At 44.7% G+C, this 144,179-nt stretch overlaps 4 protein-coding genes across 4 annotated transcripts; 1 reads left to right on the top strand and 3 right to left on the bottom strand.

Annotated features, from left to right (window-relative positions):
- Positions 1–11,284: 11,284 nt before the first annotated feature.
- On the top strand, positions 11,285–114,281 carry MFAP5 (microfibril associated protein 5). Its single transcript, XM_073595978.1, has 8 exons — positions 11,285–11,449; positions 89,948–90,007; positions 92,549–92,590; positions 97,670–97,705; positions 104,302–104,337; positions 108,985–109,072; positions 110,455–110,528; positions 113,478–114,281. Exons 2-8 carry the CDS (start codon positions 89,959–89,961, stop codon positions 113,555–113,557), a joined length of 405 nt encoding a protein of 134 aa, XP_073452079.1. The 5' UTR covers positions 11,285–11,449; positions 89,948–89,958; the 3' UTR covers positions 113,558–114,281.
- Positions 27,367–28,374, bottom strand: LOC141106681 (olfactory receptor 6B9-like). Its single transcript, XM_073597619.1, has one exon. It carries the CDS (start codon positions 28,372–28,374, stop codon positions 27,367–27,369), a length of 1,008 nt encoding a protein of 335 aa, XP_073453720.1.
- Positions 44,927–45,892, bottom strand: LOC141106682 (olfactory receptor 6B1-like). The gene has a single exon (XM_073597621.1). It carries the CDS (start codon positions 45,890–45,892, stop codon positions 44,927–44,929), a length of 966 nt encoding a protein of 321 aa, XP_073453722.1.
- LOC141106683 (olfactory receptor 6B9-like) lies at positions 65,963–66,895 on the bottom strand. Its single transcript, XM_073597622.1, has one exon. The coding sequence runs from the start codon at positions 66,893–66,895 to the stop codon at positions 65,963–65,965; it is 933 nt and encodes a 310-aa protein (XP_073453723.1).
- Positions 114,282–144,179: the final 29,898 nt, after the last annotated feature.

Consider the following 144,179-nt stretch of genomic DNA (forward strand, 5'->3'; position numbering starts at 1 on the left):
TAGCAGAGAAACAGCCCCAAAGCATCATGTTTCCACCTCTGTGCTTGACTGTAGGGATAGTGTTTTTAGGGTCATAGTCAGCATTTTTTCTTCCTCCAAACACGGCGAGTCCAGTTAATGCCAAATGCCGCGTACACACGATCAGTTTTCCCGTCGGAATAAACTCTGAAGGTTTTTCTGACGGAGTTCTGACGGAATTCCGCTGAAACTGTCTTGCGTACACACGATCACACCAAAGTCCGATCATCAAGAACGCGGTGACGACGGAACTAGAAGAAGGAGGTTCAAAAGCCAGTAGCCAATAGCTTCAGTCTCGTACTTGCTTCAGAGCATGCGTCGTTTTTGGCCGTCGGAACAGCATACAGACGAGCGGTTTTCCCGATAGGAATTGGCTGCGTCGGAAATATTTAGAACATGTTCTATGTCTAGGTCCATCAGAATTTAAAAAAAAAAAAAGGCAGATGAGGCATACACACGATCGGAATATACGATGAAAAGCTTTCGTCTGACTTTTTCTGTCGGACATTCCGCTCGTGTGTACGCGGCAAAAGAACTCAATTTTGGTCTCATCTGACCACAACACTCCACAGTCCTTCTCTGATTCATTTAGATGTTCATTGGCAAATTTCAGATGGGCCTCTACATGTGCCTTCTTGAGGAGGGGGACCTTGCGGGCGCTGGAGGATTTCAATCCACGGTGGCGTATTGTGTTGCCAATGCTTTGTTTGGTGACTGTGGTCCAACTGCCTTGAGATCATTCACAAGCTCCTCCCGTGTAATTCTGGGCTGATCCCTCACTTTTCTCATGATCATCCTTACCCCATGAGGTAAAATCTTGCACGGAGCTCCAGACTGAGGGCGATTGACGGTTATTTTGTAGTTCTTCCATTTGCGAATAATCGCTCCAACAGTTGTCTCCTTCTCACGAAGCTTCTTGCTGATGGACTTGTAGCCCATTCCAGCCTTGTGCAGGTCTACAATCTTCTCCCTGACGTCCTTTGACACCTCTTTGGTCTTGCCCATAATGGTGGGTTTGAATGGAAGAAAGAGATTCTGTGAACAGATGTCTTTTATACACATAACAAGTTGTCGTTAGGAGAACCTTCCTAAATTGACAGGAAATTCTGTCTCTATCATTTTAAAATACACCTATGATGAAAATTATAGACCCTTCATTTCTTTGTAAGTGGGCAAACTTACAAAATCTGCAGGGAAACAAATAATAATTTTTACCACTGTAGATCAGAGCAAAATGAGGGACAAATGAGGAGGACAGAGGGACTTTGTTTTGAATGAGGGACAGTCCCTTAAAATCAGGGACAGCTGGTAGCTATGCATTCTACCTATAAGCTCCTACTCCTCAAGACTGTTAACCACCCATCAAGGCATTTTGAAACGTGCATTTCCCACTGCTGGCATCAGGGCTGAGGAATATATGTAGAGCACCCTGCTGGCCACTCCCATCAGCCATGAACTGCTTGCCTTGCATAGAGAAGCACAGAGATCCAGTGATGACATCACTAGTTAAAAAAAAAAAAAAGGCATGTATTGAAAACAGAAAGGTTTCCTTTAGTTATTCCATTAGCATGTTGACTGGGGACCAGGGAAGGCAATATATACGCAGATTAAACTTCAGCTTTAAGAATCATTCAGCTTTAAAGGGCCTGTAGCTTCATTCTTACTCCTACATCCCACAACGGAAGATCTCCCTGCACTGTACTGGTGTGAATTTAATTGATCAGGGACAGGCTGTAGCGGAGAAGGAGGGAAGGGCGGCAGCTGACACAATGGAGCTGATCGTTTTCCATGAATTCCAAAGCAGTGAGAAGTGAGTTGGGAAGAAGCCAATCACGGGAGAGGAGACAAGTCATGGAGATGCGGAGAGAGGAAAACTGGCAGCGTGTTCATACACACTGGAGGAATAAAAAGTTTACTAGGGTGAACCTTGCCAATAACGACCTATCGGTTTTCAGGTTTTACTCCCTCAGAAAATAGTCGCTCTTGGTAACCCCTACAGTTATGTCAAGAACAATCTTTCCTCCTGTTTTCATGCTAAACCGAATATGATATTTAAAGCTGATCTTCAGGCACAAATAGGAAAGGATATAAATCCACTTTGTGGCACCAAATGGCTTTGCAAACCCAGATATTACCTTGTAAAAGTAGCAGTGACATCATCGCTGTTCTCTTTCAAGCACTGCTTCATGCATTGGCATACCTCCTTTAGACCTTGGTATATCTGGCAAGTATGGTCATCTGCTGAATAAGCATCCCCCACAGAGAGCTTTAAGGAATTGTAAAGGCAGAAGATTTTTTTTTATCTTAATGCATTCTATGCATTAAGATAAAAAGCCTTCTGTATGCAGCAGCCCCCCTCAGCCCCCCCCAATACTTGCCTGAGCCCCCATCTCTGTCCAGCGATGTCCACGAGTCCCTCAGCCATCCAAGACTCTCCGTCCTGCTTGGCGCCATTGGCTTCCACAGCTGTCAATCAAAGTCAGTTAGCCAATCAGAGAAAGGGGGCAGAGCCGAACAGCAGCTCCACATCTGAATGAACACACAGAGTTGCAGCTTGGCTCAGGTGCCCCCATAGCAAGCTGCTTGCTGTGGGGGCACTCAACAGAAGGGAGGGGCCAGGAGAGCCAAAGAGGGACCCGAGAAGAGGAGGATCTGGGCTGCCCTATGCAAAAACATTACACAGAGAAGCTAAGTACTGTATAACATGTTTGTTATTTAAAAAAACAAAAACTTTACAATCACTTTAAAGTAGAACTATAGGCAAATCTTTTTTTTCATGTTGGATACAATAAGAGGATTATAACCCCTGTCAGATTTTTTTTTGTCACCACCATCTGTGTCCCAATGTGGAGATTTCCCTTCACTTCCTGTCCCATGGCCAAACAAGGAACAGCAAATGAAAGGAATTCCTTGGGGACCCCCAGGTCACCAGAACTAGTGTCCTCATTGTTAAATTTTCTGGGGACAACCCAAAATGTGTGATTTTTCTTTTACTTTCAATGATAATGACAAATAGAGAGGGTGAACAGGGGAGAGGGTGAACAGGAGATCTAACCCCACTCCTCTCTATCTAAAAAAAAAAAAGTTTTGCTTTTAGTTATACTTTAACTCTGCCATAGGACACGGCAGTTTAAACCAATGTAGTTTTGCTTGTTAAAATATTTAGATGGGATGTTCACTGGTCATTTGAAGAGTGAAGGGAGAAGTCTTTTGCCCACTAAGAAGACTGGTAACTTACCGAGGAAACATGAGGAAGAAGGACGGGATCTATTTAAGAACTAAACCAACCAACCTCAACATACAGGTAAACTGGAATATACCATTTACAGACATAAAATTACAAGTTGTATTTACACTGAATTGCCACTAGATGTCACACCAAAACATTGATACATAAATAATGAAATCCAATGTAACAGTGATGGATACATGAGAAGTGTACTGTGCATAGCATAGCCTGTGCAAAGTTGTGGGAGAGACCCAGCAGGCCTAGCTGCAGAGAGCTACTGTACATTAGTGGGCAAAGACAATACCAGTCACCCTGCACAAGGATGGAGATCGGCTGTGACTGTCTCCTGGCACAGAGATCCAGTGATGGTGTCACTGGTTCTTAAAGCGGGGTTCCACCCAAATTTTGAACATTATCTCTATGCATTCTCTTCCTTGCCTAGATGCTGACATGCTGTGTAAAAAAATTGAAATCGCCGTAATTACCTTTTTTTTTTCTAATCTTCTTTGCACTTCCTGGTTCTCCTCCCATGGGAGTAGGCGTGTTTCTAGCCTCTCCCAGACCTCCCACAGTCCCCTGGGAGCTAGTCTCAGGCTTCCCAGCATGCATTGTGCAACAGTGTCATCACAACATCTCGTTGAATGCTGGGAGCACAGCATTCACCGCATCCAGGAAATACATGCTTGTGGGCTTCAAATGCCCACAATGAAGATGGAAACCGCCTGCAGTGAATAATATAAGTTATTCTTTACAACGAAATCAGACACAGGCGGACTTATTACACAGAACATGTGAGTAGATAATCATGAGAAGAAAAGTTTGTGAATGAACTCCAAAAAAAAAAAACAATAGATAGGTGGACCCCCGCTTTAAATAAGATATGTAATGAAAATGGAAAAGTTTTATTCAAACATTACATAAGCATGCCAATGCGTGCTCGGACTGTGGAAAATTTTGCATTTCATTTGGAAATCAAGGCCCCAGAGTCTGGAGGAAGAATGGAGAGGCACAGGATCCACATTGCATTAGGTCCAGTGTGAGGTTTCCACAGTCAGTGATGAACAATGTGCACCAGTCATAGAAACTAAGCCTTATTGTGTGAAATGCGTTAGTGGGGGTAGTCCTAGGGCAGAGGGCTGTCATTGCTATGCCTGTGGATTGTCCATAGTAGGTGAGGTTGAAAAAAGACACAAGTCCATCAAGTCCAACCTATGTGTGTTATTATATGTCAGTATTACATTGAATATCCCTGTATGTTGCGGTCGTTTAGGTGCTTATCTAATAGTTTTTTTAAACTATTGATGCCCCCCGCTGAGACCACCGCTCTAATGCCCTATACACACGGTCGGATTTTCCGACTGAAAATGTGTGATAGGACCTTGTTGTCAGAAATTCCGACCATGTGTGGGCTCCATCACACATTTTCCATCGGATTTTCCGACACACAAAGTTTGAGAGCTTGCTATAAAATTTTCCGACAACAAAATTCGGAATTTCCGATCGTGTGTACACAAATCCGACGCACAAAGTGCCACGCATGCTCAGAATAAATTAAGAGACAAAAGCTATTGGCTACTGCCCCGTTTATAGTCCCGACGTACGTGTTTTACGTCATCGCGTTCAGAACGATCGGATTTTCCGACAACTTTGTGTGACCGTGTGTATGCAAGACAAGTTTGAGCCAACATCCGTCGGAAAAAATCCTAGGATTTTGTTGTCGGAATGTCCGATCAATGTCTGACCGTGTGTACAGGGCATTACAGTAAAGAACCCTCTACGCAGTTTAAGGTTAAACCTCTTTTCTTCTACTTTTAATGAGTGGCAAAATGTCTTATTAAACTCCCTTCCATGAAAAAGTTTTATCCCTATTGTGGGGTCACCAGAACGGTATTTGTAAATTGAAATCATATCCCCTCTCAAGCGTCTCTTCTCCAGAGAGAATACGTTCAGTGTTCGCAACCTTTCCTCATAACTAATATCCTCCAGACCCTTTATTAGCTTTGTTGCCCTTCTCTGTACTCGCTCCATTTCCAGTACATCCTTCCTGAGGACTGGTGCCCAGAACTAGACAGCATACTCCAGGTGCGGCCGGACCAGAGTCTTGTAGAGTGGGAGAATTATCGCTTTATCTATTATTATCTATATATCTATATCTATATATTCTGTTTTCTTTGTTAGCAGCAGCTTGGCATTCCATACCATTGCTGAGCCTATCATCTACTAGGACCCCCAGGTCCTTTTCCATCCTAGATTCCCCCAGAAGTTCTCCCCCCCAGTGAGTAGATTGCATTCCTCTTTTTGCCACCCAAATGCATTATTTTACATTTTTGTACATTGAACCTCATTTGCCATGTAGTTGCCCACCCCATTAATTTGTTCAGATCTTCTTGCAAGGTTTCCACATCCTGCGGGGAAGTTATTGCCCTGCTTAGCTTAGTATCGTCTGCAAGTACAGAGATTGAACTGTTTACCCCATCCTCCAGGTCATTTATGAACAAATTAAATAGGATTGGTCCCAACACAGAACCCTGGGGGACCCCACTACCCACCCTTGACCATTCTGAGTACTCCCCATTCATCACCACCCTCTGAACTTGCCTTTGTAGCCAGTTTTCAATCCATGTACTCACCCTATGGTCCATGCCAACGGACCTTACTTTGTACAGTAAACGTTTATGGGGAACTGTGTCAAATGCTTTTGCAAAATCCAGATACACCACCTCTATGGACCTTCCTTTATCTAGATGGCAGCTCACCTCCTCATAGAAGGTTAATTGGTTTGGCAAGGACGATTCTTCATGAATCCATGCTGATTACTGCTAATGATACCATTTTCATTACTAAAATCCTGTATATAGTCCCTTATCATCCCCTCCAAGAGTTTGCATACTATTGATGTTAAGCTAACTGGTCTGTAATTCCCAAGGATGTATTTTGGCCCTTTTTTAAATATTGGTGCTACATTGGCTGTTCTCCAATCAGCTGGTACCATTCCAGTCAGTAGACTGTCAGTAAAAATTAGGAACAACGGTCTGGCAATTACTTGACTGAGTTCCCTAAGGAACCTCGGGTGCAAGACACCTGGTCCTGGTGATTTATTAATGTTAAGTTTCCCAAGTCTATTTCTAATTCTGTCCTCCGTTAACCATGGAGGTGCTTCCTGTGATGTGTCATGAGTATAAACACTGCAGTTTTGGTTACTGAAGCGCCCCCCCCCCCCCCCCCCCCTGATTCCCTGATGAAGACTGAGGAGAAGAATAAATTCAATACCTTCACCATCTCCCCATCCTTTGTAACCAGATGTCCTTCCTCATTCTTTATGGGGCCAATATTGTTTGTCCTCCCCTTTTTTACTGTTTATATGCTTAAAGAATTTCTTGGGATTTTCTTTGCTCTCTCTCTCTGTCTTTTGTGTTCTATCTTATCTGCCCTAATTGCACCCTTACATTTCTTGTTGCATTCTTGGTAAAGTCTGAATGCTGATCCCCCAGCCTTGTATTTTTTGAAGGCCTTTTTCTTTGCTTTTATATGCATTTTTACATTGGAGTTAAGCCATCCAGAACTTTTGTTCGCTTTTTAAAATGTATTTCTTAAAGCAAACCCATCTATCCTCCATGTTCTTTGTTCTCTCCTGTATTGTACAATAAACATAGATGTTGCTTTTTTTCATGTGAAAAGGTCCTTTTTTTTTCTCTGCACTGGACAACTCAGCTTGCCTGCGGCACTTGGAGTTCAAGTGGCATTAGGGAGCAGCAAGCTACTTGCATACTTACCAACAGTCCCGAATTTCCCGGGACATTCCCCGGATTTAGACTCTTTTCCCGATTTTATTAATTCCCGGGGAATGTCCCGATAAATTCACTTTTTCCCGAATTTTTGTCTCCGCCGGCCACCATTTTTGAGAAGACCAGAAGTGGAGTGGAGCTGGGTGGCTTCAAAAGAAGCCGAGCTGCTGCGGCATTGCCCACCCCCACGCTCCGCCCCGCTCCGCCCACCCTCCGCCCCACTCCGCCCATCTGTGCTCCGCCCCACTCCTCCACGCTGCCAGTCTGTTATAGAAAGGGGCAGGGGTGGGCGGTGCTTCTAGTGTAACCACGCTGCCAGCTCCCTTGGCCTTCTGTAATGGTGGCGGATTCACCGCTGGGGACTCCTGATGTGAGGGGGGCTCCCCTGGGGACACCTGATGTGAGGGGGGCTCCCCTTGGGACTCCTGATGTGAGGGGGGCTCCCCTGGGGACTCCTAAAGTGAGAGGGGGCTCCGCTGAGGGCTCCTGATGTGAGGGGGGCTCCCCTGATGTGAGGGGGGCTCCCCTGGGGACTCCTGATGTGAGGGGGGCTCCGCTGAGGACTCCTGATGTGAGGGGGGCTTCCCTGGGGACTCCTGATGTGAGGGGGGCTCCGCTGAGGACTCCTGATGTGAGGGGGGCTCTCCTGGGGACACCTGATGTGAGGGGGGCTCCCCTGTGGACTCCTGATGTGAGGGGGGCTCCGCTGGGGGCACCTGATGCAAGGACAGGCTCTACTGGGACACCTGATGCAAGGACGGACTCTGCTGGGGGCACCTGATGCAAGGACGGACGGCTGGTGGCAGGCAACGTGGCAGGTGACACGCTCAGGGATCCCACTGATTCAGCATTATGGTGAGTTGAATGATTTCATTTTATATTACAATGTAATAATAGAAATAATGCACTTCAATCATCCTGACACCATAACAACCATGGTGCCGGGATGATTGAAGTGCTAACACCAGGTGTTTGGAGTATCTTTATCTGCTGATTGTTAAACTTTCTAGAATACACATATTTCTATTGTTGTGTAGGATCTGGGGCTGCTGTCCCTCCATCCCTCTCCCCCCCTTTCCCTCTCCATCCCTCATTCATCTCAGACTCTAACCACACCCCCTTTGAGCCACGCCCATTTAAGACATGCCCACTATTTCGCGTAAAGCACGCCCACTTTTTGCCGCGGCGCGCTTTGCGCGCTGCATTTTTCTTTTCCCCTGTGCCACACCCACAAACACATGCCCCACCCCCTAATTTTTACAAGACTCCGCCTACAGCCAAAAAAGTGTCCCTAAAAATTTTTTTACAATGTTGCCAACTATGTACTTGTTAATGTCATCATTAAATTGGTAGTTTTAATAAGTATTCAGAAAAAGTTTAAAAGGAATGACTTCCTGTCCACAGATCCTAGGAGAAGGAAATGATCAGCTCTTGTTTGCTCGTGCCTAACACACACATAGAAATCTATTTAAAAAGATATTTATTTGCACTTTGCCCTATTTCACCGCTAAATTGTTAACTGGTTTTCAAAAGCTGAAGATTTTATTGCCAGATACATAGTGAAAAGCAGAAGACTGGTAAAATAAGCCAAAATCAGTGAAATGCTGCAAAATAAAAAATGCAATACTGGCTTGGGGAAGTTTTCTTTTCACAACTGGCTACTGGAGCACAACTGGGTGTCAAGCATTTGGCTGTTGGCTTTAGGCTTGCAGCCACTTTAAGCCATTTGTCTGAACATTGCACCCCGCCACAGCACATATTTCCCTCCCTACCAGTGACTGACACAGCACAGGGACAGGAGTGGAGAAAGAAGACTTTGATAGGCCCTAACTGTGCCCCAAAACTTAAGCTCACCCCCACCAACTGGATGAAGGAAAAACATGATTGGCCAATGGGTATAACCCTTGTTCTGTCCCTAATATATCTGTTTCATTACTGGTATGTCAGTGATTGTTAGGCCCAGGAACAGGATGGGTCGTCACTGGTAATGGCAGGAGGACTTGAATATTTCAGCAGCTTACTAAGCTGTGAATCAGCCTTATTGTGTTCATGCTCTTCTCTTGACTCCCTTCGCTGAGGTTTTCTTTGGAACAGCTGCAGGGATTTACTGCTCTTCAGCTTCCCATCCTGCAATACAGTTTAATCAACAGACATGGCCTCAGCATTCCTTTTATGCTCTTAGGCCTCTTGTCCACTTGCAGAGCTTGGGTGATCTATCCCACAAGACTCTGGACATCATTTGTGTAGGTTTTTCCACTAGAGAGGCCAGTACTTCCAAATACATTACTTTCGATAGGAGCTTATCTTTGTCCTTCTGGCGGTTCTGCGTAACCCCTACCAGCGTAGCTAGTTTACACTGATCCTTTACCTTAATCAGGGATCAAGGATAACTCTCTTAGAAACCAGTGAATAATATAATTATCCACCTTTTATAAGATAGTCCCTTAGTTAAGGAGAACAATGGACATGACTGATGACTCGATTTGAGTGTATCTATATATTGGTTTCCACTAGAGATGCCATTCCAAAGAGCACTATTTGGCAGTTTCTGCTGTAGGATGCCAACACATCAAGTGGGGCTGTGGTATGGTACTTCCAAACCCTGCACCTTTGGCAATAGTCTATCTTCATCCTTATGTTTTTAAGCAACCTCCACAAGCCTAGCTAGTTAACACCGATCCTAACCATCATCTAGAATCCAGGATTCAAATATGTCTCTTGAAAACCACTAAAGAATAACAATTTCCACTTTATGAGAAAGTCTCTTCATTGAGGCCAACCATGGACATGGCTAATGACTGGTACTCTACTTCAGTGTATCTAGTTACTGTTTTCCACTAGATAGGCCATTCCAAGGAGTACACCTTGGCAGTTTCTACTGTAGGATGCCAACACAGGGGGGCTATGCTCCAGTACTTCCAGATACTGCACCTTTGGCAGGAGCCTATCCTAGTCTTGTGATTTTGAGTAATCTTTACCTGGCTAGTTCACACCGATCCTTACCCTAATCAGGGATCAAGGATATTTCTCTTGGCAATCACTGAAGAATAAAAATGTCCACTTTTATAAGACAATCCCTTATTTAAGGATATTATTAATAGTTTTTCATATTATTAATATTTTATTTAAAATTGTGGGTTTAGTGACTTTAGTTAAGTTGGAAACATATGCAATAGAGTAGAGAAGGATTACCATGTAGACCAGCCTTTCTCAACCTTTTGAAAATGGAGGAATCCTTGAAATAACTTCTTGGCTTTCTGGGAACCCTTGTTAAAAATTATATTTTCAGCTCACAGTATATTAGTGTGATTGTCAGTGTGAAGAATGCACCTTACATTTGTGGTCATTGGGAGGAATCCCCTCTTAAAGATAGCTGAAACAATTATTGGTGTCAGTGGTTACTCAACTGAGAGGCAGAAATCGCTTACTGCTGGAGCAACCCCTAGGAACCACCCTGAGGAACCCTAGTTAAGAAACCCTGCTGAAGACTATGCCTGTGAAGGTTCTCATTTATCCAATTCATGGTAAATATAGTAGTAGTTAGGCACAAATCCATCTGAATCCAGTAGAGTAGTTTAAAAGAATATTACAAGTCAACTAGGAGTGCTGAAACAGTAGGAATGTAAGAGATGGTCGGTATTGCACGTCATAGGGTGCCATGTTGGGGAGGGGTGGCTGGGTGAAACTTCTGAAGTAAAAGCAGAGAACATCTGGCAACCTTGCATGCAAAAATCCTCTCTGTGTATTAGTGGATTTATATAAAACAGGTAGGGCATGAGATGTCAAAAAAGCTCACACTACAGAATTTCCCAGTATTAAGAAAAAAAAGACAAACTACTGGCAATAATTTGATGAAAAGTAATTTTAAGTTTTGTGAAGTTGAAAAACAATTATTTTGCTAACATTTATCAAAAAGATCCTTTAGCATCCATTTAAATTGGGTCAGCTTAGCCCAGATCTCAGAGAGCTGCATGAACTGCCAAATAATTTACTAGTTTGAAAGTATATGAATTCAAGACCATCACTGTGTGTGGGTGAAGCTTACATGCAATACATCTGCGTTAATGACCACATACTATTGCGCAGCCTCCACTGTCCTCATCCTCTGGGTCTATAATGCGCTAGATGACCACTGATATCCTGCAGGTGTCACAGCTCAATGTACACTGAGATATTGTTTCCCTATATGTTGTAACATATCATAGTGAGCATGAGCAGACAGTGTGTGAGGGCCAAACAGCTGCCCAGCTGCTCAAATATTTTACGTCTTTGGGTGCGGCCTTTAATCCAGAAAGACTGGATAAAAGACAAAAATGAGGGGAAGAAAAGGGGAGTAGAGAAGGGGACAGAGGAGAGAACCATACAGAGGGACCAGCAGAGACACAGGACCAGACCCAGAGACTCGGGCAGGAGAGAAGTAAGTGCATTATTACCTGGAAAATACCCCATGAGAAGGGAGCTCGGGGGAGAGGAGGAAGGATGGAGGGAAAGACAGTGACTGGGTAGGGGGGAAGAACGAGAGAGAAAAACAGAGTGACCATATGGGAATGTAGAAGGTGAGAGATAGAGAGAAGGGGGTACAAAACGGAGAGCAAAAGAAAGGGGGAAAGGAAAGAGAGAGAGAGAAATTGGACTATAGAAGGGGAGAGAGAGAGAAAGACTATTTGACTATAGAAGGAGAGAGTGAGGAGATAGGTAAAGGGCACTTAGATTAGGTGGAAAGAAGCAGGAAAGACAGACTGAGAGAGCGAGAAATCCCCTGGACTCACCCCCTCTTATCCCTTACCCCTGATAATGTCCCCAAATGTATTCCCTATACTCTATATTATCCCTTACCCTTCCCTTACTCCTGATAATGTCTCCAAATTTATCTCCATCCTCTTAATATTATCCCTTACCCCTGATAATATCCCTGGGCTCAACCCTATCCTCCTTTATAATATCCCTTACCCCTGATAATGTTCCCAGAATCACCCCCATCCTTTATATTCTACTTTACCTCTGATAATGTTTCCGAACGTATCCCCCATTCCCATTCCCCTTTATATTATCCCGTAATGTCCGTAGACTCACCCCTCATTCTCCTTTATAATATACTTTACCCCTGATAATGTCCCTGGGCTCAACCCCATCCTCTTTTTTTATATTATTCCTTTACACCTGATAATGTTAACATAATCACTCCTCATCCTCCTTTATATTACATTTTACCTTTTCATAATGTCTCTGAACTTATCCCCTATCCATCTTTATATTATCTCTTACCCCTGATAATGTCCCCAGACTCACGCCCATTCTCCTTTAAATTATCCCTTACCCCTGATTAGGGATGAGCTTTATGTTCGGGTCAAACATGAATTTGACTTGAACATTGGCTGTTTGCCCATTCGCCGAATAGCGAACAATTTGGGGTGTTCGTGGCAAATTCGAAAGCCGTAGAACGCCCTTCAAAAGTCTATGGGAGAAATCTAAAGTACTAATTTTAAAGGCTTATATGCAAGTTATTGTCATAAAAAGTGCTTGGGGACCTGGGTCCTGCCCCAGGGGACATGTATCAATGCAAAAAAAAGTTTTAAAAATGGCCGTTTTTTCGGGAGCCGTGATTTTAATAATGTTTAAAGTGGATGTAAACCCAATGTAATCCTTTCTAAACTACTGCCATAGGGGTTATCTATAAGGATATACATGCCTCCTGCATGTATCATTACCTGTCAAATGTTATGAGACCCGGACAACTGCAGATTCTGTGGGTGGGTCTGTTGTCTGGAGCTCGGTGGGTGGAGTCGTGATGTCAGTAGACTCCCCGCCCACCTCTACACTCCCCTTGTCAATATGCATTTTCTCCTGTGTATTTCTAACACTGAACTTCTGCTATGATCTCTAACATCCAGTGAAAAGACAGGAAAGTAACCACATGACTTCAGCATGCCAAATCATGCTGACGTGTGCAACAGCCAATCCATGCAGAGCTGCTGAAGAAAGGAGTGGGAGGGAATTAAAAAATAATGCATGTGTCTTAGGCTGGTGCACGAGATATGTAAATCACCTGTCACTCACAGCAAGGGGGAGTATTTGACAAAGTTTTTCTCAGTTTGTCAAGATTTATCTCACTGAACAATAAAAGAGGATTGCTCAGAGCTGGATTAACTCTGTGTGGCAAGACTGGGCTCAAATGATAGGAAATCTTATACTCTACAGTATGATATTAAAAAAAAATCCGGGTTTACATCCACTTTAAGGTGAAACAATAAAAGTGAAATATTCCTTTACATTTCGTACCTGGGGGGTGTCTATAGTATGCCTGTAAAGTAGCGCATGTTTCCCGTGTTTAGTCCCTGCACAAAATGACATTTCTAAAGGAACCAGACCCTTATCTGAGCACGCAACCTGGCAGGCTGCAGGAAAAGAGGGGGGGACAAGAGAGCGCCCCCCCCTCCTGAACCGTGCCAGGCCACATGCCCTCAACATGGGGAGGGTGCTTTGGGGTAGCGCCCCAAAGCACCTTGTCCCCATGTTGATGGGGACAAGGGCCTCATCCCCACAACCCTTGCCAGGTGGTTGTGGGGGTCTGCGGGTGGGGGGCTTATCGGAATCTGGAAGCCCCCTTTAACAAGGGGACCCCCAGATCCCGGCCTCCCCCCTGTGTGAAATGGTAACGGAGTACAAATGTACCCCTACCATTTCACAAAAAAGTGTGAAAATGGTAAAAATGACATGACACGGCTTGGGGACAAGTCCTTTATTAAAAAATAAAAAAATAAAACTGTCCCACGTAGTCTTCTTCTTCTCTTGCTCTGCCGATGGACCAAAATTTTTTTTAAAAAAAGCCGCACCGACCCGCCCCCATGGGAAGCACCCGCTGTATGACGCATCCTCGCAGGTGACAGTTCCTTTATAACTGAGGGAGGGGCCACACTGTGACATCACCGGGTGACTCTGCCCCCTCTGATGCATGGGGACATCCCTATGGCTTCCCTGTAGCATCAGAGGGGGGTGGGGCCACCCGGTGACATAACCAAGTGACCCCGCCCCCCTCTGACGCTAGGGGGAAGCCATAGGGATGTCCCTGTGCGTCAGAGGGGGGCAGGGTCACCCGGCAACATCACCGTGTGGCACGGTCCTCAGTTATAAAAGAACTGTCACCTGAGAGGATGGTAATTACGGCGGGTGCCTCCCATGGAGGCGGATCACTGGCGGCGTGCAGGTTTTTTTTTTTCCAGTCCTTTGGCGGAGCAAGAGAAGAAGAAGAAGACTTAGTAGGATAGTTTTATTTTTTTATTTTTTGATAAAGGAGTTGTCCCCAAGCTGTGTCATGTCATTTTTACCATTTTCACACTTTTTTTGTGAAATGGTAGGGGCACATTTGTACCCCGTTACCATTTCACACAGGGGGGAGGCTGGGATCTGGGGGTCCCATTGTTAAAGGGGGCTTCCAGATTCCGATAATTCCCCTGCCCGCAGAACCCCACAACCACCGGGCAAGGGTTGCGGGGATGAGGCCCTTGTCCCCATCAACATGGGGACAAGGTGCTTTGGAGGGCTACCCCAAACCACCCTTTCTATGTTGAGGGCATGTGGCCTGGTACGGTTCAGGAGGGGGGGCGCTCTCTCGTCCCCCCCTATTTTCCTGCGGCCTGCCAGGTTGCGTGCTCGGATAAGGGTCTGGTATGGATTTTTGGGGAGAACCCCACGCAAATTTTTTTTTTTTAATTTTGGTTCGGGCTTCCCCTTAATATTCATACCAGACCGAAAGGGCCTGGTAATGGACTGTGGGGGAATCCCATGGCGTTTTTTTAAAATGACTTTTATGTGTATTGCCGAGACCCAACAATTCATTATAGCCGCAAGTACTTTTTAAATTACTTTTTTTCCTTTAGAAATGTAATTTTGTGCAGGGACTGTTGTAAACACAGAGAACATGCGCCACTTTACAGGCATACTATAGACACCCCCCAGGTACGAAATTTAAAGGAATATTTCATTTTTATTGTTTCACTTTAAGCATTATTAAAATCATTGCTCCCGAAAAAACGGCCATTTTTAAAACTTTGTTTTGCATTGATACATGTCCCCTGGGGCAGGACCCAGGTCCCCAAACACTTTTTATGACAATAACGTGCATATAAGCTTTTAAAATTAGCACTTTTGATTATTCATATTAATGTCCCATAGACTTTAACGGTGTTCGCGTGTGCGAACACATTTTTTGCCGGGGGGTGTTCGGCTCATCCCTACTGATAATGTCCCCAGACTCACCCCCCCCCCCCCCACCCATACTCCTTCATATTATCTCTTACCCCAAAAATTCCCCTGGACTTATCACACATCCTTTAAATTATCCCTTATACCTGATAATGTACCCTGTCCTCTTTTATATTATCCATTACCCATAAAAATGTCCCTGGACTCATCTCCTGTCCTCTTTAATATTATCCCTTAGCCCTGATAATGCCCCTGGACTACCCCCCCCCCCCCCAATTTTTTAAATTACCACCCACACAGGGCTTTTTTTTCTCAGAGAATAGTTGCAGGAACTCCCCTCTCCTAAGTCACCCCTTGTCTCCATCCCCCACCCACCTCCAAGCACCGTCTCTTGTTTCCACCCCCTACCCACCACCCAGTACTACTTCTTTTAGAGAAAACAGAACCAAGTATCATTTTGTGATGCTAAGTAATCTGTACATTTATAATAAGAAAGGTAGCAAAATGGATCCCATGCTGGCAGCAACAATAGACCCCCTAAAAGCAAAAATAGACCCCCCGCAATAAAAGACCCCCCCAACAACAAAATACAGCCTCACAAAAACAGATCCACCTCAGGAACAATAGACCTCTCCCTCAACAATAGATCCCCCAGCAGCCAGCATTTATAGACTATCCAGAAGCTAGCAACAATAGACCCCTCCAATAACAGTAGATCACTTCCAGCAACAATTGATTCACTTGCAACATAATACCTCCCCCAGAAACCATAGAGCCCCCTCCCACAGCAACAATAGATCTCCCCGCAGCTGGCATTATTGGACCCTTCAGCACACCTCAGTACCCCTTGCCACGGCATACATTCAGTACTGGAGGTTGCTGGAACTGCGTTCCCCTGTGTTCCTGCTGGAAAAAAAAGCCCTGCGCTTACTTCTAATAATGTCCCTGGACTCGCCCCTCATCCTCCTTCATATTATTCCTGGAAGAGAGATAAAAAAAATTCCTAGAACATTAAAAAAAAAAATGGAATAGCTGTTGCTCCATCCAAAATGCATGCAAGTTCATACTGTGCGAATAGAGTAAAACGGAATGTTCTCATGCATTATACACTTTGATTTTAAAGTGTGAATGTGGAAAATACCACATTATGGCCACTAGATGGCGCAAAAGAGCATACTTATTTCTAATGATAGTTAGTGCCATCTAGTGGTGAGAATATAGCCTGAGAACATCTAATTTTGCTCCATTTGCACAGAACAAATTTGCATGCACTGTTGATGGAGGGACAGCTATGCAAATGTTTTATAAACACCACTTAGGTTAAGTGGGAAGAAGAGGGAAATGGAGAAAGAGAGTGAGAGAGTGACTGGGAGAAAGAGGGTTAAGGAGAGAAAGACAGAGAAAGAAAAGGAAGAATACAGAGAGAACGGAAAAGAAAGAAAGCGAGGGGGGAGAGAGAGGGATAAAATCAAGAGGGAGAGAGAGATAGAGCTGGGGAGAAAGAGAGAAGGAAGAAGAAAGGTAGAGAAATGGGAGGGGGGGGGGGGGGCGCAGAGAAATAGAAAGAGAGGGGGGAGAGACGGAGAAAGAGATGGGGGAGACAGGAAAAACATTTTCCTGGCTGTGATGATGTACATTATGCAGACATGAGGAAATTTACCTAATTGGAAAATGCTGTGATTCTTTCTGTCCATCTGGTATCAATTAATACAAAGAAAACTAAGGAGCAGTCAGGGAAATAAAGAGTGCATTAATGGAAGTGAGCTCTCCGAATGTATTTGTCCTCTTGCTACTTTGAATGAACTCACATCAAAGTCCCAATACCTCTTGGATGCTTTTTTTCTTCATTGAAGGCAAACAGTGTCTAGGCCACCACTGGTTGGGTCTTCAACCTGGTTTATTAAAGCAGAACACCATGCAAAAGATTACAGGATACAAAAGAATAGCCCATAAAAAGATAACACCAGATTTTGCTGCAATATTCAGTTTCTAACAAGAGATGTTCTTCACTGTATTTTTTTTGGCCACTAAATGCCCCCAGTCTGATGGCCAGAATTATTTAACTCACTTCCTCTGAACCCAGGTTGTCCTGGACCTGTCCCGGTGTGAGAGTGGCCAGGATGAGAAAAGAAGAAACAGCACAGCGATGAGCTCATCTCTCTGTCATACTGTTTTCTTCCCCTATCAGCATGCTGCTTGTCAGCACTTGAACTGATTGCCTCCTTGTACTGCTTCTTCATCTTCCAATCTGAGCTCTGCTGCGCAGAGATGGTAGGAAGCTGATGCTGGGTCAAATAAAATTCAAATAGTTACATTGCTTGCATGCAGTTCAGCTTTAAATTTACTGACTGTTCTGCTTTAACAGGTGATTTGCCAAAAACTGTCTCTAATGCCGTGTACACACGAGCGGACTTTCGACGGACTGAACTCCGAAGGACTTTTTGACGGGCTTTCGACGGCGTTCCGACGCAACGGACTTGCCTACATACGATCACACCAAAGTCCGACTGATTCGAACGTGATGATGTACGCCCAGACTAGAATAAGGAAGTTCATAGCCAGTAGCCAATAGCTGCCCTAGCGTCGTTGTTCGTCCGTCGGACTAGCATACAGACGAACGGATTTTTCGACTGGACTCAAGTCCATCGGAAAGATTTGAAACATGTTCTATTTCTAAAATCTGTCTGATTTTTCGACAGCAAAGGTCCGATGAAGCCCACACACGATCGAATTGTCCGGCGGATTCGTTCTATTGGACCTTTGCTGTTGAAAGGTTCGGTCATGTGTACACGGCATAAGTGTTTGTTAAGGCTTTCCACGGTTATGAGACAGCCTTGTCCTCCCTCCTAGACCTAGCAGACTCTTTCCTGATTTATTCACTGATTTTATTTTATTTTTTTCATTTCTTTTGTTTGATAAATATTTTTTCATTTATGTCTGTTGTCCTACACCTACGAAATGATTCAATAGCTGCTGGATACAACTCAGTTCTAGGACTATAGCAAGAAACTTCCTTCCTTCCTTTTTGATCTGCAGAGTCACTGGCCCTCATAGTAAATGACTAAAATGAGAGCTGCAGCTGCCAAATGCAACAACTTTTTGTTGTCCATAAAGAGGGTGTCATAGAATTAACTCAACCCAATCAAAGGGTCTGAGGACTGTGATGTAGGGGTGTTGGACATAGCTCCCAACTGTCCCTGATTTGGAACAATGCCCCTCTGTCCCGCTTTCCTCCTCATTTGTCCCTCATTTTGGTCTGATCTATACACAGTATCTCACAAAAGTGAGTACACCCCTCACATTTTTGTAAATATTTTATTAAACACTGAAGAAATGACACTTTGCTACAATGTAAAGTAGTGAGTGTACCGCTTGTATAACAGTGTAAATGTTCTGTCCCCTGAGTACTGTGGTCTCATGTGAGGTCATGGGGGGGGTTCGGGGAGGGGATTTGTGTTAGGGGGTGTCAATTTGGGGGGAGGGGGGCAGCAGGGGGTAAGAATTGCTAAATTGCTAGGAGTGGTGATTTAGGGGGATTGGTGTTGGGAGGGGGGCTGGGATAAGAGGATTTGTTCTAGGAAAGGGGATATGGCGGGGGGAGGTTGTGCTAAAAGAGGTGATATGGTGAAGGGTGGATGAAAATTGTGCTAGGAGGGGTAATTTTGGGGGTGGATTTATGATATGGGGGATTTGGAGTGGGGAGGAGAGGATTTGTACTTAGGAAATTTGAGAGATAGAGGATTTGTGCTAGGAGGGGGTGACTTTTTTAGGGGAGGGGCATTTGTGTAGGGGGATGGGAGAAAAAGTTTTCTGCTGGAAGGGGGGATTTCAGCAGGGGGGCAGATTTGTTCTGGGGGAATTTATGCTTGGCGGTAAGCATGCAGATTAGTGCTCATTTATTCTTTTGGGGGGGGGGGGATTTTTGCTTCCACATAATGCTCATACACCTTGGGGGGGGGGGGGTGCAGTTTAGCATGTTCGCACTGGACTCTAGATGATCTTGTCCCGGCACTGATGCCAACTAGCCTAATTATTTTCAATAGAGGTTTCACAATCCAACAACTGACATATTATTTAACAGAATGAAATTACAATTCATTAGAGAACAAATATGAAAATGATCTTACGCTTATTTCTTTTAGGAGGTCCAATGTGTCTTAAAGTGGTTGTTAAGCCACTTATTGCTGTTGCTACAATCCCCTCTGTTATAATAAATGCTTTGCCCCACTGTATGTGTTTTGTAAAATGTAAAAAACTGCTGCTAAATACCTTATTTTATTGCGCTGCTCGGCACTCACGTGACCCGGCCGCCTCTCTCCGCTCTCGAACTGACAGTTACAGCAAGGGGGCCAAGAAACCCCCGCTGACATCAGCCAGGAGGAGGAGAGGAGGAGAGAGACAGCCGTCATGTGAGCGCCGAGCAGCGATATAAAATAAAGTATTTAGCGGTAGATTTTTTACAAAACACATACACTGGGGCACAGCATTTATTATAACAGAGGGGATTGTAGCAACAAAACTAAGTTATGATACCAGCTGGAAGGGAGGGGTGAGCACTGGTACAAGCAGACAGGTATGGAGGGGAGGGGGTGGGGGAGAGGACAGAGAAGGACAGAGCAGGGCTGTGGATGACAGAGCCACATAAACTGACCACGGTGTCAGGGCTCAGCAGCCATGATATACCGTGGTCAGTTTACAGATGGGAGGGTATAGCCAGGCAGGATCAGCCAGGTATTTCAGGTGAAACAAGGGGCCAAATTACACAGCACAAGCACTGTGCTATATAACATGCTTTAAGGGAACAGGGCCTTACTGAACCTTATAATATAGACATCTGGTATCTTCTTATACATGTGTTTAACAACTTTTAGTGAAGGTAGTTCCATTCCAGCAGGAGTTCTGGAGTATGTATAAAGTTTAGCTCTGGAAGTTCAGTTTTAGGTCATAAACAGGTCACTACCCCTAGTCTTACAGCGACGTATTGCTCAAACTATTCCTCAGACTGTTTATGGTTGGACCATTTATGACAAGGCCTCATTAGGAGTCTTTTGCTGACCTTGTTAGTGGAGGTTCATTTTCATTCATGCACCTTGTGACAGAGGTGTGTTGCACTGCCGAAGAATGGTGTGTACAATATTTTTTTGGAGCGCAATGTACGTTCGTTGCAATGGAAGATTCATTCAGAATGGCTGCGTTGCTACAACGTCATGCTGCATTGCATGAGTGTATATAACATCTCTCATCCAAGCTATATGGGGCCCCATGATTTCTAATGGTAGCCCTGCTGGTAGCAGAAGCTTCTATCAGTGAATACAAAAGTTATGATCTTCATATTTACTACATGGAGGAAGAATTCTGAATCACATGTCAGTTACACAGGGCTGAGAGTCACAATATGCTGCTTGCACCTGGCCAGGGCTCATTCAGAGCTGGGCTCTGCATGTACTGAGCGCTCACAGCAAATGTGGCAAAACCACCAAGGAAAATTGGAAGTGTCAGCCCCTTTATAATAATATAGAACAAGCGTCCCTAAACAAAGGGCCGGTTTACAATTCTTCACACTTTTTAGGGGGCTGTGGCCAGTGGGAGTAAACAATGCCTCAGGCTTGGTGGTCAGTGGAAGTAGAAAAATTACACAGTACCTATGATCAGTAGGAAGAGGAATAGTGCCCCATCATTGGTGTCAGTGGAAGGAATTGTACACCAACACTGGCATTAGTGGAAAGAATAGTGCCACATCATTGGTGTCAGTGGGAGGAATAGTGCCTCATAATTGGTATCAGTGGGAGGAATAGTGCCCCATCACTGGTATTAATGGGGGGAAAAGTGTCCCATCATTGGTGTCAAAGGAATAGTGGCCCATCATTGGTGTCATTGGGAAAAATAGTGTCCTATCATTGGTTTCAGTGCAAGGAATAGTGTCCCATCATTGGTGTCAGTGGGAAGAATAGTGCCCCATCATTGGTGTCAGTGGGAGGAATAGTGCCCCATCATTGGTATAAGTGGGAGGAATAGTGCACTTTCACTGGTATTAGTGATAAGAATAGTGCCCCATCATTGGTGTCAGTGGGAGGAATAGTGTTCCATTGTTTATATCAGTGGGAGGAATTATGCCCCAATGTTGGTGTCAGTTGAAGGCATGGTGCCTCATTGGTGTTGTCAATGGAAGGAATAGTACCCCATGGGCCGGATAAAGGCAAGCTGCATCAGACCCATGGGCCACAGTTTGGTGACCACTGATTTAGATAGCGGTAGGATACATAACTGAAGCAATTTGTGTTTTCTTTCTCGAACATCACGGGACACAGAGCCACAGTAATTACTGATGGGTTATATAGGTATCACTGGTGATTGGACACTGGCACACTCTATCAGGAAGTTCAACCCCTTATATAATCCCTCCCCCTTGCAGGGATACCTCAGTTTTTACGCCAGTGTCTTAGGTGATGGACGTGTAAAGATGTCCTGTGCTGAGCTCCAAAGGGAATATCCTAAGATCCTATACTGGGGCAAGCCAGGCGAACCGGATCCATTCAAAGTGTCTTTTCATGGCCGAATTGAATGGTACCCGGGCCTCGTGTCCGAAGAAACGAGGTTTTACCCGTAATGCTTCTCTTTTTAGAGAGCTGGACCCCGCAGATCAGAAAATGGCTTTAAACTTCCTAATTTCTGGCGAGGTGCTTTACGGTCCCAGAACTGTTGGATCCCCCTACTGATGGGGGCCCCAGTCTCTGACGGTTTTTTCAAACGGAGCCCACCGTGAGAGGTGAAGATTGGGTCTGTGTAAACAGCACCCTGCGGCTGGATAAGGTAAGAGGAGATTCCACAGAATTTTTGAGTTCTAGTGGCTTTTCTCCTTTAAGGTAAATGCATGCTATGCCTATTGTGACCACCGGGGGCTGCTAAGAGCACAAACCTACACATGCTGAATGTCTGTCTCAGGTGTTGTAATCGCTGTGTATGTCCCAGCGTATCAAGCAGGCTGCAAGCAGGTAAGGTGGATGGGGGGATTTCTCATGTTTGAATGTTCCCCCCCAGGCTAGAGAGGGGCCACAGGGGTCTAGAAAGTGGTTATACCACCCGGGCTCTGTGGCCTAATGGCCACCATCTCTGAAGATAGCCGTTCAGGCAAATCTTGTTACCAGTCTCCCTCCTTCCCCCCCCCCATCCCCAGCCTTTTCTCCAGAGCATGACAGGAGAGTCGGCAGTGTGGGAAGCGCTCGTTTTTTTCAAAACTCGAGGGGGGGGGGGCGGTAGAGGAGGGGGCGGGATGTCAGCACAGAGTGTTTAGACTCCCACTCAGGCCAGCTGCAGGCTATTAAAGGCACTCTGTACAGGTGCACTCAGCCTTCTGAGAGACACAGAGCTGACGGTCGCATGTAAGGTGGGACACAGGCATTCTCCTAGGCAGCATTTACTGAAGTAACACCAGACTGAGCATTGGGTAGCAAGGCTTTTAGCCAGACTACATCGCTCAGCGGACAGTGTTCATTTGTATACCTCACACCTTGTTGCTTTGCACTATGGGTAGAAGAGGTTCAAGCACCCCAGGAACCAGAGACACTAGGGGATCTCGTTCAGGTTCTGAGGGCCCCCTGTCGGCAGCATCCTTCCCCCCTAAAGATGGGCCAGGGACGGCTAGCCAGGGAGAGCCATTGGGGTCAGGGGCTACACCTGCTTCTGGCACTTCAGCCCCTGTATATATTACACAAGAGGTTTTTTCCTCAACCATTAATGGTCTAGAGGAAAGATTAATGGCCGTGATTACGTCTTCACTCAGTGGAAGAAAACGCACTAGGCTTTCCTCTGTTCCCCAAGACCCTCAGACAGAGGAGCTCTGGGATAAAGGAGATGAATCCCTTTCAGAGGATCGGGATGGGATGGATGATTCCTCTTCGGAGGATTCAGGTGGAGAGGGACCCTCTGCGACTTCCCAAGAGGAGAAAGTCTTAGTGCAGATCCTCACTGGATTGGTCCGCTCCACATTTAAGTTGCCCATACCTGAAACTGCTAAAGAATCCTCTTCTGCTTTGGGGTCACTGAAACCTTTCCAAGCAGCACATGCTTTTCCTGTTCATACTTTACTTGAAAAGCTTATTTATTCTGAGTGGGATCACCCAGACAAACGTTTTTTTCCGCCGAGAAAGTTTTCAACACTTTATCCGATGGAAGAAAAGTTTATTAAAATGTGGGGAATTCCGGCTATTGATGCCGCCATTTCCTCAATAAATAATAGCCTGACTTGTCCTGTAGACAATGTTCAGATGCTCAGGGATCCTGTAGATAAAAGGATGGAATCCCTATTGAAGGATGTTTTCTCCTTAGCAGGATCAGTGGCCCAACCTGCAATAGCAGCGATTGGAGTCTGTCAATACTTAAGAGACCATGTTAAGCAGGTCATCAAAGTATTACCTGAACAGCAGGCCCAGGGGTTTGCTAACCTTCCAGCGGCCTTATGCTTTGTGGTTGACGCCATTAGAGATTCTATCGTGCAAACCTCCCATCTTTCACTGGGGTTGGTGCATATACGTAGAATCCTATGGTTGAAAAATTGGTCAGCCGAAGCACCATGTAAGAAACTACTGGCTGGGTTTCCATTTCGTGGTGCAAGGTTGTTTGGAGAGGACTTGGATAACTATATCAAGAGAATCTCTTGTGGGAAAAGCACTCTCTTACCTGTCAAGAAGAAGAGTAAGCGTCCCTCTTTCAAACGGACTCTTTCCCCAGCGCCGGGGGCTTCAGCCTCCAGGCAGTCTCGACGGCCGCCTCCATCGGGGTCCAGAGACAAGAGTCAACCCCAGGGACAAAAGAAGTCCTGGGGAAAGAAGCCTACTAGGCAAAACACTAAGACCTCTGCATGAGGGGGCGCCCCCGCTCACTCGAGTGGGGGGAAGACTGCGACAATTCTCAGAGCTCTGGCAGGAGGACTTCCAGGACAGATGGGTAGTCTCCACGGTAACCTTAGGGTACAAGCTGGAGTTTCAGGAATTCCCTTCTCCTCGGTTCCTCAGATCAAATGTTCCCAGAGACCCAGAGAAGAAGCAGTCGCTCCTTCTAGCGTTAGAGCGACTTTTGTCGCAGGAGGTCATTATGATAGTTCCCGCAAAGGACCAGGGATTGGGCTTCTATTCCAACCTTTTTACGGTCCAAAAGCCAAATGGGGATGTCAGGCCCATTTTGGACTTAAGGGATCTGAACCGATTCCTAAGGATTCAATCCTTCCGCATGGAATCAATTCGAACAGTAGTTCCCACCCTGCAGGGAGGAGAATTTCTGGCATCAATAGACATCAGAGATGCATATCTGCATGTGCCCATTTTTCCTGCTCATCAGAAGTTTCTGCGCTTCGAGGTAGGAGGGCGCCATTTCCAGTTTATGGCTCTGCCCTTTGGGATAGCCACTGCACCTCGAGTGTTCACAAAGATCTTGGCTCCTCCTCTGGCCAGATTAAGGGCTCAAGGTATAGCTGTCATAGCATACCTAGACGACCTGCTCTTGATAGACCGGTCGGTAGCCTCTTTGAATGGAAACTTTAGGACCACGGTCAGGTGTCTAGAACACCTGGGTTGGATCCTCAACTTAGAAAAGTCTTTCCTAAAACCAGTAAGAAGACTGGAATATTTAGGTCTGATTATACATACAAGCCAGGAGAAAATATTTCTACCCCAGGCAAAGATCACTGCTTTGAGAGAGCTGATTCTGACAGTAAGGACCAAGAAGGGTCCCTTAGTCTGCCTTTGTATGAGGCTACTAGGGAAGATGGTGTCTTCATTCGAAGCAGTTCCCTATGCTCAGTTTCACTCAAGAATGCTGCAACACAGTATTCTGTCGACCTGGAACAAGAAGGTTCAGGCATTAGACTTTCCGATGCACCTGTCGCATGCGGTGCGTCAGAGCCTCAATTGGTGGCTCATACCCGAAAACCTGCAGAAGGGGAAATCCTTTCTACCGGTTACCTGGACGGTGGTAACAACAGATGCCAGTCTGTCAGGTTGGGGAGCAGTTCTGGAACAGGCTGCGGTCCAAGGGGTATGGTCCAAGACAGAGAGGACCTTACCCATCAACATTCTGGAGATCCGGGCGATACATCTAGCTCTAAAAGCCTGGACTATCAGGCTACAGGGTTGTCCGGTCAGGATCCAGTCCGACAATGCCACAGCAGTGGCTTATGTCAATCATCAGGGAGGCACCCGGAGCCGAGCTGCTCAAAAAGAGGTGAACCAGATCTTAGTCTGGGCAGAGATGCATGTGCCATGCATATCGGCATTCTTCATCCCGGGAATAGAGAATTGGCAGGCGGACTATCTAAGTCGCCAGCAGTTACTTCCAGGGGAATGGTCTCTGCATCCCGACGTCTTTTGGGCCATATGCCAAAGATGGGGGGTTCCAGATGTAGATCTCTTTGTATCCCGATTCAACAAAAAGATAGACAGATTTGTGGCAAGGACAAAAGATCCTCTTGCATGCGGGACGGATGCGTTGGTGATTCCGTGGCATCGGTTCTCACTGATTTACGCATTCCCGCCTATTCTGCTACTACCACGACTCCTTCGCAGGATCAGGCAGGAAAGGAAGTCGGTACTTCTGGTGGCCCCCGCTTGGCCCAGAAGGACTTGGTATGCAGAAATAGTAAGGATGACGGTGGGTTCCCCGTGGACCCTACCGGTACGCCCAGACCTGTTATCTCAAGGTCCAGTGTTCCATCCTGCCTTACAAACGATAAATTTGACGGTTTGGCTAATGAGACCCACGTTCTGAGGAGTCGTGGGCTCTCAGGTCCTGTCATATCTACCTTGATTAATGCAAGGAAGCCAGCTTCCAGGATGATTTATCATAGAGTCTGGAAAGCTTATATAACCTGGTGTGAATCCAGAGGTTGGCATCCCAGGAAATATGTCATAGGTAGAATCCTTGATTTTCTACAGATGGGATTAGAGATGAAGCTGGCCTTGAGTACCATCAAGGGCCAGGTCTCTGCCTTATCAGTATTATTTCAGCGGCCACTTGCTTCGCATTCTTTGGTCCGAAACTTTATGCAGGGGGTGATGCGTCTTAATCCTCCGGTTAAAGCGCCCCTAAACCCCTGGGACTTGAATTTGGTCCTGGCTGTGTTACAGAAACGGCCTTTTGAACCAATAAGTCAGATTCCTTTGGTCTTGTTGACAAGGAAATTAATTTTTCTGGTGGCCATCTCTTCTGCTAGAAGAGTATCAGAATTAGCAGCCCTTTCCTGTAAGGAGCCTTATTTGATTATACACAAGGATAGAGTGGTACTATGCCCTCATCCTAGTTTTTTACCTTTCATTTAAACCAAGACATTGTTCTACCTTCCTTTTTTCCAGATCCCTGTTCTCCGGAAGAGAGATCTCTACATTCGTTGGATGTAGTAAGAGCAGTTAAGGCCTATCTAGGGGCAACTACTCAGATCCGCAAGACGGATGTTTTGTTTGTGCTGCCAGAGGGTCCCAATAGAGGACAGGCAGCGTCAAAAGCTACCATTTCTAAATGGATTCGACAGTTGATCATTCAAGCTTACGGTTTGAAACAGAAGATTCCTCCGTTTCAGATCAGGGCACATTCCACAAGGGCTATTGGTGCTTCTTGGGCAGTGCATCACCGGGCCTCTATGGCTCAAATCTGCAAGGCCGCAACCTGGTCTTCAGTTCATACATTCACCAGATTCTATCAGGTGGATGTGAGAAGGCATGAGGATATCGCCTTTGGGCGTAGTGTGCTGCAGGCAGCAGTACAGGGTCCTCAGGTCTGATTGCACCCTACTTGGTCGTGGTTCCCCCCCCTCAGGTAGCATTGCTCTGGGACATCCCATCAGTAATTACTGTGGCTCTGTGTCCCGTGATGTTCGAGAAAGAAAATAGGATTTTTTAAAACAGCTTACCTGTAAAATCCTTTTCTTTCGAAGGACATCACGGGACACAGAGGTCCCACCCCTCTTCTAATACACTATATTGCTTGGCTACAAAACTGAGGTATCCCTGCAAGGGGGAGGGATTATATAAGGGGTTGAACTTCCTGATAGGGTGTGCCAGTGTCCAATCACCAGTGATACCTATATAACCCATCAGTAATTACTGTGGCTCTGTGTCCCGTGATGTCCTTCGAAAGAAAAGGATTTTACAGGTAAGCTGTTTTAAAAAATCCTATTTTTTGTAATACTTGTCTGGAGTTCTGCTTTAACAGTTGATTTTTAATGGCGTCTTTCACTTCTTTATTTCTTAAACAATAAATTAAAGGATTGAGAATCGGCGTTATCACGGTGTAAAAAACTCCCACCACTCGATTCAGGCTGAAAGAGCTACTCAGTCTGGGTCTCACGTACATAAATGTAATGGTGCTGTAATAAATGGAGACGACAATTAAATGGGAAAAGCAGGTGGAGAAGGTTCTCCTTTGTCCGGTAGTAGTCGGTATCTTTAGGATGGTGGTAATAATATAGACATACGAAACCAAAGTCATCGTTAATGAAGTCAGAATCACGAAGGAAGCATTAAAAAAGTCCATCAAATTAATAAGAGATGTATCTCCGCAACACAGCTGCAACAGTGGAGGAGCGTCACAGAAGAAATGGTTGATATTACGTCCACAGAACGGAAGTCGGAAGAGTAAGACTATTTGGGGGGAAGTGGTTAGAAAGCCACCAATGAAGGTGCATAGGCTAAGAGAGTGGCACATGGTGGTACTCATCAGTCTTGTGTAATGTAGAGGTTTGCAGATGGCTAGGTAGCGGTCATAGGCCATAATGCCGAACAGGAGGCATTCGGTGGATAACATAGAAAAGAACAAGAGCACCTGAGTCATGCAACCGTAGAAAGAGATGGATCTCCCATGTGGTGTGATGGTGCTCAGAATTTTGGGGACAGTCACAGAGACGTAACAGATTTCTAGAAAAGAGAGAGTGCGGAGATAATAGTACATAGGAATGTGCAGGCGCCTTTCTCTCAGCGTAATAGTGATGATCAGAGAGTTACTCAGGAGAGTTATTAGGTAGGTAGTTAGCAGGAGGAGGAAGAAAATGTACTGCAAACTTGGAGGTCCAAGAAATCCCAAAATTGTGAATTCAGCCAGCTTACTACGATTAACATCTATCTGTATGAAGCAGGAAGATTTAAAAAGTTCTACCATATACAGTTTAAAGTACATTTGCAATTACATCAAAGGAAGCTCCTGGAATACGCAGCTGGAAATGCATATGTGAGAGCTACCAGCTTATTCTGTTCACCCATTTATGATTTGGGCACCCCTGCCAGACAGTCAGGTCTTGGAAAGTCCCTGCAAGCTACACTACTGTTAAATGATAGGGCCTGGTTCAAAGCACACCCTAGCCTGCTGTATGGACAACCAAGGAGCAGAAGATTAATCACAAGGTCATCCCTTTGCTCTCCCCTCCTGTAAGCATGCCCATAGCGTTAGAATTACTGCAGTGGGTAAACCCATTGAATCTTGATTGACTGATTGATATATATATATATATATCAATCAATCAATCGTGTGTGTGTCTTGAAATTTTATACATTTTGTCATAGTTACATATAGTTACATAGTTACATAGTTACATAGTAGGTGAGGTTGAAAAAAGACACACGTCCATCAAGTCCAACCTATGTGTGTGATTATGTGTCAGTATTACATTACATATCCCTGTATATTGCGGTCATTCAGGTGATTATCTAAAAGTTTCTTAAAGCTATCAATGCTCCCCGCTGAGACCACCGCCTGTGGAAGGGAATTCCACATCCTTACCGCTCTTACAGTAAAGAACCCTCTACGTAGTTTAAGGTTAAACCTCTTTTCTTCTAATTGTAATGAGTGGCCCCGAGTCTTATTAAACTCTCTTCTGCGAAAAAGTTTTATCCCTATTGTGGGGTACAGTATTTGTAAATTGAAATCATATCCCCTCTCAAGCGTCTCTTCTCCAGAGAGAATAAGTTCAACGCTCGCAACCTTTCCTCATAACTAAGATCCTCCAGACCCTTTATTAGCTTTGTTGCCCTTCTTTGTACTCGCTCCATTTCCAGTACATCCTTCCTGAGGACTGGTGCCCAGAACTGGACAGCATACTCCAGGTGCGGCCGGACCAGAGTCTTGTAGAGCGGGAGAATTATCGTTTTATCTCTGGAGTTGATCCCCCTTTTAATACATGCCAATATTCTGTTTGCCTTATTAGCAGCAGCTTGGCATTGCATGCCATTGCTGAGCCTATCATCTACTAGGACCCCCAGGTCCTTTTCCATCCTAGATTCCCCCAGAGGTTCTCCCCCCAGTGTATAGATTGCATTCATATTTTTGCCACCCAAATGCATTATTTTACATTTTTCTACATTGAACCTCATTTGCCATGTAGTCGCCCACCCCATTAATTTGTTCAGGTCTTTTTGCAAGGTTTCCACATCCTGCGGAGAAGTTATTGCCCTGCTTAGCTTAGTATCATCTGCAAATACAGAGATTGAACTGTTTATCCCATCCTCCAGATCGTTTATAAACAAATTAAATAGGATTGGTCCCAGCACAGAACCCTGGGGAACCCCACTACCCACCCCTGACCATTCTGAGTACTCCCCATTTATCACCACCCTCTGAACACGCCCTTGTAGCCAGTTTTCAATCCAGGTACTCACCCTATGGTCCATGCCAACGGACCCTATTTTGTACAGTAAATGTTTATGGGGAACTGTGTCAAATGCTTTTGCAAAATCCAGATACACCACATCTACGGGCCTTCCTTTATCTAGATGGCAACTCATCTCCTCATAGAAGGTTAATAGATTGGTTTGGCAAGAACGATTCTTCATGAATCCATGCTGATTACTGCTAATGATATCGTTCTTATTACTAAAATCTTGTATATAGTCCCTAATCATCCCCTCCAAGATTTTACATACTATTGATGTTAGGCTAACTGGTCTGTAATTCCCAGGGATGTTTTTTGGGCCCTTTTTAAATATTGGTGCTACATTGGCTTTTCTCCAATCAGCTGGTACCATTCCAGTCAATAGACTGTCTGTAAAAATTAGGAACAACGGTCTGGCAATCACCTGACTGAGTTCCCTAAATACCCTCGGATGCAAGCCATCTGGTCCCGGTGCTTTATTAATGTTAAGTTTCTCAAGTCTAATTTTAATTCCGTCCTCTGTTAACCATGGAGGTGTAACAAACAAAAACGTAAATGTATTTTTGGGGGATTTTATGTGATAGACCAACACAAAGTGGCACATAATTGTGAAGTGGAAGGAAAATGATAAATGGCTTTCAAAATTTTTTACAAAAAAATATGTGAAAAATGTGGCGTGCATTTGTATTCAGCCTCCTTTACTTTGATACCCCTAACTAAAATCTAGTGGAACCAATTGCCTTCAGACGTCACCTAATTAGTAAATAGAGTCCATCTGTGTGTAATTAAATCTCAGTATAAATACAGCTGTTCTGTGAAGCCCTCATAGGTTTGTTAGAGAACCTTAGTGAGCAAACAGCATCATGTAGGCCAAGGAACACGCCAGACAGATCAGGGATAAAGTTGTGGAGAAGTTTAAAGCAGGGTTAGGTTATAAAAAAATATCCCAAGCTTTGAACATCTCACGGAGCACTGTTCAATCCATCATCTCAAAATGGAAAGAGTATGACACAACTGCAAACCTACCAAGACATGGTAACCCTGGAGGAGCTGCAGAGATCCACATCTCAGATAGGAGAATTTGTCCACAGGACAATTATTAGTTGTGCATGCCACAAATCAGGCCTTTATGGAAGAGTGGCAGGAAGAAAGCCATTGTTGAAAGAAAGCCATAAGAAGTCCCGCAGTTTGCGAGAAGCCATGTGGGGGACACAGCAAACATGTGGAAGAAGGTGCTCTGGTCAAATGAGACTAAAATTGAACTTTTTGGCCTAAAAGAAAAACGCTATGTGTGACGGAAAACTAACACTGCACATCACCCTGAACACACTGTCCCCACCGTGAAACATGGTGGTGGCAGCATCATGTTGTGGGGATGGTGTTCCTCAGCAGTGACAGGGAAGCTGGTCAGAGTTGATGAGAAGATGGATGGAGCTAAATACAGGGCAATCTTAGAAGAAATCTTAGAAGAAAACCTGTTAGAGTCTGCAAAAGACTTGAGACTGGGGTGGAGGTTCACCTTCCAGCAGGACAACGACTCTAAACATACAGCCAGAGCTACAATGGAATGGTTTAGATCAAAGCATATTCATGTGTTAGAATGGCCCGGTCACAGTCCAGACCTAAAACCAAATGAGAATCTGTGGCAAGACTAAAAAATTGCTGTTCTCAGATGCTCTCCATCCAATCTGACAGAGCTTGAGCTATTTTGCAAAGAAGAATGGGCAAAAATGTCACTTTCTAGATGTGCAAAGCAGGTAAAGACATCCCCAAAAAGACTTGCAGCTGTAATTGCAGTGAAAGGTGGTTTTACAAAGTATTGACTCGGGGGGCTGAATACAAATGCATGCCACACTTTTCACATATTTATTTGTAAAAAAATGTGAAAAACATTTATCATTTTCCTTTCACTTCACAATTTATGTGCCACTTTGTGTTGGTCTATCACATAAAATCCCAATAAAATACATTTACGTTTTTGGTTGTAACATGACAAAATGGGGAAAATTTCAAGGGGTATTAATACTTTTTCAAGGTACTGTATATCTATATTCATGTTAGTTGTATGCAGGCTAAGTAATGTGTCAGTGTAAATCTTTCAGGTCTAGATTACCTCACAGAGATCACAGTACCCCCATGGCAATGCCTTCATCTACTTTTCTCTTAAGAAAGACGGTGCCATCTTTCTTCAGGCATAATTCAGAGTCGTCTTGCTCTTGTTAGTATACATCTTTATAAAACAGAATCATTCATATATCATTAAATGCATTCTTAAATACAAGCAGTATAAGTACCAGAATGTGCCTTTTGCAGTCCTTGTACAGCAGGGCTGCAGTGAGAGAGGAAGAAGCAGTATAAAGATCCATTCAGTTCATGTGCTAACAAGAGATGAAAGGTGAGTGACGGAAAGATGTGCTGATTACTGCGCTGCTTCTCCTTTCACTGTCCAGGCTGGTCCAAAATACCTTGAGCTTAGATGAGTTGAATGATGCTGGCCACCAGATTGATGACATCTAGTGGCTTAAAAGAGCACTGCAGGAGAAATCTCTGAACTGAAGCTGGATAGTGCAGAAAAGAGTTGGTTTTGTTATTTCCTCTGTTAATGGGCTGTTTATGTTTATCTTGTTAGCTTTGGCTGGAGTAAAGCTTTAAGGCAACATTCAGAAAGACTTTAAGAGTTTAAGAATCTGTCAAGCTGAGATCACACCGGAACCCTCAGAAAACACACCAAGGCTGATGTATTGCAATGCCTTGTTATAAATCAAATATAAAAAATCTTTCTCATTGTAGTTATTTTTATTTAATGTGGACTGGTGAGAGATCCATTATAAATGATAAAAAAGGAGAAAACAGTCTAAATCACAAACATTGCAGCGTTCAGATTCTATGGTCATACATAATAAGCCCTTATTGGATTTCCACAGGAGATGAGATGATTTATATTCCTGGAGATATTTCTGTCCTCCTTCTGCATCATATAACAATAATGTTGCATTTTTATTTGTCTCTTCTTCTCTTTTATATAATTATATAATATAATAATATAGACAATGTTGCTATCTTCGCAAAACTTTGTTTGAGTTTCTGAAGCTTCGAGAAAAGCATTGCATGGATCCCCGGAGAACAGAAACATTAATTATAGAAACATTCTTACAATTCATTAATCAGTCCTAAAGGAGTTTAACTTTTGGATCTCCTGGGTGTAAGTCATTGACTAGATGTCTGAAAAAAACTTTAGTTTGGATATACAAATTTTATGTATAGTGTAGCAGAGCGTCCCAGAGAGAGCTGGGAAAAGTCCTGTTCAGGGTTTATACTTCTCCCAGGCACCTCTCATACACATTCAGGGATCTCTGATCCATGGTCCAGTTTGGGTCATGGTCCTCTCCCCCAGGCCAATTTAAACTCACCTGAGACAGACAGCCAGTGCTCTTGGCCTGGGAACCTCAGACAACTGCTGTCTAGGAGAGCATAAGGTTGGGAAAAACTATGTATGTGGAAGCTGACAAGCTGTAGGCTTGCTCAGCCTGGTAGTTAGGATCTGTAAATATTGTATAGATAGTTCTGAGACACAGCTAGGTTTTTGTTTGGCTATTTTTGTTCCTATTTGTTTTTGGAACACTGTGCAGCACCTGTTTATAGACTTTTATATATCACAAATGAACACCACACTGTTTGTCACTACTTCACTGAATATGGTATCTGTGCCTGAAAGACTGTTTATCCCAGGGAGCTTTGTACCTGCTACCTGTCCCCCAGGTTATATATGGTGGAGGCTGCCACCAGAAGTAGTAAGTTACTACTTAAAAGGCCAGTACCTAAAGTGACTAAACATGGAGGAAATCCTCAAACAATAGGTGTTATCCAACGTTGCACAACAGCTGATACTATTATACAGGAGCAATCGCAGAGGCTGTTTGAACAGCTAGCCACTGAGGCAAAAGCGGATAGGAAAGCCCTGAATAAGGTTGTGGAGATGCTAGCACAGTGGTCACCTGCTAAAATTAATGATGTTGGAGACAAGCCCTCGGTCATCCATGTGGGTCAATTTCTTTCCAAGATGACTGCAGATGATGATTCAGAGGCCTTTCTGCTAACGTTTGAATGCACCACTGAGAGGGAGAGTTGGCCTAAAACCCAGTGGGCAGGACTGATCACCCCCTTGCTTTCTGGAGAATCGCAGAAGGCCTACTATGATCTGGAGTCGGCAGAAGCAGGAGACTATGAAAAGGTCAAGCAGGAAATCTTGGCGCGACTCGACCTGATGCGGAAATGGCTACAGCTGGAGTCCCTGTCTGGGCTACACATAGTGGAGCGTGCGGTCATGGACCTATTCCTGAGATCACTACCAGTTCCCCTGCAGAAGTGGGTGAGTCAAAGAGACCCCAAGTCGGCAAACAACCTGGTGGAGCTCATGGAGAGATACTTTGCTGCAGAGAACCTGGTCACCACCCCTACAGCCGCACGGACTTTCCAACCAAAGCCATGGTCTCCACAGGCAACCGGTAAGACTGTTCCAGGGGAAGTGGGTGGTAAGCATGGCAAGGAGATAGGGGGGAGGATTTTTGGTGCCAGGATTGAAGTTTGGCGTCCCAAACAAGGGAAGCCACTGCCTGCCAGCAAACCAAACTGGGGCAACATCAGGTGTTTCCGTTGCTGCAAACTGTCCATTGACAGATGAACCCATGCAGTGTGATGTATCTTATAGAAGGCAGTCTGTTTGCTGCTGTTTCATGCGCTGCAGCGCCAAATGTAGGAAAACACGTGTCAAATGACTGTGAATGATAAGCCTATTATGGCATTGCTGGACTCTTTAAGTCTAGTGACTTTAGTTAAAGCTGAGATGGTTAAAACTGTGAATTTTCAGGCTAAAAAAGTTGCTGTGATCTGTGTACATGGGGATACCCGGGAGTATCCTATAGCCACTGTTAACTTTAAAACTGACTTAGGTATGATGACCCATCCGGTCGGACTTGTGCCCCACTTGGTACACAAGGCCATCGGTGGTAGGGACTTCCCTAAGTTTTGGGAACTGTGGGATCGTCCTGACCCGGTCACAGTAACTGCCTCAGTGGAAGAGCCAGAACTCCTGGCCAGCACTGACAATGTGGGTTCAGGGGACTCGTCTCAGGGTTCTCCTGGTTTTTCCTTCTCGGTTATGGTGGGGGAACTGGAGGAGCCTGAGGAGGTCTCCACAATCAGTGAAGGTGGACAGCCGTCTGCTGGCTACGTTAGAGTTTGCTGGCCTTAATGTGCACAAGGAAAACTTTGGTACTGAGCAGAGAAAAGACCCTACCCTTGCCAGGGCCTGGGAAAATGTAGTAGTGATTAATGATGTACCTGTCGAACCAGGGGACAGGCCCTGTTTTCCTTATTTCAGCAGCAATGAGGATTTACTGTATTGTGTATGTAAAAAGAATGATGAAATTGTTGAACAGTTGGTGGTCCCTAAGCTATACAGACGGGTGGTGTTGGAACTTGCCCATGGGCACTTGCTTGAAGGTCATTTAGGGGTTGAGAAAACCACGGAAAGGGTGTTGCGCAGGTTTGACTCCACTATGGCAACCAGGGAACAGTTCTCAGAGATAACATACCAGAGGCAGAAGAACATTGTGGAGAATAAGGAGTTCAGAATACTAGAGACATTGAAACACAGCAGGATGCTGAAGGTTGAGGAACCTAAAATAAATCAATAGAGAGCAGAGAGTGTGCAATACTTAATTCAGCAAATGGCATTGTAGGGAGAGATCAGAATGAACTAGCGCAGGCAAATTCAAGCTCCAGAGTGGACAGTTGGATGAGGCCTGCACAAGAAGATACTCCAGACACTGAGGGGAAACATAGTGTAGACAGTGGGAGAACATCTACTAGAGAATGTAGTGTGGATGGTAGGGGGAGAACATAGTGTGGATGGGAGAAAGGGAGCTGCCAGAGAAGGAGGGGGAAGTGGGCAATTGCAGCTGCCAAAGTGGACAGTGGAGTTAAAGAAGTCAGAGACGATCATGTAGACCAGGGTTCTCCAAACTTTCTAAACAGGACAGAATATTGTGCTTCAGACTTTAGGGGGTAGATTGTGGCCAGTGGGAAGAGAAAATGCCCTAGGGTCAATGGCTGTAAACAATGCCTCAGGTTGAGTAAGAAATGGGAATAAAAAAATTGCATAGCATCTGTGATCAGATGGAGGGGAAATATTGTCCCATTACTGGTGTCAGTGGGAGAAATAGTACCCCATCATCATTGGTGCCAGTGGAAGAAATAGTGCCCCACTGTAACGACACCCCGAGTATGAAAGGGGTTAAAGTCGTTTAGGACATTCCATACCCAAACACAAAGGCAGCTACCGATCACTTCAACAAGGACAAGGAACCCATACAAATAATTCTCCCCCAAATACGAGACGAGGCTCTGTCTTGAGGTTCAAGCAGGAATAAAATCTTTATTCAAACACATATTATACAGATCCCACTTCAAAACACTTCCCCCCACCCTTGGAAAACAGGGCAGGTTAAACTGTCCAATGACAATGGACACACCGGTCAGGTGTGTTTAACTTCTCATCAGTAAACAGTCTTATGCTGGCCATACACTATACAGAAAATCGGCCGAACACATTTTCGAAAAACGAACGTTCGACCGTGACCGCAAACGATCGTGCCATCATATAATGGCCGATAAATTGTTCAGTGGACATGAATAAATAATTTTTTGTTCGTTTTTTTACATATACCTAGTGCAGACAGTTCGGACGGGAAACACATTAACCTTGCAATTAATCGTACGTTCGGCAGAAATTTTCCAAACTTCCCGTTCATTTTTTTCCCACAAAAACGTCACAAACGATTATCGATTTGTGCCCATTAACTTGCCGAAAAACGAACGAAGTGTCTATACGAACGATTTTTCGGCCGATTTTTCGTATAGTGTATGGCCAGCATTAGCAGGGGGGTTGCTGGAGGAATCCCCCCTCCCTCCATAGAGATAAACATCCCATAATCCAAGGCAGACAGACACAATAGAACATTGGAAAACAGCCAGAACCCAAACTAGCACAGCAAATAGTACACAACACAATGAGACAGCTAACATTATATATCACATTATATATACATATATACAGCATTGAGTCTGACTAGCACAGATCATAGTGGGGTTCTCATTCACCTTGTGCCCCTTATGCTGTCACAATGGCATATCCAGAGTCTGTGTGTCTTGGGGACATGGACCTGAATCTAAGTAACGCCACCTCCAGGGTCCCCAGGCATACAGCTCGCAACGAGCACCATCCCCCCAAATGCCAGGGCCCATAATCAGTGGGCAAGAGGCTGGCATTCAGTCCCCTCCAAAAGCCTCTGTCCCGGCTAGGTCTGTTACACCCATCATTGGTGCCAGTGGAAGAACTAGTGCCCCTTCATTGGTGCCAGTGGAAGAACTAGTGCCCCTTCATTGGTGCCAGTGGAAGAACTAGTGCCCCTTCATTGGTGCCAGTGGAAGAACTAGTGCCCCTTCATTGGTGCCAGTGGAAGAAATCGTGCCCCTTCATTGGTGCCAGTGGAAGAAATCTTGCCCCTTCATTGGTGCCAGTGGAAGAAATAGTGCCCCATCATTGGTGCCAGTGAAAGAAATAGGGCCCCATCATTGGTGCCAGTGAAAGAAATAGGGCCCCATCATTGGCGCCAGTGAAAGAAATAGGGCCCCATCATTGGCTTCCAGTGGAAGAAATAGGGCCACATCATTGGTGCCAGTGGAAGAAATGGTGCCCCATTGTTGGTATCAGTGGAAGGAATAGTGCTACATTGTTAGTGTCAGTAGGAGGAATAGTGCCATGTATTAGATATGTGCAGAACTGAAAAATTAGTTTAATTTCGGGTAGATTTGTTATGTTACTGGTTTTGTTTTGTTATGGAATTAATTTAGTATGGTTTCATAATTTGTTTAGTTTCGTATTCGTTAAATTTCATTTTAGTTTTTTGTTAAAATTCCTTTCATTTATTAATTGTCTAATGATTTCCAACTTTTCAGAACAATCCGAATTCTGCGTGAAGAAATAGCTGGTTGTTAAGCAATGGGCCGGGGGGCCGGCCACCCATGTCCTTAACAACCGATGACTCATCTGTCAGCTGGCTTTCCCACTGACAGATAAATGTAAAGAAAAGAATGCCGACATTGCCCAGCAATAGAAAAATGTAGATAAAAAAATGGCGGGGGGGGGGTCCGCCCAAAGTGCATACTAGGCCCTTCAGGTCTGGTATGGATTTTAAGGGGAAACCCATGCCAAAATTAAAATGAAAAAACGGCGTGGGGTCCCCCTAAAATTCATACCAGACCCTTATCCGAGCATGCTGCCCAGCAGGTCAGGAAGGGGGACGAGCAAGCATCCCCCGCTCCCGAACCATATCAGGGCACATGCCCTTAACATGGAGGGGGGTGGGTGCATGGGACAGGGGGGCCCCTATTAACCCCAAAGCACCTTGTCCCCATGTTAATGAGGATAAGGGCCTCATCCCTGCAACCGTGGCCAGTGGTTGGGGGGTCTGCGGGCCGGGGGCTTGCCGGAATTTGAAAGCCCCCTTTAACAAGGGGGCCCTCAGATCCCACCCCCCTCTTTGTGAATAAGTATAGAGTACCCCTACCCATTCACCAAAAGTATCAAAAAGTAATAAAAACACAGACAACTTTTGACAAATCCTATACTCATTCAGATAGGGGGGTGGGATTTGGGGGCCCACTTGTCCAGATTCCGATAAGCCCCCTGCCTGCAAACCTCCACAACCACCAGCCACGGTTGTGGAGATGAGACCCTTGTCCCCATCAACATGGGTCAAGGTGCTTTGGGGCAGGGGGGGCAGAGGGCATGTGGCCTGGTATGGTCCAGGTGCTTACTTGTCCCCCTCCCTTTTCTGACCTGCCAGGCTGCATGCTCGAATAAGGGCCTGATATGGACCGGGGGGACCCCACGCCATCTTTTTCTTTATTTTTTTAAATAGCCGGGGCAGCAATTACAACCACAAGTCAATTTAAATGTGATTTGACTCATTTATTTCTTTAGAAATGTAATTTTGCTGCAGCATGTTCTGTACATGCTACAGATGTGCCACTTTACAGGCAACTAAGGGGACCTCCCAGGCACTATATTTAAAGGAATCTTTAATTTTTATTGTTTCACTGTGGGAACCCCACATTAAGTGAAACAACAATAATGAAAAATTCCTTTAAATATAGTGCCTGGGGGGTCTCCTTAGTCTGCCTGTAAAGTGGTGCATCTGTAGCATGTATAGTACTTGCTGCAGCAAAAAAATGACATTTGCATGAAATGACATTCAAATTGCCGGAAATACAATTCCATTGGCGGCAATAGAAATTTTTTTTTTAAACGGCGTGGAGTCCCCCCAGTGTGGCAGACGCAGCACTATGAAGTGCCTTATGCGCTGTGGCATTAGAAGAATTGTAATCTCTGACCCTTTAGTCCAAACAAGACTATCTTTTACTTTATAATTCTTCTAGCTCTGTTCTATGGAAGCAGTAGGTTTAAAGAGCACACCAAACCTCTATGAAATCTTCTTTATTAACTTCAGCTTTTCTTCATATATAACACTGAAAATTTAGCAGCAGGCAGTGCATGTACAAACGTGTTGAATAAAGTATAACAAAATGGCGATTCAACTGTTCAATCTTGTCATTTTACATAAAATGGTAGATGTATTTCTCTCTTCAGTATCTGTACTTTCACTTTAAAGTTCCTTAGACACTTTATGATCTCTCTGAGAGGTATATCTGAGGCTATAAGAAATAGTTTTACTTGTTTGATATTGCAATGTGCAGTTTACACGCGTATTTGCTTATTTAAACGTTTGTTTGCTTGATTTGATTTGTTTGGTTTGTTCGGTTTGGTTTGGTGGAACTACAAGTGAACACATAACTAGTTCAGTATACAGTTCTAATCACATTATATAACAATAGTAACATATATAACTGTATTAAATACTTATTTTGGCCACTTGCTTCCATAAAACTGAACTCTGGCTGGATCTACAACCTGTTCAGGTCCACTCTCTCTGATATAATGAGATCTAGCAATGTGCTGGGTAATTTCTAGACAAAATAGGTGTAAGGCTGGCTGTGATTGGCCTAAACTCTTGCTCAGTGTGAGATTGGCTGTGACTGGCCAAAAACTCCATGATTAGTCACAAAGACTTAACTCTATGCTTTATGGTTTGCTTCTGTGAACACAATATACAACTGTTATATGACATCCATATATAAAGTCACAGTAAATAACTCTGCTTTTTATCTCTCACATGTGAGCATATAAACTATATTAAGGTTATTAGCAGGTCTAGCTGTATATGCATATAAGTCACATTAGCAACCTAGGACAGGTCTTAGCTGGCCAGCTACACCCAGTCCATACCAGGCCCATCGGCCCCCCTTGCCCCAAAGCACCCACCCCGCCATGTTGAGGGCATGTGACCCGGTATGGTTCAGGAGGGGCGCACTCGCATGCCCCCCCCCCCTTTTCTGACCTGCCGGGGTGCGTGCTCGGATAAGAGTCTGCTATGGATTTTGGGGAGGACCCCACACCAATTTTTTTTTTTATTTTGGCATGGAGCTCCCCTTAAAATCCATACCAGACCCAAAAGGCCTGGTATGGACTGGGGCAGGAGCGCAATGCCGTTTTTGTTAACATTTTTCTATTGCCAGGCAATTCCGGCATTATTTTCTTTACATTCACCTGTCAGTGGGGAAGCCAGCTGACAGATGATGTGTTAAGGATGCGGGCGGCTGGCTTAACAGCCAGCTGTTCTTCACACAGAATTTGAATCGGTCGATTGTTTTTAGACCGATCCGAATTATAATTGTTCTGAAAAGTTGGAATTTGTTAGAAAACGAATAAACAAAACAATTTTTTTTTTTTATAAGAGCAGTAGACACAAAACATACACACAACCCATGTACATAGCGGTCTAATTGTAGTGGGCAATAAGAATGATGCCTACATAAATAATGTAATTTGCCTGTATTTCAACAATGGCGTAAAACATGCTATGACATTTAAAATGTTTTAAGCATACAGGATTAAGACCATCAGTCCATAAATTCAAAAATGAAAAACAAAACGAGTTTTAATGAAATTTGTAACTAATCGATACTTTTTCATTCAGAGCTTCGAATACATCTGAATAACCAAAAATGTGTCTGAATTTGTATTAGAACCAAAACAAATTGCACATGTCTACCACGTATCAGTGGAAGGAAGAGTGCCCCAGGGGCCACATAAAGCAAGGGCAAGCAAAGCGCCGAATTTAGTCCTCAGGCCACAGTTTGGAGAAAACTGGTTTTATAGGGGAGAGCAGTTTGAGAACATAGCGCAGCCTTTCTTGACCAGGTTTCTCCAGAGTTTACTAGGATTTCTTGAGCAGTTAACAATTACTGCCTATCAGATACGCTACCACTAACACCAGTTATGTTTTTCACGATCTGTAAGGAGCATTATTCCCACTAAGCACCAGTGGTTGGGGACAATCCTCCCTCTGATAAGGGGGCCCTTCGCCACTGACCACCAATATAAGGGGGCACTTCACCATTGACCACTAATATAAGGGGGTCTGTTTCCAAAGACTCACAATATAGGGGGGCCTAGCTATCTGTAAGGGGTCATTCTTCCCATTAAGCACCAGTGGTTAGGGATAACCCTCCCTCTGACCACCAGTGTGAAGGGGTTTATTTCCTTATGATCACCAATGTAGGAAGGTCCTTCTCTCACTGACCACAAATATAAGGGGGCCTTTCTCCACTGACCACTAATTTAAGGGGGTCCTTCTCCCCTCACTCCCAATATAGAGGGGCCCTAGCTATCTGTAAGGGAGCATGTTTCCCACTAAGCACCAGTTGTTAGGAACAATCCTCTCTCTGACCACCAGTGTGAAGGGGTCCATCTCCTAATGATCACCAATGTAGGAAGGTCCATTCTCTCCCTGACCACCAACATAAGAGGTCCTTTCACCACTGACCACTAATATAAGGGGGTTCTTCTCCACTGACTTCCAAGTGTTAAGAGGTCCATCTCCTAATAATCACCATTGTAGGAAGGTCCATCTCTCACTGACCATATATATATATAAGGGGGCTCTTCTGACCACCTACATAAGGGGGCCTTTCGCCATTGACCACTAATGTAAGTGACTCCAGTGACTCTCAATATAGGGGGGCCTAGCTATCTGTGAGGGGGCATTCTTCCTACCAAGCACCAATGGTTAGTGATAATCCTCCCTCTGACCTCGAGTGTGAAAGGGAACATCCCCTAATAATCACCAATGTAGGAAAGTCCTTCTCTGACTGACCACCAATATAAGAGGGCCCTTCTGACCACCAATAAAAGGAACCCTTCTCCACTGACCACCAATATAGGGGGAGACCTTCTCCACTGACTACCAATGTGAAGGGGCTTTTCACTGATCAACAATTTAGGTGGCACTTCTCCACTGACCACTAATGTGAGGGTGCACCTCAATTTTCACCATTCATGTTTTGTTTTTTTCTAGCCATTGTTATTATCATTCTTTTTATTTTGTTAATATTGCTGAAAAATGAATCATAAGGAACAGTCTTGGGTTTCAAATACGCTAAGTACACCACAACTTACTCTTCACGCTAATTTACCATGAGTGGTAGATAAAGTCATTTTTGGTAGGGGCTTCCAGAAACTGAACATTATTTCAAATTTTCCTCCATTTTTTTATAAAGTTCAAGAAAGGCTGATATAGTGGATGAGGTGGGGTTGATGGAGAAACTACCACAGACAGTGTAGGAAGGGCAGACACTGGGCTAAGAGGAACAACACAGGGGAGCAGGGAGTGTTTAGGGTTGTGGACAATGCTGGGAGAACAATTTGGGTGGACATATGAACAATGAAGATAAAATAAACTCTCTACCAATGGATGGGCTCTGTTGAGTTAACACTGTGTGTGTGCTGGGGACTTGTCCGCATTGCAATGCAAAACTCTGGAAAGGTTGAATCTGAGAGGTGGCACATGTGCTTTCCTAATGCATTTTTTATGGGTGGCAGTAAAAACAAATGGTATAATCTCCATATGAAAGCAGACAGTGGGGAACCATTTGGACTCATCCTTTAAGCCAGGGGTTTCCAAACTATGGCTTGTGGGCCACATCGGGCCCACTACAAGATTTTATCTGACAGCAACCCTGTCCAGCTGGGACTCTAAGGGACCAGAGGAACTCTGCTGGGCACTCTTGGATGTGGAGAGGGGCTCTTTTGGGTGCTTCTGAATGCATGGGCGGGGACTCTACTGACACTCCAGGATGTAAGAAGGGAACTCTGCTGGGAACTCCTGAATGTAAAGGGGGGACTCTGCTGGAAACTCCTGAATATAAGGGGGAGGGCTCTGCTAGACACTCCAGGATGTAAGGGGGGGCTCTGTCAGGCACTCCTATATGTAAAGGGTGGGGGGGACTCCGCTGTGCACTCTTATGCCTCGTACACACGGTCGGATTTTCCGACGGAAAATGTGTGATAGGACCTTGTTGTCGGAAATTCCGACCGTGTGTATTCTCCATCACACATTTTCCATCGGATTTTCCGACACACAAAGTTTGAGAGCAGGATATAAAATTTTCTGACAACAAAATCCGTTGTCGGAAATTCCGATCGTGTGTACACAAATCCGACGGACAAAGTGCCACGCATGCTCAGAATAAATAAAGAGATGAAAGCTATTGGCCACTGCCCCGTTTATAGTACTGACTTACGTATTTTACATCACCGCGTTTAGAACGACCGGATTTTCCGACAACTTTGTGTGACCGTGTGTATGCAAGACAAGTTTGAGCCAACATCCGTCGGAAAAAATCCTAGGATTTTGTTGTCGGAATGTCCGAACAAAGTCCGACCGTGTGTACGAGGCATTAGATGTAAGAGGGGGGCTCTTTTGGCCACTCCTGGATCTAAAGGGGCGATTTTGCTTGGCTCTCCAGGATGTACGCAGGGGGAAACTCTGCCTGGCAATCCTGGATGATGTGTGTGTGTGTGTGTATGTGTGTGTGTGGGATCATCTGGGTGCTCCTGGATGTAAGGGGGATCTCTGCTGTCACTCCACAATGTAAGTGGGGAAACTGCTGGGAACTCCTGAATGTAACGGGGGACTCTGCAAGGCACTCTTGGATGTAAGGAGGAGGACTCTGCTAGGCACTCCTGGGTGTAGGGGGGGGGGACACCCTGCAGTGCACTCTTGGATGTAAAGGGGGGGCTTTTCTGGGAATTCCAGGATATATAGGGGGGGAGACTCTGCTGAGAATTTCTGGATATAAAGGGGGAACTCTGCCAAGCACTACTGGATGTAAGGGGGGGGGGGGGGCTATGCCAGGCACTCCTGAGTGTGCTCTGTTGTGCACTCTTGGATGTAAGAAAAGGGGGGGGGCTCTTCTGGGCATCCCTGGATATAAAGGGGGATTATGCTGGGCACTCCAGGATGTAAGGGAAGACTCTGCTGAGAATGGATGTAAAGGGGGGACTCTGCCAAGCACTCTTGAATGTAAGGGGGAGGACTCTGTTGGGCATTCCTGATTGAATGGGAGGGACTCTGCAGTGAACTCTTGGATGTAAGGGGGGGGGGGGGCTTTTCTGGGCATTCTTGGATATATAAGGGGGAGACTCTGCTGAAAATTTCTGGATGTAAAGGGCAAAACCAGCCAAGCACTACTGGATGTAAGGGGAAGGACTCTGCTGAGAATGCATGTAAAGGGGGGACTCTGACAAGCACTCCTGGATGTAAGGGTGAGGATCTGTTGGGTACTCCTGATTGAAGGGGAGGGGGACTCTGCTGGGAACTTCTGGTACCAAAAACTTTGGAGCCCCTTGCGCTAAGCAGCTGATCAGGCCTGGAACTCACATATGCTGTGAGTAGGTACACAGGGCTGAGAGTCACATTATGCCGCCAGTACATGGTCCGGGTTGATCACTCATGGTCCGGGTTAATCACTCAGACCTGAGCTCTGAGCTTTGTACTGAGAACTCCTAGGACACGTAGCAGAATCACCAAGGAAAAGTAAGTTTCAGTTCCTTTTAATAATTTGTGTTTTTTGTAACTCTTGTCTGGAGTTCTGCTTTAACAGATGATTTTTAATGGCTCCTATCACTTCTTTATTTCTTAAACAATAAATTAAAGGATTGAAAATCGGCGTTATCATGGTGTAAAAAACTCCCACTACTCGATTCAGGCTGAAAGAGCTACTCAGTCTGGGTCTCACATACATAAATGTAATGGTGCTGTAATAAATGGAGACGACAATTAAATGGGAAAAGCAGGTGGAGAAGGTTCTTCTTCGTCCGGTAGTAGTCGGTATCTTTAGGATGGTGGTAATAATATAGACATATGAAACCAAAGTCACCGTTAATGAAGTCACAATCACGAAGGAAGCATTAAAAAAGTCCATCAAATTGATAAGAGAGGTATCTCCACAACACAGCTGCAACAGCGGAGGAGCGTCACAGAAGAAATGGTTGATATCGCTTCCACAGAACGGAAGTCGGAAGAGTAAGACTATTTGGGGGGAAGTGGTTAGAAAGCCACCAATGAAGGCGCATAGGCTAAGAGAGTGACATATGGTGGTACTCATCAGTCTTGTGTAATGTAGAGGTTTGCAGATGGCTAGGTAGCGGTCATAGGCCATAATGGCAAATAGGAGGCATTCGGTGGATCCCAAAGAGAAGAACGCGAGAAACTGAGTCATGCAAGCGTAGAGAGAGATGGATCTCCCATGTGGTGTGACGGTGCTCAGAATTTTGGGGACAGTAACAGAGACGTAACAGATTTCTAGAAAAGAGAGATTGCGGAGATAATAGTACATAGGCGTGTGCAGGCGCCTTTCTCTCAGCGTAATAGTGATGATCACAGAGTTACTCAGGAGAGTTATTAGGTAAGTAGTCATCAGGAGGAGGAAGAAAATGTACTGCAAACTTGGAGGTCCAGGAAATCCCAGAATTCTGAATTCAACTAGCTTACTACCATTAACATCCATCTGTTTGGAGAAGTAAGATGAGTAGAACAGTTACTAACACTATGATATATAGGAGGGGATTTACTAAAACTGGAAAATCTGGTGCAGCTCTGCATGGAAACCAATCAGCTTCCAGGTTGTATTGTCAAAGCTTAATTGAACAAGCCAAAGCTAGAACCTGATTGGTTACTATGCACAGCTGCACCAGATTCATAGTGCTCCAGTTTTAGTAAACCTCCCGCACAGTTTATTGCATATTTGCAGTCAGTGCCAGGAAAAGGTCATCTAGCCCCCCAGGGTGAAGATGTCACATTGCCCTCCATTCCCCTCCCTTCTCCCCCAAAAACATCCAGCACTAATCTGCATGCTCACCCCCCCTAAACAAGTCAAAATTCTCCCCAAACACAGATGCAGGTACTAATCTACCCCTGCTAATATCCACCTTCCAACACAAATCTTTGCCCCCCACCCATCCTTTCAGCATAAAGCTCCCCAAATAACCCCCCCCCACCCCAGCACATATTGCCTCCATTCCCCTTTCCTAGCACATAGCTTCTCCCCCCAATTTCCTCTCTTAGGACACTGCCCAATCCCTTCAATAGCACAAATCCTCTTCCCACATCCCCCCAGCTAGAACAGATCCTCCCCTCCAATCCCCCCTCCTATAACAGATCCTCCCCTCCAATCCCCCCTCCTATAACAGATCCTCCCCTCCAATTCCCCCTCCTAGTACAAATCCCCACCCCAAATCCCCCCTCCTAGCAAAAAATCCTCTTTCCCTCCCCTCTAAAATCCCTCCTACTAGCACAAATCTCCCTCCTTTCCCCTCCCAAATCCCTCCTACTAGCACAAATCTCCCTCCTTTCCCCTCCCAAATCCCTCCTACTAGCACAAATCTCCCTCCTTTCCCCTCCCAAATCCCTCCTACTAGCACAAATCTCCCTCCTTTCCCCTCCCAAATCCCTCCTACTAGCACAAATCTCCCTCCTTTCCCCTCCCAAATCCCTCCTACTAGCACAAATCTCCCTCCTTTCCCCTCCCAAATCCCTCCTACTAGCACAAATCTCCCTCCTTTCCCCTCCCAAATCCCTCCTACTAGCACAAATCTCCCTCCTTTCCCCTCCCAAATCCCTCCTACTAGCACAAATCTCCTTCCTTTCCCCTCCCAAATCCCTCCTACTAGCACAAATCTCCCTCCTTTCCCCTCCCAACCCCCCTCCTAGCACCAATCATCTTCCCTTCCCCTCCAAAATCCCCCCCCTCCTTCTAGCACCCACCAAGCCTCTTTTCTTTCCCTCCAAAATTCCCCCTCTTACACCATTTGTCTTTTCTTCCCCTACAAAATCCCCCCTCCTAGCACAAATCCTCTCATCCCCAGCACAGATATTTGTTACTTCCCCTTCTCCCATTGTGTCCCCAGGTAACTATTTTTGAAAGGCAGATGGTGGGGGGAGATGCCGGGTTTCTGCAGTGGTGGGGGACCTGGGGCACCCTGCAGGGGATACGGGACACATGCCCTGGGTGACTGCTGCTAGCGACACCAATGGCTGTCAGATTTGGACTTTGTAAGGTTTGATCACACACCCTGCACATTCCTGATCTGGCAGTGCTTCTGTGTTAACTCCTCTAACCAGGAGCCCTGCATCGGAAACGAAGGAGCAGAATGCTTACTCATGAGGTCATCTCTCTGCTCTCCTCACCTGTAAGCATGCCCAAAGTGATAGAATTATTGCAGTGTGTAAAGTCATTGAGGTTTGATCAGCATTCATCTGTATGGAACAGGAAGAGAAACAAAATGGTAAAGTAGGCCTAAAAATGACATTTATCTTTTCATATTAGGTGTATGCATACCGAGTGATATGTCCGTGTAACACCCCCAGCTATTTATTATCTCTCACAGAGATCACAGTACTCCCCTTGACAATGATTTCATCTATTTTTTTCTCTTACTCCTATTAGTATATATCCTAATAAAACAAAAAGTTACATTTTCTACAAAAAAATTATACAGCTATAGTAAGCTATAAAAAGTAGGAGGTGATCTATTAAATTTAATTAATTACTTCTTGACCATGCTATAGACATAAGATGGCTACAACGAGGTCGTCCAGTTCTGGCAGAATGTCTTCCCAGAACCATGCCCCCCTGCGCACCCCCTGGAGCACGTATCTGGCACGCTCTGTGATCTCTGTGTTCTTCAGGCACAGATAATCACAGATTGGGGTACAGGGTCAATCACAGTGGCCCTTTACCATGTGATCAGCTGTGTCCAATCACAGCAAATCACATGTAAACAAACGTGCTGGTTATCAGAAATCCTTTCCTCCCGCGCTGTATTAGTGCCCATCAGTGCTGCCTATGAGTACCTATCAGTGCCCATCAGCACTGCCTATCAGTGCCTATCAGTGCTGCCTATCAGTGTCCAGTACTGCCTATCAGTGCTGCCTATCAGTACTGCCTATCAGTGTCCAGTACTGCCTATCAGTGCCTATCAGTGCTGCCTATCAGTGTCCAGTACTGCCTATCAGTGCTGCCTATCAGTGCCTCCTCAGTGTTTATCAGTATCACCCATCAGTGCCGCCTCATCTGTGTCCATCAGTGCAGCCTATCAGTGCCCATCACTGAAGAAGAAAAATGTACTTATTTGCATTATTTTCAACAGAAACTAAGAAAAGTTTTTTTTTAAAGTCTGTCTTTTATTTGTCTAGCAAAAAATAAACAACCCCAGTGGTGATTCAATACCACTAAAATAAAGTTCTATTGTTACTTTTAAAAAAATAATAAAGTTCTATTAGTCTAAAAAAAAAAAAGCATAAAAATGTCATATGGGTACAGTGTGGCATGACCACACAATTGTCATTCAAAGTGTGACAGCGCTGAAAACTGAAAATTGGCCTGGGCAGGAAGGGGGTGAAAGTTCCCTGTATTGAAGTGGTTAATACATTTTTCAGTAGTCCCCCCAAGCAGGTGATTAAAGCAGTATTAAATCAAGTATAAAAAGCAAACCTGCATTATATTACAACTTACCAAGTCTTAAATGTCACATCTGCATTAGTTTTCTTTTTTTAGGCGTTCCTTCTATTTTCATCTGGTGATCCAGCCAGTAAGTCTGTTGATTTTCAAAAGAACAAGCTCTTTAGCAGAATGTTTTAGTTACAGGGATGTGACAAACCATTTAAAAACGGGCAAGGGTGCTTACAATAATCAACATTTATTTATGTAAAACCTTTATCCCAAATGGAAAAAAAAAACTCTTTGCTGTAAAGTATTAGCTGGAGTTTGACTTCATTATGTTAGTGTCACTAAATCTGCTAGTTCATATACCACTCCCTTCCTCCAGACTGACAATGCTGCTGTGCAAATGTGCCCCCTGTACTTCTTCATCCAACAGATCAGATCAACAGAGGGGGGGAAAAAGCCTAAAAAAGAAGAAAACAAATGCAGCCACCACATCTAATGATTGTTAAGATGCAATATATTACATTTGTGGTTTGGGGTTTAATACCGTTTTAAATTGAAAAGAATTATTTCTGGCAATGCTCACCAACTCTGCGGAGCATTAATTAATTTCCAGTCACAAGATGACCTTAAATGACACCCAAGACAGATACAATGGCAGGATCAACAGGTGAGATACGTTGTTGTGCTGAAGTACTGTGGGGAGGAGGATTTACTAAAAGTGGTGCACTCAGAATCTTATGCAGCTGTGCATGGTAGCCAATCAACTTCTAGGTTTTAGCCCATGTTCACACTGAACACTGCTTTGAAATCGTGCGACTTCATGTGAACATGCATGATTTCAAAGCCGTATTTCAGCCCGACTTTGGGGGCGACTTTAACCACTTCCCTACCCAGCCATAGACATATGACGTCCACAGATGGGATCTCCCATCCTGGGTGGTCGTCATATGACAGCCTGGGATTCCCGGGCGTCTAGGGGGCGCCGCGTTGCTCGGGACCCGGTGCGCGTGCCCGGCGGCCGCGATGTCCGCCGGGCACCCGCGATTGCCCGTTAACCGGGCCGGACCGTGGATCTGTGTGTGTAAACACACAGATCCACGTCCTGTCAGTTGTGAGGAGACCGATCTGTGTTCTCAGTACAGCGGAACACCAATCGGTCTCCTCCCCTTGTACGTCCCCTCCCCCTACAGTTAGAATCACTCCCTTAGGAAACATATTTAACACCTTGTGTCCCCCTAGTGGTTAACCCCTTCACTGCCTGTCACATTTACACAGTAATCAATGCAATTTTATAGCATTGATCGCTGTATAAATGTGAATGGTCCCAAAAATGTGTCAAAAGTGTCCGATGTGTCCGCCATAATGTCGCAGTCACGAAAAAAATCGCGATCGTCGCTAAAAAAATAAATAAATAATTTTTTTTTAAAAATGCCATAAATCTATCCCGTATTTTGTAGACGCTATAACTTTTGCGCAAACCACTCAATATACGCTTATTGCGATTTTTTTTTTTACCAAAAATATGTAGAAGAATACGTATCGGCCGAAACTGAGGAAAAAATTTGTTTTTTTTAAAAAAATTGGGATATTTATTATAGCAAAAAGTAAAAAATATTGTGTTTTTTTCAAAATTGTCGCTCTTCTTTTGTTTATAGCGCAAAAAATAAAAACCGCAGATCAAATAGCACCAAAAGAAAGCTCTATTTGTGGGGGAAAAAGGACGTCAATTTTTTTGGGTACAACGTCGCACGACCGCGCAATTGTCGTTTAAAATGCGACAGCGCTGAAAACTAAAAATTGGCCTGGGAAGGAAGGGGGTGAAAATGCCCTGTATTGAACCGGTTAAAGACATCTGTGCGGGTTCGTACACAGATGTCTATTGAAATTGCCCCCGAAGTCGCCAAAAGTAGCGCAAAGTCGGGACAGTGTTATTGCCAGCAATAGGCTGCGATTTTTCATGTGATTTGACCTGTCAAATCGCATCGATGTGAACGGGGGCTTATTGTCAAAGTTTGATTGCGCAAGCTGAAGTTAGAAGCTGATTGGCTACCATGCACAGCTGCACCAGTTTTAGTAAATCTCCCCCTGTGTGTCACACACAATTGCCATTTTCTCCCAAAAATACTGCTGTGGTGCTACTTTTCCATCTCAATGCTAATTTTTTTTTTTTTTACACAAGCAGTGTAAGTGACCTGGTGTCAGCCTTTTGCAGTCCCTATACAGCAGGGCCAGATTTGAAGAGGAAGAAGCAGTACAAAGATCCACTCAGTTCATGTTCTGACAAGAAGCATGCTGATAGGAAGAAAGAGCAGAGTGATGGAAAGAAAAACTCATAATTGTGCTACTTCTCCTTTCACTGTCCAGTTAGACCTGATTCACATCTATGCATGTTGCTTTTCAGTGTTTCTGCTAGTTGCGGCTGTTTTTAATTTTTTTTTGGGGGGGGGGCGGCAAACAACCACTGCCCCCCAAAGTCAGTCGGTCGGTTCACCCGCACTACCCATCCCCCCCCCCATGGGCGGTGTCGGTTGGTCATCCAGCCTCGCACTTACCCCATCTAGGTTGCAGACGGGCGGCAGCTTATGGCTTCCATCTTTTCTCCTCATCCTCTGCATCACTCAGTGCATCTCCTCCCTCCTCCTCCTAGGCATCCAATCCGATCGCCTGTCCTTTCAGCCAATCGGTGACGGGTCTCAGGACCCGCTTCCTGGTTGGCTGGGAGGAGGATCAGTGTTTCTATAGCGAATATTCATTTGCTATTGTAACACATCTGGGTAGGCTCGGCTCGTAGTCCTCTGCGCCCCGAGCTCACCCTATTGTCAAGCCAATTAGATCCTCTGGCTCTAATCAGGTGCTTCAAACCCCCCCCCCCCCCCATTAGAACCCATGCATCCGGTATCCTGCATTGGGGCTGGATGCATGGATAGGGGGAGTGGAGCCCGTGCGCCCTTAATGGATGGGTTGCCCCTGGTTTCTGTGCTTTCCGCATTTTTTGGATACACATTTTGAATGCGTTTTTAATGCGGGCCCGTTAAAGTCTATCACTTGCAAAACGCTATGGGAAAACAGTCCCTGACCCTTTCCGAAAATGCAGAGGCACAAAAATGCATTGATGTGAACGTGTTCCATAGGAACCTACGTTAAAAATAATGTCCTGCATTGTGTGAACCGAGCCTTACAGGCTGGGGGCAGGTCCACAATCTGGGCTCAGAGGAAGTGGGATGAATGATGCTGGCCATTTGACCGAGGACATCCAGTGGCAGGAAGAAGTACCTCGATTGAAGATGAATATTGCAGCTGGTATTATATCATTTTTATTGGGCCATTAATTTTTTATGGTAAGTTGTGGCTGGAATAATGCTTTATAGCAGCAGTCAGGAAGACTTTATGAATCAATCAAGCTGAGATCTTACAGTAAACCTCAGAAAACACATCATAGCTGCTGTATTGCAGTACCTTGCTGTAGAGCAAATATGAAGAATCGTTCTCATTGCATTTATTTATTTTTTATATTATGTTGGCCGGTGAGAGATCCATAAGTGCTAAACAAAAAAAAAGAAAAAGTCAAAGTAAAGTCTAAATCACAAACATTGCAGCGTTCAGATTCTATGGCCATACATAATAAGCCCTTATTGGATTTCCGCAGGAGATGAGATGATTTATATTCCTGGAGATATTTCTGTCCTTCTTCTCTATCCTATAACAATAATGTTGGATTTTTCTTTGCCTCTTATTCTCTTCTTATATAATATAATAATATAGACAATGTTGCTATCGTCACAAAACCTCGGCTTTCTGAAACTTCGAGAAAAGCATTGCATGGATCCCTGGAGAACAGAAACTTTAATTATAGAAACATTCTTACAACTCATTAATCAGTCCTAAAGGAGTTTAGCTTTTGCATCTCCTGGGTGGAAGTCATTGACTAGATGTTTGAAGAAAACTTCAGATATGCTAATTTTATGAATAGTTTTAATTTATTTACAGTATACAGTACCTCCAGCACTGAATGTATGTAATGCCAAGGGGTGCTGGGAGAAACTAAAACAAATGTGTTCAGAAATGAAATTATGTGTAATAAAATGGAAAAGGGAAAAGGTACTGAACACATGAAGAAAATGAAGTGCAAAAAGACATGGAGAGACAAGACACCATCTGAAATCTATCAGTAATTAGAGAGCAATCTTGCCCCTTGTCAGTGCAAATTAATATCAGCTGGTTCATTCTCAACTGATGGCCTATAAAAAAGTGTCTCATTACCAAGGTGTCACATAAGAAACATCTCATGATGGGTAAAAGCAAAGAGCTCTATCAAGACCTTCACAACCTTATTATTGCAAAACATACTGATGGCATCAGTTACAGAAGGATTTCTAAACGTCTGAATCTTCCAGTGAGCACTGTTGGGGCAATATTCTGGAAGTGGAAAGAACATCATTTGACCATAAACCGGCCACAGCCTGGTGCTCCTCGCAGGATTTCTGAGAGAGTGAAAATAATTATGAGAAGAGATGTCCAAGATCCAAGGACCCCTTGTGGAGAGCTTCATAAAGACCTGGAATTAGCAGGTGCAATTGTTTCAAAGAAAACAATAAGCATTGCACTCAACCTCCACGGCCTGTATGCCTGCTCACCACGCAAGATTCCATTGCTGAAAAAAAAGCATGTTGAAGGTCGCTTAAAGTTGTGCAACATTTAGACAAGCCTGTGAAATACTGGGAGAATATAGTCTGGTCAGATGAGACCAAAATTGAACTCTTTGGATGCCATAATACACACCATGTTTGGAGGTTAAATGGCACGTCACCCCAGAAACACCTCCCATACCAACAGTGAAGTTTGGAGGTAGGAACATCATGGTGTGGGGCTGTTTTTCAGCATATGGTACTTGCAAACTTCAGATCATTGAGCTCATGGAAGGATGAATGGAAAAATGTACCAAGACATTCTTGATGAAAGTTTGCTGCCATCTACCAGGATGATGAAGATGAAAAGAGGGTGGACATTTCCGCAAGACAATGATCCCAAACACAAAGCCAAGGAAACTCTCAACTGGTTTCAAAGAAAGAAAGAAAATAAAGCTGCTAGAATAGTTCAGCCAATCACCTGACTTGAATCCAATAGAAAATCTATGGAAAGAATTAAAGACCAGAGTTCAGAGAAGAGGCCCACGGAACCTTCAAGATTTGTTTGTGTGGAAGAATGGGCCAAAACCACACCTGAGCAATGCAGACGACTAGTTTCTCCATACAAGAGGCGTCTTGAAGATGTCATTACCAACAAAGGAGTTTGTATTAAATACATTTCAGTTAGCATGTTCAATACTTTTCCCCTGTGTCATTCCATTACATACATACATACATATATTTTTTTTGCAAAAGGGTATTCCAGCTTAGTACAGATCTGCGCATGATCAAGGGAGGATTGTGGCAGTATGCTTGTGGTTGGGATGAGGTTTGAGTCTCATCACAACCATTAGCGGTAAACTAATTAGCGATAAACCTACATGTTTCTAAATTTGCAATCCTAGTACATTTCTGTGCAGATTCACACATTTTTAAAAAAATGTGAATGTATTGTGTGGCCTTTGAACTATGGCCAGAAGACTTATGCCGTGTACACAGGAGCGGAATGTCTGACAAAGTCCAACGGGAGCTTTTCATCATATATTCGATCGTGTGTATGCCCCATCCGACTTTTTACGGAGAAAATTCTGACGGACCTAGAAAGAGAACATGTTCTAGGGCAGAAGGAGCAAGAGGAAATCAAGCCACCTCTCCTCTCCTGTCCATATATGGGGGTGGGGCCCATGTGCACACCTATGTACTTGGCGGTTGTGGTACTCAGTTACTTGGGGAACTGCAGTGCATTCTCAATAATGTGTCTGGGTTTCAAGAGGTCTGAAACCCGGACGCACAATTCCAAACCTGGACTGTCCAGGTGAATCCTGGACGGGTGGCAATCCTATACAGGATGCACGGGTGTTCCATGCAGGCAGTTCTATTCATGTCAATAGAGAAGTAGCAGCCGCGCAGACTGCTGATTTCACATACGGTTGCATGCAGGTGCATTGACCTATACTCACCATGCAGGGCTGCCTGCATGGGGATGCACGGAAAACCTGTACATCCCTGTGTGGGTAAATGCAGCCCTTGCATGGGTGTATGCTGTAATAAACCCAGTGTGAATGAGGCCTAAGCCAGCTTCCTTATTATAAGGGGGAGGGCACAGAGAAGCCATAGTGTGAATACATTGGAAGATGCTATTGAGAAATTATAGGAAAAGTTGACAAATTGCACAGGCAGAGATTGGGGTGGTTAGGAAACTGTACTTATAACTAAAGGCAAAACTTTTCTTTTTAGTTTTGGACTAAGTGGAGAGGGATTAGAACCCCTGTCAGTTTTTATTGCTGTCTGTCCCCTCCATTAGGGAGTTTCACCCTCCCTATTTGTCCTGCTTAACAAGTGTTGTGTTTGTGATGCGATTTTTGATATGTTTTGTGGTTTTTATTCTAACGCTGGTTGCTAAGCAGGGGGCCGGGAAGCCAGCCGCCGTGTCCTTAAAAACCGATGAGTCATCAGCTGTCAGGGGGGTTCCCCGCTTACAGCTGAATGTAATAAAAAAATTGCCAGCAAAAAAAAAAAAACTGTGAAAAAAAAAAAAACTGGCATGGCCCCCCCCCCCCCCCAGGTCCATACCAGGCCCTTCGGGTCTATTATGGATTCAGCTCAGATCCATACCAAACCCTTATCCGAGCATGCAGATCAGAAAAGGCAGGGGACAAGCGAGCACCCCCCCTCCTCCTGAACCATACCAGGCCACATGCCCTCAACATGGGGGGATGGGTGCTTTGGGGGGGGGGGGGGGGGGGCTCTGCATGTTGATGGCCTTTTCCTGACAACCCTGGCCGGTGATTGTTGGAGTCTGAGGGCGGTAGACTTATCGGAATCTGGAAGCCCCCCTTTAACAAGGAGGCCCCCAGATTCTGCCCCCCCCCATGTGAATGGGTATCGGTATATCGTACCCCTACCTATTCACGTCAAGAAACAGTGAAATGTAAAAAAAAAAAAACAAGAGCCAGTTTTGTCAAGTTCTTTATTAAAAAAAAGAATAGCTCTAATCTGTCTTCTCCCGCCGCCGTCTTTCCCGGTGCTGCCTTTTCCCTGAGCCGTGTTCTCCCACCATCATCTCTCCTGGTGCTGTCTTCTCCCACCACCGTCTTCTCCCAGATCCGTCTTTTCCCGCTGCTGTCTCTTCCCGGTCCTGTCTTTTTTTTTCTCGCCGCCGGTTACCCGCTATAAAAAAACAAAACAAAAAGCCGCTCTTCTTCTGTGGCTGTCTTCCTCCATTGTGTTGTCGACCGCTGTGTGGCATCTCTTATAACCATGGGGCGTGGCGATCTGATGACATCAACCAGAGAGCCTGCCCCTTGTGATGTCGTCGGGGAGAAGACAGCAGCTGGAGAAGACGGCTCTGGGAGAAGATGGCGGTGGGAGAGACAGCAGCGGGAGAAGACGGCTCAGGGATTAGATAGGAAAATAAAACGTAAAACGCAAAATGCATGAAAACTGCATGCAAAAACGCATAAAAAAACCAAGGGTTTAAAAAAACACAATGCACTACAAAACGTGCCTGAAAAATGCATCAAGCGGAGCCGCATAGATGTGAACCTAAATTAAATGAGTGTTTGATAGGAACTGATCAGAAGCAGGACAGTTTTGCAAACTTGTGGTCTGTCAGTGAACTATTAGACATCCTCTATTTGCTGGTCTATTATTATTTTTGTTTGTTGCATCGCTCTCCCAGTACCTGTACACCCTGCCCTGGTGTTTTTTTACTGTTGGTAATTGTATCTTTTTTTTCTCCTTGCTTGAAATAGGAGCGTGTGTAAAAAAAGAAAAATAGCTCGATCAGGTTTGATCAAAGTCAGTGTAAAGGCCCATACACACGATCGGACTTTTTGACAACAAACATGCAAATTAGCTGTTTTAAGGCAACATCCGACTGTGTGTATGCTCCATCGGACATATTTTTTCGGTTTTCATCGGACTTTTGTTGGCTGTGCGAACGGACAAACTTTGCGACAACAAAAGTCCGATGGAGCAAAGTCTGATCGTGTGTACACAAAACCATCGGACTTTTGTACAAACTACAAACACGTATGCTCAAAACCAATGCAAAAGGTCAGACAACAATACAGAAGTTGACCAAAGGGTGGCGCCGGAGAATTGAACGTCTTCTTTTTGAAGTGTCGTCAGTACATTGAAACATCACTACGTTCGTGTTTGTTGCTGAAAAAGTCCTGCCGTGTGTTTGCTTAATTAGCTTACGGCCACCACCCTTTGTACAAAAATACACGGGAAAGTTTGTACAAAGTTCGATCGTGTGTATGAGGCTTAAGAGTTAAAGTTAGGGTCAATGTCAGGGTCAAAGGTCATGACCAGAGTCCAGGGTTAGGGTTAAAGATCAGGGTCAGTGTATTTTAGGTAGGATTACAAAAAAAATTTTTTTTTTTTCCAATTCATATCTGTGTCAGTTATAGTCAGTGTGCTTTAGGATTAAAGAAGCAGAAAAACACTACTTTTTGTGGGCCCTTCTACGGGTACAAACAATAAGAAATATATACATATGTGGTATCACTGTAATCCAGGGACGTGCGGTGAGGTCAGTGGCTGGTGAGACACTGGCTAGTATCAGAGCCAGATACACACAGGTTACATAGGCCGCAATCGTTAGAGCGAGAGCAATAATTCTAGCACTAGACCTCCTCTGTAATTCTAAACATGTAACCTGTAAAACATTTTAAAGCGTCGCCTATGGAGATTTGTAAGTATTGAAGTTTGGCGCCATTCCACAAATGTGCGCAGTTTTAAAGTGTGATATGGTAGGTATCTATTTACTCGGTGTAACATCATCTTTTACATTATACAAAAAAAATCAGGCTAACGTTAGTGGGTTTTTTTTAATTTTTTAATTTTTAATTTTAATTAAAAAAAAAAAATGCTGTGCAAATACCTATCTATCTATCTATCTATCTATCTATCTATCTATCTATCTATCTATCTATCTATCTATCTATCTATCTATCTATCTATCTATCATAATTTTATAGCAAAGAAAAATTGTGATTATTACATAGAGAAGTGTCAGAATTGGCTTGGGTAGCAAGGGGTTAATTACCATAAGTAAGTAATATACAAATATTATATATTGTTTTTAAGGTAATTTACTATAGTTTCAAAATCTGTACTAAAGCAGGTGGCTTAATGGACAAATTACTGAGGTTTGAAGTTATAACTTCCAACCAGTAATTTCACAGTAAATAGATAAAATAAATTATTATGATATAGCATATAAATATATGATTTAGCTTGAATATAACAGTACCTTTTCAACAGAATCAGTTTCTCCCTCAATTGTGTGAGAAAAACATGGGATTGGGGGTAAATCTTATTCCCATAAATCCATGTTCCTTGTAGTTAAGAGGCCTGGAAGGGAACATTGGTCTTTTAGACACATGCCCCTTCTATGACACTGCAGTGAGAGGACAGCCTCCACTGCAGCATTTTTATTGGACAGCTGGGGCTAATGGCACTTTACCATTGGTCCAAGACTCCAAGCTGTTCATTGAGCTCAGTGCCTCTGACAAGAAGTGAGGAGAGGCACTGTGAGCTCATCCTCTCAGTCTGCTGCAAACAGAGTGTGTCAGCTTGTATTTAAACTGGCCGCTCTGTATGTAGCTTCTGACAGGCTGCACAATTTATTTATTTTTTCTGTTCATGGCTGCATGTCCCTGCTGTAATCATCAGGAGCAGGACATTTTTATTTTGGGTTGTTTTTGGTGGTAGGTTATGGTAATAGCAAGAAAAACACAGTTACGTTTAAATGTATTTATTTATTTATTTATTTTTACAATTCAAACCCAATTCATCCTGAAGAAAACAAGGTGTAATTCCCCTGGATACACTAAGCAATTGCAATGATATGTACAGTTTTAATAACACATATCAATATTGCAATCTTTCTTTCCTTCTTTTCATCTGTATCATTATGCAATTAGGTGTAGCAAAACAAAAAAGTCCCTCATACGTTGTTATGTAGACCAACCAGCCTTTCTCAAATTTCTTTCCCCAGAGAAACCCTTTGAAGTAACTTTCAGATCATGGGAAACTCCAGCTAAAATTAACCACTTCAGCCCCAGATGGATTTGCCCCCTTAATGAACAGGCCATTTTTTGCGATATGGCACTGCGTTGCTTTACTGACAATTGCGCTGTTGTGCGACGCTGTACCCTAACAAAATTGATGTTCCTTTGTTTCTTCTTTTTTTTGGTGGTATTTGATCACCTCTGCAGTTTGTTCTTTGCACTATAAACAAACAAAAGCGACAATTTTGAAAAAAAAAAAAAAAATGTTTTTACTTTCTGCTATAATACATATCCAAAAAATATATATAAAAAAAATAATTTATTCATCAGTTTAGGCCGATATATAGGCATATATTGATTGGTTTGCAGAAAAATTATAGCGTCTACAAAATAGGGGATAGATTTATGGCATCATGGGTTAACACTAGGGGGCGATCAAGGGGTTAAATGTGTTCCCCCTGAGTGTTTCTAACTGTGGGGGGATGTGGCTGACTAGAGGAGGAGACATATCGCTGTTCCTGATTAGTAGGAACAGACGATCTGTCTCTCCTCTCCTGTCAGAACAAGGATATGTGTGTTTACACACACACACATCCCGGTTCTGGCTCTCGTGCCCACGATTGCTCGTGGCTGTCAGTCATCGCGACCGCCAGCCATGCGCATTGAGTCCCCCTGTGCGCGCCTGCTATAGCTGTTTAAAGGGCCGACGTACAGCATTTGCACAGGAGAAATGGAAAAAATACCGTGCTACCAAAACCGTACCAGCAGCAGCTAACTTGTGAGATATACACAAAAAACAACAATAGAAAAGAAAAACTTTGCTAATGAATATAATTGGTGAAAACAATATATAAATAGATTGAAATCAATAAGTGAATAAAAGTGTGTGAATATTTGGCCAAAAAAACATCCGTAGAGACAAAAAAGTCCAGACACAGAAGCACAAATCCCTCAGTTAATCCCAGTGAAGGCTATGTAGGAAACATTGGATGAAAAACCACCACTCATTGTGATCCACCACCACATAGATGTCGCACTTAGCAGAAGGCAAGCTTGATAAGCCTGTATGTAGACTGGACATCCGGACGCCAAACCAGTGGCGCTACTTCTCTGTGTTCAATGTGAAATTGGAAGTACGGCAGGTACCAGACCATACATCAACTCAGGTACAGGATCATGGAGGTAAGAGAAAACCAGCCATAGTGTGAATCCGCATAACAGGTTTATTAGTATAAAAGAAATTGCACTTACAAGAATATGCAGTATAAAACGTCCATAAAAACAGTTCGCCGGCCGGCGTTGCATACACCCGCTCACATCAGGGTCGCGATGACGTCATTGCGACCCTGATGTGAGCGGGTCCGGATGTCAAGTTTACATACAGCCTTATCAAGCTTGCCTTCTGGTAAGCGCGACATCTATGTGGTGGTGGATCACAATGGGTGGTGTTTTTTCATCCAGTGTTTCCTACATAGCCTTCACTGGGATTAACTGAGGGATTTGTGCTTCTGTGTCTGGACTTTTTTGTCTCTATGGATGTTTTTTTGGCCACATATTCACACGCTTTTGTTCACTTATTGATTTCAATCTATTTATATATTGTTGTCACCAATTATATTAATTAGCGCAGTTTTTATTTTCTATTGTTATTTGCACAGGAGAGCCAACCTGCCGCAGTTTAACAACGGCGGCTTGTCCGCTACTGGTTAATACGTTGGGGGTCAGTGGGAAGAATGCCCCTTACATTGGAATTCAGTGGAAAGAATGCTCTTTACATTGGGGGTCAGTAGAAATAATGCCCTTTACATTGGTCGTCAGTAAGAAGAATGTCCCTTACATTGACGATTGGAGGGAAGAATGTCCCTTACATTGGTGATCGGTGGCAATATTGCCCCTTACACTGGGGGTCAGTGGCAATAACGCCCACCTTACATTGGGCTTTTCTCCCAGTCGTTCCTTGATTCTGAGTATGCGTGTTTGTACTTTCGACTTTTGTGTGACGGATTTCTGGACTGATCATCCGAAAATCAAACGTTGAGTTCACATCAGACAAAAATTTTATAGCCTGTCATCCAACATTTGAAAATTGGAAAACAATTGTCTAAAGGAGCGTACTAACAGTAAGAATTTCAAGACGACAGCCTGTCAAACGACAATCCCCTTCTGATTTTCGTACCGTGTGTACGAGGCTTTAGAGTGGGGGTCAGTGGAAAGAATGCTTTCTATATTGTTGGTCAATGGGAGGAATGTCCTTTACACTTGTGGTCAGTGGAAAGGATGCCCCTTACATTGATGTTAAAGAATAGAATAAAGATCATGCGATGGCCTCGAATGTAACTCCTGCCAAAGAACATTTGGTGGTAGATCTTGATAGGTTACCTTCAGCTGCTCAGACACACAATGTGGGAGGTATAACTCATAGTCATCTCAAAAGTTCATAATCCTTTATTGTTGATACCAAAAATGCCAACAGGAAGAATGTTCCTTACATTGATGGCCAGTCAGAAGAATTCCCAACTCACAGTGGTGGTCAGATAGCCACCCTTACAGACATCAAAAAAGATAATTAATGTCAAACTGCTGGCTCTGCCAAATGGCATAGGATACAGTGCTGTTTCTTGGCATAGACCGACAAGGCCCAGGAATAGGGTGGCGGCAAAAAAGCCGCCCACCCGCACGGAAACCCCCCCGTCCCGGCTCCCGCGACCGCCTCCCGTAGCCCCCGGCGGCCGGCCTGCTGTAGTGCAGCACTTGCTATTACTACAGGTAGTCTTTGGGCATACTTGGCTAGGGGAGAGATTGGCTCCCCCATAAGATGGCTGATGACTGGCCAGACCAGGTACACATAAGCTAACTGGCGGAGGTGAAGCCTGATGCTCCGCCTACCCTCCTCTGCATCTACTCTGTATCTGCTCCCCAGCCCGGAGCGTGGTTTGTGACGTCGGGAGGAGGGAAGAGAGAGAGAGAGGACGATGAGGGGATTCCACAGACAGCAGCCAGGATAACAGGTACTATTACTGTCATCGTGTGTGTGTGTGTGTGTGTGTGCCAAGCATCCAAATATAGTAGTGGCAGTGCTCAATAATATGGATTAAAAGAATATACAGCAGATCATATTGTGATTTGTGCAACAAGTTCATTGAACAGTCCACATTCAGTGAAAGTTCATGTACTGCAAACTTTGCAGTACATGAACTTTCACTGAATGTGGACTGCTTAATGAGCAGGGGGACTGACCCATCGGGCACTCGGTCACTGTCTAAGGGCCGGGGGCCATTAGAGGGGCCCAATTAGAGGCTCTGCAAGACTGCAACACATTGTAGCACGGGTAGCGGCTGTAATAGGACATCTCACGGCGTGCTGCTCCCCGCCAACTCCTCCTTCCCTTCCATCCACCCCAGGTGCTTGTACATGACATCACCTGGGATGGACGAGAAGAGAGGAGGGGCTGGCGGGGAGTAGCGTGCCGTGAGAGGTCTTATTACAGGCATCAGGTGAGGCTGTGTACTTTTTTATTTTTTTACAGGAGTCTAGAGACCCCAGGGCAGCCACCATCTGGGGGGAGGGGCAGCCAGTACAGATGTATGGGGCCTGTGCCCTAACAGAAGCGCAGGAGGCCCCATGATACTCTCTGGTTCCCCCCCATGGTGTCCCCCTGTGTCACCACCCCCACACGGTGTCCCCTGTGCGCAATGCATCCCTCTCGGTCCTCATCACACTGCATCCCTCACTGTCCCTACTGCGTCCCTCACTGTCACTACTGCGTCCCTCTCTGTCCCCGGCATCCTTCTCTGTCCCTGGTGTCCCTCTCTGTCCTCATCGCACTGAGTCCCTCTCTGTCCCCGGCATCCAGGGCGGGTCTTAAACAGGAAGGGGTGTGGCCTTGAGCGGAAGGGGTGGATCATATTTAAATTAAGGGGTGCATAAGTTTAGTCAGGCCTAGGGCAGCACATAACCTAAATACACCACTGATTGGATACAGAACTATGCAAACACCATCAGATGGGGGGGTCAATCAGCCACAGCCCAAGGAACCTCTAGCAACCTCTGGAGGAACCTTAGGGTTCCACAGAACCCTAGTTGAGAATGGCTTGTGTAGACCATTGCACAAAGGCCCTCTGTAAAATTTAACATGGCTCCATATATTTAGTTTTCAATCGATGGAAAGTAAATAGGTATTTCTACTTAGCAAGTAGTTGAATGGGAGGAGGGAGCGAAAATGTAGTCTTGTACAAGGGCCTCTGTCCATCATTGCTCATACATGACAGGTTTGCTTTATCTCGGGGGTCGGCAACCCATCGATCGCAGGCTACCTATCGACCGCCAACAGGTGACAGTAGACCGCAAAGACATCCCACAGTTGCGACCCGTTTCTTGCTCTAGAGCAGTGCATGCTTACACAATCCAGGCTGCAGAGGCAATCGTCGTACGCATACATGCAGCTGCGGGGTGGGAATGCCTCCGGAATAGCTTGGGCGGGTTTGGGCTCTTCTCCAAACACGCCCGAGCGCTTCATAATGCTATTGCGCGTCCCTCTCCACTGGCCCTCTACCCCGATGCACGGATACCATGTGAGATGGTGAGAGAGGATTGCCAGGAGGAATCAGCACCGCTGCACCTTCCCTGCGCCACTCTACATTAAGAACTTCTCTGCTCTCCAAGCCCTCCTGACACTCAAAGCCCTCCTGATCCCCCCCCCAATACCATACGCTCCTGACACCCCCAGCCCTCCTGATCCCTCCCGATACTATACCCTCCGGACACCCCCCAATACCATACCCTCCTGACACCCCAGCCCTCCTGACTCCCCCCCAATACCATACCCTTCTGACACCCAGCCCATCTGATTCTCCCCCCAATACCATACCCTCCTGACACCACAGCCCTCATGATCACCCCCCCCAATACCATAGCCTCCTAACACCCCCAGCTCTCCTGACCCCCCCAATACTATACCCTCCTGACACCCCAGTGCCATGTCCCTGACACCCCAGTGCCATGTCCTCTTGAGACCTCAGCCCCCCTGATTTCCCTGTACTGTGCCCTCCATATCTCCCAGCACCATACTCTTCTGACCTTGCCCTCCTGGCCTCCCTGTACCATGCCCTCCTGACCCCTACCATACATACTACCGACCTCTGTATACCACCCTACATACTACTTAACTCTGTACACTGCCCTACATATTACTGACCTCTGTACACTGCCCTACATACTACTGACCTCTGTACACTGCCCTACCTACTACTGACCTCTGTACACTGCCCTACATCCTACTGACCTCTGTACACCGCCCCACATACTACTGACCTCTGTACACTGCCCTACATCCTACTGACCTCTGTACACTGCCCTACATACTACTGACCTCTGTACACTGCCCTACATATTGCTGACCTCTGTACACTGCCCTACATATTGCTGACCTCTGTACACTGCCCTACATATTGTTGACCTCTGTACACTGCCCTACATATTACTGACCTCTTTACTCTGCCCTACATATTACTGACCTCTGTACACTGCCCTACATACTACTGACCTCTGTACACTGCTCTACATACTACTGACCTCTGTACACTGCTCTACATACTACTGACCTCTGTACACTGCTCTACATACTACTGACCTCTGTACACTGCCCAACATACTACTGACCTCTGTACACTGCCCTACATACTACTGACCTCTGTACACTACCCTACCTACTACTGATCTCTGTACACTGCTCTACATACTACTGACCTCTGTACACTGCTCTACATACTACTGACCTCTGTACACTACCCTACCTACTACTGATCTCTGTACACTGCCCTACATACTACTGACCTCTGTACACTGCCCTACATACTACTGACCTCTGTACACTACCCTACCTACTACTGATCTCTGTACACTGCTCTACATACTACTGACCTCTGTACACTGCTCTACATACTACTGACCTCTGTACACTGCTCTACATACTACTGACCTCTGTACACTACCCTACCTACTACTGATCTCTGTACACTGCCCTACATACTACTGACCTCTGTACACTGCCCTACATACTACTGACCCCTGTACACTGCCCCATATACTACTGACCTCTGTACACTGCCCTACATCCTACTGACCTCTGTACACTACCCTACATACTACTGACCTCTGTATACTGCCCTACATACTACTGACCTCTGTACACTACCCTACATACTACTGACCTCTGTACACTACCCTACATACTACTGACCCCTGTACAATGCCCCATATACTACTGACCTCTGTACACTGCCCTACCTACTACTGACCTCTGTACACTGCCCTACATATTGCTGACCTCTGTATACTGCCCTACATAATACTGACCTCTGTACACTACCCTACCTACTACTGACCTCTGTACACTGCCCTACATACTACTGACCTCTGTACACCGCCCTACAAACTACTTGCACTGGCCAGAAATCAGAGCAGATAGCCAGGCCTGAAACTAGCCAAGAAAATCAGCCTGCAACACTATGGGGGTTATTTACGAAAGGCAAATCCACTTTGCACTGAAAGTGCACTTGGAAGTGCAGTCGCTCTAAATCTAAGGGGTAGATCTGAAATGAGTGGAAGCTCTGCTGATTTTATCATCCAATCATGTGCAAGCTAAAATGCTGTTTTTTATTCTCCTTGAATGTCCCCCTCTGAGCTACAGGGACTTTACTTCCAAGTGCACTTTCAAGTGTACTTGCATTGCAAAATGGATTTTCCTTTAGTAAATAACCCCCCTATGTTCTGCTTTCATGATGAACTCAGGCATCAGACTTGTGGGGGTGACCAATTTCTCCCCAGGCATGAAAAAAAATGTGAATGAAAGTGAATGCCGAGTTTTTCACTGAAGCTAACTTATAAGGTAGGCTAAGTTTATATTTTTACAGTGACATTAGTTTTAGTAGATTTTTCTAGGTTTTTATTGCTGTCTTTACTTTTTTGGGGGGGGGGCTTGCTAGTTAATTTCTTTTAAAAAAAGAACCTATGTGCTTTTTGATGGCTTCTTTCACCTCTTTATTTCTCAGGCAGTAAATGATAGGATTAAGAATAGGCGTTATCACTGTATAAAAAACCGCCACAACTCGATTAAGGGAAAAACTAAAACTGAGTTTTGGCCTCACGTACATAAATGTAATAGTACTATAATAAATAAACACAACTATTAGATGGGCAAAACACGTTGAAGTGGCTTTTTTTCGACCGGTAGTTGTAGGTATTTTAATGATGGTGACAATAATATACACATAAGAAATCAAAGTCACCAGCAGAGAAGTCAGAATCGCTAAGGAAGCATTGAAAAACTCCATCATGTCTATGAGATAAGTGTTGGTACAGGACAACTGCAGAAGGGGAGGTGAGTCACAGTAGAAATGGTTAATATCACTTCCACAAAAGGGAAGTCGGGAGATTAAGACGTTTTGGGGGAAGGTGGTGATCAAGCCTCCAATGACGGCACACAGGCTGCCTCCACGGCACATAGTACAATTCATCAGGGCTGTGTATCGCAGCGGCCGACAGATGGCTAGGTATCGGTCGTAGGCCATTAGGCTGAATAGGAAGCATTCGGTGGATCCCAAAGCAAAGAAAAAAAACATCTGCGTCATGCAGCCATACAATGAAATGGATCTCCCATGTGGTGTGATGGTGCTCAGAATTTTGGGGACAGTCACAGAGACATAGCAGATTTCTAGAAAAGAGAGCTTGCGGAGATAATAGTACATAGGAGTGTGCAGGCACCTTTCTATCAGTGTAATAGTGATGATCACAGAGTTACTCAGGAGAGTTATTAGATATGTTATCAGCAGGAGGGAAAAGAAAATGTATTGCAAACTCGGAGATCCAGGAAATCCCAGAATTCTGAATGTAACCAGCTTACTATGATTAACATCCATCTGTATGGAGCAGGAAGATTAAAACACAGTTACTACATCATTACATGCTGCACAAAATATACTACGTACGTATCAAAAAGGCGGTTGGAAGCCTGATCCCCAGTCAGGCGACCAAAAATGGGGCATATTGGACTATTACGGTACAGTAATTAAGGGTAACCATAAGAACAAATAACAGCAGTAATAAAAATTATAGTTCATTTATTGATGCAACGGACAGGACATGGTAATACAAGAACATTTAATAAAAGTACAGGCATATCACCAATGGATTCGATAGTATACAGTACAGCACAAAATCTCAGATATCATATTCCTCGACTAGTTTCGCGGACACAATCCGCTTCATCAGGAGGTTATCTGGAGATAAGTTTTTCTGACTAAACAGTCTGAACCTGACAATTAAAAATATACAAGATTTATAGAGGTACATTATCATACAAATATTATTCCAGCATCAAATTATACAAATAGGTAACGAAAATAAGGGAGGGGGAGGGGGGAGAGAGCGAATCTGCTTACCCAGGTCCCAGCAGGCCCCAGGCGCAAGGCCCCAACACCAACGAATGATCTCCCACGGCAGCCTGGGGGAGCTAACAAGATAACAGGATAGTAAGGGTAAGTGTATATCGGAATTGAGGTAACCCAGGTTGCCATATACAAAAGGAGGTGATATAACAATTGGTGAGTATAGAGAGGGAGTGATGACAAGGGGGGTTGGGTAAAATTGTGGAGGATATCAATAGTTGAAAGCGTGTTATATAAAGCATAAAAGATTACAGGGTGACCAACCAAATAGGGAAGGCAATGGTAAACGAGGCATAAGGTGTTATATAGGTGGAAGGGTAAACAAGGGAGGAAATGGGGCCGTGGAAAGGGAGGGGAGTGCTTTATTAACCCTATATTGTTGTTTTCACAATTTGTTCTACTGAGACCTCTGCTTCCCCAGTCCTGGTCCTGGCTTCTAGCGCCGGCGCGGGCCCCTCCCCCTGTGTTCTCCCGCGGCGGCCTGGTGAGGTTCCTGGTGGAGGGATCGGCCTCCTACACGGGACCGCCCCCTCCTCTTGCACCGGCCTTGGCTGGGACGGTGTCCCCTTGGCCTTGCGGCCGGTGCGCATGCGTGCGCGCGCGATCTCTTCGCGCGCGCGCCGTGTGGAACCTCTGACCCTGTGACGTCATGCGCTGGCGTCCCATTGACGTGCGGCGCAGCGTCGCAGGGTTGGGAGCTATTTATAGCGGGCTATGCCTGCTAGCCGGACGCTTCGGTCTGCTGCCCTTGGGTGCCTTTACCTCAACCAGCCTAGTACAAGTTTATGGTAAGTACCCACCCACCTTTCTACCTAAGTCCCATACCCCTGGGCACCAACATCATGTATCTCTAAACTACTGTATTTTACCTTGCAGCTGGCCTAGGCTTAGGTTTACATGCCTTGGTTTGTGTTTGCCCATCGCTTGCAGTCCTCATTATTACCCTCTTTTTTACCTTATTATGGAACCAGTCCCTGGCAGGGTGTCCCCTTTGGGAACCCTTCCATGCTTTGACTATTATCAGGTACTTTTTGCCCCCTATTCACCCATATGTTCACATTGTTGCATCCCCCCCCCTTCTCACTCTCCCCTCCCCCCCTCTTACCTCCATCCCACCCTCTGCCTTCCCTCCCCCTCTTTCCCCCCCCCCCCCCCCTTCCCCCCCTCCCTTTCCCCTTTTCTTCCCCCCTCCACCCTTTCATCCCTTTTTCCCCCGCCTCCTCTCCTTTCCCCCCTCTTCCTCTTTCCTTCCCTTTCCCCTCCCCCCCCCCCCCCCACTCCCTTCCAATCCCCAACTACCCTTCCTCCCCACTCCCCTATCCCCCTCTCCACCCCCACTCCCCTCCCTTTCCACGGCCCCATTTCCTCCCTTGTTTACCCTTCCACCTATATAACACCTTATGCCTCGTTTACCATTGCCTTCCCTATTTGGTTGGTCACCCTGTAATCTTTTATGCTTTATATAACACGCTTTCAACTATTGATATCCTCCACAATTTTACCCAACCCCCCTTGTCATCACTCCCTCTCTATACTCACCAATTGTTATATCACCTCCTTTTGTATATGGCAACCTGGGTTACCTCAATTCCGATATACACTTACCCTTACTATCCTGTTATCTTGTTAGCTCCCCCAGGCTGCCGTGAGAGATCATTCGTTGGTGTTGGGGCCTTGCGCCTGGGGCCTGCTGGGACCTGGGTAAGCAGATTCGCTCTCTCCCCCCTCCCCCTCCCTTATTTTCGTTACCTATTTGTATAATTTGATGCTGGAATAATATTTGTATGATAATGTACCTCTATAAATCTTGTATATTTTTAATTGTCAGGTTCAGACTGTTTAGTCAGAAAAACTTATCTCCAGATAACCTCCTGATGAAGCGGATTGTGTCCGCGAAACTAGTCGAGGAATATGATATCTGAGATTTTGTGCTGTACTGTATACTATCGAATCCATTGGTGATATGCCTGTACTTTTATTAAATGTTCTTGTATTACCATGTCCTGTCCGTTGCATCAATAAATGAACTATAATTTTTATTACTGCTGTTATTTGTTCTTATGGTTACCCTTAATTACTGTACCGTAATAGTCCAATATGCCCCATTTTTGGTCGCCTGACTGGGGATCAGGCTTCCAACCGCCTTTTTGATATTGATTTCTGGATGATGGTACATATGCACCTTTGCCACCTTTATATTTTACTTTAGAGAGGCCTTTGCCCTAATTGTATACATTGGGTGGATAACACACCCGTCCTTTTGTCGAGTGGGACACCTGGGTAGGCTGTCTTAGTGGAAGGGCCACCAATGCCCCCCACCATGCGGACCCCATCTGTTCCACCCCTCAATTTTAATCAACCCCCACTGACACACAATTTTGTGTGTTGTTGGGGGGGCCTCTAGCATACGCAATTTTACCCCTTGATATTACTTTATGGCTAATTTTTAGCCCCGATGCAACCCTCCGAGACAGATGCCCAATAGGTCGGCCAGACACCCTTACCCTGGCTACCCGCCCTCTATCCACATGTTTTTACCCAATCATGTGGCATTGTCCTTGGCCCTCCTTATCTTATATGCATATCATGCAATTAGGTGTTATGGGTTCATGTCTCTGTGGGATTACTGCACCGGTATCTAGGGTATTACCATCCCTAGTTCACCTGAATAAAGTCTTTCAGTTTTTTCCAATTTTGTTTCTACCTTTTTCATGCTTTATTAACCCTATATTGTTGTTTTCACAATTTGTTCTACTGAGACCTCTGCTTCCCCAGTCCTGGTCCTGGCTTCTAGCGCCGGCGCGGGCCCCTCCCCCTGTGTTCTCCCGCGGCGGCCTGGTGAGGTTCCTGGTGGAGGGATCGGCCTCCTGCACGGGACCGCCCCCTCCTCTTGCACCGGCCTTGGCTGGGACGGTGTCCCCTTGGCCTTGCGGCCGGTGCGCATGCGTGCGCGCGCGATCTCTTCGCGCGCGCGCCGTGTGGAACCTCTGACCCTGTGACGTCATGCGCTGGCGTCCCATTGACGTGCGGCGCAGCGTCGCAGGGTTGGGAGCTATTTATAGCGGGCTATGCCTGCTAGCCGGACGCTTCGGTCTGCTGCCCTTGGGTGCCTTTACCTCAACCAGCCTAGTACAAGTTTATGGTAAGTACCCACCCACCTTTCTACCTAAGTCCCATACCCCTGGGCACCAACATCATGTATCTCTAAACTACTGTATTTTACCTTGCAGCTGGCCTAGGCTTAGGTTTACATGCCTTGGTTTGTGTTTGCCCATCGCTTGCAGTCCTCATTATTACCCTCTTTTTTACCTTATTATGGAACCAGTCCCTGGCAGGGTGTCCCCTTTGGGAACCCTTCCATGCTTTGACTATTATCAGGTACTTTTTGCCCCCTATTCACCCATATGTTCACATTGTTGCATCCCCCCCCCTTCTCACTCTCCCCTCCCCCCCTCTTACCTCCATCCCACCCTCTGCCTTCCCTCCCCCTCTTTTCCCCCCCCCCCCTTCCCCCCCTCCCTTTCCCCTTTTCTTCCCCCCTCCACCCTTTCATCCCTTTTTCCCCCGCCTCCTCTCCTTTCCCCCCTCTTCCTCTTTCCTTCCCTTTCCCCTCCCCCCCCCCCCCACTCCCTTCCAATCCCCAACTACCCTTCCTCCCCACTCCCCTATCCCCCTCTCCACCCCCACTCCCCTCCCTTTCCACGGCCCCATTTCCTCCCTTGTTTACCCTTCCACCTATATAACACCTTATGCCTCGTTTACCATTGCCTTCCCTATTTGGTTGGTCACCCTGTAATCTTTTATGCTTTATATAACACGCTTTCAACTATTGATATCCTCCACAATTTTACCCAACCCCCCTTGTCATCACTCCCTCTCTATACTCACCAATTGTTATATCACCTCCTTTTGTATATGGCAACCTGGGTTACCTCAATTCCGATATACACTTACCCTTACTATCCTGTTATCTTGTTAGCTCCCCCAGGCTGCCGTGGGAGATCATTCGTTGGTGTTGGGGCCTTGCGCCTGGGGCCTGCTGGGACCTGGGTAAGCAGATTCGCTCTCTCCCCCCTCCCCCTCCCTTATTTTCGTTACCTATTTGTATAATTTGATGCTGGAATAATATTTGTATGATAATGTACCTCTATAAATCTTGTATATTTTTAATTGTCAGGTTCAGACTGTTTAGTCAGAAAAACTTATCTCCAGATAACCTCCTGATGAAGCGGATTGTGTCCGCGAAACTAGTCGAGGAATATGATATCTGAGATTTTGTGCTGTACTGTATACTATCGAATCCATTGGTGATATGCCTGTACTTTTATTAAATGTTCTTGTATTACCATGTCCTGTCCGTTGCATCAATAAATGAACTATAATTTTTATTACTGCTGTTATTTGTTCTTATGGTTACCCTTAATTACTGTACCGTAATAGTCCAATATGCCCCATTTTTGGTCGCCTGACTGGGGATCAGGCTTCCAACCGCCTTTTTGATATTGATTTCTGGATGATGGTACATATGCACCTTTGCCACCTTTATATTTTACTTTAGAGAGGCCTTTGCCCTAATTGTATACATTGGGTGGATAACACACCCGTCCTTTTGTCGAGTGGGACACCTGGGTAGGCTGTCTTAGTGGAAGGGCCACCAATGCCCCCCACCATGCGGACCCCATCTGTTCCACCCCTCAATTTTAATCAACCCCCACTGACACACAATTTTGTGTGTTGTTGGGGGGGCCTCTAGCATACGCAATTTTACCCCTTGATATTACTTTATGGCTAATTTTTAGCCCCGATGCAACCCTCCGAGACAGATGCCCAATAGGTCGGCCAGACACCCTTACCCTGGCTACCCGCCCTCTATCCACATGTTTTTACCCAATCATGTGGCATTGTCCTTGGCCCTCCTTATCTTATATGCATATCATGCAATTAGGTGTTATGGGTTCATGTCTCTGTGGGATTACTGCACCGGTATCTAGGGTATTACCATCCCTAGTTCACCTGAATAAAGTCTTTCAGTTTTTTCCAATTTTGTTTCTACCTTTTTCATGCTTTATTAACCCTATATTGTTGTTTTCACAATTTGTTCTACTGAGACCTCTGCTTCCCCAGTCCTGGTCCTGGCTTCTAGCGCCGGCGCGGGCCCCTCCCCCTGTGTTCTCCCGCGGCGGCCTGGTGAGGTTCCTGGTGGAGGGATCGGCCTCCTACACGGGACCGCCCCCTCCTCTTGCACCGGCCTTGGCTGGGACGGTGTCCCCTTGGCCTTGCGGCCGGTGCGCATGCGTGCGCGCGCGATCTCTTCGCGCGCGCGCCGTGTGGAACCTCTGACCCTGTGACGTCATGCGCTGGCGTCCCATTGACGTGCGGCGCAGCGTCGCAGGGTTGGGAGCTATTTATAGCGGGCTATGCCTGCTAGCCGGACGCTTCGGTCTGCTGCCCTTGGGTGCCTTTACCTCAACCAGCCTAGTACAAGTTTATGGTAAGTACCCACCCACCTTTCTACCTAAGTCCCATACCCCTGGGCACCAACATCATGTATCTCTAAACTACTGTATTTTACCTTGCAGCTGGCCTAGGCTTAGGTTTACATGCCTTGGTTTGTGTTTGCCCATCGCTTGCAGTCCTCATTATTACCCTCTTTTTTACCTTATTATGGAACCAGTCCCTGGCAGGGTGTCCCCTTTGGGAACCCTTCCATGCTTTGACTATTATCAGGTACTTTTTGCCCCCTATTCACCCATATGTTCACATTGTTGCATCCCCCCCCCTTCTCACTCTCCCCTCCCCCCCTCTTACCTCCATCCCACCCTCTGCCTTCCCTCCCCCTCTTTTCCCCCCCCCCCCCTTCCCCCCCTCCCTTTCCCCTTTTCTTCCCCCCTCCACCCTTTCATCCCTTTTTCCCCCGCCTCCTCTCCTTTCCCCCCTCTTCCTCTTTCCTTCCCTTTCCCCTCCCCCCCCCCCCCCACTCCCTTCCAATCCCCAACTACCCTTCCTCCCCACTCCCCTATCCCCCTCTCCACCCCCACTCCCCTCCCTTTCCACGGCCCCATTTCCTCCCTTGTTTACCCTTCCACCTATATAACACCTTATGCCTCGTTTACCATTGCCTTCCCTATTTGGTTGGTCACCCTGTAATCTTTTATGCTTTATATAACACGCTTTCAACTATTGATATCCTCCACAATTTTACCCAACCCCCCTTGTCATCACTCCCTCTCTATACTCACCAATTGTTATATCACCTCCTTTTGTATATGGCAACCTGGGTTACCTCAATTCCGATATACACTTACCCTTACTATCCTGTTATCTTGTTAGCTCCCCCAGGCTGCCGTGGGAGATCATTCGTTGGTGTTGGGGCCTTGCGCCTGGGGCCTGCTGGGACCTGGGTAAGCAGATTCGCTCTCTCCCCCCTCCCCCTCCCTTATTTTCGTTACCTATTTGTATAATTTGATGCTGGAATAATATTTGTATGATAATGTACCTCTATAAATCTTGTATATTTTTAATTGTCAGGTTCAGACTGTTTAGTCAGAAAAACTTATCTCCAGATAACCTCCTGATGAAGCGGATTGTGTCCGCGAAACTAGTCGAGGAATATGATATCTGAGATTTTGTGCTGTACTGTATACTATCGAATCCATTGGTGATATGCCTGTACTTTTATTAAATGTTCTTGTATTACCATGTCCTGTCCGTTGCATCAATAAATGAACTATAATTTTTATTACTGCTGTTATTTGTTCTTATGGTTACCCTTAATTACTGTACCGTAATAGTCCAATATGCCCCATTTTTGGTCGCCTGACTGGGGATCAGGCTTCCAACCGCCTTTTTGATATTGATTTCTGGATGATGGTACATATGCACCTTTGCCACCTTTATATTTTACTTTAGAGAGGCCTTTGCCCTAATTGTATACATTGGGTGGATAACACACCCGTCCTTTTGTCGAGTGGGACACCTGGGTAGGCTGTCTTAGTGGAAGGGCCACCAATGCCCCCCACCATGCGGACCCCATCTGTTCCACCCCTCAATTTTAATCAACCCCCACTGACACACAATTTTGTGTGTTGTTGGGGGGGCCTCTAGCATACGCAATTTTACCCCTTGATATTACTTTATGGCTAATTTTTAGCCCCGATGCAACCCTCCGAGACAGATGCCCAATAGGTCGGCCAGACACCCTTACCCTGGCTACCCGCCCTCTATCCACATGTTTTTACCCAATCATGTGGCATTGTCCTTGGCCCTCCTTATCTTATATGCATATCATGCAATTAGGTGTTATGGGTTCATGTCTCTGTGGGATTACTGCACCGGTATCTAGGGTATTACCATCCCTAGTTCACCTGAATAAAGTCTTTCAGTTTTTTCCAATTTTGTTTCTACCTTTTTCATGCTTTATTAACCCTATATTGTTGTTTTCACAATTTGTTCTACTGAGACCTCTGCTTCCCCAGTCCTGGTCCTGGCTTCTAGCGCCGGCGCGGGCCCCTCCCCCTGTGTTCTCCCGCGGCGGCCTGGTGAGGTTCCTGGTGGAGGGATCGGCCTCCTACACGGGACCGCCCCCTCCTCTTGCACCGGCCTTGGCTGGGACGGTGTCCCCTTGGCCTTGCGGCCGGTGCGCATGCGTGCGCGCGCGATCTCTTCGCGCGCGCGCCGTGTGGAACCTCTGACCCTGTGACGTCATGCGCTGGCGTCCCATTGACGTGCGGCGCAGCGTCGCAGGGTTGGGAGCTATTTATAGCGGGCTATGCCTGCTAGCCGGACGCTTCGGTCTGCTGCCCTTGGGTGCCTTTACCTCAACCAGCCTAGTACAAGTTTATGGTAAGTACCCACCCACCTTTCTACCTAAGTCCCATACCCCTGGGCACCAACATCATGTATCTCTAAACTACTGTATTTTACCTTGCAGCTGGCCTAGGCTTAGGTTTACATGCCTTGGTTTGTGTTTGCCCATCGCTTGCAGTCCTCATTATTACCCTCTTTTTTACCTTATTATGGAACCAGTCCCTGGCAGGGTGTCCCCTTTGGGAACCCTTCCATGCTTTGACTATTATCAGGTACTTTTTGCCCCCTATTCACCCATATGTTCACATTGTTGCATCCCCCCCCCTTCTCACTCTCCCCTCCCCCCCTCTTACCTCCATCCCACCCTCTGCCTTCCCTCCCCCTCTTTCCCCCCCCCCCCCCTTCCCCCCCTCCCTTTCCCCTTTTCTTCCCCCCTCCACCCTTTCATCCCTTTTTCCCCCGCCTCCTCTCCTTTCCCCCCTCTTCCTCTTTCCTTCCCTTTCCCCTCCCCCCCCCCCCCACTCCCTTCCAATCCCCAACTACCCTTCCTCCCCACTCCCCTATCCCCCTCTCCACCCCCACTCCCCTCCCTTTCCACGGCCCCATTTCCTCCCTTGTTTACCCTTCCACCTATATAACACCTTATGCCTCGTTTACCATTGCCTTCCCTATTTGGTTGGTCACCCTGTAATCTTTTATGCTTTATATAACACGCTTTCAACTATTGATATCCTCCACAATTTTACCCAACCCCCCTTGTCATCACTCCCTCTCTATACTCACCAATTGTTATATCACCTCCTTTTGTATATGGCAACCTGGGTTACCTCAATTCCGATATACACTTACCCTTACTATCCTGTTATCTTGTTAGCTCCCCCAGGCTGCCGTGGGAGATCATTCGTTGGTGTTGGGGCCTTGCGCCTGGGGCCTGCTGGGACCTGGGTAAGCAGATTCGCTCTCTCCCCCCTCCCCCTCCCTTATTTTCGTTACCTATTTGTATAATTTGATGCTGGAATAATATTTGTATGATAATGTACCTCTATAAATCTTGTATATTTTTAATTGTCAGGTTCAGACTGTTTAGTCAGAAAAACTTATCTCCAGATAACCTCCTGATGAAGCGGATTGTGTCCGCGAAACTAGTCGAGGAATATGATATCTGAGATTTTGTGCTGTACTGTATACTATCGAATCCATTGGTGATATGCCTGTACTTTTATTAAATGTTCTTGTATTACCATGTCCTGTCCGTTGCATCAATAAATGAACTATAATTTTTATTACTGCTGTTATTTGTTCTTATGGTTACCCTTAATTACTGTACCGTAATAGTCCAATATGCCCCATTTTTGGTCGCCTGACTGGGGATCAGGCTTCCAACCGCCTTTTTGATATTGATTTCTGGATGATGGTACATATGCACCTTTGCCACCTTTATATTTTACTTTAGAGAGGCCTTTGCCCTAATACTACGTACGTATGTACTACCAATGAATTTAACTACTGACCAAATCAAGAATATGCGTGAAAAATATAAATTTAACTGGGATGAAACTTCTTTATCATTTTTAGGGATTAAACTCAGCTACCCCCCCCCCTCCAAAATATATGAAAATAACTTACCCGAACTCCTAGAAATAATACAAAAAGATCTCCAAAATATACAGAAAACACAACTCACATGGGTAGGGAAAATAGCAGCCTTTAAAACGCAAACACTACCAAAAATATTATATTATTTCCACTCCCTCCCTATTATTATTCCCAACAAATTTTTCACACAAATGAATAAGAAATTTAAAAACTTCATATGGAATGGGAAAAAAAAACCTAGAGTTGCATTTTCTATTCTGACTTCTAATAAAATAGTAGGAGGAATGGGATTGGCAGAAGTAAAAAACTATTATAATGCATCACTGCTAGACCAAATGAAACACTGGTTTTCCTCTTCGGAAGATAAACTATGGACAAATATTGAAAAAGAAGCAACACTAGGACATGACTTGCATGCACTATCTATGGCTAGCTACCTACTTAAAAAAAAATCAACATACCTAATCTAATCAGTATTAAAGCTACCCTGATAGCATGGAAACACATATTATCCAAAACTAAAACTTGGGTCATTATTGATAAATTACAAATACCAGTAAAATTAATAGACTACTGCAAAATCCACCTTTCATCAAAAGAATGGGTTACACAGGGATACAACTTCTTTAATGAACTGCCTTTGAGATTTAAAAAATTAGTATCAAGTAAAATAGAAAAATGTTCCAGACTAAAGAACTTCAATCCCCATAACAATATAACGATCCCTACCACCATTTGGCAATACCTAACTAACTACAAAGATCAGAAAGTAAGAGGTATCTCATTATTTTACGACCTCCTTACCATATACCCCATAGACTACAAAAACCCTCATATGATTAAGTGGGAAAAAGATTTATCTCAGTCTTTCACAGGAGCCCAATGGAGGAAAGCAATATAAATATTCAGGAAAGCTTCCTCTTGTACTGACCATTGGGATAACTCACAAAAAATTCTAAATAGATGGTATCTGACACCATAAAGGTTATCAAAGATATATCCCTCAGCTTCACCGGTTTGTTGGAGTAGTAATGTCAAATAGGAAATCTTTACCATACCCTATGGAGCTGTAAAAATATACATAGTTTCTGGAATACTGTCTCAGTATTTATAGTGGATTTCACTGGCAATCTGATTGATCTCACTCCTGCCATGGCTCTTCTAGGAATAAACCTTGACATATACCCTATAATATATAGAACAATGGTTGCCCATGCACTTATAGCAGCCAGAATCACAATTTCCAGTCTTTGCAAACCCTCTGAAGTTCCCAACTTATCCCAGGTTATAGCTAGATTGAATATTCAGGCACAATATGAACTAATGCTGGCATATAAAAACTTCTCTACAACTAATTTAAAAAAAAAATGGCAAGCCTGGATTGTCCACCATAGAGCTTCTAATTACCTTAACCACTTCCCGCCCGGCCTATAGCAAAATGATGGCCGGGCGGTGGTTCAGTTATCCTGACGGGGCGTCATATGACGTCCATCAGGATAACAGCCACCACGTGCCCTTGGGGGCACGCATCGTGGCGATTGGTGGTGCGGTGTGCCAGTCTGACACACCGCTACACCGATCTTGGTAAAGAGCCTCCGGCAGAGGCTCTTTACCATGTGAACAGCCGTGTCCAATCACGGCTGATCACAATGTCAACAGGAAAAGCCTTTGATCGGCTTTTCCTTACTCACGTATGACAGACGCGAGTAGAGGAGAGCTGATCAGCGGCTCTCCTGGCAGGGGGGGTCTGCGCTGATTGTTTATCAGTGCAGCCCCCCCTTGGATGCCCACATTAGACCACCAGGGAAGCGGGCAACATGTGGATGGCCAGGTATGTACCCCATGGCCATCCACAAGTGCAAATTATGCCCAATCTGTGCCAATTAGTGCCAACAAATGGGCACTGACTGGCACCATTTTATAAGATGGTGATGCCATCAGTGATGCCCAGCAATGCCACCCATCAGTGTCCATCAGTACCACCTATCAGTGCCCATCCATGCCCATCAGTGCCCACCTGTCAGTGCCCATCTGTGCCACCTATCAGTGCCACCCATAAGTACCCATCAGTGCCACCCATAAGTACCCATCAGTGCCGCCTACGAGTGCCCATCAGTGCCACCTATGAGTGCCCATCAGTGCCGCATACCAGTGCCACCTATCAGTACTCATCATCAGTGCCACCTCATCAGAGCCACCTCATTGGTGCCCATCAGTGCTGCCTTATCAGTGCAGCCATATCAGTGCCCGTCATTGAAGAAGAAAACTTACTTATTTACAAAAAATTTTAACAGAAACACAGAAAAACTTTTTTTTCTTCAAAATTTTCGGTCTTTTTTTATTTGTTATGCAAAAAATAAAAAACGCAGAGGTGATCAAATACCACCAAAAGAAATCTCTATTTGTGGGAACAAAATGCTAAAAAATTTGTTTGGGTACAATGTTGGATGACTGCGCAATTGTCATTCAAATTGCGACAGTACTGAAAGCTGAAAATTGGCTTGGGCAGGAAGATGTCTAAGTGCCTGGTATTGAAGTGGTTAAAAAATGTAACTTATAACTCTATTGTTACCTACCTCAAATTATAGTAGAATTTGCATCTTATATATTGAAAATTACAACAAGTTGATGGGTATACGCCTACAGTTTGATCCCAACCGGGGTAGGTGAGACCTGCTAACTTGAATCTGATATAATTTTGTTAATTGATTACCTTTATACCTTTGTTAACCTCTTCAGATCCGCGCTATTGCCAAATGACGGCAACAGCGCGGACCTACATTGCCGGGACTATTCCTATTGCCGTCGTTCCGTGCACAAGCGGCCTGCGCGTCCCCTGTAGGGCACGCGCGGTGCGCTCGGTGATCAGCGAGTCTGAGACTCGCCTGATCACATATCAGAGTAAGGGGTCGGTCCCGACCCCTTACCACATGATCAGCTGTCAGCCAATGACAGCTGATCATGTGATGTAAACAGAGCCGGTAATCGGCTATTTTTTCTCCTCGCGCTGACAGCGTGAGGAGGAAAAAAAAGCCGTTCACCGGCGGCCGTGGGAGGGACATCAGTCCCGATCCCGGCGATCATCTGTGCCCCCTGCCAGTGACACCTAGCAATAGGCAGCAGTGCCGCCTACCAGTGCCCACCAGCATCACCCATCAGTGCCCACAGTGCCACCCATCAGCGCCCACAGTGCCACCCATCAGCGCCCACATCAGTGCCACAACAACAGTGCTGCACATCAGTGCCACCTATCAGTGCCCCCCATCAGTGCCGCCCATCAGTGGTACCTATCAGTGCCACCTATCCGTGCCACACATCCGTGCCACCCATCAGTGCCACACATCAGCGCCAATCAGTGGCCATCACTGCCGCCTTATCTGTGCCCATCAGTACCGCCTTAACTGTCCCCATCAGTGCTGCCTTAACTGTGCCTATCAGTGCCGCCTTAACTGTGCCTATCAGTGCCGCCTTAACTGTACCTATCAGTGCCGCCTTAACTGTGCCTATCCTTGCCCATCAGTGCAGCCTATCAGTGCCCACCAGTGCCGCCTCATCAGCGCATATCAATGAAGGAGAAAAATTACCTGTTTGCAAAATTTTATAACAAACTATGAAACATGATTTTTTTTTTTCTCAAAATTTTCCATCTTTTTTTGCTTGTTTAGCAAAAAATAAAAATCCCAGCTGTGATTAAATACCACCAAAAGAAAGCTCTATTTGTGTGAAAAAAATGATAAAAATTTCATTTGGGTACAGTGTTGTTCAAAGTGTGACAGCACTGAAAGTTGAAAATTGGTCTGGGCAGGAGGGGGGTTTAAGTGCCCTGTAAGCAAGTTGTTAACTACTGTAAGATATTCATATTCATATAACATATGACAATGAGGAAATATGTTTTATGTAAATGTCTGTTTTGAATAATTGCTCTTTTTGTTAAAAACAATTTATAAATAAAAAGTAAAAAAAAAAAGAAACACAGTTACTACAACACCATTGTGACATGCTCTATGATATACAGTTTGGCTTCAGGCACATGGCCGCTAATGGCTGTAGAGCATAAAATAGGACAGTGTACAGCCGCCACCAGCCAGACTGTACAAATCAGTGGCAGGCGTCGGCAGCTGTATGCATGTATACCGAATGTCCATATGAGTGGATTTATGCGTATAGTCGCCATCTGCCTTTGATTTGGCCAGACACCAAAACCAGGTCTTTCAGCTGTTTCCTCCAGTGCCCCCCTAGTCCCTACAGTGCCCTCCAGTCTTCCACAGTGTCCCTGCAAGTCCCCAGTCATCTGGAGAAACCTCCAGCCCCCTCCAGAGACCATGCCTCACATTTTCCCCCAACAAGCCTCATAACCTATAGGGCCACCAACCCCCCTCTAGAGCCCCCATCCAGAGCCTTCTAGCAGCTCAATGCATATCTGGCATTACCATACTTCTATTGTGTGAGTATAAACATTTTTTGTATTTTACTGTTGGGGCTTTGAAGGTCTTGGATGAATTTAGCAGGCCCTGGTCTCAAGAAAGTTGAAAACCACCGATCTAAGCAACGTGTTTCAAGGTGAGATCCCCTTTGACAAGCATGCAGCTAACGCCATTGCTCCAATCCTGTGTTCGGATCACTTTTCAAAGGCAATTGGCAGGCAGTGGGGAGGCGATGTGACAATTCCTCATCTCCTGTTTTAACCCCATTTTTCCCAAAAAAGGCACTATAATTGCGTGCATTGCAGGCGGTTGTGGGGCATTTGTGGCATTTCAATCTACCGATGGACTTCTGTACAACCAGCTTGTCAGATTTTACCCGTTTGATCAGCACCTCAGGCTATAGCTGCCACTGCTGGTCAAAATATTGTGATTGCGGGGAAACCTCTCCACTGTCAGAATACAATAGTTCAGCGGGAGGATTCCCCTATTCACTTTGAGTGTGTGAGTGGGGGAATCAAGTTAGTTTTTCTCGTTCAACCCACTGGTTGAATAATTAAAAAAAAAAAAAAAAAACTGACCAATATATGGGCCGCCTTACCCTGACCAATATGGAATAAGATAAATCACTAACGCATGCATTCCATTATTACTGAGATCTTTGTGTACGTTTCTTAGTTTCAATTTAAAGTACAAACTGTTTAAAAGAATCTCAAGGTACCCCTGCACCAAATTTATTTAGGCCTTTATTTTTATCATTAAAAAAAAAATCTGTGCAAACAAAATAATTATGTGGCCAAAGAGTTGAAATCACAGAATCCTGTGTATGGCTATACCTTAATAAGCTCTGACATGCTGATAGCCAACAAAATACTGTTCCAGAATACTGTAATACTTTATCTTCCTGGATATAGAAGTCTCTTCCTAGTGCAGGTGATGAACTTTTCAGGGTGTTGTACTGGGCTCTATGTTGCTTTTTGTCATCATTTTATGAAATCCTTTACCCAACATTGTTGTTGTTAGTTATATATGGAAATTGCACGTTCTGTGCCTTTCAGAAAAACATTGCATGGATCCTCTGAGAAAAAAGTAATTGAGGTAAAATTATTCCAAAGCGTGAATTGGTCCACGAGGAAATGTGTTTTTACCATATCTCCTGGGACAAAAGTGTCATGTCACTGTTATTGCCAAAAAAAAAAAAAGTTTTCTAGAACACCTACTGTGAGTAACGAATCATCTTCAATAGAGGAAGATACTTCAAGGTAATTTTATAGCAGATCCATAAGTGAACAGAGATGAACAAACAATAGAAAATGTACTCCTTTTGTGATTCAGTGGAGCAGACCCCATTATTAGTTTCACTTTTCCAAGTACAATAGTTAGTAAAAAGCAGTTGCGTTGATGCTTATTTGTTCACTGAGAAGCTGAGAACGGCAGTTGACCTCAAAATTCCAAGGGACTGGTCACCCAGTAGAACCCAGTAGGGGTCCCACTTTGAGAAGCACTGGGGCTTATGGCCAAAATCACTGCCCTATGTAATGTCAATGACCTAATAAGGAAGTAGTATCTTTTGTCTGACAGCATTGCTCTTATAAAGAGGAACTATGTCAAACTAAATTGTACAACATACCCCAGAGACAACAGGAGCTGCCTTGCTAGGTTTGTTACTAATAGATGTCGAAGGTCTAGAACAGGGTTCCTCAACAAGGGTTGCATAGAACTCTAGGCAGGACTTACCATTGGGCTTGACTGGGCTCAAACCCATGGGCTCCGCCCAATAGGGGGCCCCGCCCATTTACGCTTTAACCACTTCGTGCCCGCTCTATAGCCGAAAGACGGCTACAGCACAGACGCCAATTGCCGGGAGGGCGTCCCTGGACTTCCTCCTGTTTACTTCCCCGATGCGCGCCCGCATCCCTTGGACACAGCCAATCACAGATCGTGCTAAATGGCCAATCACAGCGGCCATTTAGCACTCAGTCGGAGTGTCCAATGAGAGGTGATCTCATATGTAAACATATGAGATCATCTCTCATCGCTGGCTCTCCCTCCTCACACAGAGACAGCGTGTGAGGAGGGAGAGCTTCTGTGCTGCAGCTGTGAGTGAACACTCACTCACACTAGTTACAGTTACACTACACAACATAGTGCCATCTGTCCTCAGTGCCACCTATCAGTGCCAAATGTCCCCATCGCCATCTGTCCCCAGTGCCACCTGCCTCCAGTGCCACCTGTCAGTGTCACGTGTCATCAGTGCCACGTATTAGTGCCATCTGTCATCAGTGCCACGTATTAGTGCCATCTGTCATCAGTGCCACCTGTTAGTGTCACGTGCCATCTGTTATCAGTGTCACGTGTCATCAGTGCTACGTATTAGTGCCATCTGTCATCAGTGCCATGTATTAGTGCCATCTGTCATCAGTGCCACATATTAGTGCCATCTGTCATCAGTGCCACGTGTCATCAGTGCCACATATTCGTGTCATCTGTCATCAGTGTCACATGTCATCAGTGCCACGTATTAGTGTCATCTTTCATCAGTGCCACATATTAGTGCCATCTGTCATCAGTTTCATGTGTCATCAGTGCCATGTATTAGTATTTAAAGTAATGTATAGAAGGTAGGGCCCAAAAGTGACTCAAGCCCCAGGGCCCCCACCACCCTAAGTCCTGCCCTGACTCTAGGGTTCCTCTAGAGGTTGCTACGAGTTCCTTGAGAAATGAGCAATTGCTGCCTCTGAGATCCCACTGACACTACTGATCTTTTTAGCTATCTGTAAGGGGGTAATTCTTCCCACGGACCACAAGTAAAAAAAACATTCTTCCCATTGGCCATCACACTAATGCAGTGGTCTTCAAACTGCAGCCTGAGGGCCAGATACAGCCCCTTGCTTTTTTTTTTTTTTTTTGGGGGGGGGGGGGGGGTCCTAAGGAGATTGACCCCCTTGGAATGTCTGTGAAGGGTCTCATTTTTTTAGGTCATGGTATATCTAGTAGTAGTTAGTCATATTCATCTAGACTTATTTTGTAATGTTGATGATGTTTCTTTAGTTCTAATGAGTGTCAGGAGTATACCCCACCATCTATATCCAAACTAGGAACCTCTGACTGCTTAATCCAATCACCATGGAATGCGTCAGGGCAAATATGTCCAGGAATATCATGGGAGGTGTAAAGGTTGTGAACAGAAGTTTGTACATCCAGAAGACACAACATTCAAACACAAGCAAAGAAACTTGGGGGTTTATTTACAAAAGCTGGAGAGTGCAACATCAGTCTCACTTCTGCATAAAAACTGATCAGCTTCCAGGGTTATATTGCCAAAGCTTAAAGTGGATGTAAACCCTCACATATACCCAGTGAAATGAACAGCCTCAGATGATACACAGAGATGAAACAAATCCCCCTACATAATTTTTACATGTATATCTGCTGTCATCAGCTTTATATACTGTTTGGAAAGTGCACAAGGTGTTAGAATTTTCTCTCCCAGATTCCCCTGTGGGTGTGGATTCTTGCCATACACCGTGAGACAGCTGATTGGAGGAAAGGAGCACACCCCCCCTCCACATAGGCAGAGACTTATAGAGCTGTGCTGTAAATAGACCAGCTCTCTGCTAATCTATTTTTGGCACCCCCCCCCCCACACACACACACACACAACTTTCAGCCTGGTTTTATCACAGTTGACAGAACTCATCAGAAGTTATGCTGATAACAGAAGAACAGAGCAGGAGAAAGCCAGGGGACTTAGTGCTTTGAAGAGAGAGAAGAAAACACTGCAGATGCAGCATCTCACAAAAGTTAGTACACCCCTCACATTTTTGTAAATATATTATTATATCTTTTCTTGTGACAACACTAAAGAAATGACACTTTGCTGCAATGTAAAGTAGTGAGTAGACAGCTTGTATAACAGTGTAAATTTTCTGTCCCCTCAAAATAACTCAACACACAGCCATTATTGTCTAAACTGCTGGCAACAAAAGTGAGTACACCCCTAAGTGTACTAAGCGGCAAATGAAGTTTAATGTTGATAAATGTAAAGTTATGCACTTGGGGGCTAAGAATATGCATGCATCATACATACTAGAGGGAATCAATGGTGGAGAAGGATCTGGGTGTTCTGGTAGATCATAGGCTTAATAATAGCCTGCAATGCCAAGCTGCGGTTTCTAAAGCGAGCAAAGTCCTTTCTTGTATTAAGAGAGGTATGGGCTCCAGAGAGAGAGAGAGAGAGAGAGAGAGAGAGAGAGAATTTTGCCCCTGTACAAATTATTAGTAAGACCTCATCTGGAATATGCAGTTCAGTTTTGGGCACCAGTTCTCAAAAAGGATAGCGGGGAACTGGAGAAAATGCAGAGAAGGGCAACCAAACCGATAAGAGGCAAAAAGGAGCTGAACTATGAGGAAAGATTAGAGGAATGGAATTTATTCTCTCTTGAGAAGAGGAGATTAAAGGGGGATATGATCAACCAGTATAAATATAAAAGGGGTCCATATAGTGAACTTGGTGTTTGAGTTATTCACTTTAAGGTCATCACAGAGGACAAGGAGGCACTCTTTACGTCTAAGGGAAAAAAGATTTAATCTCCTACAGAAAGGTTTCTTCACAGTAAGAGCTGTGAAAATGTGGAATAGACTCCCCTCCAGAGGTGGTTCTGGCAAGCTCAGTAGATTGTCTTAAAAAAGGCCTGGATTCTTTCCTAAATGTACATAATATAACTGGGTATTAATATTTATAGGTAAAGTTGATTCAGGGAAAATCCGATTGCCTCTTGGGCGACCAGGAAATAATTTTTTCCCCTGCTGTTGCAAATTGGAGCATGATTTGCTGGGGTTTTTCGCCTTCCTCTGGATTAACTGTGGGTGAAGGATTGTATGAATTTTTTTTTTTTTAGTTGAAATGGATGGACTTATGTCTTTTTTTTTTTCAACCTGGCTAACTATGTAACTGAGTACACCCCTAGGTGAAAATGTCCAAATTGGGCCCAATTCGCCATTTTCCCTCCCCGATGTCATGTGACTCGTTAAAGTTACAAGGTCTCAGGTGTGAATGGGGAGCAGGTGTGTTAAATTTGGTGTTATCGCTCTCACTCTCTCATACTGGTCACTGGATGTTCAACATGGTAGCTCATGGCAAAGAACTCTCTGAGGATCTGAAAAAAAGAATTGTTGCTCTACATAAAGATGGCCTAGGCTATTGTCAAGACCCTGAAACTAAGCTGTGGCATGGTGGCCAAGACCATACATCAGTTTAACAGGACAGATTCCACTCAGAACAACTCAGAAATGGTCGACAAAAGAAGTTGAGTGTACGTGCTCAGTGTCATATCCAGAGGTTGTCTTTGGGAAATAAATGTATGAATGCTGCCAGAATTGCTGCAGTGGTTGAAAGGGTGGGGGGTCAGCCTGACAGTGCTCAGACCATACGCTGCACACTGCATCATATTGATCTGCATTGCTGTCGTCGCAAAGGGAAGCCTCTTCTAAAGAAGATGCACAAGAAAGCCCGCAAACAGTTTGCTGAAGACAAGCAGACTAAGGACATGGATTGCTGGGACCATGTGCTGTGGTCTGATGAGACCAAGATAAACTTATTTGGTTCAGATGGTGTCAAGGATGTGTGGCAGCAACCAGGTGTGAAGTACAAAGACAAGTGTGTCTTGCCTACAGTCAAGCATGGTGGTGGGAGTGTCATGGTCTGGGGCTGCATGAGTGCTTCTGGCACTGGGGAGCTACAGTTCATTGAGGGAACCATGAATGCCAAAACGTACTGTGACATACTGAAGCACAGCATGATCCCCTCCCTTTGGAGACGGGCCACAGGGCAGTATTCCAACATAACGACCCCAAACACACTTCCAAGATGACCACTGGCTTGCTAAAGAGGCTGAGGGTAAAGATGATAGACTGGCCAGGCATGTCTCCAGACCTAAACACTATTGAGCATCTGTGCGGTATCCTCAAATGGAGAGTGGAGGAGCGCAAGGTCTCTAACATCCACCAGCTTTGTGATTTTGTCATGGAAGAGTGGAAGAGGACTCCAGAGGCAACCTGTGAAGCTCTGGTGAACTCCACGTCCAAGAGGGTTAAGACAGTGCTGGAAAACAATGGTGGCGACACAATATATTGACACTTTGGGCCCAATTTAGATATTTTCACTTGGGGGTGTACTGCCAGAGTTTAGACAATAATGGCTGTGTGTTGAGTTGTTTTGAGGGGACAGCAAATTTACACTGTTATACAAGCTGTACACTCACATGTAAAGATGTTTCACGTCACATGAAAAGATATAATAAAATATTTACAAAAATTTGAGGGGTGTACTAACTTTTGTGAGATACTGTATATGTACCAAATTTCATGAATCAGGTTTACATCCACTTTAATTGAACAAGCTGAGGTTAGAAGTTGAGGTTAGCAGCTGATTGGATTTTCTGTAGAAGTGAGACTGATTTTGCACTCTCCAGCTTTAGTAAATAAACCTTTTAGACCCCATACACACTATTAGATTTTCTGCAGATTTTTGTCTTCAGATTTACCAAAACCATATAATATGAAGGCAAACCTTAAGAGTTTCAATTTGTATGCAATCAGGCAGGCCCTTGCACTACATGGTTTTGGTAAATCTGAAGGTGCCACCATGTTTATGTGTGACATCATTGGAAAAGCCCACTGGCTCTTCTGTATTCACCCGGAAAGCCTCCCGATGACACAGTGCTAGGCCTGCCCTCCTCCTCCTCTGTGAATGAAACACTAAGGTCTCCTGGTGTTTGTGATGTACATATCCCAGGAGGCACAATGGGCATAGTACACGTCATTCAGCTAGGCGCATGACGGATATTGGAGGTGGGACCGAACCCTTTTTCAGAAAAAAAAAGGGTTAAGAAAAAGCCAATATTCGGGAAGAAGAGTGGAGGAGGGGTAGGCAGGAGGGACTTTTAATTTGAAGGTGAATATCCGCTTTAGAGAAAAGGTACATTCTTTTGAGAACAGTGTGGTGCATATTTTGGACAAAGAGGACAACTGGTTCGCAAGAGGCCATCTATATCAAACTAGAGCAAAGATGGGGGCCTTTTGACTCCATCTTCCACTTTTAATGTCATTTTAGCATCTCTACCCTGGAGTTTTAACAACAAATTGTACCTTTTTAGCAATACAAATTGAAGGATTACCACCTATGAAGCCTTCCTGAGACAAAGGATGGGTTTGTTTTTGCTAGAACATGGTGGTTCCATCACTTACACACATCCCATTCTGTTCTTGGATAATCAACATCTGCTTTTCCATGGTGATTGGATTAGGGTGTCAGCACTACCTATGTATGGTAAATATAAATGTTGGGGTATCTTTCTGAAACGTATTGTAACTGAAGAAATGGTTTGTTCAAATTACTAAACATCTTCAGCATTAAAGAACAAGTACAGTTGACTGAGACTAACGACCATTAGTGACACTCCCATCAAGTGTCGGTTTCCGCAGTGAAATTCAGGGAAGGATTTCTCTTGACAGGATTGGCATTGTGGTGGTGCAGGCAATGGGAAAGGTAAGTATTCACTTTCTTCTGTACAGATACAAATTGTTTAGGAAATAGTCAATTGGTGACAGGGTAACTTTAAAGCCAAATTCCAGGAATACAGCCACTTTGAAAAAAAGTGAAGGTACACTATGAGTTAAGTGCAAGGAGGTGCATGACATCTTTTGGACTTATCTCTATTATTTATATCTGACAGGTTTATGGTTCTGCCAGAGCATACACTGACACTGTAATGCCCTGTACACACGGTCGGATTTTCCGACGGAAAATGTGTGATAGGACCTTGTTGTCGGAAATTCCGACCGTGTGTGGGCTCCATCACACATTTTCCATCGGATTTTCCGACACACAAAGTTTGAGAGCAGGATATAAAATTTTCCGACAACAAAATCCGTTGTCGGAAATTCCGATCGTGTGTACACAAATTCGACGGACAAAGTGCCACGCATGCTCAGAATAAATAAAGAGATGAAAGCTATTGGCTACTGCCCCGTTTATAGTCCCGACGTACGTGTTTTACGTCACCGCGTTCAGAATGATCGGATTTTCCGACAACTTTGTGTGACCGTGTGAATGCAAGACAAGTTTGAGCCAACATCCGTCGGAAAAAATCCTAGGATTTTGTTGTCGGAATGTCGGATCAATGTCCGACCGTGTGTACGGGGCATTAAAGAGGAGAGAGAGGCACACAGAGCAGCTATGCCCACTTCTTCCCTCTGCTGCCCATTCAGAGAAGCCTTTGTATTTTGCTAACTCATTTACAAAATACAAAGGCTTCTGTGAATAGGCAGGAGGAGGGGCAGGCATAGCAGTCAGCGCCGGGCTCCAGGAAATACAGTGACAGCTGTCCTCTGGGAGTGCAATAAAACCTTCAAACGTAAATGATGGAGATAAGTTCAGGATATGTCATGCACCTTTCTGGACTTAACTTATAGTTTGTCTTCACTTTTTACAAAGGAGCTGAATTCCTGAAATTCAGTGTTAATATGGGAATGGGCACATATTTTGTTCCTCTGAGAAAGTTGAAGGGTAAGACAGGCTCTGTTTATAGACGTCAATCATGTTCCTGCTTCTAACATCCAAGACTTTCTGTCACAATTGATATATGATGTTGCCCTCCTCTTTGTTCTTATATTCTAACATTTTATTTTTTCACCATAGACATATCAAGAATGAACAGCAATTATCTGTGTTTCCTGCTCCTCGCTGTTTTGGCAATTGGTGAGTGTTTGGAAGTGAACTTTATGTTTTTACCCCCAAGACTATAAATCATAGATTTTTCTATGTTGCTTGGGCATTTAAAGGAAAAGTACAGTGTCTGTTCAGTAAGTGCAAACGGTAAAGCAGAACTAAACTCTTTCCATCAATATGAACTATTTGTAATTCTTATGCTGCTAACCTTGTAAACAGATAGGAAGGTGTATTATATTTACTTGTTTTAAACTTTTACATTTCTTCAGTTGATTCCTGGTTTCTGGCCTAGGCCAAAATGATGTCATTCCTCCCGGGAGTCTTCATGGGAGGAGGGTTTTTTTCACCTAAGCACGCCCTCCTGTCGGCATGCCTGAGCTAAGGGCAGATGGATTCCAGGAAGTAAATGCTACATGAATCATCTGCCCTTACTCAAGATGGTAACAGCTAGAAATGCTAGGGGGAGGGGATTTCAAAGTGATTTCTCAGCAAAATAAAGCATGAAGACATGGATGGATGGATGGATGGATGGATGGGGGAGTTTGCTTTGAATATTAAACATTAATTAAACATCATTTTCGGTTTGTGGTGCTCAGATGCAGTTTAGTTCCACTTTAAGTTATTTATTTTTATTATTTGGAGTTTCTTTACAAATCTCATCCACAGAGGTGATTAAAGCTTAAAGTGTTACTAAACCCACAACAGTAAAATCAGTGTATATATGCAGTAAAGCATGTTTGTTATACTCACTGTGGTACCTAAAGGGGTTGTAAACCTTTGTTTTTAAAAACAAAAAACAAAAAACATGTCATACTTACCTCCACCGTGCAGGTCGTTTTGCACAGAGTGGCCCCGATCCTCCTGTTCTGGGGTCCCTCAGCGGCGCTGGTGGTGCCTCCCCGCATTGAGTGTCCACGTTGGTGAAGCGCTCTACTTGCTGAACCCCCGTGCGGGCGTGCTCCCGAGTCCCGCATCTGTGTCCATTCAGAATGCAGGACTCGGCCCCGCCCCCCGGCGCCGCATCATTGGATTTCATTGACAGCAGCGGGAGCCAATGGCTGCACTGCTATCAATCTATCCAATCAGGACATGAGACACTAGCTAGTGCTGGTGTGCTCGTTCCCGGCAGGAGAAAAATCAGGGTCAGGTAAGTAAAACAGGGGCTCGGGGGGCTGCAGCAACACAGAAGGTTTTTCACCTTAATGCATAGATATAGTGAATGCAGGCTCCTGGGTTTAGTAACACTTTAAGTTCAGGTAAAAATGTAAAAAAAAAAAAATCAGAATAAAGAACGGTACTTATCGTATATACTCGAGTATAAGCCGAGTTTTTCAGCACGTTTTTTAGGCTGAAAAACACCAACTCAGCTTATACTCGAGTGAGGGTGCAGCCTCATTGTGCCCATCTGCAGCCTCACTGTGCCCATCTGCAGCCTCACTGTGCTCATCTGCAGCCTCACTGTGCCCATCTGCAGCCGTACCTTTGATAACTAAAACAGCAGGTGTCTCCCGCTGTGTCATGCAGTCTGTTCAGCGGTCGGCCATTATAACAAAGCCCTGCCTCCTCCTCGTCCGTGATAGACAGAACACTGATACAATGCTGGGAAACTGTATCAGTGCTCCGTCTATCATGGACGAGGAGGAGGCGGGGCTTTGTTACAGTGGACGGCCGCCGAACAGACTGCATGACACAGCGGGAGACACCTGCTGTTTTAGTTATCAAAGGTACGGCTGCAGATGGGCACAGTGAGGCTGCAAATAGGGACACTTGGAAGTACCATCCCTTTTCCTGATTAATTTTTCTTTCATCTTTACCTAAACCTATGCCGCGTACACACGACCGGACTTTCCGGCAGAAAAGGTCCGCCGGAATCATGCCATTGGACATTCCGATCGTGTGTGGACTTCATCGGACTTTATCTTTCGAAAACTCTGACGGACCTAGAAATAGAACACGTTTCAAATCTTTCTGACGGAATCAGTTCCTATCGGGAAAACCGCTCATCTGTATGCTGTTCCGACAGACCAAAAACGGCGCATGCGCTGAAGCAAGTACGAGATGGCAACTATTGGCTACTGGCTATTGAACTTCCTTTTTCTAGTCCCGTCGTACGCGTTGTACGTCACCGCGTTCTAGATGGTCGGACTTTGGTGTGATTGTATGTAGGCAGGACAGTTTCAGTGGAACTCCGTCGGAAAGTCCTTTAGAGTTTATTCTGACAGAAAGACTGGTCGTGTGTACGCAGCATTAGGCTTTAAATCTAACAGGCATATGCCATCTGGGTGGCACTGGCACCATGTTACCACCCTAAATATGGGTGTAAAGTGGTATTAAAGTAGACTTAGCCTTTATATCAAACAGAAGCAATCCAATTTATCACACATCACATCCTGGACATTTGATATCAGGGCAGGGATAGCCTGGAATGTTGGTGGCAGATTATATACAGCCAGTTATTGCACGGAAGGTGTAGAATGACTGTAATCTGCACATTTTTGAGCGCCTCATCGGAAGTAATGTTCGTGATGAACTTTACTCTTGATATATTTATATCTCTTGTATGTTTTGCAGTGCTGCCAGTGCGGGGGACTGTGATTAACCGTAGGGACGTTGGTAAGTCTGAATACCCTGCATGTAGGATAACGCCATGCTGGAGGGTCAAACCAGGAAAAATAATGGTGCCCATGTCTGATGGAATAAGTGAATCCCTGCTCTGCAGGAGCTCTGCTGTCTGTACTATATATTATAGAAGAGTGACGGCAGAAAAAAACACAAGTGATCCATTAAGTCGACCCATTTTATGATGCTTTTCGTTCCTTTTAAAAAAAAAAAACATTTTTGTTTAAGTCGATAGTTTCAGGGAAAGAAGATAATAGTGATATACAGTATGCATACACTCACTGACCACTTTATTAGGTACACCTGTTCATTTGGTGTTTGGTGCATGCTTTTAACTACTACTTTGAATCACCTACTATCTTCAGAAGCTGAATATATTAATGGTCATCACATCGTGTTATATGCTTTGAATAACATGTATGTCAGATGGAATTTGGTGGACTGACATAAGTGCTGTTATAACATGGGACTGATACAGTGGTCAAACCGAATACTCTTATGTTAATATATTGTACACCTGTTCAATTGCTTGGTAACACAAATTGCTAATCAGCCAATCACATTGCAGCAGCTCAATGCATTTAGGCATCTAGACGTGGTGAAGATGACTTGCTGAAGTTTAAACTGAGCATCAGAACAGGGAAGAAAAGGGATTTAAGTGACTTTGAACGTGGCATGGTTGTTGGTGCCAGATGGACTGGTCGGAGTATTTCAAAAACTGCTGACCTACTGGGATTTTCACGCACAACCATCTCTCGGGTTTACAGAGAATGGTCTGAAAAAGAGAAAATATCCAGTGAGCGGCAGTTGTGTGGAGGAAAATGCCTTGTTGAGGTCAGAGGAGAATGGGCAGACTGGTTCCAGATGATAGAAAGGCAACAGAAACACAAATAACCGCTCGTTACAACCAAGGTATGCAGAATACCATCTCTGAACGCACAACACATCGAACCTTGAAGCAGATGGGCTACAGCAGAAGAAGACAACACCGGGTGCCCCTCCTGTCAGCTAAGAACAGGAAACTGAGGCTACAATTTGCACAGATCACCAAAATTGGACAATAGAAGATTGGAAAACCATTGCCTGGTCTGATGAGTCTTGATTTCAACTGCGACATTCAGATGGTAGGGTCAGAATTTGGCATGAACAACATGAAATCATGGATCCATCCTGCCGTGTATCAGCGGTCCAGACTGGTGGTGGTATAATGAATGGTGTGGGGGATATTTTCTTGGCACACTTTGGGCCCCTTAGTACCAATTGAACATCGTTTAAACACCACGACCTACCTGGGTATTGTTGCTGACCATGTCCATCCCTTATGACTACAGTGTACTCATCTTCTGATGGCTCCTTCCAGCAGGATAATGCGCCATGTCACAAAGCTCCAATCATCTCACCACTGGTTTCTTGAACATGACAATGAGGTCACTGTACTCCAATGGCCTCCTGTAGTCGCCAGATTTCAATCCAATAAAACACCTTTGGGATGTGGTGGAATGAGAGATTGGCATCATGGATGTGCAGCCGACAAATCTGCAGCAACTGTGTGATGCGATCATGTCACTATGGAGCAAAATCTCTGAGGAATATTTCCAACACCTTGTTGAATCCATGCCATGAAGAATGAAGGCAGTTCTCAAGGCAAAAGGGGGTCCAACACTGGTACTAGCAAGGCTGTACCTAATAAAGTGACCGGTGAGTGTATATATACTGTATATAATACATAAATGGGTACACTAAGAAAAACATCAAAGGTGTAGTTAATTCAGGTTGCTATTTCAGTCGGGCAGCACTAGCAGCCTCGTAATGCACACACACCAGCTAGACAAAAAAGCCTCCCAAACCTCGCAAGTGCCAGCAGGACAGCGCTAGTGCCCCCCCTACTGTGCATCCAGAAAACATATAAGGCAACAGGAACATGCGCATCCAGGAAGACACCAAGGACAGACTGGAGGCCAAGGTACCCTTCAAGTAGAAACATCACACGTAACTTTCAGAGGCTGGTAAAGTTGGAATGGCTGCACAAAACAAGGGACAGGGGCAACAGGGTACAGAGATATGCAACTATATTTTTTCTTAGTTTTTGGTTTAATATCACTTTAAAATAAATATCACTTATTTTATATAAAATTATTGGCACTGATAATCCTTACAGAACTATTCACACAATTCAACTAGAACCCCCATTCTTTCCTATGTTGCTGTAGTTCAGGGTGTTTTTAGTTTAGTGCATTTTAAAGGTAAACTATCAGGTTCCTATCACATCTACACATGTGCACCACCACACGGGTTCTACACACTTACATACTGTAGGTATAAATGTGCTCTATGGTGCACCTTTCAGTTCAGCTTACTTAATAATAATAAAACAAGTGTATTGCTAAATGTCCACTAGATGGCAGTACACTACTACTGAATTGTAGTACCAGACACACAGAATAATAATACAGAACTGGGTGCATTGCACGCATTTAAAAGGGAATCCAAAGTCACAGCATACTTTAACTTTTTAACATCAGCATTGTAATAACAATACAAACAATATTTATTATTGACAATCCAAGACAGGCTTACTTGAAAAATATCCTTTCATGTTGTGACTGTTGCCTGTCTGCTGGCCGTCTCTTTCCACAAATTCCTGGATTCCCAGCATGCTTTGCAGCTCCTCCTCCTTTTCTCAAGACTATAGATCCCATGGTACCTTGCTGCCTGCAAGCAGCGATTCCTGTACTAACCCATCTCCTGGAACTCCTCCTCTCAGAGGGCAGGCTCTGTGAAATGTGTGACACAGCAGAACCTACTCACAGGGCATAATAACTATGACCCCCAGGCTTTTTCTGGCACTTTTTGTTTTTCATTTAACAATCACTTTTTTAGCAATTTTTTGTTAGAAAATGTCTTAGAACCCCCAAAGTTTATATATATATATTTTATATCAGAGGCTCTATAGAATTACTTGGTTGGTTCTGAAATTTTTTATGTCACATGGTATTTGCGCCAAACGGTTTTTCAAATGCGATTTTTTAAAATGAATTTTAATGCAAAAAAAAAAACACTTAAAGCTAATTTTGTAAAATATAAAAGATGATGTTATGCCGAGTAAATAGATACCAAACATGTCATGCATTAAAATTGCTCATGCTAGTGCAACAGTGACAAACGACGTAAATATTCTATCCATAGGTGACGCTTTAAAAGCCTTTACAGGTTACCACTTTAGATTTAAAGAGGAGGTCTGGTGCTAGAATTACTGCTCATGACCTAACGTTCGCGGTAATACCTCACATGTGTGGGATTACTGTTTGCATAAATGCGGAACACGCATGCATTCACCTTTGCGTGCAAACATAGGGAAATAGGGGCACTTTAAAACATTTTTTTTTAAATAAATGATTTATTTATTCATTTTTATTTTTACACTGACGCTTACATTTTTTTATCACTTTTTATTGCTGTCATAAGGAATGTAAACGTCCCTTGTGACACAATAGGCATGTGACCGGTACTCTTTATGAAGAGATATGGGGTCTATAAGAGCTTGTTTTTAAAAGTCTTAGGCTTCATAATACACACAGCTGTACAGTGTGCAGAATCAAATTTGAATACTTTTTGAATCTAATTCGAATTTTGGAATAGAATAAAATGGAATAGAAAATAAAGGAATAGAATAGAAAAGAATAGAATAAAAAATAATAGAATAGAAAATGAAAGAATAGAATATAATACAGTATAACAGAAAAGAAAATAAAAGAATAGAAACAATAGAATAGGCATCAAAGGGATAGAAAAAAGGAATAGAATAGAAAAGAATAGAGTAAAACAGAATATAATAGAATAGAAAATAAAAGACCAGAATAAAATAGAATAATATAGAATAAAAAAAGGCATAGAATAGAATAAAATAGAATATAACTATCTTATAAAATTCGAATTTCAATTAGAATACATTTGAATTCAAATAGAAAAAAAGGAATAGAAAAGAATAGAATTGAAAAAAAAAATAGAATAAAATAAACTAGAAAGAACATAACCCTCATCTGAAATTTGAATCTTCAAATAGAATAGAAAAGAATAGATTAGCATAGAATAAAAAATAAAAGAATAAAATAGAAAAAAAACAATAGAAAAGAATAAAATAGATAGAATATAACTATCTTCCAGAATTCCAATTTTGAATAGAATAATTTTGAATTCTAATAGAATAAATAGAAAAAACAATAGCATATAACCATCTTCTGAAATTCGAATTTCGAATAGAATAAATTTGATTAGAATGAAGAAGAGAATAGAGAATGAATAGGATAGAGTAGAATTGAAAATGAAATAGAATAGAAAAAAACAATAGAATCGAAAGAATATAACAATAATAACAATACAACCATCTTCCAACATTCGAATTTCGACTAGAATAAATTTGAATTCTAATGGAATAGAAAATATTAGAATAGAAAGTAAAAGATTATTCTAGAAAAGAATAGAATATAATAGGAAAAAACAATAGAATAGAATGTAATAGAAAGAATATAACCATCTTCCAAAATTTGAATTTCGAATAAAATAAATTTGATTTAGAATCAATTCGAACTCAAATTCTGAAAACAAATTAAACAAATTTACCTAAACTAATTTATGTAAATAACGAATCAAAACAAATTTTTTCATTCTGCACATGTCTACCTGGGGCCCGCGGTGTACAGCCACCCATTGAGGTGCATTGAGGTCATGCGCCTGGGGGAGTTGCGTAAAGCACCTGCATGTATGAAGATGTATGCTCAGATCGTCCACTATCTGCATCATGTGCGCATGTGGGTGCTTTATGCAACCCCTGGTGCATGGCCGCGTACAGCCGCCTCTTCCAATGCAGGGCTCTGGGGATGTCACTATGCAGGCTTTGCGTGCTGTACGGCCCCTGCATGGCTGTGTGCATGAGGCTGAAAAGTGTATGAAGAGAGTACAGAAAAAAAAGAAGTACATTTTTTTTCTCTACCTTCTGGAATAATTGATTTTTTCTGCATTAGGCGTTGGGAAATGACTTTGTTACAAATATAACAGTTCTATTTTTTGTTGTAGACGACGGTGATACGGCTACTCCAGCCCCTGACGCAGGTAAGCAGACCTTTATATATCTGTTTCCAAATGTATTTGCCGGATGCCATGGATACCGTACATTTCCCGATGTAACCAGACAGCTGTGGCCCTCCTGTACTTCGGGGCTCTATAGCAGTGACGCAGTCTGCTGTGCTGATAGACACCCTTGGCTGTACAACAAGCAGAAGATAGGAGCACACATCAAAGATGCCCTATTCTAGCGGCCAGTACACACTATAATAAAATTGGACAAAAATTTCCGTAAGAGGAACAATTGGTCGATTTATCTGTTCATTACTATAGTGCTTTAGGCAACCGATTCTGACAAATAAAAAAGGAAGGTGCAAGCTAGAAGTTAAAGTGGTTGTAAATTCAGAAGGTTTTTTATCTTAATGCATTGTATCTCCATCCAGCGATGTTGCACGAGAGCCTTGGCTTCCCGGGACTCTCCCTCCTCATTGGCTGAGACAGCATCGGGGTGCCATTGGCAATCAAAGTCAGTGAGCCATTGCGGAGAGAGAGGGGGCGGGGCCGAACCACGGCTCCTTTTCTGAATGGACACACAGAGCAGCTGCTCGGCTTGGGTGCCCCCAAAGTAAGGGACCGGGAGCGCCGGCAAGGGACCCAAGAAGAAGCCGATCTGGGCTATTCTGTGAAAAACCACTGCACAGAGCAGGTAAGTATGACAAGTTTGTAAAGCCTCATTTTATTTCATTTAAAAATAACAATCACTTTAACCCTACATTCACACCTATGCATTTTTTACTGCATTTTGTAGAAACGCACTACAGTCCATTTAACATGCTTTTCCTATGGTACATGTGCGTTTTTCAGCCTGTGTGTTTTTGGAAAGGGTCAGGGACTTTTGTTCACCACAGTAGATTGCGTTTTGCATGTAATAGACTTCAATGGAGTCATACCAAAAACGCGAGTGTTGCGTTTTTGATGCTTTTTTGCATTTTTAAAAAATTTATTTTCACTTTAACACACTGTGTATAGCTGGTTGCTAAGGAGCTTCGGGAAGCTGGCTGCCGCGTCCTTGACAACCCATGAGTCATCAGCTGTCAGCGGGGTTCCCTGCTGACAGCTATATGTAAAAAAAAAAAAGAATTGCAAAAAAATCAGGAAAAAAAACAAAACAGCATGGGTCTTCCCCGACGCCCCCCCCCCCCAATCCATACCAGGCTCTTCAGGTCTGGTATGGATTGGAGGCGGAAACCCACGGCAAAAATGTTTTAAATTAAAATGGTGTGGGGTTCCCCTCCAAATGGGTCTGGTATGCATTTGGGGGACCCAACTTTTTTTTTTTTTACCTTCAGCTGCAAGTGGGGAACCCCACTGACAGCTGATGACTTATTGGTTGTTAAGGACCCAGCGGCTGGCTTCCCGGCCCACACCTCTGCAACCATCTATATACAGTGTGCTTTAAAGAGAAAAAAACCCACAAAATTCATGAAAACATGCAAAAATGCATCAAAAAGGCGGGTTTAAAAACTAAAAACACATCGCAAAACGCGCCTGAAAAACGCATCAACCACAACGGCATATGTGAACCTAGACTTAAATAACTTCCAGTTTTTGTTCAATGTGTACAGTAATTATACGGAAATAATAGAAAATAGCGCATGATCAGAAGCAAAGAACAGCCCAGAAGACGCTAGTACAGGGGTGCTCAACCTGTCCCCCCCACAGGCCACATGTGGCCCTTGACCGCAAACCAGGGAAGAGAACCTCTATTATATCCTGCAGGTTTGGTGCGCTTTCTGAAAGTGCACCAAAACTTCTGAATGCAGGAGTTTTGGTGCCTCTTCAGAAAGTGCGCCACACCCACAAGATATCATAGAAGTCTATGGCAAAGCACAGCAAACCCACGGGAAAGCGAGTAAATTGCAGTGCATCAATGTGAAAGCAGCCTTATAAGGGACTCAGGGCAGTAAGAGCTAATTTACATTTGTGGTTTGAGGGGCAGTAAAACCCCATAGTTGAGACGTGTTTTTAACACACACCCCCAACCACTGGTGTAGCATCAGGGGTCGCAGTGGTGACCCTGCTCCATACTCAGGGGGCCTATGCAGCCTCCCTGTCTTATTTTGTTTTACACATGGACACGAGGGGCGATGGAGTACATATACAGGAACTGATCCTCTCCATTCTCCTCCTGTAACTGCAGAAAGCAGGCTTCCCCTTCTCTCCCTCCCATTGGCATTCAGCGGCTGCAGCAGGAAAATGTCCATTCTGCTATTCAAAATAAAAAATTCTCACCATTCTGAACCATTTCATTTCATTGTGGTCAAGACCGGTTACCAAATCACTTAAGTGGCCCTCGGCCTTCAAAAAGTTGAGCACCCCTGCGCTAGTACATAGCTATATTTGTCTACGTTTGTCTTTGTTGTTTGAGAATTTTCCAACAAGTTAATATCATTCTCGGTTACATCATGACACGCCCCTTCATTCGCACCGTCATGCATGACGATCCTTTGTCTGACTTTCCCACAGTGTGTACAAGGTTTAAGACTTCAAAACAGGCTTCAGCTTTTCTACCGCCCAGATCACACCCCCTCTAAAGCAGTGGTTCTCAACCTCAGTCCTCAAGTGCCCCCAACAGGCCATGTTTGCAGGTTTTCTTTTATCATGCACGGGTGCTTTAAATCAGAGTCAATGGCTTGGTATTTTGGACAGCTATTTTATCTAAGAGAAATTCCTAAAACATGGAATGTTGGGGGTACTTGAGGACCAAGGTTGAGAACCACTGATCTAATGCGTTTCACCCACTACTGTAATCCAGAAGTGGGTGAAACGCCTTAGAGGGTGTGGTCTGGGTGAAGGAAAAGATGAAGCCTGTTTTTTGAAGTCTTATGCTGGCCATACACTATACGAAAAATCGGCCGAAAAATCGTTCGTATAGACACTTCGTTCGTTTTTCGGCAAGTTAATGGGCACAAATCGATAATCGTTTGTGACGTTTTTGTGGGAAAAAAACGAACGGGAAGTTTGGAAAATTTCTGCCGAACGTACGATAAATTGCAAGGTTAATGTGTTTCCCGTCCGAACTGTCTGCACTAGGTATATGTAAAAAAAACGAACAAAAAATTATTTATTCATGTCCACTGAACAATTTATCGGTCATTATATGATGGCACGATCGTTTGCGGTCACGGTCGAACGTTCGTTTTTCGAAAATGGGTTCGGCCGATTTTCTGTATAGTGTATGGCCAGCATTAGAATCTGGCAGCTTCAGTATGTGCTAATATCTTCTGCTTGTTGTCTATACAGTTGGGCGAGTTTGGCCCCTGTTTAGCTGCACCCATCAGTGTTTGTGGAACCACTGGACTGAAAACTTTGGTGCTCTTATCTTTGTATTGGACCTCTGTCTGTAGGTGCAAAAATCGGCACCACCTTGATATACAGGTGCATCTAAAAAAAATTGAATATCATTAAAAGTTAATTAATTTCAGTAATTCAATTCAAAAAGTGAAACTTGTATGTTATATAGATTCATTACAGAGTGATATAGTCTTTTAGTTTTCTTTTAGTTTTGAGGATTTTGGCTTACAGCTAGTGAAAACCCCAAATTCAGTATCTCAGAAAATATTACATAAGATCAATACAAAAAGGGATTTTTAATACAGAAAAATATGTCCATGTACAGTATAGTATGCACTCAATACTTGGTCGGGGCTCCTTTTGCATAAATTACTGCATCAATGTGGCGTTGCTTGGAGGAAATCAGCCTGTGGCACTGCTGAGGTGTTATGGAAGCCCAGGTTGCTTTGGTAACGGCCTTCAGCTCATCTGCATTGTTGGGTTTGGTGTCTCATCTTCCTCTTGACAATACCCCACAGATTCTCTATGGGGTTTAGGTCAGGCGAGTTTGCTGGCCAGTCAAGCACAGTGATACCATGATCAAGTATTGGTACTTTTGGCAGTGTGGGCAGGTGCCAAGTCCTGCTGGAAAATGAAATCAGCATCTCCATAAAGCTGGTCAGCAGAGGAAAGCATGAAGTGCTCTAGAATTTCCTGGTAGAGGGCTGCGCTGACTTTAGACTTGATAAAACACAGTGGACCAACACCAGCAGATGACATGGCTCCCTAAACCATCACTGACTGTGGAAACTTCACACTGAATCTCATGCAATTTGGATTCTGTGCCTCTCCACTCTTCCTCCAGACTCTGGGATCTTGATTTCCAAATAAAATGCAAAATTTACTTTCATCCAAAAAGAGGACTTTGGGCCACTGAACAACAGTTCAGTCCTTTTCTCCTTAGCCCAGATAAGATGCTTCTGATGTTGCCTCTGATTTAGGAGTGGCTTGACACAAGAAATGCGACAGTTGTAGCCCATGTCCTACATATGTCAGTGTGTGGTGGCTCTTGAAGCACTGACACCAGCAGTAGTCCACTCCTTGTGAATCTCCCCCAAATTCTCAAATGGCCTTTGCTTCACAATCCTCTCAAGGCTGCGGTTATCCCTGTTGCTTGTGCACCTTTTTTCTACCACACCTTTCTCTTCCACTCAACTTTCCTTTAATATGCTTGAATACAGCACTCTGTGAACAGCAAGCTTTTTTAGCAATTACCTTTTGTGACTTACCGTCCTTGTGGATGTTGGTGTCAATGACTGTCTTCTGGACAACTGTCAAGTCAGCAGTCTTCCACATGATTGTGTAACCTACTGAACGAGACTGAGAGACCATTTAAAGGCTCAGGAAACCTTTAGGCTGGGTTTACACTATTGCGAATTGGATGTGGCTTTCTCCACATCCAATTCGCATAGCAGGAGATTGCGATGATCTATGGAAGCGGTTCAAATTTTTGCAGCGGCTCCGGTGTGAATTGCACAGGAGCCTTGTACATCTTTTGGTCCGTTTCAGGTCCCAATTAAACCTAAAATTTGGTCTGAAATCGGACCTGAAATGGTGAATGGAGACGGACCGGACTCCTGCTGTGAGCCGCTGCAATCTCTAGTGTGAACCCAGCCTTACAGGTGTTTTGAGTTAATTATTTGATTAGTGTGACACCATGAGCCTACAATATTGAGTTGTTTCACATCATTTTCATTTTCTGAGATGTTGAATTTTGGGTTTTCACTAGCTATAAGCTATAATCATCAAAATTAAAAGAAAGAAATGCTTGAAATATATCACTTGATGTGCAATGAATCTATATAAGTTTCACTTTTTGAATTGAATTACTGAAATAAATGAACGTTTTGATGATATTCTAATTTTTTGAAATGCACCTGTACATGAGGAGAAAGTGAATAAATGGCTCTTTATGCAGAGGGAAGGAAGGAACCTACATTTTTCAGCCACCCTACCCCTATGTGCTAAGATTAGCACAGGGCCACGTGGTGTCCTCATTCCATTTGTTCATGCATGGTCATAATCTTGGTTGGTTGGTTGGTCGGTCATAATCTTGGTGGTGGGTTGGTTGGTCATAATCATGGTGGGTTGGTTAGTCATAATCTTGGTTGGTTGGTCAGTAATAATCTTGGTGGGTTAGTTGGTCATAATCTTGGTGGGTTAGTTGGTCAAAATTTTAGTTGGTTGGTCATAATCTTGGTGGGTGGGTTGGTTGGTCATAATGTAAAACATATACAAAGATTTCCAAGCTCAAATTTACCAACCAGCCAGCGACCAACCAAATTGACCTGCCTAACAATATGCGTCAAGAACAGGGGTTTAGTCTGCACACATTTGCAAATACATGCATAAACTACAGAACCCTTCAAGGCACCCTGTTTTTTCTAGTCCCTTACTCTAACTTCTGAATCGCCACAATAGGAGCACATGCATTTTAATGGTTAGTCAAAGGGCAGGTGAGCCTGGAAGGAGCCCATCCCTCCTTAAAGGTACAGGGGCACACTAAACACCCAGCACATAGCACTATGGCAGCAAAGAATTTAGTGCACTGCCTGACCAATATAATCAAAAATACAAACAAGTGGCCACTGCCCCCACCTATAACTGGTCTTTGCAGCAAGGAGCACTGGAAGGGAGACGTAAGTCAAACAAATAAAAAAAGATTTCCAAGCTCAAACTTACCAACCAAAAATGCATGTGCTCCCATTGTGGAGACTCAGAAGTTAGAGTCAGGGATTACAGAAATCAGGGGTCCTTGATGGGGCCTGTAGCTTACGCATGTATTTGCAAATGTGTGCAGACTAAACCGCTGTTCTTAACGCATATTGTTAGACAGGTCAATTTGGTTGGACGCTGGCTGGTTGGTAAATTTAAGCCTGGAAATCTTTTGATTTGTTTGACATATGTCCCCCTTCCAGCGCTCCTTACTGTAAAGAACAGTTATAGGTGGGGGCAGTGGCCACTTGTTTGTATGGTTGGCCATAATCTTGGTTGGTTGGTCGGTCGGTCACAATCTTGATTGGTTGGCCAGTAATAATCTTGTTGTTTTGGTTGGTCATAATCTTGGTTGGTTGGTCATAATCTTGGTGGGTTGGTTGGTCATAATCTTGGTGGGTTGGTTGGTCATAATCTTGGTGGGTTGGTTGGTCATAATCTAGGTGAGTTGGCTGGTCATAATCTTGGTGGGTTGGTTGGTTAAAATCTTGGTTGGATTTGTTTAGAAAGTGTAATGTAACCTGTCTGTGTTCCAGTTGACCCTGCGGATAAAGTTACACCAACCACTGGAGGTAAGCAAATATAACAAATATATAGATTGTAGAAAGAACATCTGCAGGTTGATGCATATCACATAAATTAGCGCAAACCACAGAATTGATGTTTAAAGAACAGTACATGGTAGCCAGTCAGAAACCCTCTCCAGGGCTTGTTCACCCATCCAGCCTACCTGAACTGGGGCATGCGGCAGCTTGAGGATGTACACATGCTTTGGGGATGCTTTGCTTTGTGGCTGCGAAAAGCAAATTGTAGGTCACATTTGGCAAGCTGATCATGGCCTATTCAAGTAAATGATCTGCACTGCAACCACATAGATGTGAAGCAGTGGGTTGGCTTTTTCAGGTTAAAAGGGGAGGTGAGATCATCGCCTCTAAAAAGCATTCTATTGCAGATTACATTTACAAAGGGATGGTGAGGTCTGCTGCATGTGGACATGAGCCATTTGAGGGTTTTTTAAATATTAAAAATAATTTAACAGCTTCCCGACCAACCGCCGCAGTTATGCTGCAGCAGGTTGGCTCCCCTGCGCGAGCCGTCATAGCTATACTTTGGCTCGCGGGGTCGAAATAGCAGGCGTGCGCACGCCTCCGCACAGCAGGGGTGCCGGTGCCAGTGGCCGATGGTCGCAATGACCACCGGCCACGAGCGATCGTGAGCAGAAGAGACAGAACAGGGACATATGTGTGTGTGTAAACACACACTTCCCTGTTCTGTTCTGACAGGAGTGACAGATCGTGTGTTCCTACTAGCTAGGAACCACGATCCGTCACTTCTTCTAGGTCAGTCCCCTCCCCCTTTAGTTAGAATCACCTCCCAGGGAACATAATTAACCCCTTGATCGCCCCCTAGTGTTAACCCCTTCACTGCCAGTGACATTTTTACAGTAATCAATGCAATTTTATAGCATTGATCGCTGTATTAATGCCAATGGTCCCAAAAATGTGTCAAAATTGTCTGATGTGTCCTCCATAATGTTGTAGTCAGGATAAAAATCGCAGATCGCCGCCATTACCAGTACAAAAAAAAAAAAATAATAAAAATGCTATAAATCTATCCCCTATAGACGCTATAACTTTTGGGCAAACGAATCAATATACGCTTATTGCGATTTTTTTTTTTTTTTTTACCAAAAATATTTAGAAGAATACATATCGTCCTAAACTGAGGAAAAAAATTGTTTTTTTTTATATATTTTTGGGGGATATTTATTATAGCAAAAAGTAAAAAATATTGCGTTTTTTTCAAAATTGTCACTCTTTTTTTGTTTATAGCGCAAAAAATAAAAACCACAGAGGCGATCAAATACCACCAAAAGAAAGCTCTATTTGTGGGAAAAAAAGGATGTCAATTTTGTTTGGGTACAGCGTCGCACGACCGTGCAATTGTCAGTTAAAGCGACTCAGTGCTGAATCGCAAAAAGTGCTCTGGTCAGGAAGGGGGTAAATTCTTCCGGGGCTGAAGTGGTTAAAAACAAAATAGAGATTAGCATATGACTTAATTATGGTTTTTGCTTGCAGCCAGAAGATGGCGCTCTATGCAAGCTCAATCCCTTTTGTGACAGCTGAATTGTAGTCGTACAATACAGCCGTTCTTTCATTTTACCTGAAACCGTTCCATGCATTGCCATAGGTTGACCTGTGTTGCATTAAAGAGTAACTCCACTTTTGTTGAGAAAAAAACATTTCCCTCTGGGTAATCTATGTACATTGCCGGGATTTTATCAAACTTTGTTGCAGATTTCTACCATGTTGTGAGGAACATGTGGTGGCTGCCTTAGTTTTCTTTCTTTTTTTTTAGTTCCCCCCCCCCCCCCCGTTTTCCCCTGGTGATCTGTACAGTAACACTCCTCCTGTGTTCGAGCGCCCCCACTCTGGATGAAGAAGCACAAGGGGCACCTTTGGACAGCAGCATTGTCAGTCTGGGGGGAATGGAGTATTAGATGGGCTAGCAGATTTAGATGCACTAAAAAATTAAATCCAAACTCCAGCTAATACTTTATAATCAGTTGCAGCAAACAGGTTTTCTTTCCTTTTGGGATAAAGATTTTACATAATTAAAAAAAAGCTGATCATAAGCACCCCTGTCAGTGGTAAATGGTTTGTCTCATCCCTGTAAACTGATACATTCTGCTGGACAGCTTACTAACAGATTTACTGGCTGGATCACCAGATGAAAGAAAGCCTAAAAAAGAAAATGAATGCAGCCATCACATCTAGGAATTGATAAGCTGCTGTATAAGAAATGTTTGATTTAATGTTTTGGGAGGTGCGGGAAACCTCACCATAGAAGGTGTCATGCAATGTGTCAAGTATGGTGTAATGCAATGTGTCATGCAAGGTGACATAGAAGGTGTCATGCAAGGTGACAGAAGATGTCATGCAAAGTGGAATGTAAGGTGTCATGCAAAGTGACATGTAAGGTGTCATGCAAGGTGACATGTAAGGTGTCATGCAAGGTGTCATGCAAGGTGTCATGTAAAGTGTCATGCAAGGTGACATGCAAAGTGACATGTAAGGTGTCATGCAAGGTGACATGCAAGGTGACATGCAAGGTGTCATGCAAAGTGACATGTAAGGTGTCATGCAAGGTGACATGTAAGGTGTCATGCAAGGTGTCATGCAAGGTGACATGCAAGGTGACATGCAAGGTGTCATGTAAAGTATCATGCAAGGTGTCATGTAAGGTGTCTTGCAAGGTGTCATGCAATTGACATGTAAGGTGTCATGTAAGGTGTCATATAAGGTGTCATGCAAGGTGTCATGCAAAGTGACATGTGAGGTGTGATGTAAGGGTTCATGCAATGTGTCATGCAATGCATCACACAGATGTGAAAGGTCCCTTAAAGTTTTCAGCCATTTTTTGGCATTTATGTAAATTCATTGGGTATTGTCCCAAGAGGGAAATAAGAACACAGAATGGGATTAGTTTCTGAAGCTAACCTGCGTTTTCTCGATGCTTTTGCTGATATAACTCATCCAGACCTCAAGTAGCAGCTCACAAGCCACAGGTGGCCCCCGGCTCCCTTTAGTGTGGCTCCACTTTCTGCAGGTGTTCAGTGATTGTCTATCGGAAACCTGCTTCATCACACATCTCCTGTTAGCGTGACACGACAGGTTATGACTGATTTTCAGATCATCTCATAGAGGGGCTGCTTCACACCCATCCAGCTTTTATTTATTTATTCATGCAAAACCATTATCGTATCCCTGGAAGTAACGCACACAGAAGTAAATGGCGTTAAACTGCCAGTAATGCACACAGAAGTAAATGGCGTTAAACTGGCAGTAACGCAATCAAATAGACAGTGTTCAACCGTCACTACACTGATGCTATCTGAACTGTCCCTACTCTAGCTATACACTAATGTAAAGATTACTGACACGGTCTCACTGCACTACACTGAAACTATCTGAGCTGTCCCTACTCTAGCTGCACACTATGAAAAGCTGAATGATGGTCCTCCTCACTACACTCACACTATCCCTAGACTGACACTAAACTAATATTCTACACTGACAATTGAAGCAAAATAGCACAGTATAGCATACTAACTAACTGATAGCACTGAACAGAGCCCTGATCTATCTCTCTCCACGCCGAAATGACACTGAAAATGGCTGCCATTGAAAGAATACTTTTATACTGTGGAGCGGGAATGAGACACGATTGGCTAAAGTCATGATGACAGTGTCCAATCGTGACTCTGACAGTGCTCTGTGCCCTGATCAGGGCTTGCAATGCACTGTTCAGCGGCGCAATGCATTGTGGTCGGTCCGGGGGGCTGAACAAATGGTCGAATGAACCATTTGTTCTGCTGTTCGCCGAACGACCGAACAACGAACGTTCAGCCCGAACTTATGCTCAGGCCAAACCATTCACCCATCCCTACTCCTGATGACATCGGCACTGTGCAGCCAATCATTGGAGCCTATTGGTTTTAGGTATTATAACTGTCTCCTGAAGCATGTCTCAAGTCTCCAACAACTCATATAGCATGTCTGCAGTCTCTGACCATCTCTTGTATCATGTCTGCAGTCTCTGACCAGCTATTGTATCATGTCTGCTTTCTCGGACTATCTCAGGTATCATGTCTGCACTCTCTGACCAGCTATTGTATCATGTCAATTGTCTCTGACGATCTCTTGTATTATACATATTGTCTTTGACTATATCCTGTTAGGTGTCCGCGGTCTCTGACAATTAATATTCACTGAATTTTAATGTGTGATAATGGGGGGCCACACTAGAGGCTCCCATATCAAGAAAGTTCACTGCTCTACAATGCTTGCTGCTGACTCTGTCTGCAGTTGTGGGATTGGGCCACCAGATGGAGCCATCCCCTTGGTTACTTTTTGCCTAGTGTCCATGCAGATGGCACTATAACCCTCTGGTTCTAATCAAAGTGGTGTCCCTCCAGAAAAGAATATTACAGAAAGTACAGACATTTTATTTTTTTAACTGGGAGAATAGCAATGGCAGCCAATATATTAATTGGAGGTTTTCGCATTGTTTGAAAATCTTTTCAAGTACTATTTTTTTTTTTTTTTTTTTTTTGCTGTCATGTTTGAATGGGACTCACAAGCTGAGGGGGGTCTGTACTATGCAGCAGGTTCCGCCCCCAATCTTCATCCTCTCTTTTTTTTTTTTTTCTCTGGCAGACTGTAAGGAGGTGGAGTATCCCTGCACTCGGGTGTACTCCGTACAGAAGCCGGTAAAGCAATGCATCAGCTACTTGTGTGTCACCAGGTACGACCAAACCCTTTAAATTCAGCTCTGCTAGGAGAACAAGCAATTGGTTCTGGATTTGTAAAGACCCCGGGCTTAAAATTGAACTCTGGCCAGCTGATAAAAATCCCCTTTTGGTGGTTTATTCCCCTCCCCCCATATAGTAACAGATCTGATGGGGAACTACACTGCATCTGAGCACCACAAAGCAAAAATGCTAGTTTAATTCATTTTTAACATTCAAAACAGACTCCACAATCCATCCATGTCTCTATGCTTTATTTTGCTGAGAAATCACCTTGAAAAACAACCCCCTGGCATTTCTGGCTGTGGCCATCTCAAGTAAGATGGCCAGATGATTCATGTAGCATTTACTTCCTGGAATCTGTCTGCCCTTAGCTCAGGCATACAAGCAGGAAAGGGTGTGCTTAGCTGAGAAACCCCTCCTCCCCTCCTGAAGACCCCTGGGATGTATGACATAATTTGCCTAGGCAAGAAATCAAGAAGTAACTGAAGAAACATAAAAATAAATTGTTTAAAACAAGTAAATATGATATACCTTCCTATTTATTTACTAATGCTAGCAGCATAAGGATCAAATATAGTTACTGTTGATTGAGAGAGTGAAGTTCTACTTTAATATAAGGAGGATCAAACAAAGAAAATAAATATTTAACTTGCTTCTCACTTCCCCAGCAGCCGGTGTTATCCTCCACTCCCACTGCAGCCCCGGATGAACCTGTAATGTCCTTATATACAGTGCAGAACCGTTGCAAGTAGAACCAACGCGTTTTGAGACTTGCCTTCCCCTTTCAGGGCCTCTGCTCCACAACACGCCGGCATGCTGTAGATCCGCTAATCAAATTTATTTTACCCTCTCAGAGCCTAACCGCTCTCCATGAAATACAGCCATGAAGAAGCAGGAGGCAGTTCCCCTGAAACACGTTGCTTCTACTTAAATTCTTTTATCTTAAATAAACAATTATAATAAATCACCAAGTGATGCATTTTTCTGGATACAGGGTGCTCCTCTTATATCACCAAAGTGTTCTAAGCAGTAACAGCCACATTGCCGTTATCAAAAAAGTAGCAGCCCTAGACCCCAATGGAGTCGATCACCTACAGTTGGGGTACAACCCATTGGAAGCAATTCCCTCTATACCCTTCACATAGAATCCTGTCTCCAGGCAGTCTCCAGCCGCACAAGTCCAGCACTGACTCCCCCCCCCCCCCCCAACTTGTTAGCACATGAGCACTCTATTAAGAGATCTATTAATAAATTCAGAACTGCCATCATTTGGGTTTTTAATAGGAGTGTTGAGTTCATTTTTAAATATTATGAAGATTAGAGACCAATTATCAATGGTTGTATCAACACTGACTTTTCTATTTTCTTTTGGAAGTGTACGTCGTGTATACATGGTGAACAAAGAGATCTGTAAGCGGGTTATGTGTAAAGAGGATGAAGTTATACAAGGTAAGTGCTGTTTGTTACAACCAGTAGGTTATGGTTGATTTTACTCTGTTTGCTTAAAGAAAAAGTCTCCTGAGCTTTGCAAAATTAAATACTGGTTTATAAATGTATTTAGAATTACCTGTGTTTGCTTTTCACAAAAATTGCTGAATGATTGTGCAGAAACTCCCTTCTTTATTCCTTTCATTCCTGACTGTTAGCTCCTCCCCTGCCAGAAGCCCAATTTGTGGACATTCCTATTGTTGAGTGCACCTGTCAGGCATTCCTGTTGGGTGCGCTGACATCATTCAAGTGTGTCGGTCTAACAGACGAGTTTCAGAGGCTGCCATGTGCTGTCAACAGTCCTCTGCATATGTGTACTAATGGGGAAACAGAGGCGAGCACTGACATGCCTCCTCCCCCTGCATGACTATTGACTACACATTGTTATTGCTTCCACCCGCTCTGCTATGAGCACGCCTCTGGATCTTTATCAGGAAGGAACTCTGACACACCCCCAATCTCTGTATACATTCTGATGGTTTTGGGTGAGCTCCTGGTGCTGAAGGCAAGTGCTGTCATTGAGTGCTAATTAATTGTCTCCTACAGAGCAGCATAGTTGGACAGCAGTGGTTGGGGGTGGGAGGGGGAGCACACAGTTGATCACACAAGCTCTGGATCCACTGAACCTATCAAAACAAGAGAAAGTGCTACATGCATGCATACATGTCAGGACTTTCTCTTTAGTAGGGACTTTTTACCTGCCATAGGATTTGTATTTCTGTCCAACCAGTCCTGAAATTTTCACAGCTCTATCAACATGGTGACCTGACTTTTGCTGTAGATATATAATGCAGATGGGTCACCCTCCTCCATCCTGTGACTGGGCAGTAAAGGCAAAGCAACAGGCTAATTAAGTTGTGTTCCTGTTATCTCCTTCTGTCAGCATGTTCCCTGTCAGTAAATGTAAATGCAGGCACCTTATTGGCTCCTAGTGCCGCCCCTCCCAGTTTGAGTGCTGTTGTATAACAATAAGTCAAATTCAGTTACTCAGTGTTTCATTCTTGTGCTGGGAGCGAGGAGAGGAAGCTCTATGATGATTTTGAGTTTCCATTGGGTGGAAGACTCTCTCCTCAACCACATGTGCCCAAGTGACCAATCAGCAGCACTGTTGGGTGGGAGAAAAGTATATCAGATGCTCCTACATACTTGGAAGTACCTGGTATTTCTATTTGACTTTGTTATCTGAACCAAGAATCAAAGAGAATGAATGGGCTGCTGGTGGTGTTGACATTAAAGTGCACCTGTAGTTTTGCCCCACTTGAAGGCTTGAAAGCACAAGGTCTCTACACAGGGGTACAGACAGGGGCGGACTGACCATTCAGCCACTCGGGCACTGCTCGAGGCCCCGGGCCACTAGGGGGCCCCATCAGGGTTGCCAGCCTCAGTAAAACCAGGGACAGTATGTAAAAATCTGTGTTTTTTTTTACATTTGTCTCTGAAATGTCCCTTACCGATATCCTTTTGGTCTAAAAATCCCAAGATTATAGCTGCCCCACCTCTCCAGTACCTTCTCAGCCAATAGAAACATGTCTGTGTATACTGTGTGTACGTGTATGTGTAATTGTATACTGTGTGCGTGTATACTGTGTGGCCCCACAATCTCTGATTGCCTGGGGGCCCATAATCTCCTATTGCCCGGGGGCCCCATGAGTTGTCAGTCCGCCCCTGGGTACAGATGATGATGGATGAAAGGGAAAGCCTCCTTAGTCTTTGATCATCTACTCTTTCCTCTTCGTGTTCCCCTCTGATAGGGCCACAGGAGCTCAGGTTTGGTTGGTTGCAATCCAGCGCATGTATTAGTTTGTTCTCCAGCACCTCCTGTAGCCTGAATAACTGTTTATGTATACTGTACCTGGATGAAGATTTTTAAATGTTGACATCGATAGAATGTAGAAACATGTTTTCCTGTGGTTGGGATATGAGTACCTATGCATCCGCCTGGGAAGGAGGATGTACAGCCCATGAGGAACAGTCTGTATTACCATGAATGGGCTACTGGTGGGGTTGGCATTGAAGTGCACCTGTTGTTTTGCCCCACTTGGAGAAAGCACATGGTCTCAGTCTATACACAGGGGTACAGACAATGATGCATAAAAGACAAAGCCTCTTTTGTCTTTGACCATCTACTCCACCCTCTTAGTGTTCCCCTCTGATAGGGCCTCAGGCTTGGTTGGTTACAATCCAGTGTGTGTGTATTAGTTTGTTCTCAAGCACTTCCTGTAGCCTGCATAACTGCTTAAACTGTACCTGGATAAAGTTCTTATATGTTGATATTGGTAAAATGTAGGCAAATTTTCCTGCTGCTGGGATATTAGTAGCTATGCACACACCTGGGAAGGAGCATGTACAACCCATGAGGAGAAGTCTGCATTACCATGAAAGGGCTGCTGATTGGGATGGCACCTGTTGTTGCTTTGCCTCAGTTGGAGAAAGCAAAGGGTCTTTCTACACAGGGGTATAGAAGATAATGGATGGAAGAGAAACCCTCCTTTGTCTTTGGCCATCCACTCCTTCCTCTCTGTGTTCTCCTCTAATAGGGACCCAGGAGCTTAGGTTTGGTTGGTAACAATTTAGTGTGTGTATTAATTTGTTCTCAAGCATCTCCTGCAGCCTGAATTACTGCTTATACTGTACCTGGATGAAGTTATTTTATATGCTGACATTGATAAAATGTAGAAACATGTTTTTCAACGTGTGAGATATGAGTAGCTATGCATCTGACTGGGGAGGAGCATGTACGGCCCATCAGGAGCAGTCTGCATTACCATGAATGGTCTGCTGGTGGGGTTGGCATTTAACTGCACCTGTTGTTTTGTCCCACTTGAAGGAAGCGTGAGGAACAGTCTGCATTACCACCAGTTTTGATCAGAATCTCACTGCTTGTCTTTTTTGTTTTTTTTTCCAACATAGATGAAAAGTGTCGCCAGCTAGCCGGACTTCCGCCACGGCGCCTCCCGCCACCAGAGGAAGAGACTGTGGATGGAAATTAAGCAAACTAAAACTGCAATGAACCTCAATTATAACCCCACCCAGTATTATAAAGCCCAACCCTGTGCCCCAGTTTAAAGAGCACTGACATTAGATTAAAGAATGACATGTTTATATCCTTACACTCCCTTGTTCCTAGTAGTAGTATTAAGCCGATGTTGTGGATTATTTACTGTGGCCAGCCTGGCATTGAGTGACAACCAGTGGCACTATGGGGTTGACAATGGAGCAGACCATTATTCTGCAACTCCTTTCATCAAAAGCCTTCTTTATGGAGTCACATTCAGTCATGACTGATAGTACCAACAGTACTGCTGACTGGTACTTGATCATTCACACACACAGTGGGAACCTGTTATGAGAGGCCTATGGGGATTTTTTAATTGCAGGGTATGCCCATCTTCTGAAATGTGTAGGCTTCCATTGCTGACCTCCTTCTTAAAATGATAGTTCCCTTGCTGTCGTGCTGATCAGTGTTACAAGGTTACCTTGTACAGTCTGAATGATCACTGGGGAGTGGATACTGAGGACATTTTTTCACCTGCCTGCAACAGACTGATGGCATGATTCCCTAAGGTTTTTATGCTCTGCTTGAACACTGTGGGTTGAGGCTCAAAATGTTTTTTGTAAAAATAACAGTAAAGCTTTTTATATAAAGTGGGGACGGAAAGTATTCAGACCCCCTTAAATTTTTCACTCTTTGTTATATTGCAGCCATTTGCTAAAATCATTTAAGTTCATTTTTTTTTCTCATTAAGGTACACACAGCACCCCATATTGACAGAAAAACTCAGAATTGTTGACATTTTTGCAGATTTATTAAAAAAGAAAAACTGAAATATCACATGGTCCTAAGTATTCAGACCCTTTGCTCAGTATTTAGTAGAAGCACGCTTTTGATCTAATACAGCCATGAGTCTTTTTGGGAAAGATGCAACAAGATTTTCACACCTGGATTTGGGGGATCCTCTGTCATTCCTCCTTGCAGATCCTCTCCAGTTCTGTCAGTTTGGATGGTAAACGTTGGTGGACAGCCATTTTTAGGTCTCTTCAGAGATGCTCAATTGGGTTTAAGTCAGGGCTCTGGCTGGGCCATTCAGGAACAGTCACGGAGTTGTTGTGAAGCCACTCCTTCGTTATTTTAGCTGTGTACTTAGGGTCATTGTCTTGTTGGAAGCTAAACCTTCGGCCCAGTCTGAGGTCCTGAGCACTCTGGAGAAGGTTTTCGTCCAGGATATCCCTGTACTTGGCCGCATTCATCTTTCCCTCAATTGCAACCAGTTGTCCTGTCCCTGCAGCTGAAAAACCCCCACAGCATGATGCTGCCACCACCATGCTTCACTGTTGGGACTGTATTGGACAGGTGATGAACAGTGCCTGGTTTTCTCCACACATACTGCTTAAAATTAAGGCCAAAAAGTTCTATCTTGGTCTCATCGGACCAAAGAATCTTATTTCTCACCATCTTGGAGTCCTTCAGGTGTTTTTTAGCAAACTCCATGCGGGCTTTCATGTGTCTTGCACTGAGGAGAGGCTTCCGTCGGGCCACTCTGCCATAAAGCCCCAACTGGTGGAGGGCTGCAGTGATGGTTGACTTTCTACAACTTTCTCCCATCTCCCAACTGCATCTCTGGAGCTCAGCCACAGTGATCTTTGGGTTCTTCTTTACCTCTCTCACCAAGGCTCTTCTCCCCTGATAGCTCAGTTTGGCCGGACGGCCAGCTCTAGGAAGGGTTCTGGTTGTCCCAAATGTCTTCCATTTAAGGATTATGGAGGCCACTGTGCTCTTAGGAACCTTAAGTGCAACAGAAATTTTTTTTGTAACCTTGGCCAGATCTGTGCCTTGCCACAATTCTGTCTCTGAACTCTTCAGGCAGTTCCATTAACTTCATGATTCTCATTTGCTCTGACATGCACTGTGAGCTGTAAGGTCTTATATAGACAGATGTGTGGCTTTCCCAATCAAGTCCAATCAGTATAATCAAACACAGCTGGACTCAAATGAAGGTGTAGAACCATCTCAAGGATGATCAGAAGAAATGGACAGCACCTGATTTTAAATATGAGTGTCACAGCAAAGGGTCTGAATACTTAGGACCATGTGATATTTCAGTTTTTCTTTTTTAATAAATCTGCAAAAATGTCAACAATTCTGTGTTTTTCTGTCAATATGGGGTGTTGTGTGTGTACATTAATGAGGAAAAAAATAAACTTAAATGATTTTAGCAAATGGCTGCAATATAACAAAGAGTGAAAAATTTAAGGGGGTCTGAATACTTTCCGTCCCCACTGTATGTATTATACTATTGACGTATATTGCAACAAGTCAGAGGTGTATTCATCCAGACTTTTTAGGTTTATAATGCAAGGTAAAGCAACAGGTTTACTTTAAGGCCCCCTTTCCCACCAGTACATACACAATGTGGCCAAAAGCATGTGGACACCTGACCCTCACATATGAGCTTGTTGGATATCCTATTCCAAAACCATGGTCATTAATATGGAGTTGGTGCCCCCTATGTGGCCATAACTGACTCCACTCCTCTGGAAAGGCACAAAATGTTGAAGTGTGTCTATGGGAATGTGTATCCGTTTTGCCAGAAGAATATTTGTGAGGTCAGGTATTGATGTTGGGTGAGAAGACCTGGCTCAAAATCGGTGCACCAATTCAACCCAAATGTGCTCAGTAGAGCTGAGGTTAGCCATTTTTCTACGCCAAAGTCAACAAAACATATCTTTTTGGAGATGGCTCTGTACATAAAGGCTCAGTCATCATGGAGCAGAAAAGAATCTTCACCCAACTGGTACCACGAGGTTGGGATGTGTGTCTGTTTTGCAAGAAAAGCATTTGTGAGGTCAGGTGATGATGTTGGGTGAGAAGACTTGGCTCAAAATTGGTGTTCCAATATAATTTAAAGATGCTCAGATAGTGTGTTCAGATCAGCCTGTTTTCCACACCTAACTCAACAAACCTTTTTAGAGCTGGCTGTGTACACAAAGGCGGTCTTGATTGAGTAGAAACTGACCTTTACCCAACTGGTACAACAATGTTGGAATGTTTGTGTTAATAGTACCCTTTATTAAAAACACCTGAACTTAATCATTTGGGAGAGGTGTACACAAACATTTAGCCATGTAGGTAGGTGTGAGGGTTAAATGTCTACAGATATTTGGCTATATAGTGTATCTATAATTCTTTCCCTAGTTTCCCAGCTGGAGCCCAAAAAGGAATCCTTGTGTAAGTTCTAGATAAGACTTAAACAGGGCTAACAGTCTAACACCTATATGGCATCACTGAGCCAATCCATATGTACCAACAATGTCACATGCTCCTTCATGCCTAGAAGTACTCAGTAGTTTCTTCACTCCCTGCAACTATAGGGAGTAGTGGAAGAGTGAAAGGGGACCTTCACCCAATAAAACTACTTTTGAACTCCTTGTTCCTCCCCCTCCCAACTCCATAATTACTTTTTTTTTTTTAAGGTTTTCTAGATGATGTAGCCACCCCCAACCCCCTTTGCACATGTGCATATATGCCACATGTCCTTGGAATCTAACAGACTGCGCAGTCGCAACAGTTTCCCATGCATGTGCGCAGATGCCATGAGGATAAAGGTTCCAGATACCAGTGTTGTGCAGGAAATAAAACATTTTGGAGGTGGTCTGTGGGAATTTGTGTCTGTTCCACTAGACGAACATTTGTGAGATCAGGTACTAATGTTGAGCAAGAACTCCTCGCTCAAAATGTTTCCAAATTAACTCTAAAGGTGTTGAGGAGGGTTGAGGTCAACCATTCTTCTGCTGGCTCTGCAAGACTTGACACAAGATAATATAAAATTGCGGCATGGAAGAGGAGGGGCAGGGTGAACATATCGGGGGACCAAAGTTCCTCTTGGTTCCTCACAGACACAGCCCACTCTGCTCTATGGGCAGCCGGATGAAAACTGATCACCTGTCCATTTACACCCGCCTGCCCTCCAAAACAATCCAGCCAAATGGAGGGGAACGGATCCCTGTGTTTTTTTTTTGGCCAGAATGGGCCCAGAGGTAGCCAGGTGTAAATAAATGGTCACAAGTCTATTTACATCTGTCGCTCCATAAAGGAAAATAGAGGGTCCGAAAGGAAAGGGACATTATAAAGAAAAGGTGAGTATGTAATGCTGGGAAGGGCATTAAAGAGAACCTGTTTCTTTGCCTTCCATGAGTAAAACACATGTTTGCTTTAGGTGTTGGAGGTAATTTGGGAAATGTTCACTATTTTGGAGTTCAGGTTGTGTTAAAGGTTTAGGCATGGGGAGAGTGAAGTATTAGGGGGGGCTTTACACTTGTTCTTGGCACTAAGAGCTCTGTGCTTAAAACTATCAATAAATAATGTACCGCACGCGCAAAATATCCTCCACTGTGTATGTATGACAGGTACCCTTTAAGCAATGGCTGAGTTGCAGTACATAGAACTTGATTTTTCCCTGTCGCTGTATTTGTTCCTCTGTATCCCAATATACGTAACAATGCTACAGTTATCACATAAAGACAAATAATAAAACCAATGCTGTCATGTCTCTTTATGTGCCTGGAAATGTATTATATACAGCATGCCATTATCCGAAAGCATACAGCTTCTATATTATATGTGTTTCTGCTGCAACTCTGACTCATATCCACCATTACAGTATTATTAACTGCAATCATTTCTTGTGCAGATAGCCTTATGGCACAATTACCAACTACATTCAATAGCCAACCACCATAGGAGCTTGTTGGACATCTCATTCTCAGATCATGGCCATTGGTTGAAGTTTACTTCCCTTTCTGGATATAACACTCCTTCACAATTCTGAGAAGTCTTTCCACCAGATTTTGGAGGGTGTCTGTAGAAATTTGTACCTATTCAGGCAAAAGAGCATTTGGAAGGTCAAATACGGTTAAACGGTCAATCCACCCACTGTTTGGTAGATGCTAGAGAGGTATACCCCCTGAGAGTGTATTTTGTTGCTTAGGGACTTTATTGGTGAGAACTCTAGAGTGAGTTCCTGGGTCCGTACATCTGCTGTGCCCATTATTAGGGGGTTCTCGCCATCTCCATGTTGGATTCTTGGGTCTGCTATGCCCATTATGATGGGTTTCCACCATTCTTGTGTTGAGTTCTGTAAACCTGATGTGGCCACTATGAGGGGCTCCCAGCATCCCTGCACTGAGTTTCCTTATTATAAGGGGCTCGCACCTTCCCTGTGCTGAGTTACTAGCTCTGCACACCTGCTGTACCCATTATGAGGGAATCCCAGCAGCATCTCTTTTCTGAGTTCCCAGATATGCACTCCTGCTGTTTTTTTTTTTTTGTTTTGGCAGAAGAATAGATCCAGGATCCTTAAAAGCAGCTTTCGTAACAATCGGGAGTACCGTATATACTCAAGTATAAGCCGAGTTTTTCAGCCCATTTTTTAGGCTGAAAAATCCCCCCTCAGCTTATACTCGAGTGAGCCGTACCTTTCATTACTAAAACAGCGTGTGTCTCCCGCTGTGTTATGCATTCTGTTCCGATATTTTTCATTACTAAAACAGAGTGTGTCTCCCGCTGTGTGATGCATTCTGTTCCCGTATCTGTCATTACTAAAGCAGCATGTGTAACAGCGTGTGTATCCCGCTGTGTAATGCATTCTGTTCGGCCGTCCATTGTAACAAAGCCCCGCCTCCTCCTCGTCCTTCCGTGATAGAGGAACACCGATACAATGCTAGGAAACTGTATCAGTGTTCCGCCTATCAGAGACGAGGAGGAGGCGGGGCTTTGTTGCAATGGACGGCGGAACAGAATGCATTACACAGCGGGATACACACGCTGTTACACCCGCTGCTTTAGTAATGAAAGGTATGGGAACAGAATGCATTACACAGCGGGAGACACACTGTTTTATTAATGAAGGGTATGGCTGCAACTGGGCACAGTGAGACTACAAGTGGGCACAGTGAGACATTTCAAATGGGCACAGTGGGACATTTCAGATGGGCACAGTGAGACTACAAATGGGCATAGTGAGATTGCAAATGGGCACAATTAGACTGCAAATGGGCACAGTGAGGCTGCCGATGGGCACTGTTTACCCAGTAGCTGCTGCATTTTCCCACCCTAGGCTTATACTCGAGTCAATAAGTTTTCCCAGTTTTTTGTGGTAAAATTAGGTGCCTCGGCTTATATTCGGGTTGGCCTATACTCGAGTATATACGGTAAGTTAAAACCACTTGTACCCTTTAAACGCACCTTAATTTTGCCTTCCCTACTTTAGTAAAATTGCAAATTTTACCAAAATGTTCTGATTTTTGGCCCCAAAATTCTAGGGAAATTAAAACTCCTATTCTACTTCCAAGTTAAGGGGATAAAGGGGGGAGCTGGAAAACCGCAAACCACGTGTGCCTTCTGCTAGTTGCTCCGTTCCAGTCCAGACCCCACTCACCTTTCTGCTGCTCCACACTGCACACCAGACACTCCCACAAAATATACACATGAACCGAAAGTGTCTTTCCGGTTTATAGGAAAAAATACTGCTCTAGTGGAACATGTACATCAAACTGGAGCAGCTGCTAGAGTAAGATACAGGCACAGAATTGTAATAGAAAAAGTGTAGCAGCGCTAAACTAAACAAACATAAATATATTAATTATTAACGAATCAGTGATGAGATGACATAAATGATTAATTTTTAAACAAAACACAATCCTAATGTTATGAATAATCAGAATTGAAAATGTCCTTTAGTAGGAAACAAAACGTGCTCAAAGTCCATAAACCAGCTGTAGGTATCAATAATTTAAGTGAAGAAAATAAGTAAATCATCCACCGAAACCAAAAGTGAAGCACCACACAGAATGCGCGCTTACCCTAAGGCAAGCTCTAAGAGCCTGCAGCCTATTGCCCAGCTAGGGCCTTTATCCAAAGATAGGAGAAACCATTGCCACGGCAGGATCGTAGGGATGTAATCAACACTCAGCCTGGATCCCCCGATTCCTGGGTTCAGATATGTGGTCAACTCCAAGTACCATCCAGTTGTTCCCCAAAATAGAAAAACTCACCATAGCATAATACTCTTAATAATATAAAAGCTCTTGTCAGCTACGAAATGAACGAGAACAGTTTTTGCAGCCGTTCGGTGTTCTCTCTGTGAAGGGGTCATATATGGTGCCAGTGAGTAGCCTCAGAACCTCCTCAGGCAAATTAACCCTTGTCAGCTTCTTCCCAAGTAGAGGTTGTTGGTTTTTCAGTGCATCCTGGGATATCTCATGCCTGCAATACCTCCAAAACAAAGCTATCTCTGAATAAGAGTCCTTCAAAAGCTTCAGATACTGTTAGTGAGCGTTGTCATAGACTTCTATGGAGGCTTTGGAGACACTTTGAAGCACCAAGAACGTGACATGGGGTATCATTTTTGAGGTGAAAAAAGCAAACACAACATGTAAACAGGACTTTAAGGTGACCATTTTATTTAGTGACAGGGGCTTTGATTGGCATTCAGAGTGGTTTAAAAAAGCGTGTCCAATGCCACATTTTGAAGCAAGTGTAAACGAGCCCTAAGGCTACCCTATCCACAGGGTGACGATGCTGCTGGCCAAACTGCAGAATGAGCTGCATTCTCACCCTGTTACAGGAAGTGGAAAAATAAATAATCTACTTCCAGGACCAGCTGGTAATAAAACTGTATTTCAGGGGAAACTGAACAACCAAAAACGTCTATCTTTGGGGGTCTTTTTTATAAAAAAAAAGATTCTATGGACAAATCTCACAAGCCTAGCAGGTGCCAGATTTGTCAGCTCCATCTAGTGATCATAATGTGGCATTTTCCTGAAATATCTCAATCGGGAAAATATATAATCATATTAGACAAAAAAACGGCCAGAGATAGAGATATATTGCGAGGAGAAGGAGCCCCTTCCCCATATTATATCTAAGATGTACGCACTGTTGACAGCACCTCCAGAGGACTTTATAATGACAAGTCTGGGTAAGTGGGAGAGAGATCTGGATCAAACTTTTACACCAGACCAATGTCAGAAAGTAATACATCTGACACTAAAATCGTCCGAGTTGAATTATAAACTATTAACACACTGGTATTATACTCTGTCAATACTGAACAAATTCTTCCCAGACGCTTCAGATGGTTGCTGGAGAGGCTGCCAAGAACGAGGTACTATATTTCATATTTTCTGGTTGTGTCCAGTAATTAGACAATTCTGGCAAGAAGTACAGAGAATTACTCAATTATTTACTGAATATCAGATCCCTGAGGACCCGGCATTTTTCCTATTACAATGTTCACAAATCCCAATTGAGAGATATAAGAACTCGGTGGTAAGCCACTTGGTGAATGCAGAAAAAAGCTGCATTCCCATGTTGCATTCCCATGTGTTGGAAGGAGCCAAGAGCACCCCAGATTTCTATGTGGCTTAATAAAGTTAGAAGAATTGAGATAATGGAAAATTTGATACCTATATCTCCAGATAGAATGGAACGTACTTCCCAAATATGGGCTCCCTGGGAGATATTCTTATAAACGGAGGAGGGGAAGAGGTTGATTGGAGAGGAGCAATGAGAGTGGGACATGTAGGAATGGTAAATGGGGGGATATAGTTAAATGACCCTGAATCCCTCTGGATGGGGGGGCCATTAGGGGGGGGGTTCTCTCTCTTCTCCTGCTGCTCGTTTTATGCCGTGTACACACGACCGGACTTTCCGGCAGACTAGGTCCGACGGGATTAGTCCGCCGGACAAGCCAATCGTATGTGGGCTAATCCGTTCGTTTTTCGGGAGAAAAATCAGACAGACCTAGAAATAGAACATGTTTCAAATCTATCCGACGGATTAAATTCCGACGGACTTAAATCAGGAAATACGTTCGCCTGTGTCCTGGTCCGACGGACCAAATACGACACAAGGGAAGCTATTGGCTACTGGCTATTGAACTTCCTTGTTTAGTCCCGTTTACGTCATCACGTTCAAAACGAACAGACTTCCAACGGACTTAGTCCGTTTGTTTGTGGGCACGTCCGCTTGTTTTGAAAGTCTGGTTGTGTCCAGTAATTAGACAATTCTGGCAAGAAGTACAGAGAATTACTCAATTATTTACTGAATATCAGATCCCTGAGGACCCGGCATTTTTCCTATTACAATGTTCACAAATCCCAATTGAGAGATATAAGAACTCGGTGGTAAGCCACTTGGTGAATGCAGAAAAAAGCTGCATTCCCATGTTGCATTCCCATGTGTTGGAAGGAGCCAAGAGCACCCCAGATTTCTATGTGGCTTAATAAAGTTAGAAGAATTGAGATAATGGAAAATTTGATACCTATATCTCCAGATAGAATGGAACGTACTTCCCAAATATGGGCTCCCTGGGAGATATTCTTATAAACGGAGGAGGGGAAGAGGTTGATTGGAGAGGAGCAAGGAGAGTGGGACATGTAGGAATGGTAAATGGGGGGATATAGTTAAATGACCCTGAATCCCTCTGGATGGGGGGGCCATTAGGGGGGGGGGTTCTCTCTCTTCTCCTGCTGCTCGTTTTATGCCGTGTACACACGACCGGACTTTCCGGCAGACTAGGTCCGACGGGATTAGTCCGCCGGACAAGCCAATCGTATGTGGGCTAATCCGTTCGTTTTTCGGGAGAAAAATCAGACAGACCTAGAAATAGAACATGTTTCAAATCTATCCGACGGATTAAATTCCGACGGACTTAAATCAGGAAATACGTTCGCCTGTGTCCTGGTCCGACGGACCAAATACGACACAAGGGAAGCTATTGGCTACTGGCTATTGAACTTCCTTGTTTAGTCCCGTTTACGTCATCACGTTCAAAACGAACAGACTTCCAACGGACTTAGTCCGTTTGTTTGTGGGCACGTCCGCTCGTTTTGAAAGTCTGTTGGAATTCTGCCGAAAGTCCGTCGGGAAGACTGTCAGACCTAGTTTGCCAGAAAGTCCGGTTGTGTGTACACGGCATTAGAGGCCGTTTAGGGCTCCGGCCCACAGAGTAGGAGGAGGTAAAGGGAAATTGTTTTTGTTTTATATATATAAAAATAACAGGAATGCAGACCTTAGATTTGGATATTATGCTTTGGTTTGAAATATGTTTGTAAAATGAAGAATCAAGGAAGTGGTACGCCATTGTAAATTTATTTCTGTATTCCTGTAAAGAAATAAAGAATTAAAAAAAAAAAACACAGCCAAAATGCCTTACGGCTGGGCGAATGCTTGTGAGATTTTTTTAATGTGCTGTTAATGACAGATTGCACCTTTTTTGTATAGTTTTTTTTATTTTGCCAATAGTTACATTCAGAAATCCATTCATGAATCATTTGTCTTGTTGAATGAGCTATGCAGAACCCAGCCTTGGGTCTCTTCACTTATATCATAAAAAAATGGCTCTGGTAAAAATAATTCCTTTACTGATTCGCCAGTGAAATCCCTCTTTGTGAATGAAATCGAACAATGACTAAGTACGATCTCTATTCCTGAGAATCTGATGAAAGTGCAAAACGGCCCACCCCAGCCTACTTTCACATCCCCTAGACGAGGTCTGTGCACACAACAAACAATGTCAACACCGTGCACACATCCGTGCACCTGCTATGTGTTTGTGACTGCAGCCTGAACCATCCGCCCCCACACACACAGCTGCCTGAACACCCCATCACATAGAGAGGTATAGGTATAGGAGGCACCACATCTCTTATTATTAACCCGTTCTTGCTGGTGTAACATATACAGTGGCTATAGAAAAGAATCACTCCTCTCTAACCACTTAAATCCCGGGCAGTTTTACCCCCTTCCTGCCCAGGCCAATTTGCAGCTTTCAGCACTTTTGCACTTTGAATGACAATTGCGCGATCATGCAACACTGTACCCAACTTACATTTTTTATCATTTTGTTTACACAAATAGAGCTTTCTTTTGGTGGTATTTAATCATCACTGGGTTTTTTATTCTTTGCTAAATAAACGAAAAAAGACTGATAATTGTGAAAAAAAAGTGATTTTCTTTGTATCTGTTATAAAATTTTGCAAATCAATAATTGTTCTTCATCAGTTTAGCCCAAAATGTATTCTGCTACATTTCTTTGGTGAAAATAACCCAAAAATCAGTTTATATTATTTAGTCTGTGTGAAAGTTGTAGAGTCCACAAACTATGGTATATATCTGAAAGATGATCAGTCCTGATGTACTGATGGCCTATCTTATTTCTTGAGGCCCTAAAATGCCAGAACAGTACACATACCCCCCAAATTACCCCTTTTCGGAAAGTAGACAGTCCAAGGAATTTAGTAAGAGGCATGGCAGGTTTTTTAAAGTTGTAATTTTTGTGTCATAATTTTTAAAAAAATGAAGATATTAAAAAACATTTTTCACAATTCGTTTTTTTACATACTATCGCCAGTGCAGTACAGCGTCATCATATAACTGGTGTGGTGGTGATCCGGAACGGTGACAGGACAAAAAAAAAGTTTATAATTTTTTTTTTTTTTTTATTATTACATTTTATTTCTTTTTTTTATGAACACACTGTGACCAGAACAATATAATGTTACTATAGTAATATTGTACTGCTCTGGGGAAGTAATCAGGATTTGTATTTTTTTACACGTTTGCTTATAGCAGTGTATTGCATTGCTATACGCAAGCATTTTACTGAATGAAACTGAATCATTCAGTCTGTTTTGTTGTGATTAGCTGTCATTGGTCAAAGCTAATCACTTGGTACAGATGAGCTGTGATTGGCCCTGTCTGTACCATGTGATCAAATTGACCAATCACAGCCAACAACATAGCCGTACACATGGGATGGCATAAAAGAAAGCCATCCATTGTGTACAATTATCATGTGACCTGTTGTGATTCATCACGGTGGTCACATGATACCCGGAGTGAGCCGATACTCTAGGTGGCAGATCGCGATGCTGCGTAGCCCCACAGCAGCGCGATTGGAGCTTTCTGAGAGGACATCATGTGACATCCACTCAGGATAACAAAACTACTGCCCAGCCATCATTTGGCTATAGGCGTGAAGTGGCTAAAATAATCACAATTTGTTGCTTTGCAGTCTGAAAGTTTTGTTGAAGACAGATGTTTGTTTTATCCAGCTGTATTTACTGTGCAACTTATAACATCCAAGTGAAAGATATAACACTAACATGTCAGCATTATTATTTTTTTTTAATTCAAAAACAGAATTACTGAGTTGGGAAAAGGATCACCCCCTTGTGTCAGTATCTTTTGCTTTAATTCCAGCCTTTAGTCTGTTGGGATATGTCCCTACTATCTTTGTACACCTAGACTTTGCAAAATTTGCCCACTCTTCTTTGCCGAATTGTTCAAGTTCAGTTCAATTTGATGGTGAACGTTTTTGGCCATTCCACAGATTTTCAATGGGGTTTAAGTCTGGGCTCTGACTAGGCCATGCAAGGACATTCACCTTTTTCTCCTTCAACCACTGTGTGGTCATGTTTGCTATGTGCTTTGGCAGATGGCAGCAGATTTTCCTCAATAATTTGATGGTATTTTGCCCCATCCATTTTTCTTTTATCCTGACAAGTGCTCCTGTCCCTGCTGCAGGGAAACACCCCCATAACAGGATATTACCACCTCCATGCCTTACTGTAGGAATGGTGTTATTTGGATGGTGAACTGTATTCAATTTTTGCCAGACATATTGTTTGGTGTTTGGTTTATATTTCCTATAGCCATTCCATCAGGAGGTTGTGGCCACTAGTGCATGCTGGGGGAGGATATGAATATTTGAGACAGGCCATGTGCTTCCTCCCTTCTCCTGGGCTGAGGCCTGGTGAGGTGCTGCTGGATGGAGCTCTGCTGTTAGACCTCAAAACAGGCTATTAGGCCTAACGTGCGCTGCAGTGGTCCTGAAGCTGTCTTGCCTGGTCTGGGGGATGCTACGCTAAGGAGGAGTCCCAGTGGAGGATCCATGCTGGAGAGAACCAGGAAGAAGGCTAGTCTCTTAGAAGGGCCTGGTGACTAACTTGGAGGACGTAGTGAAAATTGGGAACGTGCTTACAGTGCTGCCAGTCGGCTTAAAGATCCTAACACTGTAAAGATGGACAATGATCTTGATCTGGAGAGTCTGTAAGTGATCTGCTACGGTATCTGGGACCCCTAACCCTCATCTCCTTAATTGTTTTGCAATAAAACTCTGAAAAGACAAAAGTGACTGGTGCCCAATATCCTTTCTTGGTCTTCCCATTTTAGCCATGGAGCTCTGGGGTGAAATGTTACCCCACCCCTTGGCCTCTGGAGGTGCTATCCTGCCTTTGAGCTCTTTCACGCGGGCAACCTGCCTGACGGACTCCGCTTTGCTCAGCAGGGAGAACAATCCGCTGATCCCCTCTAAGCAGGCAGATGACAGGTCCATCTCCGCTCACTGTGCAGAGACGGACCTGTCAGAGTCCCGCTCTCCTCTATGGGGAGATTGGATGAAAATGGACCGCTTTTCCCTTTTCATCTGATCCCATCCGATCCTCCAGACAGATGGAAAATAGGACCTCCATCCATCTGGATTTCATGGACAGGATCAGATGGGATAGCAGCAGGTGTCAGCGGACATGTCACCACTAGGGATGAGCTTCGTGTTCGAGTCGAACCCATGTTCGACTCGAACATCGGCTGTTCGATCGTTCGCCGAATTGCGAACGTTATGGGCCGTTCGCGCTAAATTCGTGTGGCGCGTCACGGCCCATAATTCACTGCGGCATCGCAGTGCATTGCTGGCTGATGATTGGCCAAGCATGCACTATGACCCGCATGCTTGGCCAATCACAGCGCTGTCAGTAGAGAGAGCTGTAATTGGCCAAAGCCAGGGTGGCTTTGGCCAATTATGGCTCAGGGGATTTAGTACACACCCCACACTATATAAGGCCGCCTGCACGGCGGCCCTGTGTAGTGTGTGTTCCGGTGTGCTGAGAGATAGAGAGAGAGAGAGACAGTGTCATTTGATTTGAGTTAGATAGATTAGGCAGAACAGTCAGTCAGTTAGCTGCACTTACAGTGTATTGTGTATATATATGCATCCCAGGTGTTGCATATATATATATACACTGTATTCAGTTTAGCTAGATCTGTTCCTGTTATCTTCTATCTAGACTATTTACATTTAATGCAGTGCGTCCTGCTCACAGTGTTCAGCTAGATCCGTTCCTGTTAAATTCCTACTGACCGGCAGGCTTGTCTGGTTACAGTATATAAAGCTACCTGAAGAAAATTACAGGTGTTCTATTTGATCCTATTAGTACCACGGTCAGGCAGCTAGACTATTTACATTTAGTACAGTGCGTCCTGCTCACAGTGTTCAGCTAGATCCGTTCCTGTTATCTTCCTACTGACAGGCAGGCTTGTCTGGTTACAGTATATAAAGCTACCTGAAGAAAATTACAGGTGTTCTATTTGATCCTATTAGTACCACGGTCAGGCAGCTAGACTATTTACATTTAGTACAGTGCGTCCTGCTCACAGTGTACAGCTAGATCCGTTCCTGTTATCTTCCTACTGACAGGCAGGCTTGTCTGGTTACAGTATATAAAGCTACCTGAAGAAAATTACAGGTGTTCTATTTGATCCTATTAGTACCACGGTCAGGCAGCTAGACTATTTACATTTAGTACAGTGCGTCCTGCTCACAGTGTACAGCTAGATCCGTTCCTGTTATCTTCCTACTGACAGGCAGGCTTGTCTGGTTACAGTATATAAAGCTACCTGAAGAAAATTACAGGTGTTCTATTTGATCCTATTAGTACCACGGTCAGGCAGCTAGACTATTTACATTTAGTACAGTGCGTCCTGCTCACAGTGTACAGCTAGATCCGTTCCTGTTATCTTCCTAATGACAGGCAGGCTTGTCTGGTTACAGTATATAAAGCTACCTGAAGAAAATTACAGGTGTTCTATTTGATCCTATTAGTACCACGGTCAGGCAGCTAGACTATTTACATTTAGTACAGTGCGTCCTGCTCACAGTGTTCAGCTAGATCCGTTCCTCTTATCTTCCTACTGACAGGCAGGCTTGTCTGGTTACAGTATATAAAGCTACTTGAAGAAAATTACAGGTGTTCTATCCCAGCTTAGTGCAGCTACAGGCCATTAGTATGTCTGGAAGGCCAAGAAGGAGAGGCAGACAGTCACAAGCCAATAAGAGAGGGCAAGCAGGCTCTGTGTCTAGTGCTGGTCGTGGAGACGGTGCATCCTCATCAGCACGTGGCCATGGGACACGCTTGGCCTTTTTTTCGGCAGCTGGCCATGTTGAGCCGCAACATGCGGAAGACTTGGTCGAGTGGATGACCAAGCCGTCCTCATCCTCCTCATCCTCTCTCACCCATGCCCAGGGTGCTTTGTCTGGCAAAGCAGCGGCCTCTTCCCTCAGCTCAATGTCATCAGTGACTCCTTCCCTAGCTCCACCATGTCCTCATGAGGATTCCCTCGAACTGTTTGACCACAGTGTTGGGTACATGCTCCAGGAGGATGCCCAGCGTTTGGAAGGCTCTGATGACGATACTGAGCTCGATGAAGGCAGTAACATGAGCGCGGACAGAGGGGGTGCCCAAGAAGGACAGCAATCTGGCAGTCATGCTCCCCCTGCTGCAGCATACTGCCAGGTTTGCTCCAGTGATGAGGAGGGAGGGGATGATGAGGTCACTGACTCAACGTGGGTGCCTGATAGGAGAGAGGAGGAGGAGGAGGAGGAGGAGGAGGAGGAGGAGGAGGAGGAGGCGGCAGCACATCACCAACGAGGCAGGATGCCCTCCAGGGGCCAGCCTAAGGGCAGCACATTGACTGCATCACACCCCAAAGCTCCACATGTGCAGGGCGCTGCAGTCTCTGCGCGTTATTCAAAAAGTTCTTTGGTGTGGGCCTTTTTTGAGACGAGTGCATCAGATCGCACCGCTGCTATTTGCAACATATGTCTCAAGCGTATCTCGCGTGGCCAAAATATCTCCCGCTTGGGTACCACATGCTTGACCAGACATATGTTGACCTGCCATGCAGTTCGTTGGCAAGCGTATCTAAAAGACCCACACCAAAGAACAAAGAGGATCTCTCCTTGCTCCTCATCAGCTGAGATTTCCAACCCCACTAGACCTTCAGTCCTCTCTGAGACCTGCAGTGAGAGGAATGAAGGTGTAGAATTAGGTGTGTCACAGCCAAGTACTTGTGGGCAATCTGCTTTTGGTACACCGACGTCAGATTGTACCAGGCAAATTTCCCTGCCCCAGCTGCTGCACCGCCGAAAGAAGTTTGCTCCCAGCCATCCACATGCCCAGCGGTTGAATGCTAGCTTGGCAAAATTGCTAGCACTTCAACTGCTGCCTTTTCAGTTGGTAGACTCTGCCCCCTTCCGTGAGTTTGTGGAATGTGCGGTTCCTCAGTGGCAGGTACCCAAACGCCACTTTTTCTCACGGAAGGCGATTCCGGCTCTCTACCGGCATGTGGAAGGCAATGTCCATGCCTCGCTGGACAGGGCGGTCAGCGGTAAGGTGCATATTACCGCTGACTCATGGTCCAGCAGGCATGGACAGGGACGTTACCTAAGTTTCACGGCGCATTGGGTGACTCTGCTGGCAGCTGGGAAGGATGCAGGACAAGGTGCAGTAGTGTTGGAGGTTGTTCCGCCACCACGCCTCCAAAATGCTGATTGTGACACACCTCTCTCCTCCACCCCCTCCTCTTCTTCTTCCTCCATGGCCTCTTCCTCGGAACCAGCGGTGCTCCGTAGGCGTTCAAGGGGCTACGCAAGTACGCAGGCCAAAAGATGCCATGCGGTGCTTGAGCTGGTGTGCTTGGGGGACAGGAGCCACACTGGGGCAGAGGTTCTGTCAGCTCTGCAGGGGCAGGTTCAGAGGTGGTTGACGCCACGCCAACTTAAGGCAGGAATGGTGGTTTGCGACAATGGCACCAACCTCCTCTCTGCCCTCCGACAGGGACAAATGACCCATGTGCCCTGTTTGGCTCACGTCCTTAACTTGGTGGTGCAGCGGTTCTTGGGCAGGTACCCGGGCTTACAGGATGTCCTGAGGCAGGCCAGGAAAGTCTGTGTGCATTTCCGCCGGTCATATAATGCCAGTGCTCGGCTGACGGACCTCCAAAAGGAGTTTAACCTGCCCAAGAACCGCCTAATCTGTGACATGCCCACCAGGTGGAACTCAACGTTGGCCATGCTGCAGCGGCTGCACACGCAGCAGAGGGCCATAAATGAGTACCTGTGCGACTATGGCACCAGGACAGGGTCAGGGGAGCTTGGTTTTTTTTCCCCACGCCAGTGGGCCATGATCAGGGATGCATGCACTGTCCTGTCACCATTCGAGGAGGCCACGAGGATGGTGAGCAGTGACAGTGCATGCATCAGTGACACTGTCCCCCTTGTCCACCTGTTGGAGCACACGCTGCGTGGAATAATGGACAGGGCACTTGAGGCAGAACAGAGGCAGGAAGAGGAGGACTTCCTTAGCTCTCAAGGCCCCCTTTATCCAGACAGTGTTCCTGCGTGCCCGCCGATCACACAGGAAGAGGACGAGGAGGAAGAGGAGGAGGAGGAAGATTGTGTCAGTATGGAGGTGGAGCCTGGCACTCAGCATCAGCAGCAGTCTTTAAGGGATCAGTCCCAAGAAACACATGGACTTGTACGTGGCTGGGAGGAGGTGGCTGCGGACCATGTCGTTCTTAGTGACCCAGAGGACTCCGGACCGAATGCCTCAGCAAACCTACGCTGCATGGCCTCCCTGATCCTGCAAAGCCTGCGTAAGGATCCTCGTATTCGTGGTATCAAGGAGAAGGACCAATACTGGCTGGCAACCCTCCTTGATCCACGTTACAAGGGTAAGGTTGCGGACCTTATCTTGCCATCGCAGAGGGAGCAGAGGATGAAACATCTTCGGGAGGCCTTGCAGAAAGGTCTGTGCAACGCGTTCCCAGAGACTGGGAGGTTACAAACTCCTGTTTCTGGACAACGTGTTGCTGAGGCTTCGGTCAGTCAAAGAAGGAGCGGTGGAGAAGGTGGCCGTCTGACCGATGCGTTCAGACAATTTTTTGGTCCGCAGCCCCAAGGTATGATCGGTTCCAGCAACCATCGCCAGCGTCTGTTTTACATGGTGCAGGAATACCTAGGGGCAAGATCAGACTTGGACACCTTTCCCACCGAAAATCCTCTGGGTTACTGGGTCTTGAGGATGGATCACTGGCCAGAGCTTGCACAGTATGCAATTGAGCTACTGGCCTGTCCTGCATCCAGCGTTCTTTCGGAACGCACATTCAGTGCTGCTGGAGGCGTGGTAACCGATCACAGGGTGCGTCTGTCCACCGACTCGGTCGATCGGCTGACCTTCATAAAAATGAATGAGTCTTGGATCACCACCAGCTACCAAGCACCTGATGCTGATGTAACCGAATAATTTTTTTTGAAATCTCAGATCCCTTCAAAGACTGCCTATGCTGATGCTGAGTGACTATCCCTGAGTAATTATCCTCTTCCTCCTCAATCATCACGCTGATAGCTTGTTGCAGTGTTGTGGCACCAGCACCAGTGCCTAAGGCCCAATTTTTCTGCCCCTGTCTAACAGGGGCGTGTAATTACAATTTTTGATGCAATACTTTGCAGCAGGGCTCGTTCCTGCGTTCCAACTAGAGTGTCTGTGAGGGGTTGCAGTGTTGTGGCACCAGCACCAGTGCCTAAGGCCCAATTTTTCTGCCCCTGTCTAACAGGGGCGTGTAATTACAATTTTTGAAGCAATAATTTGCAGCAGGGCTCGTTCCTGCGTTCCAACTAGAGTGTCTGTGAGGGGTTGCAGTGTTGTGGCACCAGCACCAGTGCCTAAGGCCCAATTTTTCTGCCCCTGTCTAACAGGGGCGTGTAATTACAATTTTTGAAGCAATAATTTGCAGCAGGGCTCGTTCCTGCGTTCCAACTAGAGTGTCTGTGAGGGGTTGCAGTGTTGTGGCACCAGCACCAGTGCCTAAGGCCTAATTTTTCAGCTCCTGTTCAACAGGGGCATGTAATTACAATTCTTGATCTAATATTTCACAGCAGGGCCCTGTGAGGGCTTACAGTGTTGTGGCCACAGCAACACCTAAGGCCCAAATTTCTGCTGAGTATATAGGGCAGGACCCTACTTTCAAACATCTAACTTACAAACGACTCCTACTTGCAAACGGAAGGAGACAACAGGAAGTGAGATGAAATCTACCCCTAGGAAGGGAAATTCTCTCCTGTAAGAGTTAATATGGGAAAACAAGTTCTCCTTTCCACTGATGCTTTCCAATCCTTGTTCCACAAAAAAACCCAAATTTTCAAAAAACATTTTTCATTGGGACAAAAAAGTGAGGTGAAATCTTCTGAAGAGGAGGAAAGACAGCAAAACAAATGTCACAGGGGTGATAACCCTTCCCTATGTTTTCCAAAAAGCTTAGAAAAGATTTTTTGGCTGGAGCTAAACACGTTAAAAATGTTCAAAATTACAAACAGATTCTACTTAACAACAAACCTACAGTCCCTGTCTTGTTTGCACCGCCTGTATACTGCTGTTCAGAGTATATAGGGCCTGGTGGCCCCACACCTTTCCTTATTTTAATTTGGGTGCGGGGTTCCCCTTAATATCCATACAAGACCCAAAGGGCCTGGTAATGGACTGGGGGGTACCCATGCCGTTTGTCTCACTGATTTTCATCCATATTGCCATGACCCGACATGACATTAAACCCGCAAGCAGTTTTAAATGAGATTTTTTCCTTTAAAAATGACATTTGGTGCAGGGACTGTTCTAAACATGGGAAACACGCGTCACTTTACAGGCATACTATAGACACCCCCCAGGTACGATATTTAAAGGAATATTTCACTTTTTTTTTTTTACTTTAAGCATCATTAAAATCACTGCTCCCGAAAAAACGGCCGTTTTTAAAAGTTTTTTTTGCATTGATACATGTCCCCTGGGGTAGGACCCGGGTCCCCAAACCCTTTTTAGGACAATACCATGCAAATTAGCCTTTAAAATGAGCACTTTTGATTTCGAACGTTCGAGTCCCATAGACGTCAATGGGGTTCTAACGTTCGTGCGAACTTTCGGTCCGTTCGCGGGTTCTGGTGCGAACCGAACCGGGGGGTGTTCGGCTCATCCCTAGTCACCACTGACATCAGCTGCTCCATAGAGGTGAATGGAGCACCCGATCAGGTCTGCATGGAAAACTGACAGGCGGACCTGTTCGGAAAGCCCGTGTGAAAGGGCCCTTAAGGTTGTCAGAGGGGTGTTACTGGCAGGATCACCCAGAAAAAAAGAACCTGAACAAAGAAAGCTAATGAGGCCATCACATCTAAGGACTGGTAGGGTGCAACATTTGACATTTTTGTTCTTAGGCCTGGTTCACACGTTTTCAGTTTTGCAGAAACACATTTAACCACTTTAGCCCCGGAAGATTTGGCTGCTCAATGACCAGGCTGTTTTTTGCAATAAGCCACTGCGTCGCTTTAACTGACAATTGCGCAGTCTTGCAATGATGTACCCAAACAAAATTTACGTCCTTTTTTCCCACAAACAGAACTTTCTTTTGGTGGTGTTTGGTCACCTCTGCATTTTTTATTTTTTGCGCTATAAACAAAAGAAGAGCGACAATTTTGAAAAAAAACACTATCTTTTACTTTTTGCTAAATAAATATCCCATATTTTTTTTCAAAAAAACTAATTTTTTCCTCAGTTTTGGCCAATACGTATTCTTCTACATATTTTTGGTATAAAAAATCACAATAAGCGTATATTGATTGGTTTGCACAAAAGTTATAGCGTCTACAAAATAGGGCATAGATTTATGGCATTTTTATTTTTTTCTACTAGTAATGACAGCGATCTTTATCGGGACTGCGATATTGCGGCAGACAAATTGGACACTTTTGACACATTTTTGGGACCACTGACAATTATACAGCGATCAGTGCTATAAAAATGCACTGATTACTGTATAAATGTCACTGGCAGGGAAGGGGTTAACACTAGGGAGTGATCAAGGGGTTAACTATGTTCCCTAGGTGTGTTATAACTGTAGGGGGGATGGGACTGTCTAGGAGGAGAGAGATCGGTGTTCATAATTAGTATGAACACACGATCTGTCTCTACTCCCCTGAAAGAACCGGGATTTGTGTGTTTACGGTTCTCGCTCTGTCATGAGCAATCGCGCCTGCCGGGCACTTGTATTGGCTCCGGGCATGTGCTGCGAGCGTGCACGCACACCCCTTGTGGCCAAAAGGCAAATCGCCGTAAGGTAACGTCATTTCGCTCAGCCGTGCCATTCTGCCGCAGTAAAACTGCGGCGGCTGGTCGGCAAGCAGTTGACATGGTTTCCTATGGATGTAGTTCACATCTGTGCATTTTATGGAAAGGTAATAATGAAACCCAAACAGTGAATAAATTAATTAAGTGTCCATAATAATAATTACAAGTGTGTTAACACTCCAATGGTGAACAAAAAACATGTGCACTCATATAAATAAAACTAATGAAGATAATAGGTGAATAAAGTGATGACCAATAGTACATAAACTGAATAGAAATAATGATGATGACAACATTCCATACACTAATAATTAAGAATGATGATGAAAAAAGGTCCATGCATAGTGCTGTGTGTCAAACGCATAAAGTGAAAATGAAAGAATCTTCCTATGCAATTAAACTTCCATCCACCACACCGATCGTGATTGTGATCCACTCCTATGGAACCGCACTCACCACAAAAAATTGCCTTGCACTCTCATGCTCGGCATATAGGCAATAGACAGCCCCGCGGGGCTAATCAGGGCAAATGAAGCTCTTCAATTTACAGTAGTGCTCATCGTGATGGGGTATATCCACAATGCAGTGAACTTCTGCAACCTTGTTGATAAGGTCGGGCCTCTGCTTGTGGATCGCCAAGTAGAAAGCGTTGTCCAGAATGTCCTCATCATACATAGCCATAAGGGATGTCAGTTCCGCAAGGGGTACCGGAGCGGCGAGGTCGCTGTGCTCATGATGGCTCCATTACGTCTACGTCTGTAAATCAAGAGAAAATGGAAACTTCCTGGACGGCTGAAACTCTGCGACACCCAGACCGGAGGGGTTTCCCTGGTCTAGGTGTCGCAGAGTTTCAGAACGGAGACGGAACTTGATTATCGTCCTTTCATTTTATGGAAAGGGCCTGGGACTTTTTTCTGGTTTTTGTTTCCATAGACTTCAATGGATCAAAAATGTGTATTGAAAAAAGCAAAATGCACCTGGAATGTGCAAACTGCAACCTGCATAGCTGTGAACCAGGCCTTAGGTTGAGATACAGTTTAATAAAGTGAGTCTTTCTTTCACATGTGACCACTGCTTTTCAATAAATAGCAGTAAAAATAAAGAAAAAGCAAAAAATAACAGAAAGATGATAAAAATCGAAACTGACAAGAAAAAAAAAGAGATTTTACTGTACAACCAGTCAGATCTGAAGGGGACATCATTCTCTTAGAAATGTTTTTCTTTAGAAGAGGTAATTTAATGAAGAGAAAGAACTCCCCACAGGTCCAGTGTCAGAGTCAGTCAGGTTGGGTCTATGTTTGGATTGGATCACATAGTCTGCATTGGCTAGCATGGACCTGAGAGTACCCAGACACCTTTGGGACTCAAACAGGCCATTGTCTACAGCAGGTCCCATACACACTGTTTCCTTCATTCACCCTCCTCAGTTTGTATCCAGTATCACAAGTCCTACCAATGTATTGCACTGCAGTGCTATTGATCAACCCAACTGGCTGCAAGCCCGCCTTCCATACAGATACATGGGGCCCATTTGTAAAGCACATGGATGTACACACAAGGAACTCATGCCTGGATCTCGTGAGGTGCTGGGATAGGCTGCGTCCTCGCAGATTTTTGTTGCCCCCCCCAAGGTCTATGAGAGTACATACACTGATCCATGAGCCAGTCTGATGGGGACATTTATTGTAAGGGGGCACACTAATGTGGACATTTGATGAAAATGGGGACTCTAATGGGGACAGTTTATGTAAGGGGGCACTCTGATAGGGGCCATAATGTTAGGTGGGACTCTGATGGGGACCCTGATGTAAGGGGGACTCTGATGTGGACCCTGAAGTAAAGTGGGATTCTGATGAGGACTCCTGAAGCAAGGGGGGACTCTGATAAGGACACCTGATTTAAGGGGGCAAAGGTTCTGTTTATTCATCCTAATCTAATAACAGCCAATACATATTAGCGTTCCCTGTTCACTCCTGCCTGCACCTCCTCTGCACTGCCTTTCAGACATTACTTCCAGGTCATGACTTGCAGTACAGGAATGTGCTAAGAGAGTAGAGAATCCTGGTTCTTTGCATCTCTGTCATACTGTGTGACTCTGTCATTTGATGTTATGCCCCCTGACTTTCTTTTACTGAACCCCCAGATCGGATGAGCTAGATCCAGCTCTGCAGCAGCTGCCATAAAATACAGAAAGTACATGTTAAAGTACACTAGGGACTACATTCCATAACATATAAAATGCAATGCAACACCTAAAAATATATTAAAGGAATGCCAGGGCCGTCTTTCATATTGATTGGGCCCTGGGAAAAAATTGCCTTTGGGCCCCCCCCCGAATTAAAATCAGGTCAGGCAGCAATTGAGATTGGTTGCCAGAGGTTACAGCATATCATTACTGCTCATTGACTGGATGCTAGAGGTTACAGCAAACATTACGACTCATCAATTAGTTGTTAGAGGTTACAGTACATAATTTCTGCTAACCGATTGGTTGCTGGAGGCTATTGCACATCCTCACTGCTCACTGGTTGCTAGAGGTTACATGTTTACCTCTCACTCGTTGGTTGCTAGAGGTTACATGCTTACCGCTCACTCGTTGGTTGCTAGAGGTTACATGTTTACCACTCACTGATTGGTTGCTAGAGGTTACTGTGCATCATTACCACTTACTTATTAGTTGCTAGAGGTCACAGCACATCAATACAGCTCACTGATTGGTTGCTGAAGGTTACAGCACATCATCTCCTCACTGCCTGCACACTACAAGTGACAATAGCGGGCAGATCAGCAACCAGTGCCCTATCCCGGAGGTGGAGAAACTTGACTGAAAAAAAAGCCGGCGGGCAGCACAGGCTCCAAGGGGCAGCTGCTTTGGGCCCCTCAACAATGGCGGGGCCCTGGGCAGATGCCCCATTTGCCTTGCGGTAAAGAAGAAATGTAATTTGTGTCTCTAAGATAAAAGTAACATTTTAGGCATTCCCTGCAATAAGAGCCTTAATTTTTGGTCAGATTGTCCCCTAAGGGTTAACTACTTCTAAAGGGACGCAGACACTGGACCTTTCCTCATTAGAATAGTGAAAATGCATCAGGTGGTTATAATGAGTGCAGACCCTCCTATTCAGGAATCAGTATGGAGAGGACATAGAACAGATTTTTTTTCCTCAGAACAGAAAAATGGGAAATCTGTTACAAAGTTTATAAAAGTCTTTGCAAAGTTTTTTCTCAACAAAAGTGGAGTTACACTTTAAATGTGCTTTAGAACACACATTAAACCAATGAACTGTGGGCAAATGATGATATTTAAGCATACACCTGACAAACTACCCTTCTATGCTCAACAAAACAAAATCACATTCTCTGAATTTTGTAGACCCGCATTAGATGTTTCATTTGGAACCAAAAATGGCCTAGACTTTCTGCTGATGTCTCCTACCTCCCTAGTAGGGATGAGCCGAACACCACCCAGTTTGGTTCGCACCAGAACCTGCGAACGGACTGAAAGTTTGTGCGAACTTTAGAACCCCATTAAAGTCTATGGGACTCGAACGTTTGAAATCAAAAGTGCTAATTTTAAAGGCTAATATGCATGGTATTGTCCTAAAAAGGGTTTGGGAACCGGGTCCTGCCCCAGGGGACACGTATCAATGCAAAAAAAAGTTTTAAAAAACGGCAGTTTTTTCGGAAGCAGTGACTTTAATGATGCTTAAAGTGAAAAAAAAGTGAAATATTCCTTTAAATATCATACCTGGGGGGTGTCTATAGTATGCCTGTAAAGTGGCGCATGTTTCCCATGCTTAGAACAGTCCCTGCACAAAATGACATTTTTAAAGGAATAAAAGTCATTTAAAACTGCTTGCGTCTTTAATGTAATGTCGTGTCCTGGCAATATGGATGAAAATCAGCTCGACAAACAGCATGGGTACCCCCCCAGTCCATTACCAGGCCCTTTGGGTCTTGTATGGATATTAAGGGGAACTCTGCACCCAAACTAAAAAAAGGAAAGGCGTGGGGCCCCCAGGCCCTATATACTCTGAACAGCAGTATACAGGCGGTGCAACAAGACAGGGACTGTAGGTTTGTTGTTAAGTAGAATCTGTTTGCAATTTTGAACTGGTGCATTTTTAAAGTGTAGCTCCAGCCAAAAAATCTATTTTTAAGCTTTTTGGAAAACATAGGGAATGGTTATCACCCCTGTAACATTTGTTTTGCTGTCTGTGCTCCTCTTCAGAAGATTTCACCTCACCTTCTGTTCCACCTTCTGTCCCAATGACAAATGTTTTTTAAAAATTTGGGGTTTTAGTGAAACAAGGATTGGTGATAAAGCATCAGTGGAGAGGAGACACGTTTTTCCCATATTAACTCTTACAGGAGAGAATTTCCCTTCCTAGGGGTAGATTTCATCTCACTTCCTGTTGTCTCCTTCCGTTTGCAAGTAGGAGTCGATTGTAAGTTGGATGTTTGAAAGTAGGGGCTTGCCCTATATACTCTGCAGAAACTGGGGCCTTAGGTGTTGGTGTTGCCACAACACTTGTAAGCCCTCACAGTTACTCTTGGTGGGCGCAGGAACGGGCCGTGCTGTGAAATATTAGATCAAGAATTGTAATTACATGTCCCTGTTGAACAGGGGCAGAAAGATTGGGCCTTGGGCACTGGTGCTGGTGCCACAACACTGCAACCCCTAACAGATTCTCTTGTTGAGTGCAGGAACAAGCCCGGCTGCAAAGTATTGCATCAAAAATTGTAATTACACGCCCCTGTTAAACAGCGGCTGAAAAATTGGGCCTTAGGCACTGGTGATGGTGCCACAACACTGCAACCCCTCACAGATACTCTAGTTGAGCGCAGCAACGAACCCTCCTGCAAAATATTGCATCAAAAATTGTAATTACACGCCCCTGTTAAACAGGGGATGAAAAATTGGGCCTTAGCCACTGGTGCCACAACACTGCAACCCCTCACAGATACTCTAGTTGAGCGCAGCAACGAACCCTCCTGCAAAATATTGCATCCAAAATTGTAATTACACGCCCCTGTTAAACAGGGGATGAAAAATTGGGCCTTAGCCACTGGTGGCGGCGCCCAGAACTAAAAATGTTCTTACAAGCTATCAGCATGATCATTGAGGAGGAAGAGGATAACCACTCAGCATAACAGGATAGTCACTCAGCATCAGCATAGGCAGTCTTGAAAGGATCTCACATTAAATAAAAAATCAACCGGTTACATCAGCATCAGGTGCCTGGTAGCTGGTGGTGATCCAAGACTGAATAATTTTTATGAAGGTCAGTCGATCGACCGAGTCGGTGGACAGGCACACCCTGTGATCGGTTACAAAGCCTCCAGCAGCACTGAATGTGCGTTCCAAAAGAACGCTGGATGCAGGACAGGCCAGTAGCTCAATTGCATACTGTGCAAGCTCTGGCCAGTGATCCATCCTCCAGACCCATTAACCCAGAGGATTTTTGGTGGGAAAGGTGTCCAAGTCAGATCTTGCCCCTAAGTATTCCTGCACCATGTAAAACAGACGCTAGCAATGGTTGCTGGACGGTCAGACGGCCACCTTCTCCACCGCTCCTTCTTTGACTGACTGAAGCCTCAGTAACACGTTGTCCGGGAACAGGAGTTTGTAACCTCCCAGTTTCTGGGAACGCATTGCACAGACATTTCTGCAAGGCCTCCCGAAGATGTTTCATCCTCTGCTCCCTCTGCGACGGCAAGATAAGGTCCGCAACCTTACCCTTGTAATGTGGATCAAGGAGGGTTGCCAGCCAGTATTGATCTCTCTCCTTGATACCACGAATACGAGGATCCTTCCACAGGCTTTGCAGGATCAGGGAGGTCATGCAGCATGGGTTTGCTGAGGCATTCGGTCTGGAGTCCCCTGGGTCACTAAGGACGACATGATCCGCAGCCACCTCCTCCCAGCCACGTACAAGTCCATGGGTTTCTTCGGACTGTAAATGATCCCTTGAAGACTGCTGCTGATGCTGAGTGCCAGGCTCCACCTCCATGCTGACACAATCCTCCTCCTCCTAGTCCTCTTCCTATGTGATCGGCAGGCACGCAGGAACACTGTCTGGATAAAGGGGGCCTTGAGAGGTAAGGAAGTCCTCCTCTTCTTCCCTCTGTTCTGCCTCAAGTGCCCTGTCCATTATTCCACGCAGCATGTGCTCCAACAGGTGGACAAGAGGTACAGTGTCACTGATGCATGCACTGTCACTGCTCACCATCCTCGTGGCCTCCTCAAATGGTGACAGGACAGTGCATGCATCCCTGATCATAGCCCACTGGCGTGGGGAAAAAAAAACAAGCTCCCCTGACCCTGTCCTGGAGCCATAGTCGCATAGGTACTCATTGATGGCCCTCTGCTGCGTGTGCAGCCGCTGCAGCATGGCCAACGTTGAGTTCCACCTGGTGGGCATGTCACAGATTAGGCAGTTCTTGGGCATGTTAAATTCCTTTTGGAGGTCAGCCAGCCGAGCACACAGACTTTCCTGGCCTGCCTCAGGACATCCTGTAAGCCCGGGTACCTGCCCAAGAGCCACTGCACCACCAAGTTAAGGACGTGAGCCAAACAGGGCACATGGGTCAGTTGTCCCTGTCGGAGGGCGGAGAGGAGGTTGATGCCATTGTCGCAAACCACCCTACGGCTCTCTGCCATACATCGCCGCTCGCCGCTGCTACAGCCACCAGGTTGGACCTCCTGGCCTGGACCCCCTGTTGGAGCACTCATCTCCACTGCTCCCACACTGCCATCACCCCCCTGGGGCACCGCTACCCTCATAGGTAATCGGATGCACACAGTCTGGGACAGCATACAGGACCAGTGCACCTGCTCACCAGGCCGGACCTCAAGAAATACAAAACCCCTCCCTCTGGAGACCTGCAGTCTCCTGCCTGTAAGGGCCTTCTCTCGGCCCTCTCCAGATTGGAGCATACTTAGAATTACTCTTTTCTACGGTGGCTCTGTGGCGCCCTCTGCTGGGGAGCTCCCTCTTAGGCCGTCCCGCCGGGTTTTTGGTGTCACGGGCCTGACGTGGACTGGGGGTGAGCGATCCGTGGAGGTCCAGTGGTGTGTCTTTTTATCCCCCCAACCAACCAACCCCCTCCCCTTTCTTTTGAGTGCTTCAATGGATACAATGCAGTAATACATGCCCTCCAAGCAACATAATATGACATACCTCTGTGCTTGCTGATCCCTATCAGACACCCCTGAGGAAGATTTTATCTCAAAACGCGTCGGGTACTCTCTGGGTGTGTGCTCCATACACACCTGGAGTCCCATGATTGTGGATCTTTTGCATGTTGTATTGCCATGTTTCCATGTTTATAACTTGTATCCTGTACCTTATGCCTCATCTATTGTACCCCCAATTTACCCGTATCCATACCCCAATAAACACCTAAACTTTTGCAATCATACCTACATCTATTACACTCTTTATTATACTCTACTACTTAAAAGTAGGTGTCCCCTTTAAAGTCCCCTAAGAGGATCAAATTTCCATTTCAAACCACCATACCTGCCTTAAGCTGGCGTGGCGTCAACCACCTCTGAACCTGTCAAAGCAGAGCTGACAGAATCTCTGCCCCAGTGTGGCTCCTGTCCCCCAAGCACACCAGCTCAAGCACCGCATGGCATCTTTTTGCCTGCATGCTTGCGTAGCCGCTTGAATGCCTACGGAGCACCACTGGTTCCGAGGACAAATCAGCACAGGAAGAGGCCATGGAGGAAGAAGAAGAGGAGGGGGTGGAGGAGAGAGGTGTGTCAGAATCACCACTAGTAGAATTTTGGAGGCGTGGTGGCGGAACAACCTCCAACACTACTACATCCTGCTCTGCATCCTTCCCAGCTGCCAGAAGAGTCACCCAGTGCGCGGTGAAACATAGGTAACGTCCCTGTCCATGCCTGCTGGACCATGAGTCAGGGGTAATATGCACCTTACCGCTGACCGCCCTGTCCAGCGAGGCCAAGACATTGCCTTCCACATGCTGGTAGAGAGCTGGAATAGCCTTCCGTGAGAAAAAGTGGCGTTTGGGAAGCTGCCACTGAGGAACCACACATTCCACAAACTCACGGAAGGGGGCAGAGTCTACCAACTGAAAAGGCAGCAGTTGAAGTGCTAGCAATTTAGCCAAACTAGCATTCAACCGCTGGGCATGTGGATGGCGGGGAGCGAACTTCTTTCGGTGGTGCAGCAACTGGGGCAGGGAAATTTGTCTGGTACAATCTGACGTCGGTGTACCGATAGCAAGTACTTGGCTGTGACACACCTAATTCTACACCTTCATTGCTCTCGGTGCAGGTCTCAGAGAGGACTGAAGGTATAGTGGGGTTGGAGATCCCAGCTGATGAGGAGCAAGGAGAGGTCCTCTTTGTTCTTTGGTGTGGGTCTTTTAGGTACGCTTGCCAACGAACTGCATGGCAGGTCGACATATGTCTGGTCAAGCATGTGGTGCCCAAGAGGGTGATGTTTTGGCCACGCGAGATACGCTTGAGACATATGTTGCAAATCGCAGCGGTGGGATCTGATGCACTCGTCTCAAAAAAGGCCCACACCAAAGAACTTTTGGAATAACGTGCAGAGACAGCAGCGCCCTGCACATGGGAAGCTCTGCGGTGTGATGCAGTCGGTGTGCTGCCCTTAAGCTGGCCCTTGGAGGGCATTCTGCCTTATTGGTGATGTGGATGTGCCTCCTCCTCCTCCTCTCTCTTATCAGGCACCCATGTGGAGTCAGTGACCTCATCATCCCCTTCCTCCTCATCACTGGAGCAAACCTGGCAGTATGCAGCAGCTGGGGGTAAATGACTGCCAGATTGCTGTCCTTTTTGGGCACCCCCTCTCTCTGGGCTCACGTTACTGCCTTGCTCTAGCTGGGTACCATCGGAGGCTTCAAAACGCTGGGCATCCTCCTGGAGCATGTACCCAACACTGTGGTCAAACAGTTCGGGGACTCCTCAGGAGGACATGGTGGTGCTAGGGAAGGAGTGACTGATGCCATTGAGCCGAGGGAAGAGGCCACGTTTTGTCTGGCAAAGCTGCTTTGCCAGACAAAGTACCCCGGACCCTGGGAGAGAGAGGATGAGGAGGATGAGGACGGCTTGGTCATCCCCTCTACCAAGTCTTCTGCATGTTGCGGCTCAACATGGCCAGCTGCCGAAAAAAAGGACAAGTGTGTCCCACGGCCACGTGCTGATGAGGATGCACCGTCTCCACGACCAGCACTGTTGCCTCTAGACACAGAGCCTGCTTGCCCTCTTTTATTGGCTTGTGACTGTCTGCCTCTCCTTGTTGGCCTTTCAGACATACTAATGGCCTGCAG

The sequence above is a fragment of the Aquarana catesbeiana genome, linkage group LG08, assembly GCF_042186555.1.
Source record: "Aquarana catesbeiana isolate 2022-GZ linkage group LG08, ASM4218655v1, whole genome shotgun sequence".
NCBI lineage: Eukaryota > Metazoa > Chordata > Amphibia > Anura > Ranidae > Aquarana > Aquarana catesbeiana.

What these genes read in the sequence shown, in the direction of transcription:
- LOC141106682 (XM_073597621.1), bottom strand. Translation starts at nt 45,892, where the DNA reads ATGGATGTTAATGGTAGTAAGCTAGTTGAATTCAGAATTCTGGGATTT.
- MFAP5 (XM_073595978.1), top strand. Translation starts at nt 89,959, where the DNA reads ATGAACAGCAATTATCTGTGTTTCCTGCTCCTCGCTGTTTTGGCAATT. An exon ending in GATTAACCGTAGGGACGTTG is followed by an intron (nt 92,591 to 97,669) that starts GTAAGTCTGAAT and finishes TTTTTGTTGTAG; the next exon opens with ACGACGGTGATACGGCTACT. An exon ending in TACTCCAGCCCCTGACGCAG is followed by an intron (nt 97,706 to 104,301) that starts GTAAGCAGACCT and finishes TCTGTGTTCCAG; the next exon opens with TTGACCCTGCGGATAAAGTT.
- LOC141106681 (XM_073597619.1), bottom strand. Translation starts at nt 28,374, where the DNA reads ATGGTAGAACTTTTTAAATCTTCCTGCTTCATACAGATAGATGTTAAT.
- LOC141106683 (XM_073597622.1), bottom strand. Translation starts at nt 66,895, where the DNA reads ATGGATGTTAATCATAGTAAGCTGGTTACATTCAGAATTCTGGGATTT.